This window comes from Cervus elaphus, chromosome 18, assembly GCF_910594005.1.
Source record: "Cervus elaphus chromosome 18, mCerEla1.1, whole genome shotgun sequence".
Classification (NCBI taxonomy): Eukaryota; Metazoa; Chordata; class Mammalia; order Artiodactyla; family Cervidae; genus Cervus; species Cervus elaphus.
In genome coordinates, this window is record NC_057832.1 from 77,099,296 (window position 1) to 77,243,474 (window position 144,179).

Here is a 144,179-nt window from a genome sequence, read left to right on the forward strand (position 1 = left end):
AATAGCAGCTATTACTACATTTAGATAAGAGTTTGGAATAGTTACTGTTAATTCATCATCTGCCAAAAATAAATCTAGAATAACTTTTTCTTTGTGAATAATGCCTTCTTCCTCAACAAAATACTAATTTTCTTTCTAATTTAAAGCTACTCATTCTTCAAAAATATTTTATAATGCACATTGATGTGAGTTCTTCTGGCTCTTTTTTATTTTCTTTCTAAGCTTTTGTTTGTTGTTTAATTTAGGAAAAACACAAAGGACTTATTTTCTGATTTAAATTTTGAAACTGATCATGAATTTTTTGATTTCCTACTGTGTGCTTAAATTCATATTTCTTGTTAGGGAGCGTACAGACGCAGTACTGGGCCTGGGCTCAGACCTCAAAGATATTACAATCTGACTAGTTACTTAAGGTCCTTATGATTGATTAGATATTTCATCAGAAATATGCACTATATCCCCCCAACCTCCATGGGATGAGTGTGCTTCCCTAGCCCTCAACTTTGGGTGGGCCAAGTAAACATCTTTAACCAAAAGGAGACACAGGCTGAAGCTTAAAATGTGTTTGTGCAGCAGGGCTTGCCTCCTTGTGCTCCTGCCATCATCTGGAGAAAACACTGTCCCAGTTAGCCCCTTGGTCCAAGTCAGGCCAGACCCAGATTAGCAGGATGAAGCAGAGCCAATCCAGTCAGCCTGCAGATCCAGGAGAATAAGTGACATAATATAATTCACACAAACTGGTAACCCAAGGCACACAAATTGCAGAATCCAACATTCCACACACTGGGATTGTCACTGCCTCCCTTGGTAATTGTACCTATTGATAACACCATAACCTTACTGTATTATTCACAATAAGAACTGTAAAGAAGGGCCCTACCTGAACAATGTTGTTTTATTTTTCTCTCATTGAAAGCAATGATTTACTCCAGCTTTGGCTAAAATAAAGCACAACTATGAACAAAAGCTAAAACTGGCCCAGACTACAGTGGAAGTTTCTGGAACTCAGGCAATTATTTTTCCTTTCAGTGCACCATTCCTTTTCTTTAAATATAATTTGTTACTTTGGAATAACTTTAGACTTATAGAAAAGCTGCAAAAATAGTACAAACTTTTCCTATAATCCCTTCTCTCAGCTTCCTCTAATGCTATCATTTATTTGGATTTCACCAGTTTTTCTCCTAACATTCTTTCTCTGTTCCAGAATCCAGCACAGACTCCCACAATGCTTTGTCTCCTTAGTCCCTTCCAATTCATGACAGTTCTTTAGTCTTCCTCGGCATTCATGTCCTTGACACTCTTAAAGGTTACTGGGCAGTTATTTTTCAGAATGGGTTTGTTTGTCTGATGTTTTTTCATAACTGGAGTGAGGTTATGCATTTTTAGTAAGAATACGGTGATGCTGTGCCCTTCTCAGTGCAGCACGGGGGGCCAGGCAGAGGAGGAACTGTCTTATTACTAGTGATAGTAACCTTAACCTTGATCACTTGATCACAGTAGAGGGTATCTGCTGGATGTCACCACTGTAAAGTTACTATTTCTCCTTTATAGTTAATAAATATCTTTAGAAAGCTACTTTGAAGTTGTACAAATATCCTGTTTCTCCTCAAACCTTCAGTGCTGATTTCAGCATCCATCAGTAGATCTTGTTGCAACAACTGCTGTGGCATGTGCCGAATGGCAGATCACACCTGAAATTAGAGGGAAGCAGCTAATGAACCATCCCTTCACTTTCCAACCTCTATTTAACCAGTAATGAGATTTGAACTAAGTGTGCAAAGGGGTAAAAAAGGTCCAGTTCCCAAAACAAAGGTGTCTCCGGCACAATTTCTGGGCTGCTTTGCAGAGTCAACTAAACAGCAGCTGACAGATCTTGCTTAGAAGGCAAAGAGAACAACTGGGACTACACCCAAGTCCCATGCTAACCAAGGGGAATAAAGCCGTGACATAGATGAGAAAACTGCAGTACTATGTTTAACACAACCAGGGGCTCAACTTATTCAGCTGGCTACCTTGTTTTCCATTTGTAATTATAGTCACAAAGAGACAGCCTCCTCGCGTGCGACCCCACAGCAGAGCCCCAGACAACATCCTCATTTTCAATAACTCTTCCCCTTTATCTCACTCTGCCTGATGCCTAATAAGCTGATTGCTATTTACTTTGAACCAACAGCTAATCTGTTAATGATTGATTTTAAATTTTTACGGTCATTTGTCTCTGGCAGGACCTGAGACTGCAAAAGGCAGTCCTTTTCCTACCTGATGAATTGGCTTTTTCTTTAAGGAAAAAAAGAAAGAAAGAAAAAAGAGGAAAAAGATTTAAGTCAAAAGTCTTCATAGTTGCATTCTGCTGAAAAACAACTGACAGTCAGTGAGAAATTTCAATGCAAAAGAAAAGAAAAGAAAGAAAGAAATGTTAACTCTTCCTCTAAAATTCATCTGCTTTTGAAATAGTCAGCAAATAATAAAAGTGGACATTTTGCTAATGGTGGCATGGGGTAAAGACCCTCTTCCATACGAAGTAAATTGTAATTGTATCATAAATTTGCAGAGCCTGAGATTCTTAATTAACCAAATTGATGCTCATTGTCCAACTGGGATGGGATATCTAAACTAATGTCTTTACTGTCCTTTAAAACGATCTAAATTGCACACCATATGATATGCATATTTTTTGCAGAAAAGTAAATTTTACTTTCAGTGAAAAAAAGAAAAGTCTATTGAGTAGACAATGGTTAAACTTGTATCACACAGCAGTGCTCTGCAATTTAATCACTGCTTCTAAAAATGAAACCACGGATAACTATAGTATTCTAAAAAGTAGAGGGAACACCAGGCATGAAAACACTGTGTGCATTTATAAACATCGCTTCTTCCACAAAGTCAAGCTTGCCTCAGAGATGCCATCTCTAATTTTGTAAATGAACACAACCCCATGGCAAGTATTCCCATCAAATATTTATTAAAGCGCACCCCAAGACCTCTCATCTCAAAATGGAATTAAACTCATCCAAGTGTCTCTGAAAGATGTGAGTGATTTAACATGTGAACCAGCCCTTCCAAGAAGTGAAGAGGAAGGACGCTGGTACGAAATGATGTTTGGGTACCTGTAAGTGGTAGCAGGTCTTCCTGGAGGGCCAGTGTTATAAATTAGCAGATTCGACATTTTGCAGAGCCTCTAAACGGAAAGGCTCAACTGTGTGAAGGATAAAAGCCCTGATCTTATTAATATTTTAGATCCTGCAAGACAGTGAGGCTCCATCTGCTGTCAGCACTACGTGAGAAAGAACCGAGGCAGCAGGGGGACAGAAACCGCGGCCTCCCAAATGGTCTACTGACCTTCCTGAGAGGCAGATATCATGTGACAGCGATTGCCTATCTCAGCAGACATGCTGGAAAACAGGAGAAAGTGTTAAATATAACCAGGTAGACAGTGATGAATTGACATACTGAAAAATCGAACGCTTCAGTAATCAGCCTAAGGATCTGATATCAACAACATTTTTCAGTTTTGTCCAAATTCATTGAAAGGTGTACTTTAGCAAGTTCACTTCTCATTGGTAAGACCTTTCATCTTTATGCTGCTTTTCTGATTGGATTCTGTGTCATCATCAGTTTGGGTGGCTCCGCACACAGGAAGCAGACAGACTGTTCACTTGTGAGAGAAGGAGGCCTGGGATGAGCACAGATATAAATGGGTTTTACTCCAACATTAATTAAAAAACTATTAAATATCTATCACAATGGTTATTTAGAAAGAATTATTAGAGCCACGGTATATGAAAATGCATCAGGTACTGTGTTCTAACAGCACAGTAAACCTGAAATATTAACATATTGCCTTCTATTTTGCAGTAGGAAGCTTCTATAACTATAATTCTAATTATAGAACTCTAATTAATGTCTACATGGCTTCAGATAACTTCATTAAATCATTGGAATATTTATATTATCCAAAGACAATCTCTATCCATTAGAATAAACAAATCCTTTAAAATAACTTTTAAAAATGCTACTGATATGCTTTTCTTTTTATGAGACACCTAAGTCACATCATTTACTTTAAGGTTTATTCATCTCTGTAGCAGTATTCCAAAAATTCTTTACGTCTAAAACACTTTTTGTCCCTGGTACAGATGGATGAAACAAGGCTGTCAGCTGAGGTCCTTCCCTCCTTCGAGTGTGAGTGATAGTTGCTCAGTCGTGCCTGACTCTTTGCAACCCCATGGACTATAGCCTGCCAGGCTCCTCTGTTTATGGAATTCTCCAGGCAAGATTACTGGAGTGGGTTGCCATTTCCTTCTCCAGGGGCTCTTCCCGACCCAGGGATCCTGCATTGCAGGAGAGTCTTTACCATCTGAGCCACCAGGGAAGCCTACTATTAATCTCCTTTGAGATTGAAATAAAAACTTACTCAAGTCTCCAACCCTCATCTTGTGGCAAGTTCAATATTCTCCCCTAGATTTCTGAGAATTCCCAAGAGCTTGTGTTCTCATAGTCACTTCTCTCTCCCCAATGACTTCTTTGGGGTGAGTTCTTGCTCTCACTGTCTTTCATCTTTTATAGCTGCCCATACCAACCAAGATTTTGAAGGTAATCCCTTTTACTTAATTTGTGCCAAAACGTCACTCCAATAAAGTATCTGTGTGGAGGAGACTTTATTTCCTTAAAAGTCTCTCATCAGGTCCCATCACTTGCCCCCATCTTGCATTCTGCCTTACTCATCCCTCTCTTCTCCTCTTTCTCCTTTGCTTGCCCCCATCCCCAAATTCCTGTAAACTTATTCCACAGAGCAATTTGCTATCTCTTAGCCTAGCTCCAGACTGTTCAGACTATCTCCTGGGGACCTTATCTTCATAGCCAAATACTTCCATTAAGGTGGAGACAGGCTCCTCCCTAAAAGGAATTCCTGGCTGGCTCTTAAAATAACAGCATTTTCCTCCAAGCTGCTCATATATTACAAGAGATATGTGACTCATTCCTGCAAACATTCAGGAAAAGAAACACAAAGGACAACTAATTTTGTGATAAGCACGATAGGAAAGCATCTACAACAGAAGGCCTACAGCAGACAGCAAGATAAGATCAGAACTTGGAGGCAACTATAACTTGGGAGGCAGGATTCTGAGGAGATCCTGCTTTCAAATTTACCCTGGAAAGGACCAATAAAAAGGTTGATTCATAGATAGACAGAGGACGAGGGCCATGTTGAGCTGGAAATGAGCCTCTACACCAATGTCTTCCTAAGATTCTGAGCTCATGGCTTTTCCCAGACATTTCAGTGTAGGAGCACCACAAATAGTGTTGTATGTGACTAACTTCCTGTTGCAGACTAAGCCAGAACTTAAAATGAGACAATTCCCTGCTGCATGGATGGGTAGAAAGAATTCCAGGAACTAACCAGAAGTCAAATTCTTTCCCTTTACCCCCAGCTTGAATACACAAGATAAAGCATCTTTCCACTGCTTCTAAGTGTCAAGCCAATCAGAACTATAAGGAGATCATTCAACCTCTGACTCACAAACCCACACTAGATCAACAGCCTTAACGGGGTGTTGAAATACCAGATCCAAGAACCCAAATTGAGAGGATGACTTGATTCATTAGCAAATTCAGACACATCCTAACCCCTTTAAGACAATTCAAGCAGAAGAATTTTACTTTAAAACGTTCAAACGGGTTTCTATTGAATGCATTCTTTACTTGCTCTCATAACAAAGAAATTGTGATTTCTAAACAGATAATAAAAGTAAGTCAACTAGGTTCAAGACTAAACAGAATTTTCATTAGTTCAGTGCTGGAATTGTATATTCAATGTCTACTGTGTTTAACTCAGTCGGAGGCAAGTGTGAATGCCCATTAGTATACACTGGCATAAAATCATCACAGACTGCTTGTAGGTGGTGGGGAGGGAATTGAGTAATTTTATCAAAATTTGTTACAATTCATAGAAACATTTACCCAACTATAATATGCTGGACAAAATTTGCCCACGCACTGATAAGTTGCATCTCAAGGTCCATGAAAGAAAATGTCTTGTAATTCATCCAAAACTGTCCTTTACATCATAATAATATTATTCACCCTATGCTTATTGAATTAATATATTTGATATGTGAAAATAAATAGCAAGGGCTTCCCAGGTAGCTCAGTGGTAAAGAATCTGTCTGTCAATGCAGGAGACTCAGGAGACATGGATTCAATCCCTGGCTCGGGAAGCTAGCCTGCAGAAGGAAACGGCAACCCACTCCAGTATTCATGCCTGAAAAAAACCCCACAGACAGAGGAGCCTGTTGGGTTACAGTCCATTGGATCTCAAAGAGTCGGACACGACTGAGCAACTGAGCACACATACAATAAATTGCAAACATTTTCATTCTTACTGGAAGCCAGGCACCATTATAAAACTTTATATATGCTAACTCAAATCTATATTACAACAACATTATAGGATAAGGACTCATTTTTTCCACTTTACAACAGGGGAAACTGAGACATGGAGAGACAGTATAATCACCCAAAGTCCCACAGATAACAAGTCACCAAACTAGGATTTGAACACAGGCAATCTGGCTGCCCAGGCTTTTACACTTGACTTCTAGGCCCTCTCTGGCTTCCACCGAATGTGGGTCCACAACTGATCCTCAGCAACTCCACAGTAGCAGCACCAGAAGCAAGAGCTGACTTCTTGTGATCTGATTACCAGTAAGTACTTGAGGGCGGAGGGCACAAGAAAACCCCACTAATCCAACCTAACTGCAGGGAGAGCAATAGCCGAATTAAGGGAATTTGCACTACAGAATATTTTTGAATGTACTGGTTTGGTTAATTCCAAATGCATATAGTGCTCTTAACCACAAGCCATTAAATGTGTCATGTCTAGGTTCCAGTTCAGTTGCTCAGTCGTGTCCGACTCTTCGTGACCCCATAGACTGCAGCACACCAGGCCTCCCTGTCCATCACCAACTCCCAGAGTTTACCCAAACTCACGTCCATTGAGTTGGTGATGCCATCCAACCATCTCATCCTCTGTCATCCCCTTCTCCTCCTGCCTTCAATCTTTCCCAGCATCAGGGTCTTAAATGAGTCAGCTCTTCGAATCAGGTGGCCAAAGTATTGGAGTTTTCAGCTTCAGCATCAGTCCTTCCAATGAACACTCAGGACTGATCTCCTTGAGGATGGACTGGTTGGATCTCCTTGCAGTCCAAGGGACTCTCAAGAGTCTTCTTCAACACCACAGTTCAAAAGCATCAATTCTTTGGCTCTCAGCTTTCTTTATAGTCCAACTCTCACATCCATACATGACTACTGGAAAAACCATAGCTTTGACTAGATGGACCTTCGTTGGCAGAGAAATGTCTCTGCTTTTTAATATGCTGTCTAGGTTGGTCATAACTTTCCTTCCAAGGAGGAAGCATCTTTTAATTTCAAGGCTGCAGTCACCATCTGCAGTGATTTTGGAGCCCCCCAAAAAATAAAGTCAGCCACTGTTTCCACTGTTTCCCCATCTATTTACCATGAAGTGATGGGACCAGATGCCATGATCTTAGTTTTCTGAACGTTGAGTTTTAAGTCAACTTTTTCACTTTCCTCTTTCACTTTCGTCAAGAGGCTCTTTAGTTCTTCTTCACTTTCTGTCATAAGGGCGGTGTCACCTGCATCTGAGGTTATTGATATTCTTCCCGGCAATCTTGATTCCAGCTTGTGCTTCCTCCAGCCCAGCATTTCTCCTGATGTACTCTGCATAGAAGTTAAATAAGCAGGGTGACAATATACAGCCTTGACGTACTCCTTTTCCTATTTGGAACCAGTCTGTTGTTCCATGTCCAGTTCTAACTGTTGCATCATGACCTGCATACAGCTTTCTCAAGAGGCAGGTCAGGTGGTCTGGTATTCCCATCTCTTTCAGAATTTTCCACAGTTTATTGTGATCCCCACAGTCAAAGGCTTTGGCATGGTCAATAGAGCAGAAATAGATGTTTTTCTGGAACACTCTTGCTTTTTCAATGATCCAGTGGATGTTGGCAATTTGATCCCTGGTTCCTCTGCCTTTTCTAAAACCAGCTTGAACATCTGGAATTTCACAGTTCACATATTGCTGAAGCCTGGCTTGGAGAATTTTGAGCATTACTTTACTAGCGTGTGAGATGAGTGCAATTGTGTGGGTAGTTTGAGCATTCTTTGGCATTGCCATTCTTTGGGATTGGAATGTTCCAAGGACCTGCTTAAATAAGCAAATAAATACTATTTGCATATGAAGTTTTATAAGCCAAAGTATTAAAAATAATTTTTTAAGATTTTTTTATTTTGATGTGGACCATTTTTTAAGTCTTTATTGAATTTGTTACAATATTGCTTTTATTGCTTATGTTCTGGTTTTTTGGCTGTGAGGCATGTGGGATCTTAGCTCTCCAACCAGGTATCAAAATTTTGTATTGGAAGGCAAAGTCTTAACCATTAGACCCCCAAGGAAGTCCCCTAAAAATCATTTGTTAACACATTCCAAGGAGTATATTACTTGGACTATTTGATTTTTTTGTGAACCATTTCTCCCATGAAAATACCAGCGTAAATGCTAGCCTGAGCTAGTGCACACTTTGAATTAATGGAGGATGCATTAGTGAGAACATACTGCCACAATAACAGCAGGTCTGCATGTCTAACCTAGTCTGTGAGACATTGCAACACCGTGAAATATATCTTGTTCTACTTCATCTTACATTGAGCGCCCCCTTTGTCACAGCCACTTGGCAATCCTGAACGTATCTGTATTTGAATCAGGCAGCTGGGTGGGCTACACTCCTCCAACTCTCAACATGCAATTCTCTCTTCAATTCTTAGTGCCGACCCTTAATTTGCATATGACATAAACACTTAGTTGCTCATGCACTTGTTTAATTAATTTTTGCTTAATCATTCTTTTTTTCCTAAGACTCCAAAGAGGAGGTAAATCCAACACAGCTGACTGCCCGCTGTCCTTCCTTTTTTGGCAAAAGCAAGAATCTGTTCAGATACCTACGCCTCCCACAGATTCTGTTGTTGTTATTGTTGTTCAGTGGCTTCAGTCGTGACCGACTCTTTGCGACCCCATGGACGGTAGCCTGCCAGGCTCCTCTGTCCATGCAGTGTTCCAGGCATGAATATTGAGTGGGTTGCCACTTCCTTCTCCAGGGGATCTTCCGGACCAGGCATCAAACCCATGTCTCCTGCATTGGCAGGTGGATTCTTTATCACTGAGCCACCAGGGAAGCCCCAAGATAACTCAGGACAAATCCTAACTGATCCCTGTGTGCTACTGTGTGCTAGTGAGCAAATGTCAGCTGAAGGGTTTTCAGCAAATGTCAGCTGAAGGGTTTTCAGCAAAAGTCAGCTGGAGGGTTTCTGAGTTTCTGAATGCAAACTTATACAAGGATCAGAGAAGCTCTCCCCATTTCTCTTGGATGTTACTATGACTAGATGTGATGTCTGGAACCATGGCAGCCGTTTATGACCATGAAATCAGCTAGGGTGAAAATGATAGAGCAGAAAAATGAGAAGGACCTGGGCCAGGCATGTGTTAGTGAGCAATTAAATTAACCAGCCACAGAACTTCTCTCCTTATAAACCTCTAGTTGAAGGAAATAACAGATATCCTTGCCAGTTTAGCAAGTGAAGACTTTCTGTTGCCCAGAGCTGAAAGTATCCTAAAAGAGATAGCAGGAAATGTGACTGTATAATCCACTTTAATTAATTTGTTCAACACATATTAGTTGAGCATTCACTATCCCTAGGCATTGTTCTAGAACTTGGGCATGAGCAATAATAAAACAGATAAATCCCAGCCCTTATGAACATACATTCTAGTGAGGAATTCACTTCGTGCAATGCCTTATATGCTCAGCACAGCCCAAAGTGAGCAGAGAAAAGTCATCCGATCCTGGAAGGACGAGAGGAAAGTTACATTTATTATGCATCAGGACATTTAATCAAAGGCTATTTCATACTATGGCTGCATGGTAAGCTTGGTGTTATGGCCCCATTTTACAGAAGAAGGTGTTGGGGCTCAGAGATCATATGTGGCAGAGCCAGGATAAGAATCCAGATCTTCAACACCAACTCTGACACTTTTTAAGCTCTCCTGCTACATCAAGGCTGAAGGATATCCAGTGGGTCAAGAACTAGAGATCAACCAGATCCTGGTGTCCCAACAGATGGACACATCATGGAGACATATCTCTACCTGGTACCAACACAGGGCTATTGTGTGCCCCGTGAGGACTGTAAACAGGACAAGGCAGTAAAATTCAGAACAATCCCAAACAGATGGATGTCTGGCAACTGTGAGATAAACATTCAGAGTTTTTGATGAGTTGGTGACAGTGCAGGAAGGAATAGAGATGAGCACTCTGAAGGGTCTGTGATTTCCTGGCCTGTCAGCTCTGATCCAGACTGCCCTGCAAGGGATGTGGCCCCACCCTCTGTAGATGATAAAAACAAACAGCTTGGTGATCATAGATAAGCTGACAAAAAGAGGGGAGTCAGAGGAGGGATGCTGTTTCACTTGAGAGCTGCATGTGTTGCTATAATTACGCATAAAGGAATCCTTCCATAAATTTCTGTCTGGGATGCTATTTAGTGACAAAATGATGGAGGCTTCCATTTATTGAGCATCTGATACATGCCAGGCAGTGTGCTAAGTCCTTTCCCTGTAGGATCATATTATGAAGTTAATTCTACCATTAATCTTGTTTTTACAGATGAGGAAACCAGGGCACAAAGCATTTTAGTCATTTGTCAAATGTTTCAGAAAATAAGGGGCAGAGCTGAGATTTGAACCCAGTCTGTCTTTTAACTACTGGTCCACACTCCCTGTGTTGAGGATTTATAGAACTTCAAGGCCCTGTGTGCTTACACCCTCTACTCGGACTTAGGATAGCTTACCCAAAATGAAAGACTGGGTTGTTTGATTGCTTTGTTTTGCCCAATCTGCCATGGGCTGATAGAGAGTTCTACTATACCTATACAGAACAGCTCCACCAATTATGACTTATAACCCAACCTGCTCTATATCCTATAAGACCATCCTCTGACTACTAGGATGTCAATGTCAAACCACTATGAAGTTTTTCATTCTGAACATCTCCTGTCGGTCCCCATACTTTCTCACTGTGGACCAGCAGCAAATAGTTCAAGACAGGCACTGGTCCACAGACCACGCTTTGCACAGCACTGACCCAGGACACTTAACAGGCAGCCCCTAATCCTGAAAAGGCAAGAGGGTCAGTTGACAATGATGGGTGTTTATATGTACAGGAACATCTTAGAGAAGGAAAGTCCAACATTTAAAGATCCAAATGAAAAAGGGGGAAAAAAGGAAGCAAAGACATTTATAAAAAGGTAGTTCACAGACCTAAAAGGATCCTTCATTATTATAAACTGCTAAGATGTACTTGTCAAACAGTAGAACATAAAAATAATTCTGATAAAGCCATTCATTGGAAAAGCACACAGTCACTGGAGGGGTAGATCTAATATTACATAGAAAACAAGATTAACATACAAAATTACCTACCTAATGTGATCCCATCTCCAACACATCCAAATCTGCTATCAAGAAAGGACTGTGTAAAATATCCTGTCCTTAATTGTAATTTGGTAGATATTTTAGCTGTTGACTAGTATCACTTTTTTCCTTAGCATACATATTCATATCGCTTAATTTTAAGAAAGTTGTTATAGGGAGTTCCCTGGTCACCTAGTGGTTGAAATTCTGGGCTTTCACTGCAGTAGCCCAGGTTCAGTCCCTGGTCGGGGAACTGAGATCACACAGCAACAAGGCAGAGCCAAGAAAAAAAAAACAGAAAGCTGTTATAAATTCTTACTCAACTAGGGTATAAATGACTGATAACTCCTAATATTTCCCAGGGAGCATTTGCCTTTTAATGGGAGATATAGTTAGCTGAAAGGAATTAATTCAGTAGGTAAGTTGAAATCAGGTAACAGATGAGGTTGGCTGGAACCCCTGATATTATATGGCCCATGCCTCACAAGCTTGTCCCAGCTCTTCTTCCAAATGAAAAGAATAAGAGTGCTGGCTGACACCAACAAACCATGAGACCAAAAATACAGTTGGCTGCCTGGTTCACTCACTTAGGAGGTACATATGTGGAGGCTTTTGAATTATTTGGGATTTAAAACTCACTACTTCCAAAAAGAATTTGAAAACACTGATGAAAATTTTAAAACAGATTACAAACAGTTTACGATATCCAAAAGACGGATAGAAAGATATTACTAGAGTGGAGGAACAGATTCATTTACATTTTCCTCCCAGGACACAGCATTATTTTTTTACTCAACAAAAATTTGCTGATTGTATCTTCCATAGCACCTTCCCCAGCAGGTGTTCCAAATGAATAGATTTAATCAAAGCACGTTAACTTCAAGGCTTAGCTGTTTCTTCCTAAGGAAACGTGGAAATCGATATATAAATTAAGAGTATTTGTTAAATTTCAAGCAAACAGCATATTCTGTTCACTGTTTTATTTTCCCACTAAGCCACTGAGAGCATCTCAGGCCTGAAGCACATTATGCACATCATGTGTTATCACTTTATAATGGGTTTAGAACCCAACAGACTCTCCTTCCCCTCACCTCACCACCAGATGATATCCACATAGGTCGAATCTGGTGTCAAGCAAATTAAAAGTGTTATTTTATTATCCAAAGTAATTGTTTAAGTATTAAAAGGCCATTATGCTGAATTGGCTATGTTGGTGATTATGCCATTAAGAATGTGGGGCTAACTATCAGTTGAGCTGAACGCCCATGTTCGCGAAAGCTTTCTTTAGGCTCTCCCATATGTGGCAAATCATTCTTAACTGGGTACTCCAAATGGTCTTTGTACTTCAGATGTATTTTTCTAAGCCATTAACACATTGAAGCCCATCCCCAAACTCCCCAAGCAACCATTAATTAACAGTGTAAGAAGAAAGAGCCAGGCCTCCCATTGTGATGTGGCTGGAACTAAACCTTTCAGCAGTGATGGTGTTCAGAACCAGTCACTGGATGAGATCTCTTATTCACATCAAATATTTCTATCATGGTAAGAAGCGGGGTGGGGAAGGCTATTAAAACAGTGCTTTTATTCAGAGCACTTTTTAAACATCCGGGGGGGGGAGGTACAAATATGTTTTTGAAAGATTCAAGGAATCTCAACCTTGTGAGGAATTTTGAAATGAACTCCTTAGCCTGACCCTCAAACAGCTCCCATATCTGAGGACTCAGTAGGTGCTAAGCCCTACATTAGGTGTTTTCAAGTATTATTACTGATGCTTACAAATTCCTCCAAGGTTTCTGTTTTACAGATGAGGAAAAGAAGCTTAGAGACGAGACACTCCCCAAAGTGTCATGGCAATCTAGAAGATAAAACAAAGCTCCATACAGGTCAGTCTCCAAAACATAGGTTTCTAATGCACACTGACCCCCTAAAAGAGTAATCCAGCTCCAAGCTTATATCCTATGCCAGAGGGTAGCTTGTTCAAGCACATATCTAAGAACCATATGGTTAATCATAAAACCAACAAAACCCTGTAAAATATCCAGAAATAAACTTTACAGGAAACAGGCAAAATCTGTTTGTGATACACACACACATACACACAGACGGACATTTAAACAAAGGCTTGAACAATTGGGAAATCATGTCTCATTCATTCTCTTGTAAGACTCAGAATTGTAAAGAAACCAATTCTCCCCACCCCCCACCAATTAATCTATAAATTAAATGTGATTTTAATGTAAATCCCAATAGGATCTGTCTTGAAACTTTGAAAAATAATTGCAAAGTTCATCTGGAAGAATAAACATTCAAGAATAGCCAGGGAAATTCTAAAAATGAATATTCAGACATTAAAAAGTATGTCCTAGCACAAAAATGCAGAGTGATCAAATGACCATGGTAGAGCCCAGAAAGTATATGGACATTTAGTACATAATAAAAGTGGCATTTTATATCAGTGGTAATAAAATAAATTATTCAAGAAATGATCTCAAAAAAACTAGCTAGCCATTTGGGGAAAAAAAACAACTGGATTTTAGCCTCTTTCTTTATACTGAGTTAAATTCCAGAGGGATCAACAATTTAAATATAAAAATTAATACTATAAAGCAATAGAGGGAAAAAGAAGATTTTTATTATCTGGGGGAAAATGGCAGTCTTTCTTATCATGAGTCAGAGGCCAGAAATGAAAAGGAAAAAACTTGATAAATTTTATTTTGTAAAAAAATGTAAACTCCCTATAATTTACAAAAAGGCAAATAATAAAAATATTTGCAACAAATACAATTTTTAGAGTTAATATCACTAATCTAAAAAGTATATAAAATACTCTTTTCTGGGACTTCCCTGTGGTCCAGTGGTTAAGACACTGTGCTTTCAATGCAGGTTTGATCCCTGGTTGGGGAATTAAAATCCCACATGCTGAGCTGTACAGCCATAAAAAATGTCTTTAATTTAAAAATAAATATAATACTCCTTTCCTTATATTTTCCACATTGCTTGATATTTTTACAATGAGCATACAACATTTTTCTACCGAAGAAAATAATAAAGCTATTTTTATTTTTAAAAGAAGTATTTGCTTAACCATGCCTATTTCCTCTAGCATATAGCTTCCAATATTTAAAGGAACCAAAAACTTTAGTAACCAGTAAACTTTAGATCATACCATTGGAACCCTAACCAAAGAGGGTCTCAAAGCTGAATTCCCTGAAGAATATATTGTAAAGTAATTAGCCTCCAACTAATAAAAATAAATGAAAAAAAAAAAATAATAAAGTTTAACAAGCATCTTGATGTGTCTCATCTGCAAATCACTTTCCCTGGGTTGGGAAAATCCCCTGGTGGAGGAAAGGGAACCCCAATTCTGTATTCTTGCCTGGAAAATCCCATTGACAGAGGAGCCTGGCGGGTCAGGGGGTCACAAAGAGTCAGACACGACTGAAGATCATGCACCTTGTTAGATTAGAAACTTAACATTTTAAGTCAATTGATGGCACGTCTAGCCTTAAATGCAATCTACTCTGAAAGATCTTCCTATAATTGGGCTTTTCAAAGGACTTGAAGGCCTTAAAAATTGATCATTTTTTCCTAATTGTTTTTTCTCTTCTTTCAACTTTTAGTGACAGTAGTTAGGTCCTATAACCCACAATGCAGTCATTTCTCTCCTCATACATAGGTATTATAGTACTAGATAAAAACAACTGTTAACTATTGTTTATCTAACAGTTCATTCCATCCTTCTTCAATCATTATGGTCTTACTGAGTACCAAGATAAAGTTTGATTACTTTGCTAGATCATAAGTATATAAGAATTTTGGAAACTAACTTTGAGTTACATAATTTTTTTCTTTCCCATGCTTCCCCCAAAAGGAGCCAAACTCCATAATCACAACATAGCTCCAGGAAAATAAACTCTACAACTACTATGAAGGAAGTCTCAATAATCTTGGTAAATGGCCATGAAAAAATTTTGGAGTAATGTCTACCAATGGGGGACTAACAACTAGCATTACTTTCATCTGGTGCTCATGGCCCCTAGATGGGTGCTTTCAGATCTCCTAGTCTAGACTGTCGGAGAAGGCAATGGCAACCCACTCCAGTACTCTTGCCTGGAAAATCCCATGGACGGAGGAGCCTGGTAGGCTGCAGTCTATGGGGTCGCTAAGAGTCGGACACAACTGAGCAACTTCACTTTAGCTTTTCACTTTCATGCACTGGAGAAGGAAATGGCAACCCACTCCAGTGTTCTTGCCTAGAGAATCCCAGGGATGGGGGAGCCTGGGGGGCTGCCATCTATGGGGTCACTAAGAGTCGGACACGACTGAAGCGACTTAGCAGCAGCAGCAGCAGTCTTCATTGATGTAGAAATACTCAAGTGTCCTTCCACTCACTGATATATATGACACTGCTCTGCCAGCTGCTCTACATCATACCAGTTGAGGGACACACTCACAATGACCATTCTTCCAAAATAAAATTTACTCTCCTTCAATCTGGGAGTGGATCACTTGAAGACTTTTTAAGTTAATTAGCTTGTTTGCCTGTGCTTGGGTCTTAGCTGGAAGGATCTTCACAGCTTGCAGGATCTTCACTGTGTCATGCAGGAACTCTAGCTGCATTGCATGAACTCTCTAGTTGTGGTGTGCCAACATGGTAATTCCATGGAATGTGGGATCTTAGTTACCCTACCAGGGATAGAAGCTGCGTCCTTTACATAACAAGGCAGATTCTTAACCACTGGACCACCAGAGAAGTCCCTGAGAGTGGACTGATAAAAGACTGCTGTCTGAACAAGAACTCCTTGTCTCCAAAGTCCTGATATGCCAAAGCCTTTGAGTATGTGGATCACAACAAACTGTGGAAAATTCTGAAAGAGATGGGAATACCAGACCACCTGACCTACCTCTTGAGAAAGCTGTATGCAGGTCAAGATGCAACAGTTAGAACTGGACATGGAACAACAGACTGGTTCCAAATAGGGAAAGGAATACGTCAAGGCTGTATATTGTCACCCTGCTTATTTAACTTCTATGCAGAGTACATCAGGAGAAATGCTGGGCTGGAGGAAGCACAAGCTGGAATCAAGATTGCCGGGAAGAATATCAATAACCTCAGATATGCAGGTGACACCGCCCTTATGACAGAAAGTGAAGAAGAACTAAAGAGCCTCTTGACGAAAGTGAAAGAGGAAAGTGAAAAAGTTGACTTAAAACTCAACGTTCAGAAAACTAAGATCATGGCATCTGGTCCCATCACTTCATGGTAAATAGATGGGGAAACAGTGGAAACAGTGGCTGACTTTATTTTTTGGGGGGCTCCAAAATCACTGCAGATGGTGACTGCAGCCGTGAAATTAAAAGATGCTTCCTCCTTGGAAAGAAAGTTATGACCAACCTAGACAGCATATTAAAAAGCAGAGACATTACTTTACCAACAAAGGTCCATCTAGTCAAAGCTATGGTTTTTCCAGTAGCCATGCATGGATGTGAGAGTTGGACTATAAAGAAAGCTGAGTGCTGAAGAATTGATGCTTTTGAACTGTGGTGTTGAAGAAGACTCTTGAGAGTCCCTTGGACAGCAAGGAGATCCAACCAGTCAATCCTAAAGGAAATCAGTCCTGAATATTCATTGGAAGGACTGATGCTGAGGCTGAAACTCCAATACTTTGGCCACCTGATCTGAAGAGCTGACTCATTTGAAAAGACCCTGATGCTGGGAAAAACTGAAGACAGGAGGAGAACGAGACAGAGGATGAGATGGTTGGATGGTATCACCAACTCAATGAGTTTGAGTCAACTCCAGGAGTTGGTGATGGACAGTGAGACCTGGCATGCTGCAGTCCATGGGGTCTCAAAGAGTCAGACACGACTGAGCAACTGAACTGAACTGAACTGAAAGTCCTGATAATGACTTGGGACTGGCACCTGCTCACCCAGGCAGTAAAAAAATCTCTCTTCATCTCTCAACAACCTTGTGCTGCTGCTTGATTTCTGAGAAAATTAAAAATTTTCTCTCAGTGTCCAGATCTTGCTCCATACCCCCCACAAAAAAAAAAAAAAAAAAAAATCAAGCTGGGATCCATCAGGGGTCTCCCTTGGAAGTCATTACCATGGATTTCACATACAAGATGATCTCATAGGAAGCTATTTTGGAAATCCCCAATATCAATGTGTGGGGTAGACGGCTTCACTCTGTGAGGTTTCAGCAAATCCCCTCGGATCTCCCATTTGCATTAGTGTAATTCAAGACTCTGAGCTGTGACCAACAGGAATGGCAAGGCATCCTTCTTCAATAATTCAATAATTTCACCAAATTCCCATATCTTAGATGACTCATTAGTCATAAGAGTTGTTATCATGACATGTGTTTTGTTTGGTCCCAAGCAGTCTGCTTGTGTTTATTTTGCTTCTAGATAGCCTCCAATACAACTTGGAAAGCCCTGAGCCTAGAAATTGGGGGAATTACATAAAGTTCATCAGGAAGTCAGCACAGACTTTAAGCAAGTCTCTCATGCTTTGGGACAAGATGGGCTGGGCAATAATTCTCAAGTTGTCAACTTGAAGGAAGGTGTCTAATCAATAGGCCACAGGGTTCTCTCTGTCCTTAGACATTGTCTCAATCAAAACGCTTCCCTCTGCCCCAGACAAAGACATGGATGGCATGCTTAACAAACCCAATGAAATTCATTCAGCATATGTATCCCAAGAAACAGGACACTTGACATCCAACTCTGCAATATTTCTCAGGAAAACCACTCAAGTCGTGTCTATTCAGTTTTCAGTGAAGATAGGATTTAGTTGCTTATGAAGAGTAAATTATCAAAAGATTTACACTGTCTGCTATTGTTTTGGTTTTTTCCTTGATTCTCATTAGCATCACTTTGTTGCAGTTGGGGCAAAACGTGTATGCAGACTTTGGGATTATGGTAAGTGTTCATGATAGTTAGTTCCAGCAAATTATAGCCAGCATTTACTACCATCTTAAAGGAATACCCCAAGATACCATGTAGTGCTCCTTGACACACAAACAGAAAATAAAAGTCCTTGCAGGCAAGTTCAAGTCCTATGCTCAAAGGCCATTGAATTTTAGAGGTGATAAAAATATTAGAAATTATCTAGTCTGTATGTTCCATCTTAGAAATGAGGCACTTAAAAGCTACAGGATTCTCAGGACTTTCAAATACCCGACAACAATCAAGAGAGAAAGCCTGAATGAGAAGCCCACTCCTTCCTTATATGTCACTCCCTTAATGTTCCAGCATGGGAACTCAATGCCTCCTTGTAAGTAGGTGGTGTCTCCCCTTCAAGTTCCCTTCCTCCCAACACATTCCCTGTGAGCCCGTCACACCAGCATTCCTCCAAAGTTCCATCCCTTTATTGTGACTTCCTCTGTCTATAAATCCTTCCTTGTTAGGCTGGAAACCATTCCCAAACAATCTTCCAGCTCAAATATCAGACTTCAGGGAAACTATTTACTCCATCACAGTTAGTTGCTTATGTTCACTTTGCCCATATTGTGGAATTTTCAGACTGGTTTCCATCCCCTGTCTCTCCCACTGTGAGCTGAGGAACAATGAATGACTATCAGCCATCTTGAAAATCCAGCTTCAGGCAGAGCGAGGTATATGGTGAACAGTAACTGGCCATGTTAAAACAATCAAATCAACAACAATTAAAAGAAAAAACTTTAGGTCAAGCCCCATTCCGTAATTTCCATAATTCCATTCAAGCCACCGAGATTAAAAAGACAAAGGTTTTCCTCTCAAAGGGCTTACAATCCAGTGGAGAATTCATTTATAACTTAACAAATATCTGCTGAATGATGAATTAATGTGATCTAATTCCAATTCTCCCGTGTTGACAAGCTATTACCAAAATTCAACCGATCTCAGGGTGTTCTGTGGAGCCATCGTTTTTTATCTTGATTAACGAGACTTCCTACTTTGTAGTCTAACTTCCTTCATTTCATTGCATTTATCACAGCCTCCAGTGCTGGACTCTTACCATAAAGCTGTGCAGAGAACATAGCAGAAAAATTCACTCACACACAAGTGTCCCCATGAAAAAGCTATACATTGGCCTGGAGTGGAGAAATAGGCATACACATATTGCTAGTTGGGGTATAAAGCAGGACAATCAATCTGGTTATCAACTTGGTGATATGCATCAACATTTTAAATGTACATCTCTTAGTCCCAGCATTTCCACTATTGAAAAATTATCCTGTGAACAGATTTGCACAAATCTGCAAACATATGAAGATATTCACTGCAGTAGGATGGTTGAAATAGCATAAATTTTTAAAATTAAATCCATATCCTGGATCCATACCCACACAATCATTACAAAGGATGCAACAGATCTAAATGCCCTGAGAAGAGATGTTCAATATATTATTAGTTTAAAATACAAGGCACTGGAGAGTAAGGATTGGTGTTATCCCACTTGTGTAAACAAAGAATTGATACACTTATTTTTATATGTATAAAGATTACTAAAATATACAAAAATATATTAACAGATTGTAACGGTTGATGGTATAAAAGAAAGGAAGGAACAGGAGAGTTACTTATTTCGTACACTTCTGTAGTATTTGAATTATTTTCCTATTGAATATATTCTACGATGTCTAAATGTGTCTTCCACCTTCTTATCATCTCCATGTTTCATCTATTTCAGTTTAACCAACTAGGTTTTCTCAAGACTAAGGTTACAGATTCTGTACTAACTCTCTCAAACTCATACGCATCTCCCAAACTTATTCTCTCCAAACTACTTTTTCTGTTGTAAATATGACCCTCCCAAGGTTTTTAGCTTATGATTAACCAGATGAAACCATCAGTACACAGACCTCCGATCTAGGTTTTGAATTACAAAAGGGACCTTGGGGGGGAAGAAAATGCTAACTCAATTGCGGTCAGTTAAAACATCATCGTTAGCAACACCACCGAGTCCTGATGCAGGAGGTCAAAGATCCATGGACTCAGGGAGTCACAGCAGGGCTTAACTGGGGCAGTTCTGGTTCTGCCATTAGAACCACGAGCACTCCAATCTCAATGAAAGTGCATAAGACACCACAATTATCTCCGGATCATCGACTCGGTAGACCCAAACAGCGCCAGTCTATCGTGTCAACGTGTATTCTGGGAGTCTTTAATGCACGGATCATTGGCAAGCTGCACCATAAAAGCCCTGTAGGAGCTGTGCGTGCAGTCAATGCACACTCAGGGACTCCTCCAGGTCCGCATCATTGGCAGCACATCGTGTCAATGCATACTTCGGGAGCCCTGTGCATGCCGAGGAACCGCGTCCACCAAAAATACTTCTGAGATAGCTGCTACAGGATATACACAGTATTCACTCCTCCAAAGGGCATGTCAGCAAGTTTAGCGCGCAACAAATAACTCCTAAAAGGCACAAAAGGCTCCTAGAGGCCAGACTTCACACACAGACGGTTAGTCCAGGGGACTGGGGCACGACTGCGGTGGGAACATGGGTCTCTCTACAGTGAACAAGGGGACAGGACCAGCCAGTTTATGCATCGAAGCCACTGCCTCTACTCCGTGCTGTCAAGGTTTTCAGTATAACACTGACGACTTCCTAATTATCTGCCTGGGTATTTGATGCTTAAGAACTAAGAACCTTCTCTCTCTCCCTTGTCTTGTTCCAAAGCACCTGTGGGGTAAGGTGAGAGGGTTAGAGGAAAGCGCCTTGGGTCTTAAGCCTCTAGACTAGTACCTGCCCAATAGAAATATAATGTGATCCACATGTGTCATTGTAAATGTTCTTTGTGGTCACATTTTTAAAAGGTAAAAAGAAACAGCCTTAATAGATTTTAACAATATAGGTTATTTCACCCACTACATCCAAAACATTATCATTTCAATGTCCCATCGATATTTTAAATGATTGAGATAGTTTACTTTTTTTTTTTTTTGGCTTCACAATCTAGACTGTATTTCACACTTACAGCACATGTCCACTTGGACCAGCCAAATTTCAAGTGCTCAACAGCTCCACGTGTCCAGCGGCTGCCCCAGGGGCCGCACAGCTACTCAGGCCTAGGAAAACGCACCCATCCCAGGAGCTTAAACGTTCACTGCGCCCCGTCGACTACCTGTCTCAAAGCAGGGGTCTGTCTAGCCTGCGCCTCCTCTCCTGACAGCGCTGAACCTGCCGAGCCGCCTTTTCTTAGCCGCTTCTGCGGGTGAATCTGTCTGAGGCTTTGAAATCCTAAAAAGGACCACAAATAAGCTTTCAGAAACGGGACAGAACGACTTTAGGCCAAAGTGATAGTCAGGGTCCGGTCCTCTCTCTTAGAGGTGGAGATGAAGAAAGCGAGGGGCTGCTGGGTGCGCGGAAGGGGAGCGGGGACGGCGCCCAAGGCGAGGATGGCAGCCTCCCTGCTACACTACACCGCCCCCCAAACTTGCGGATCAGCAGGGCTTGCGGGTCACGGGGAGTCGGCCCCGGCGGCGTGGCTGGGGTCTGAGGCTGAATCTTCCCAGGGACACAAAAGGCAAGGATGCGAGGAGAGGGAGACAGCGACAAAGATGCGGGGTCGGGAAGAGAGAAGGGCCGGGGTGCTGCTACCGGTGCGGGCGACGGACAAAGCCGGCGGCTGTCAGGGGGGCAGCGGGCGCCGCGCTCATCCGGGGACTCGCGGGACGTGGGAGGCGGGGGGCGCCCGACGCCCGGCAGGCCTATTTGAATATCAGGCTCTGCCACACTCGGGGCGCCGCTGACAACTTCATTACCTCCGCGGATAAAAATGACTGCGGGCGAATGCAAATAGCGAGCCGGTCTCGCTGCCTGCCTCCGCTCGGCCGCCGGCTGCGGGCGGGGCCCCGCGCCGGACCCACCTCCCCCCGCTGCCCCGGGCCCCGCGCGGCGCCGCCCCGCTCCCCGCGCCCCGCGCCCCGCGCCCCGCGCCGGACCCACCTCCCCCCACTGCTCCGGCCGGCCCATGGGTCTAGGAAAGGAACGCGGTGGCGGCGGCCGGGAATTGCTAATCTAGTTAGATTTGCTCGTGAATGTTAAGAAAATGCCCTGCTTCTTAACTGTTGTTGAATTAACGTGTGAAAATGCCAGGAAAAAAAACTACCCTGTGCATGGGATTCCTAAGCTTGAACCCTGGTAAGAGGAGGCTGGACCTCATTGGTTCGCAACCACCACGCCCGAGGTGAATAAGTTGGACGAAAGCATCCCCAGCGCCCATCTTTGCCCACTGAGCAAGCAGGTGAGGGGCTGTGCGACGCCCTGCTCCCAACCTTTCGGGTCCTCCTGCCACCAGGGCGTTGCTCAGTCATGGTGCAGAGCCCCCCTCCCAAACTCCTGGTCCAGCTGAGCAGTCCATATGGGGGTGGAGGCAAGTCTGGTGCAGAAAGGAAAGCAGTGTTTCCAGAGCCTCTCATCTTCCTTTGCATAGAGAAAGAGGGGAGGGCTCACTCCCTGGCAAGAAGTCACCTCCTGCCGTGGACGGCTGCGGTTATTGCGTGTGGACTCCTTGCGAACTTCCTGAGGCCGTTTTTATTAATAACACCAGTGACAGCAATAACAGTAACAGTAAACATCTACTGAAGGCTTATTATGCACAAAGCATTATGCCAACTGCTTTACCGAGATTATTTTATTTTTGCCACAACAACCCTATTGCTCTCCTGGAAACCAGGGCTTAGCCAAGCCTTGCAAGAAGGCCAGGGTAAGCCAGCTAGGAAGCGGTGGATCACGGGTGAGAAAGAAGGCCACCCTCCCTCCAGAGCCTGTGCTCTCAACCATTCTGCAGTTTTCTGAGCCTCTCTTTCAGCTCACGTTGCTGTACCAGGCCCCCTTCCTTCTCCCTTAGCTCCCCACCCCCCAGGCCATTCCTTCCTTGTGGCTCAAGGGTAAACCCTAAATAGTATCAATCAATCAGATCAGTCCCTTTTGTCCAGGACTTGGCTCAGAAAAGGAGTTGGTGATGGACAGGGAGGCCTGGCGTGCTGCGATTCATGGGGTCGCAAAGAGTCGGACACGACTGAGCGACTGAACTGAACTGAACTGGCTCAGAAAAAAAGCACGTGACCCGTCCTGGCCTACGCGGAAATTGGGGGAACATCTGCGGGGTGGGGGCGGGTCTGAGAAATGCTTCCCTGCGGGATATCGGAGCGCTGTGTGTAGTTCCAGGGTGTCCACCACCTGGTGGCGCTAGTGGTAAAGAACCAGCCTACCAATGAAAGAGACAGAAGAGATGGGGGTTGGATCCCTGGGTTGGGAAGATCCCCTGGAGGAGGACATGGCAACCCATTCCAGTATTCTCGCCTGGAGAATCCCAAGGACAGAGGAGCCGGTGAGGGGGTGGGGGGGCGGCTACAGTCCATAGAGTCGCATGGAGTCGGACACGGCTGAAGAGATTTAGCACGCACGCACCACCTGGTAACCAGCAACAGAGCTACAGTCAACAGAGACAAATTTGCAAGATTTAGCGCAGTTAATGCCAGGGCTGAAGTTTAGGAAAGTGGCGTCCTAGTCCTTTCTCTATCAACAGTGAAATCATGCTGTTTCATGTTTATTCAGGATTTTATTTAAGGTTAATTCCTTTTGGGGACAAGAGATAATATAAAGAATTTAACAAATGAAAACTCGAGTAATTTGGCCATGTCTCTTCCCCACTGTTTCTGTTTCTTCATCTGTAAAATGACGGAAGAACTTCTGCTCCTGGGCGCTTCAAATGGAACCTCACAATCCCAACTTTTCCTGGGCACGCACATCCGATCTCATTCGGCCTCAAGGCTCTCAACAGCTTTTCCCCAGCTCCCTTTTCCATCAGGATTTCTCTTTGCCTACACAGGCAAGTCACCTCTTCCCTCTCAGGGCATCAGACCCTCCATCTAACTGTGCTGCAAGTGCGCATCCAGGTGTCTGAGCTTGACTGCCTTTAAAATGTTGTTTACTAGCCTTCAAGTAGTCTCTCTGGGGCACTTGCAGCTAGTTTTAAGCGTTTTGGAAAACAATGGCTACTTAACCAGTCACTTACTTGGTTCCCTTGGCAATTGCTTTAAAATATAGAATCAAATTAGAATGGAAATTTTCTTTCTTTCATTAAAGTCATGCACACTTTCCATTAAAATATTCAAAAAACCTATATATATACTATAATATATACTGTATACTTTAACAATTCATCCGGAATCAATAAGTGGTAACCAGCTCAACCCTCTAATGTTTCCCACCACCAAGGAAAGGAAGCCCAAACTCCTTAACAAGACATTCAAGACAATTTACAGTCTACACATAACCAGCTCCAGCCTTATTATCTACAGTGGTAGATAGGGGTAGGGTAGGTAGATAGGTAGATAGGTAGATAGATAGATATCAGTATCTAGGTAGATAGGTAGATAGGGGTAGTAGATACCCCTAGTAGATACCCACTGATACCCCTATCAGTGCATCATTCTGGTGCACTCATAACAAATCAGGAGTCATTCTGGTGCACTTCTTCTCCCATGACATAGTACTTCAGTATGAATGCCCACATTCTCTAGAATGCCCTTGAACCTCATCTCCAACTTTTCCAAGACCAGATTAAATACCACTTTTTTGCAAGAAGCCTTTCCCATTCCTCACATTTAATGACACAAAATACTCAGTTGTCTATTGTTTATTCTCAGTAAATGTAACATGTTTTGTGTTTATTGATACCCAGTATTCTAGAAATAATTCCTGTGTCCAAATAGCAGAAGACTTCAACATTATTATGCAAACAAGTAAAATGGGTTATAAATATTATAGCAGACTGTATAATAAAGCTCATTCCCAGTTTAAGGATGAGCTGTTCTCATAAAGGCATTAAAGTTTCTTTCACCTTGTTTGTGTTAGAATAACTTTGATGCAGGTAATAGAAAACCTGTCTCTACTAGATTAAACAGCAAACAAAATGTAGTGTTTCCTGTAGTATTTCTCAAGATAGCAGGTGCTGAGGTTAATTAATTCATGTTTAATATTGTCAAGGACTCAGATTGTTCTCATCTTTCCACTACTCCATCTTCAGCTTACTGACCTTGTCCTTAGGTAGTTCTCCTCAGGGTCCCAAAGTGGCTGCCATAGTTCTAGGCATCACTTGAAGACATGGTAAAGTCCAGCCCAAAAAAATGAGGCTAGTCTTACTTTAAATTTCTTCTTACGAAGGAGTCAGTTATACCAGAAGACCCCTCAGAAGATCTGTCCTCCTATTTATTTGGCCAGAACAGGACCCCATGCCTCTCTCTACAATTTCACTAGCAAGGAGATGGGATAAACATCACTGATAACAAATCAGAATTTATCTTTGAGTTATATATTGGTGGGGAGGGAGTGGGGGAAAGGCAAGAATTAAGACAGGCAATATCAAAACAAAAGCTGAATTTTAGTCAGTATCTCAGTCATCTATTCCTGCATACAAACTATCACAAAGCTTACTGTCTTAAAAAATATATATGTTTTCCTGAAGAATCTGAGCTGGGGAGAAAGGAGTGATTCCCAGGAAAGAAGGGAAGATTATTAGGTAGGTATTTAAAAGTATTTCTCTGCAACTTATTATGCTTTATTATTTGAAAATCAAGTCTCCTTATGTTTAAATTATTCTTGTGAGTATGTGTGTGTGTCTGTGCTCAGTTGTGTCTGACTCTTTGCAACCCCATGAACTGTAGCCCACCAGGCTCCTCTGTCCACAGGATTTCCCAGGCAAGAGTACTGGAGTAGGTTGCCATTTCCTTCTCCAGGGATCTTCCCAACCCCGGGATTTAGCTCACCTCTCCTGCATCTTCCTATGGATTCTTTACCACTGAGCCATCTGGGAAGCCCCCAAATTATTCTTATATTGGTCTTTTCCACAAAATATGGTATACATTTTGTATATTTGGAAAATATACACAAAAAAATTGTGTATATTGATTTAGTCAGTAGTAAGTTGGCTAAACTCAACCAGCAATTTTCTTAGAGGGTGGTAAAATCATTTTTACTCTTTTGCTTTGTTTTTTCCTAAAAACTAGCTACATAATGGACTCCACATCTTAAGTTTTCCTTTCAATAATAATGCTTAAATGAATGAAGTAATTTTTGCCCTAAATCTTTAGCTTGCAGACATCTAAGAATTAAGATCAGGAGGATAGCAAGTAATCCCTTTGATTTAGCAAATAACAAATAAATATTTAACAAATAACAAATAATAGCAAATAACAAATAACAAAAAATTATTTAGCAAATAATTTGATAATGGAATTACTAACCATGGGAATATTACCCTTTTGAAAATCAGTAAATCAAAAAAAAAAAAAGAAAGAAAGAAAATCAGTAAACCACAGAAGCTTTTGAAGACATAATAATTAAGTAATCATTCCCCTCTTTTAATCAGGGCCGGTAGGAAAATTGTAACATACAGTCTTTGTTTTGTAATATCATGTTATCGTAAATAGGCCTTCTAGTTCTGTTGTAACTTTTATATATCTGAGGCAAAAAAAAAAAAAGTTCTTAAGTGGTTGCTATAGTTAGATTTATATCATTTACTAAAATAATACATGGTATTCCTTTTGTAACTGTATCTTCCATCTTCTTATAAATGTATAACTGTCTCTATAACAATACCCAGTCAGGTGATGAATGTTCATATATTAATGTTACCTGTCTCCCTTTTTTGTGCCCAAGAAACCCATGGCAGTGCTTGAACAAAATTGAATGTATTTCAACATCATCTTTGTGAATCATAGACCATTAAAGCCAGAATCAGCCCCAGAATCAGCTCTCTCATTTGATGAGTGAAGAAAGAACTTAAAGAATTTTCTGGAAGTTTCCAGGCTAATTAGTGGTAGTGTGAGATCTCATTATCTTGTTTTCTGGTTGACTGCTCTTTACACCACATAATACTATTAATGATTAACATTAAGGACAGAGCTAAGTTTAACCAGGTTATCAAGTCAGATTCCTTAATGTGGAGTTGGTGGAGCCCACTCAGTCATGTTCCTGCAGGGGGCAGGGTTTCCAGTCTGTCCTCAGGGGCAGAGAGCTTATCCTCTATCCTCCAGCCCATCACACCCAGAGAGCCCGCCTACCACTGTGTATACCATCAAGCCCCACTCACAGATCCCCAAGATCCGTTTTGTTACATGTCCTAGCGGCCCAGGAAAAACCAGGGTACAAGGAACGTGCTTGATAAGGTGCTTCTGTCTTCCATGCTTGTTTTTTAGTTAGTGAGGAAAAGGGGAAAGGAAGAAGGCAATTGATAGTGTATTTCTTGCCATCTCCTCGCCATCACAGTGAATTTAAAGCCAAATTTTAAGATTAGAATCTGACAGCTCAATCATATAAGTAGGTTTTTTGTTCTCAAATGCTAGTTGAATTTTCCCCCTTAAATAATTGTTTGGATTTAGAAATCCCAGGGTCTATATTTTTTCAATATGAAATTATTCCATTTGCTTCATTTATTTAAATCCACAACTCATCTGTTCAATTCATACACTTATAAACAGGAGGAAGGAAAATGTACTCTAACTCTCTAATATTTTTTTAACAACTAAAGCACAGCTAAGAAAATGAAGCCTCTTCATTCCCCTCTTCCTCCACCTTCTCTTCCTCCTCTTCTTCCTTTTTGACCAACAACTGCTATAATCCACACTAATGAGGTAGACTGTGCTAAGAATTTTCTTCACTTAACATTTCTCATTATTAATAAATTTTACACTGACAACTATAAAGTGAACACTTAGGATTTATGCACCTAACCTAATTACATATGCTGCATGTATGCATTTCATTATTTACTTGACAGATTCATTCCTTGATATCATAAATAATTAAATAAGAATCAAATATTAACAATCAGATACATATTAATTCTCCTCAAATCTGTAGAAACAAACTATATTTTTATCTTCAGTTCAACAAGCACTGATTAAAATGTCTTCATTAGGCAAATTTCATAAGCAAAGTTCTTGGTCTACATTTCTTACCGTCTCTAAAAATTAAACCTGGGTCAAATTATTCCAGAATTACTTCATGGAAAAAAATAAATATAGCAGTATTTTTAACAAGTCATGGGATTCATAATCTTTCTCAAGCACTGCTGCATCTTATATATGAAACATTAATCTTTGTGTTTGTTAGGAATTTTCAAATATAGTTTTTATTATAAATGAGGAACCAGCACCATCTTGGTTCTTAGTAGCATGTTACCAGAGCTTCCTGTCTTATGAGTTGATGGGTTTAACCAAATAATAATTATATAACTAGTTTAAAGAATAATTTCTAGACATTGTGGGTAATGGTAAGGACTACATTTATTGGGGCTGAAATTTTACCCTGAGATTAAAATGTATAGCTGTCACTTTTTCTGCTTTTAACAAGCTAGGTTTAAATTTTATTATTCGTGTATATCAACATCTTCATTGATCAATCTTTTCTCACATACTATCAAATTTGCTTTGGTAGAGCATACCATACAATTTCATCATTTAAAAAATGTTAAAGATTCATGGATAGCCACATTATTCATAATAGAAGATTAATGCCAGGCTGACAGGTTTTTGTAAAGATCTAACTCTTTTTTCCTAAGTGCATATACCATATCTGTGTGAAATGTACCTCTGATGTTGCATATTGATTACTCTCCTCTTTTCTCTTCTCAAGCTAAAGAGAGAATATTATGGAATGATTGTCAGGGTTAGTGTGTCTCTGACCTACACATGTACTATTAATAATTTATGAGCTGACTTGAAATACAGCATCAAGAAACCAACTGAGGACCACTGCCGCTGCCTGGAATGACATATACTCGGGGTTGACAGCATGTGCACCCAGATTTTGAGGTCCTGTTGTTAAAATATGTAGAGAGACACAAACCTTCTAAGTGCCAGAGCTAACTGAATGGAAGGAAGCCACGCTTCTTTGTTACAAATCTGTGGTAGCTATATTTATGTCTTTTCATCCCATCCTTTCCATGCCATGAAATTTTCTTATTAAATTATTTAATCAGCTTGCCAAGTGAACTCATGGTGTCTATAAACATTAGAGTCTCCACTCAAGAAATATGGAGGTACAGAAAGCAGCAGCTCGGGTCTTCTTATTCCCCACATTCCTTCACATCCAGAGGTTGTCTGGGGTGGATCCTTCCAGACTGTGTTCTATGCTCACACAAAGATAGTGGGGGTGGGGAGAGAGAGTCCCCTCTGCCCTCAAAAATGGTATCACACTCTACACACTGTTCTGCAGTTTGTTTTTTTCATACAACATATCTAAGACATTTCCCAGATCAGCACATATGTTTGTAATTCTTTTTTTTTTTTTTCACTTTTTTCTCATTTATTTTTTAATTGGAGGAAAATTGCTTTACAATGTTGTATTGGTTTCTGCTGAACAATAATGCAAATCAGCCATAATTATACACATATCCCCTCCCTCTTGGGCCTCCCTGCCTTCCCCCAGTCCCACTTCTCTTGGTCATCACAGAGCACCAGCCTGGGCTCCCTGTGTTATATAGCAACTTCTCACCAGCTGTAGTTCATTTTTTAAACAACATAGTGTTCCATTTTATAGAATACCATGGCTCATTTATCCATCCCCTTATTAATAGATTGTTAAGCTGTCCCAAATTTTTCACAATTGAAAAACAATGCCACATACACGGGAACATATATACTGTGTACTTGCTTAACTATTTCACTAAGATGGAGTTCCAGAAGTGAAATTGTTAGGTCAGTAACTAATCTTTTAAATCTCTTTAACCCATCAATTAGGTAAGAATCAATAAGTACTGCTATTTAGGATTTAAATATTATAACATTTCATTAATAGATTTGCTTGTAATATGTAAGTGTATTTTTTTAAAAACATACTTTTACAACTTTAAGAGTATGGAGTAATTTTGGAAAAAGATTATGTTTTAGTTACATTAATTTCATATGTGAGTAGCTTTCTGCAAAAGCAGATTAAAGTCAAAGTTGTTTCCAGTGTTTTAGCAATATGTCATCAAGTCACATGTCTGTGTATATTATTTTTAACATCAATGTCCAAAGCAGCCAGTCTTCATTTCAGCAATGCTATCCATAACTAAGGATGTTTATGGAGATTGACAACTGTTAAACCACTGAATGCTTTTCAAAATATATTTTTAAAAGTTATGTGTGAAAACATTTCATCTAGGAAATCTAATTAAAAGCAAGATTATATTTATTTGAAACCATCACAAGTAAGTAAACTTATAAAATTTCCTGCTTTTCACCTAAACTGTTTGAAGCCTTCTACAAACAGCATCATGGTTACCTACTGTGTCAGGTTCTATTATGTGAACTAGAATATGTTTTCAGAGAAGAAGCTTGCATCCGATGACAGGCACTTCCTATCTGCTAGGACTCATATATAAAAATTGGAACACTGATCATTTCATGTAGAGATTTTCCATAGCGAGAAGATAAAGGGAAATCTTGTTATGCTAACTGACTTACTAGTCAAAAGTAGCCAGGACATTGAAACCTAGAAACTAGTTAATGGTTTGTAACAAGTCAGAAATAAAGATGTTCAACCAAGAAAAATGACATTAAGCAGCACTGGCTACAAGAGAAAAGAGCAGCCTGTCAGAATCACACGAGGACGGTGGTGACAGGTAGACAGTAAAATGGGATGACACTGGGTCCTCTCACCGGGGGTGTTTTCAACAGCTTTCTCTTGGGAGTTTCCATGCACTTCCTTTGTAGGAAACCTTCCCTTTAAAAATGGCAGCAGACCCCTTGGAGGTCTTATTAAAATTCTCCTTCGGTGTTATGAAGTGTGTTGTTTAAGGCAGATGGCAGTACCCGAACAGTTCATTCCTCATTGTACGAAGGAAAGTGAGGAAAACAGTCATACCAAGAAGGTAGCTTGTGGCTGACATATCCTAGTAATATTGCACGGTGGCCATCATCAGAGAAGAAATGAATCAAAGGGGAAAATCAGTCCACAATCCCACCTAAGATGGCAGAAAGCATGAATCTAAACAGAAGCAATATGGTACATAATGAATATTTCATATTCAGATTGATACCCATTATATCTGCAAATTTCATATACCAGTTAAACTTCCATAGCACCACTAGGATAAACATGGTTTTTTGTTTTAAGAGAAATTTCCTTTCATTCATTCTTCACTAGAAAACTGCAGCTAAAACAGTGTAACTCTTCCTACCTCATTATGGACTATAAAGGCTATGCCACGCAAGAACTGAAAGAAAGCAAAGAGCTTAACTATTGCCCAATGACTTCTTTAATACAAGTAATTTCAAGGAATCAATCTACTTTATCTGAAATAATGCTATCACTTTTTTACTTAACCCTGTTCTAATGTAAAGTTTCCCGTATGTCTAAAGTATTATAATACCACTAAACTATTTCCAATAGAGTAATAGCTTCGAGAACACTCTTCTAAACCATTTCTCTCTTTTTTTATTCTATCCCAACATATTTTAAGTTATATGACAAAATAAACATTGCATAACCTTTTTCAGCTGAATTTTTTTTCTACTAATGTCATTTCAACCAGTGTGAGATCTATATTTTCCATGCTGCAGTTCAACATCTAAAATTATTTCTGATATAGATTAGCTGTCCCTTCGTGAACCATGAAAGACAAAATCTAAGCCTCTTTAAGCCGTCTTGTTTGACAGCATGCACGTATTTACATGAAATATAAAGCAAATATTTGTTCTTTTCATACAAGCTGTCAGCACAAACTTGCATTGTTTAGAAACCTGTTTAGACAAACAGAATTGGCATTTACCACATAACATATGGTAAAAGGTCAACAATAGGTAAAATCAAAGATTATCGAAAAAGAAAGAAAGCGTTGACATGCATTTGTGGAACCAAAGTTGATCACATTATGCTGTAACTCCTATAGTACATTGACAATTAAAACTTCATTGTGTATTCATTGTTTGTTTAAGAAAATGTGAGGCTTAATTTTAGTTGCTTACTTATCAGAATGTTAACTTTTGGTTCACTGCAGGGATAGATGTAAGGAAACTGTTACCTGAAAAGTTCCCAATTAAAATTGCTTTTCAGCTTTTTCTCCACAGAACTTTCTAATTGCTAATAGGAACATACTCTGGACATTTCTTGATATTACTGCTACCTAATCAGGGTCACTGAGCTACCAACTCCAACTGCCCAGGACAGTCAGGTTCTTGCTTTAAGGAACTAGTGATTCCTGAGTGTGCAGGAGCAGTAGTTTACCAAAAAAATCAAATTTGCTTTCCTCCTGCCTTTAGGATTTGCACTATCATGGCTTTCCTGGCAAATGCCTCCATCCCGGGGGCACATTTCATCTACCTCTAGACCTGCTCTGTTCTGAAACCACAAGGACGGAACTTCTTCTGCTTCCTGTGGACAGCGTCCCATCTGCTGAACACACATTTTAATAAGTGAACTCTATTTCCAGGGAAATACCTATTGGTATTAACAAGAAAATAGCATCTCTACAAGATTTTCTGAAAAGAAATGCTGTCAGTGCCACTCATTCTACCTTCAAAGACAAGTCCCTGTAATTACTTTCTCCCCTTCATTTCCTTGTCTGGATAAAGCAACGAGATCAAGAGAACCTATCCATTTTCCCCAGATACCTTCCAAACTGTGCATCCGCTTTTGCAGGCTGGGATCAGAAATTTCATTATCTGTATTTGTATTAGTAATTCACTGCACAGAGAGAACAGGGGCAGAGGAGGAGAGCAAGCATGAAAGCAAACATCAGACAGACAATTGTATATATGCAAATGCTTGCAAATTTCTGCCAGCATCTCCCTATCTATAACCAAGCAACATGGAAGCCTATTCATTCCTCAGTCTCTTCACTGCCAAACATGGTTGTGGATTTGAAGGGGAAAATTCAGGAAACATTGAACTTTTAGCCACTGAGACTAAATCTAACTCAAAAACTACTACATAAAAGGCTAATGCATAAATATAATCAATGATTTTCTAGAAAGACATGAGATATGCAACCTCCTGGCCACAGAGAGCAGAAAAACAAAGATGCCCTGGGAGGGGGCGGGAGAAGGGATCTGGTGCAAGTGACTCTCCAGCCCAATTGTCAGAGGACTGAAGGGCTGCCTCCAGGCTTCATGTTGTGCATGTGCATAAGCTGCCTGGGCAAGAAGGGGTATGGGAAACCAAAAAGATGCACGAGGAAGAAAATGCCCCCAAATTCATAAATACAAAGTGTTCACTGTCAAATGAATATACATGGTGTTTGAAAATGACAGCAAAAATCATCATGTATTTTGTTTTGCCTTGAAATCAATTATTCTCACTGTTGATAATAGAAAATTTCATGACTTCATTCTTATATGTATACTCTACTCACTGCAAGTCCCTTTCACATATAGTAATTCCATTCATCCTCAAAATTATGTTTCAGGGTAGGGTCAGCATTATACCCAATTTACAAGTAAAGAAACCTGGACATGAGGTTGAACCAGCTCCACTGTGAACAGAGAGCTAAAGGGGTGGCCTGAAGAAAATCAAGAGACTTGTGAGAAGAGAAGGGACAGTGGGTAGGTGAAACAATGGGTGTTTACTACGTCTACTAGTTGTCCTTTAGCTACGGCCCCTGATTCATTCTGTCTGGTATTATGGTTAGATGTTTTCACGTGTATCTGCCCTCGGATGGACAGCCCCTGAGAACTATATATCTGTTATCACTGTATCTCCTGAAGGACCCAGGACAATCCTTAGAATATAGGATACGCTCAATAAATGTTTTTTTGACATTATTGTTTCATTAAACTAGTTTAAACTATTGTCTTTTAAGCTAAAAGACCACTTCAGGTTTTTTAAGTTCTGTGGTGTCTTGTTCTTTTTATTTCATGGATATACATAAAATCTCAAACACTGTTAAATACCTTCTAACACTGTCAAAGACAGAACTTCAACAGTTCTGTTGAAATAACTGTTGTTATTTCAAATAACCTATGTTCATAATTTACACATATTTTGACTCTCCTCTAAAATCATTTCTTCAGTTAATTTTACACAGGTAAGAAAGAGTAAGCTTCTGCGGTGCCTTTCTAAGTCACTTCATTTTGCTGTTCTATTTTTGTTCCGCAAATGTTATATTTGCTAAAAATTCGAGTGCCTAAGACTCCCTGCGTCCTTTCATAATCTGTTAGCGTGCAGTTGTTCATCATTTGGATTTCACTGCAGTGTAGAAATGACCTTAGTTTTTCCTTGAGTCATTTAATTTCCATCTTTCTGGCCTTTCTCAAGGAGTCTCCTCAAAGCCTGTAATCTCAAGTACTGCTTCTTTTCCTTCTTTCTGGGTTTATAGCCGCCCCGCTTGAGATTGCCCAGCCTTTTCTGAAGTTAGACATGGCCATGAGCCTGAGTTCTTATCAAGAGATGTGGTGATGATTACAACTACCAGATCGTCTGTTTAAGGATGTCTGGGGTTTGATTTCAAAGAATCCAGCAAAGAGGGACATATCTGGGGCACAGAATGGTACACGTTCTACCATATGACCCTAACTTGAAGCTGAGTGATGGGCACATGGGGGTGAATTATACTACATTATCCCCACTTTCATTTCAATATACTTGGAATTTTCTATTGAAAAATAAATTCAAAGGTGTTGGCCCTAGTTGTGTTGTCTCCTTTCCTTATCACTGGCTGGAAATGGAAATGACTGGAGCGAACTTGGAAAGCACCTGTGGAGGAGGGCAGAGCCACCACCCCCCCTCCCCAGCCTGGGTCCTGGAGCAGGACTTGTCCACCTGTCTTGTAGACTTCCTGAAAGAGAAATTGATTTCTCGCTCATTTGAGCTATTGCACTGTGGGGTCTCTGATGGCTAGAATTCTCTACATAACTCAAGCCCCTTATTTAGTTACATTCTATTTCAAAACAGACTGGACCATAAAGAAGGTCTTTGGACCATGAAGAAGGCTGAGTGCCAAAGAATAGATGCTTTTGAATTCTGGTGTTGGAGAAGACTCTTCAGAGTCCCTTAGACTGCAAGAAGATCAAGCCAGTTAATCCTAAAGGAAATCAATTCTGAATACTCATTAGAAGGACTGATGCTAAAGCTGAAACTCCAATACTTTGGCCACCTGATGTGAAGAGCCGACTCAATGGAAAAGACCCAGATGCTGGGAAAGATTGAGAGCAGGAAAAGAAGGGGACAGCAGAGGATGAGACAGTTGTATGGCATCACCGACTCAATGGACAGGAATCTGAGCAAACTCCAGGAGACAGTGGAGGACAGAGGAGACTGGCTGTGCTGCAGCCATGGAGTTGCAAAGAGTAAGACACAACTTAGCGACTGAACAACAACAAATTTCAAAACAGTCTTCTTTACTCTAACAGCCAGCATAATCTCACTCATCTTCCCCATCCCTTTACTTTTCTTGGGCTCTCTTGTTGGTCGGCAGGGTGTTAGAACTCAACCAACATTTAGTATGGTTACATTTTTTGTTCCTCTGGAGATCAGGCTGAACCACAAGCCATACAAATACCTAGGTTGCACCAAGACTACCTTAAATTAAATTGCTCACAATCCAACTCACTGTCAAAACCCTTACAAAAATGTCACTTTTTAGTCTGGAAGTCTACTATTTAATACAGTTACTGACAAACTTGATTTAGAAAAGAACTATACGTTACTATAGAAAAACTTAGGATGAAGTAGTAATGTTGAGAACATCTCAATCAGATAATAAAAGGTTAAGAAGAAATTTAATTTTCTTTACACAAAATATGCTTGTATTCTAAACCAGTATTCTTGCCTGGAAAATCCCATGGACAGAAGAGCCTGGCGGGCTACAGTCCATGGGGTCGCAGAGTCAGACACAACTAAACGTGAGCGCGCACACACACACACATTCTAAACCACTGTGTAGGTTGCATCTGATCTACCAGTGTCTTGTCTCTCACCTCCCCGTCCAGCACAATCCAACACAGTGCTTTCGCGGACTTTTGAATTTCAGTGTATATACAAGGCAAATGCTCCCCAGTCCAGAAGTTTCTGTCTTTCCTGTGGCCTCACACCAGCCTCTTCCACACTAACCCTGGCCATAGATTGGGCTTAACATGTGTAGCGTGAGGTGCGTGGGTTACAATAATTTTCTAAAAGGAGTTGTTAATCCTTGTGATGAATTGCCAAAGAAGGTCACAGACTCTTTCTCCAAAGGTCCTTGGAAATAAAGTAGATTTTCACAGAATGACTTTTAGAGGAGGTCTCGTGAAGGTCAGAGGATGAACTTAGGTAAACCAACAAAGAGAAAAGCAAAAACAGGATGCAAGTTAATGTTTGTTATTCATTGAAACTAAACAAAAGGAGGAGTTTGGGGAAGTTCTCTTTTCAGGGTTAGACTGCACGTTTCACTCTACCCACTTTTGCTCACAGGGAGAAAGATAATCAGCTGTAAGTATAGCCGACTGTTCCCACCCTCAGCCCCCCAGCACTGTTCACACTCCACACTCCCCTCCCAGTCCTCCTGCCCACATCCTTCAGGAGAATTCCCTCTTTGCCAGACTAGTTCCTGAGCTATGGCTGCCCAGGTTGGACTAAGTGTGGGCAGGAATCGAGAGAACTGGGTTTACATTAAGAAGAGTAAATAAGGCTAGAGAACAAGGAAAAGACAAGAGTCAGTGTGGGCTGGGATCTGGAAGTTTGGAAAGAGACTAAAGTTATCACAAGTTCAAAAAAAGCTGACAGGAAATGTGAGATTGTAAATATCTATATCTATCTATGTATATCTATCTAGAGACAGAAAGAGAAGAGGACTGAGGCTTTTAAGAAAGTTTTGGAGTATCAGAATCCTTTGGTATTTTTTAAAGAGAATTCAGTAAGGCTTTAAATTATTTTTCAGTTGCTTTTTAAAAGTCAGACTGGGCTTCAGCTTTAAATGGGATTATATGACATAGCAGACTACATTTGGAAAAAATACTCGTCTGTCCAGCAAATCAAATATTCCAACTTAATCATCCACCATTTATTGAATATCGGTTGCTCTATTACATACACACTGAGCTAGGCACAGTGTCTTAGAAACAAATTAACCAAAAGAACTATTTCACCAAAATATTTCATCGAATGGTTTCTTTGATAACCGAAAAGAGGAATCTCAAGCAAAGCTTTGATTGACTGCCATGTAGACCTCACGAATGGACAACTACATTACCATGTCAAGGTGTTCTGCCACAGAGAGATGAGACATGAGTCACTGTAACGGCAGGTTCTTCTACACCCTCCGGACCGCCAACGATTTCCAGTTCCAGGAGGCAGATCTCTCTGAATCACCTACCACCATCCTGAAGTTGATCTGCTGCTACTTTTGCTAGTTCTACCACAGGAAAGGGGCTTTGAAAAGGGTCTGTATACCTTTTGCCTACATAGGAGTGTAACTCATCTCTGACTCTGGACCTCGCTGTGTACTAAACTGTGGCTAGTGCTGGGAGGTTGAGGTGGGCCAGAGACAAAATGCATTCTTCATCCTCCAGGGGCTTCTGCCTGAAGAGAAGATGGGTGACCAAGCGTGCAGCACAGGGGCATGGGTGCTGCCAGAAAGGCAGTGCGAATGTGAAGTAGGTCCTGCGCGGAAACAGCAAAAGCGTCCCTGCCCTGCAGGGGTGTGGTCAGGGTGGGCATCTGTACCAGGAGACATTTCATTAGAGTCCTGAATAACTAGGCGAAATGAACCAGGCAAGGAGGCAGGAAGGCGAGAGAGCCTTCCAAGCAGAGGGAACTCGCGCTGATTTCATCAGAGCCTCACAACTTGCCCTCAGGGTGTATTATTATCTTCATGTTGTATATAAAGAAACAAACTCCAAAAGGTTGAGGGACCTACCCCAAGCCACTCATCTTTAGGCGGTGAACCTAAGATTTAAACTTAGCACGATACTCCCTGCCTCTTTACAGAACCTGGTCACTGAGGGGAATCCTCATTTAATGATATCCACATTGACTTCCCTGGTGGCTCAGTGGTGAAGGACCCGTCCGACAGTGCAGGAGACGTGGATTCGAGCCCTGCGGTGGGAAGATCTCCTGGAGAAGGAAATGGCAACCCATCCCCATATTATTGCCTGGAAATCCCATGGACCGAGGAGCCTAGGGGGCTACATTCCATAGGATCACAAAGATCACATAGGATCACTGAGCGTGCATGCACCCAACTCTCACACCATATCCTCAAGAACGTTTAGGATGAGCATGTGCATGCTCAGTTGCTCAGTCATGTCTGACTCTTTGCGACTCTATGAACTATAGCTGCCCAGGCTCCTCTGTCCGTGGGATTCTTCAGGCAAGAATATTGAAATGAGTTGCCATTTCCTCCTCCAGGGCATCTTCCCAACCGAAGGACGGAACCCTCATCTCCTGCATCTCTTTGCATTGGCAGGCAGATTCTTACCACTAAGCCACCTGGGAAACCCAAGGATGAACACAAGTGTCCCTTAATCATTCTGGGAAAAAGATCCAAAGTATTATAGACTCAAAAGATCATGAAATTTTTATTGTTTTTTTGGATACAGTTTTGTAAAACAGTATCCCCCTACACACACACACACACACACACACATACAGTATCTCTACATATGAAAGGCACTGAGAAGTCCTGCAATAGTAATAGACCATGAAAACTTCCACCCTACCTCCTTTTTTCTCTTTCTTTCTTTCTTTTCTTAAAATAACATTTATTAACACCTTTAAAGACATTCTGTATTTAGTCTTTTTATTGTATTGATGAGGATACTGCAGTCTACAGAGGGTGGGAGCTGCCTTTGGGAATGTGTTAATGGCAGAGTCAGAACCCAATTCAACAGACTTCCCTCCTGTCAACACTCACTTGGGTAAATCACACTTCAAAGTGTCCATTCCATACCTCCAATATATAAACAGTACACACAGCACAAGAGCTGATAACCTTGTAATTGTCAACTTACAAATTACTCTTTTAAAAAAAATACAAAGAAATCCCTAGGTGAGAGCTGAGATGGTGTATACAAATTTGAAGTGTGTTTATACACACTATTAATCGCCCTTGTCATGGTTTATACTAGTTATCCAAGTCTTGCTGATATCAATTGTTTATCTTCACAGACTTCCCACAGAAATAATAATACTAATAACAACTACTAGCTCTTTTTTTGCTCTCAAGGTGAAGGATAACATTAATATATTGATGCAAATTTCCAGTGTTTATGCATGCACTTAAATGGAACCAAAGCTGAAGAAATCACTTCTTAACAAGATAATCACAAAACAAATCTTTGTACCAAGTACTTCATTACTAGATTAAATTCCATTATCACTAACTAAAAAAAAAAAAAACAAACAACTTTGGAATCTGGTTGGAATCAAGACAGAAAAAAAAAGTGGGAGAGGAGATTGGAAATCCTTTTGTTTTTGCAAAGATTCACATTATAGCACTATTTCTTATATTAAAATTAAAGTTGTTTGACTGGAAATTCTTTAAAGTAACGTACAAATTTAAAAACATATTTCAAGAGCAGTCAGTACTCAACTTCGAAGAGTATTTATGAATAATAACATACTAGAAAAGGTCAATTGGGCTTTCTGTCTGAAAAGTTAAATATTCAGTGCCTGTATTCTGCATTTGTTACCAAAGTCCCCTTTATCAGCAGAAGGAGGCAAATGATACCCTGAAAATGTTTTAAACGTGCAACTTTGCTTATCTTCCTGTATTAATGATCCTTATGGCAGTTGTTACATTAACCTTATCACATTGCACAGCAATAGGGGAAACCAGTTGTGAAAAGAAGAAAAAGAAAAAGCATTTAGTTTAATCTTGGAACCTTTTTTTTTCTAATCGAGCATTTTTCTGATTGTCAAGGAGGGTGAAAATGAAAGTTAGATTTTTACTGAGTTTTCTTAAAATCTCAAAGAAAAAACTAGACATTTCCAAATGGGTGACTCATTAACATCATATACTGTGAAAAGGACACAAATTAGACTATCGACGAATGGCTCATTAAGTGAATTCTGGGTTTCCTGAGATCCACAAAGAGGCTCTGATTAGGAGACAGCCAATGGCTCCTGAGAAAACCGGTTTCTCTTTCAAGGTTCTGAATCTCTTATTTGTGGATATGCTATTCAAAACTTGCCATTTGCCTCTAAGATGTCTATGTCCTTCTTCATACATTTGTGTGCACGTAGAGGAAATTCAAAGGCTCCATCTTTTAATCCCTTTTTACCTTTGACAATAGTAAACCTGACCCTGAGACCCTTCTATCTTCTCATTCTCTCAAGGTGCTTGAGAAACCACCTAACTTTATGACTGAAATTAATGTTTTTATTCAACTGCAGATGCTTGAGCTCAACACCCATACCAGCAGAGTGAAAATCAGCCCCTTTCATTCCTTCAGCCAGGTAATATGCTTTTTCCTTTTTTCTTTTTCTTTTTTTCATTTTCCTTTTAATGCAGAGCAGGGATACTGATTACAAAGAGGCAGTTTGACTCCAGCAATAGGTCTTCTTCACTAATCCTCACTGTCATGGAAATTCCAGCTGCTACAAGAATAAGAGGCTCAATCCATATTTGCCAGCTCTAATATGAAATCTGTCAGAGCCCAAATTAATGAGTTCCAAATTCCTTACATCACGATAACAGGTTAAGACTGGTCAATTAATTACATAAATCCTTCCCGATTCATTGTGCGTTTGCAGCCCAGATTGTGTCTTACATTACTCCATGACACAAGGCCTTTTGGCTCCTGTTGTTCTGCAGAAAGGCCCCATTTAAGTGGAGGCTGCCTGCCACGGCAAAATGTTAAATGTCACCCGTTAAATTTGCACTTTTCTGTAATTGCTTTTGTTAAAAAAAAAAAATTAAATTACAGCACAGGGCTCCCAGTATACCACTACATAGAGGGCCGGGGTTGTACTGAATGGATCCCAGGGCAGGCAAGCTATCTTTTATGGTTTACACAGGTGTGATAGTTTACAGTCTCCTTTTTACCTGGTGCCCGGTAGGCAGCAGAGCCCAGAACGTGCACGTTTATGAAAAATATACCAAATTTCCATAAGATCGATGGCAACAGAAACATATATTCAGAAGATTCTTTTATGAAAAGGTTAAAATAGGATTCTTTAGCCAGTTTCCCTTTTGTTTACCAGTGAAAGTATTAGATATATAAAACACTTGATCTAATCACCTTTTCAGGACCATATATTGTACAGATGTGAGTTATACTTCTTCAGGTATTTGTGTTGAATGTTGCTGATGGTTTTCCTGTTTGTAACTGGCACACACCTACAGAGGGCGAACAACTGAGGATTAAGATGACGAAAGACTTTAAAAATTATCCAGACTTTAATCCTTATTAAAACATCAAAATGCACCTGGAATCACAACTGGTTAGATTCAGACCTAGAACTATAAGGCGTCCAAGTTCCAAATTCCGAGTGCCCTCTCTCTTCACTGCACTACACTTTTGGTGGAGTGGACTCTTTATGCACCTAGTTGCTCTGTATCCAGTGGAACCAGTGCCGGTTATGTTTCCTGCATCATCCTTTTGACAACTGGCTGTTCTGAGAACAAGGAACAGATGACGCTCCCAAGTACCGACGGAAACCTGTGTAGGGCGTGGGTTCTTTCTTTCCACTTGGAACCCCACACCACCACGCAAAGGCTAGCCAGACCCCAGGCGGCGCGTTCTCCCACGGATCGCCGGGCCACCACGCTGGCCTGGCAGCGCCCCCCTCTGTCCTCCTGCAGCCTTGCACCGGGTCTGCCACCGGCCGCGCCCTTCCTTCCAGGGTTAAGGAAGCTCGGCCTCTGGGCTCCCGGCCCTAGTTGGGTGAGGGAGTTGTCTTTCCCTATACATTCCCCCCACACTCCCTCCACACACACGCACACATTAAACCTTGACCCTCGGCCGTTTCAGGACCCAGAAGCACGCGCTTCTTCCTCGGCGACCCGGTCCCGCAGCCAAGCGCACCTGTCCCCTCCCTACCCACAAGGGAGCGGGCGCATTAACGCGAAGGCGCTCCCACCGCAGGGTTTATTTAGGGCTCTGGGGAGACTCCAGGGGAGAGGGGACAACTAACGTGTGCGGTGCGGGCGCAGATAAAACGTTCGGAACGCGTGGGCTTCGCCCCAGCTCCATCGCGACCCCGGAGCGCTCCCGGGCCCCTACAGGCCGCATCCACACCCTAGCCGGCGGCGCGTCTTCGCCCTCTCTTAGGCCCGGCGGCGGGGTCGAGGGCGCAGCGCCGCGCGAGCTTCTGCAGAACAAAGACGGGTCCAGCCCTAGAGTGAGAACTGCCGCCGCCGCCTCCCCGGCTCCGGCCGGGCCGCCCTGACCCAGCTAAGCCCGAAACCCACCCGAGCGACTGGCGGTAGCCTAGGCTCCACGCCCGCTCCCAAACCAGCCGGGCCCCGGAAACGACTGAACCTGCAGTCCCCGGGGGTCATCGATATTCAAACCTCCCTCCCGCACCAAACCTGTCACCCCAAGTCCCTCTGCATTATTATTTTTATTATTTTTTTCAAGCCGCCAAGTTGTCGTTCTAAAGTTAGGAAGGGGGCCTCGCGGTGCCCACATTCGAGGCAGGTGGGCAGGGGAGGGGGCACTGCAGGTCGGTGCTGTAAATCCTGTCTCTTTGCGGTTGTTGTTCCCACTCACCACCCGCCGCCCCCCTCCACCCGCGTTGGGTTTTTTTTTTTTTTTCCTTCTTTCTTTCCGCCTAGCAGTTGCTATGGGTTACCAGGGCGGTTGCCATGGGTTACCGGACTGAGGCCGGCTGGCTCGCTACCTGCCACCCAGTCGCCGCCGCCGGCGGAGCGGCCCGGGCGGGAGGCAGCGGGAGCGCGCGTGTGCGGGCAGCGGCGCGGGGAGTGTGCGCGAGCCGGCCGGGCGCCGCAGCCAACAGGCGGCCTGGGTGCCGCAGCGGGAGCGCCGCCGCCGGTGGGGTGGGGGGCAGAGCTATAAAGAAGGCCCGGAGGTAAGAAACAAGCAAAAACACAACCACAAGTTATGCCCGTGCTGTGCCTCTAGCAGCAAAGACAAGCGGTGTGGATGCATCTACACTTCTCGTCGGGGGAGAAAGGGTATTTTCCTGTTTAGCATAAACCATCTGCGTAGTGTCTTGAGAGTTTAAATTCCGCAGAAAAATTGTAGCTTAATTTTTCTTTTCTCGTTTCCTATTATTTTGAAAGGAAGTCTTTGGAATATTGGAGAAAAGGGGTCAACTACCAGTTTGCGCAGCTAAAATAAATGAGCGTCCAGTGCACCGTTCCTAACAATGATCTAGAAAAGTTTCCATCAAGAGTGAAGAGCAATTGTGTTTGACTTAAAGGAACAATGGTGACTCGTTTGTGAGCTGCATATGGCAAAGAAGAAAGCCAGAATCCTTTGTAAATATTTCAAATTTAAAGAAATTGTTGCTTATGTACATCCTAAAATTTTTGAATTCCATTCTACTAAAATGTATTAATTTCGTATGACCTTTATGTGCAAAGGAAATTGTACCTATGCTTTGAATGTCTAATTACAATAACTAATTTCAGACAGCTTTTTGTATTTGATAATATGTGTATATACATGTTATATAATTATAATAAAGGTCTATATTCCAAACAAAAGCAGAAAATTGTATTGAAATAAATTGTCCCTCTGTTGAAAAGATGCTGTGTTATATTCACAGGATATCAACTAAGTGACTTAAATATTAAGAAAACTTACTTATAAATAGAATAAGCTTTTGCTATTTTTGTCTTAAAATTTTAGAAGCCTTTCATGGAAAAGTGTCTTCCTTTATGGCTGAAATATTGAAAACCTTATCTGTACCACAGCTACTCAATAATGATGAATCCTCAAGGCACCAAAAAACAAACTGAGTTCAAAACAACATTCAATTTAATGTTGGGATATAATGGTAACTGTGGCTAAGCGAAATGAATTTGTTTAAATTCTTAAGAGCCATAAGATAATTTTTTTTTGTCTTACTATAGTAAGGTTATTGCATATCACTTGTTTGTATTTAATTATTTAGTAAAATGTGAACTAGAGTTAAAAAGCTCCTGCAGGGTATTTAATATCTTAAGGTACAAAACTCAAGAGTAGCATTTCTGTTTTTCCTTAGTAATTTTTAAAACTTGAAATTTTAACTCAGTTTCTTTAATCACTTTCTTCCAAGTGAGACTTTGAAAGAAGCCCTAAGTAACAGGTTGTTGACTTTCATTGTTGACACTTTTGGATTATACATAAAATCAGTTCTGAAACAGAACACATAAACTAGCTTAATAGGTGAATAGCATGTCCTTTCAGAATTAGCCAGAGAAATATAGTTTTGCTGTATACAAATCATAAAGCATCCAGGATAAGAATTCTTTAAATTTGTTACATTTTAAATAGTTTTAAATAAACATCTATTTTATTTAGTTATGTAAGTAATTGTTTTCTTTGTCTAAAGAAAGCTTTATAAAAATATGCCAGAGAATAATACGAGACTTGAACAAAGCAAGAAAGCCACTAGGGGCTGAAGTTCATTTAAATCTCTCAGCTGTTGGGAAATCAGTTTTAAGAAGCCAGTACTTAGATATCAAAACCACCAAACCAAGGCTAAACGCCTTAAATGTATACAACTACAGTGAATATGAAATCAAATTTTACCAAAATTATCCATTAAAAATTACTGATGATTCAGAAATATACTGAATTTAGATCTAAGTCAGAAGAAATATATTGTATAAAATAAGCAACAAACAAGTTATTTTTTTCATGTTTAATGTGAAAATGATGATCTCATGAAGTTTACATACCACAGTATTACACATTACTTAATATCAATTTTGACAGCTATAGTCTCATCATCTAAGAATTACAATTGGTGGCACGATATATGCTTTTCAAAACTACTGTAAAACAGAACATGAATACAAATACATATTGCCAAGGAGCTGGTGACCACACTGAAATGACTTAATGGCAAACTTCACATGTCAGCAAGATAAAAAGAAATTGCTAAATCTTTTTTCTCCAGTATTAAAATAATGAGTCTTAGATGATAAAAGTAGTAAGATCCAAGATACATTAAATAAAAATATTTACAAAAAGTTCAATAACATTTTAGACCAAACAGAAAACAAAATGGCAAAATTAAGGAAATCATTCGTATCCTAAATTTAATTTTTTTCTGTTGAGTCTCAGTTAAAAGCATTTCACAGACTTTTTAAAATAATACAGTAACTTTTAATAAACTCCTAGTTAAAATGAGGGTGAGGTAACATTTAATTAAAGCAACAAGTTATCCCCCTTATATAAGATATCTTCTTGTTAATTTCAGAGATATTTCATACCATTCAACAAGAAAGAAATATGAAGTTATCTCAAGAAAATGCTGCCTCATCTGAAATTTGACGTTCAATGTAGTTTATCTAAGATATTTTATCTTTGACCACTATAAAAAAAGACATTTTGTTAAATTATACCAATCCTTAGGCAGATGCCTTAAAAGAAAGGACTTTTTAAAAAATGAATAATTAATTCTGAAATTAGCAAGTTCATATCCTTTTCTATATTATGGGAATATTTACTGGCAAATTTTATTAATTTTTATAAGATCCTACTTTTAACTTAACAAGCAACTGTCACTGATACTGAAAGTTATCTAGTGATAAGAAATTGCACATTAAGTCAGAAAATAAATCATGAACCTCTAATTCTAATTACACACAGATAATGAAAACAAACGGTTTGTTCCCAGAAACCATGTGTTAAAGCTGATTTTGGACAATGAAAATGTATTTCTGAATCTATATATTGCAGATTCTTTACTGCTAAGCCACCAGGGAAGCCCTCTATACATTGCAAATATAAGCAAAATGACTAGAGCTATTTCTGGGCTTTTTATTTTTAAAGATGTAAACATTATTTTAACATGTCTCTATTCGTAAGATACATTTTCCATCTAAGTGTGAAATAGAATAATGAAAAGGTTAAACGCTCTTAAAATATTTCAATCAACCATTCCAAAGCTCAGTGTTTTTCCAGTGCAGAGGAGGTACCCACAAAATTCCAGCTGCCTGTCTGAGAGAGGCATTCTGGTCTGCGCCGTAAGTCATACACATACCTGCTGTGTTTATGCTAACACTGCCCCAGTAATACAAGGAGAAATGCTCCATCTGGATTTGAAATGCTACCTATTTACCTATCTTTTAAAATGCAATAAAGCCAACTAGATTTTGTTTAAACATATAAATCATTTCATCTGAGGGCAGGATCTCGTTTTACCAATAGCGTGCGCTGATCAAGGAGAGTGCTGCATTCACAGGCTTTTAGCTTTTCACAGAAGCTTAGCCAAAATAAGACAACATAAAAATACCACTAATAAACAACACAACATCTTTACGAATTTAAATACTTAATATGACAGTTAGCTTTAGGTAAGAATATATTATTCGCAAGCTTTATTCTCTATGACTGGACACAATTTGCTATTCCTAAAATGGTAACATTAGAATTATTTTTCAGGCTTCCTGCGGAGCTGTGCTCATTTTACATCCGTGCGAACTGCTCTCATCACTACTATGTCCAAACCCAGAGGATGAACTGGAAAAGAAGAGAGGGGGGAAAATAATAAAAAGAGGAAATTGGTTTTCACAACACACTCAAAGCCTGAGTAACAGAGGAGAACTTTAATTATCTCCAGTCACAAAGAGAGACAGGAAATTTGGACTTTTAATTAGCCATTTGGAGTGCAGTTGGATATTTTTTTAGCTAGATAATTTAAACGCGAATAATTCAAGTCTGACTAAATGAAAGTCACATAATCAGAATGCAGATAATTGAATTTCTACTGCATTCATTAATTCAGTGTGGAGGTGTGTGTGAAGACTACTATGATGAGCTGTCACAGCTCAATAAAATCTCAGTCAATTAATTTTTTCATTATCTTAGTATTACATCAACAAAAAGTGGAGTGTGTGTATATGTCTATACACACGCATATGTGTACGATGTGTTATATAAATACGTATACGTTAAATCAAAATGCAAGGAAATACCTTTCTGAATCATAATCTATATCATTTTCTTTTTTTCCTTCTTCTTCTTCTTCAGGGAAACGTCTGTTCATCAAGGCAAACTTGTGAATTGCTTCTTCTACAGAGTACTTAGTCTGCCCAGAAACACACGCCTCGATGTCTTCTGAATTCAGATGACTTTGCAGGAAGAGGTGAAGGCTGCTATCTGAAAGCAGAAGTGCATTCTGTAGAACCCTATGTAAAAGAAAAAAGAAGACACGATCAGTGCGCAGGGAGGGACAATTATAGGGTGGGAGAGAGGAAAACATTAGAAATATGCCACTGAAGTGATTTCTCTACTATGGCAAACTTGGCATCAATTACAGACTCTCCCTATTAAAAGGATGAAAGCATATGTTAACTTTTATTCGATTATTTGGAAATTTAGGTGAGTAAAAACATGAAGCTAATAGTTAAGAACATCTGTTAAAAGAATAACTTCAAGGACATTTCTTCAATTTAACCATCTGTTATGACCATGTGGATTAATTATGGAAATATTTTGCTTAGATAGTCAGAGAAATTTATTCTGCCTTTAAAAAATTTACTGCCAACCAGCATGTCAGTTCTGTGATCTTTATTGGTTAGGCTGTCATGAAACATCAAAACTTTCAACGACTATTAAAAACTATATTAAAAAGTCAATACATTTCTCAGCATGTCTTACATTTTCAAACTTTACAAAGATGCTTATATACAGGTTCACAAGGGCTCAATTGAGAGGGAGTGTTTTTTGAATACTTAAGATTGACTAGAAATTTCTCCAAAATCTTCAGCAGTGTATGTATTTTAAAATGAGTCACTAAATAAAATTGCTCCCAGCCAGTTTTACCATATATGTAATTAAAGTATGATAAGTCTGTAATAAGTACATACTAGCCTTCCCACATTCCAAGATCAAAGTTCACAAAGGGAGAACAGATTTCAGCTAGTACATCATGGAGAATGAAACTACATGGAGAATGAAAAAGTGCCCTGTAGCAAAAGGTACACATGCTCAAATTCATCTTATCAGTTAATGTGTCTTTTCTGAAATGCATATCAAAGAACACCCTTATGTTTAAATAAAAACTGGTTTTCTCTTTTTAGCAATGATTTTGACATATGATAATTTAGTCTCTGTTAATAGTTCAACAATGATGTAACACAAGACACTAAGACCAGATGTTGGGGACAAGCCTGAAACATTGAAACTCAAGTGTGATTCTGTTCAACACAGATTTTTCATGTGGAGATCTATGAGAAATAGAGTATTTCAGACCAACAAAACTTACCTTATATTCTGCATTCTTAGATGCAGAAAACAAGTTAATTAGAAAAGTAAACAAGTTAATTAGAAAAGTAAATCTCTTTTGATCATTCGTATCAATTTACTTAAAAACCAAGGTCACTGGAATATTTCCTTCTCTTTCAAATAAGACAGTTATTTCTTAAAGAAGGCAAGCATCGAAAAATACACAGTATCAAAACCAAAATCTGGCTGTCCTCTTTGCTTCAGATAGGTTTACAAATGGTTTTTGAGCAAACATTCTTTACTGACCTACTAAAATGAAAAGTAAAACCTTGGTGCGTTTTTAAAAGGCAAGGCCTCAAGCAAAATAGCTAAATATTTCCACTCTTCCATGTCCTCTGCCCTGAGTTCCCTCAGTAAATGACCATATCACATGATAAAGATTAATTTACCAAGTACAAGGAGTAACGTAGTAAATCCTTTTTACTACTCTTTGAGATTTATTTTCTACATTTATAAATGTTTACCACTCTTGTTTTAAACGCTTCAAATCAAGAGAAGATTTATATAGCAACGACCCATTAATATTAACTTGCAGTCGCTGTGAAGTTTGAACTGAGTGTTTCCTGTGTCCTTTTGTCAGCGGTTTCCTGCCCACGACGTTACAAGTAACTGTTCATGGGATTATACTTACTGCTTTGTTTCTGTTGGAAATGTGTTTTATTTTCTTTATAAAATAATGGGTAATCTTTAAAATTGATTTTGGATGCTTCGAGGCATTACACCACAAAAGTAATGAGCACTAATGCCAATGATATTGGACACAAATTCATTTTAGCTTTATTTCATGTCTAAAGCAATTCTATTGAGCCTTGAACTGGTCACACACTGTTATTAACTTGCTAGTAACCTAACACATGGGTACAGCAAACAAAAGTGATCAGAGTCCAGGTTGATCAGGACCTCGAGGCTACTGTCTTTTTTCTTGAACTATAATTCAATTTCCAATTTTACTGTACATTAGACTCATTATTTCCCAGTCTTGTCTTTTCTGCTTAATACTGCCATCTGGAGGACACACAGGTGAACAGTCAGAGGGAGCTTGGCACACCTAGGTCACAATTCTGAAAGGGGAGAAGGATGTGGCTGGGAACACCTGAAGAACCATACAGGCTCTTGAGTGCAAAAACATCTGCCCAGTTTAGGTTTTGTGAATTTCCTCTGTCTGGTTGGCTAAATTTATGCCACCATACTCCATGGATAATTTTTAAATAAGCAAAAATAATTTTTTAATTGTATTTATGATTTTTATTTTCAGTCAAGTGTTTCATTCCAAAATTAAAAATACAAAATTTTCACAGTATTTTCCCATCTGGTTCAGTAAGCAAAATTAGTCCATTTTAAGTAATATCCGATTTACTATATGTCAGAGTATTGTGACTGCCATCATAATACTAAATCCTATTTTTACCCTAGTCATACTTACACCACATTTTCCACAAATAAATTTAATAGCAGAAAATCAACTTCAAACTTAAAATCAACTTCAAACTTAAAGTAAGGAGTACTTTGTAAAATAGTCAGTAAAATGTCACCTTTATAAGTCTCCATAAAAATAAACGTATATAATTTTCAAGCCCTTATAAAAGGAACAAAAAAATAGCCTCTAGAATTTTAAAGGAATTTTAAGCACAAGCTATTTATAACATGAGTCAAGAGTTATTCCTTTCTCCATTAATAACTTTAAACAAAGCAAAACCTGTTTTTCCTTGAATTAAACACATTTGAAAATCTGGTTTTCCTCAACATGAGTTTATTAGGTGTATTCTATATTGCTTCAGCTGAGAATATATATAGCTATGCAAACCATGTAACCCTAACTAAGGATGCCCTGAGTCTACAGAACCCAATATAATGATATACATACACATCTGTATAGCGGGTGGAAGTTTACCAGTTTGATGTAGGGGAAAAAATTAACTCAGCCTGTTTACCGCTTACCATGAGAAAAAAATAAAACCTACAAATCTTCATTGAAGACATTCATGATCTGTGCTGTGGTGCCCTCTATTGAACATAAAGACTTATAAAAATTGTGTGTGTGTGTGTGTGTGTGTGTGTGTGTATAAAACTAGCTGTAGTGTTTCCATGATATCCTTTCATAAAAATTTATATAAATGCATTAAATTTTTAAGACATACAGAACTGTTATATGAAAGTCTACCTTGTAAGGTATGTGTAGTTATATTAATGGGGTGAATTCAGTAAAGAAGAAAAGTTGGCGCCCACTTGTGATAGCAAAGTGCAAAAAAATAGTCGGAATGCCAGTTTCATAGCTGGAGACTTACCAACAGAGCTTATAATTTAGTCTATAACTTCTTTGTTCATAACTATTCGTAAAAGTGACTTACAATTTAAAATTAGCCAGGGAGGAAGTCCCAAAGGGAGATTATACCCAAGACAGAGAAAAAATGAATATATTTGAAAAATTTCACAACCATACCAACTAATTTAGCTAGCATTTAAGAGTTCCAATTATAAAGCTGCCAGTTCCTGGGATTAATATACTGCCTCCACCTTGCTTATAATTTCCTTATCTATAAAACTGAGATGTAACTTGACTCCTAATATTGTCATAGGTATTGAGATAAAACATGTAAAAAGCTAAACATAGCCAGTCTTCAATAAAATGGTATGCTGCTGCTGCTAAGTCACTTCAGTTGTGTCTGACTCTGTGGCCCCATAGACAGCAGCCCACCAGGCTCCCCCGTCCCTGGGATTCTCCAGGTAAGAACACTGGAGTGGGTTGCCATTTCCTTCTCCAATGCATGAAAGTGAAAAGTGAAAGTGAAGTCGCTCAGTCGTGTCCGACTCTTCACACCCCATGGACCTCAGCCCACCAGGCTCCTCTGTCCATGGGATTTTCCAGGCAAGAGTATTGGAGTGGGTTGCCATTGCCTTCTCCGATAAAATGGTATAAATTCCTCTTATTTGGTACCTCAGCAAAGGAACAACTTTCTAGTTTCTCTATGAAGACTGCCAGGCTATATACATTGCTATCAAATATGTATTACTTCACACATAACCTTAAAATGGAAAAAATACATATTTATATTATAGACACATACCTATGCACAGAAACAGCAGTATTTTTGTTTCAAAGAGGTTGAACATATACAATACTCTTGGTTTATAACTTCAAAATTTATATAAAAACCAAGTCTTTTAAGAATTCAAAAAGCAACATGTTTATTTGGGGCATTTATTGGGAAGCCCCCTAATTTCATTCCCATTCATCATCACCAGTTTAAAAACCAAGTCTTAAAAATACATGCTAAAAAGGGAATTCCCTGGCGGTTCCGTGGTTGGGACTCTGTGCTTCCACTGCAGGGGGGTGCAGGTTCAACCCCTGGTCAGGGAACTAGGATCCTGCATGCTGTGTGGTGCAGCCAACAATAATTAAAAATACATGCTAAGAATCTACTATACACAGGCATATTTCATACTTTAATATTGTGGTGTTTTTTTCTTAAATTCCAAAAGTGCTCTACAAACAAGGAACAGGCTACCGACAGTGGCCTCATTTAACGGGTAACCAACGGGCCCCAGAGGACGTCAAGGTGGGGTCCGGACACAGATGGCTGAGATGCACGTTGCATCGTTTCCCAAAGTGGGCTTAGGCTGGGGGGACAGAGGGGTCCACTAGAGGCAAAGACATGCAAGGCTGCTATTTCTACACACAGTGGGCAAAGAACAGGACTATGTATCAGATTTGAGGGGCACAGAAAAGATGGTGGGGAGGATAGCGGGGGCCACAGCATTTAGGGCACTTAGGTGAGGACTGAATCCAACGGTGTGGTATTAGACTCCTTGTTTCCTTCAGGAGCAGACCACATAGAAGCACCAGCTTTCATTTTTCATGTGAAATTCATCTCTTGGAGACTAATGTTCACAGACCATAATGGGACAAATAACATCACAATGGTGTCTGCTCCGTGATTTGACTTCTGGATGACATCAAGATTCAACTTTAATGAATCAAGACATCCCTGATAAGTATGCAGTTGCCTCCCCGCTAGAATGGAAGCTTCAAGAGGACAAGGATACGTGTCCGTCTTGTGCAGTCCTATGTCCTCAGTACCCAGCCTGGTCAAAAGCAGTCACTTCATATATTGGCTCACTGAGTCCTTTCCCAACCCTCCTCTGAATGACACAACTACCCATGAGGTCGTGATGTGTGTATTAAATCATTGCACTTTCCAGCAAACCAAGGCTCACAGGAATGAATGACTTTCCTGAGGTTACAGAGCCAGAAAACAACCAGGAGCCAAGATTCACGGACCTGGAACCCAATCCCTCAAGCTCCTGACCCAGGACACTTCCATTATGACCTCTGCATAAAATTCAACCAGCAAACTGCCGAACAACACAGCACGCAAGAATAACCTACAGTAAGTGAGCACAACCCCTCAACAGCCTAGTGACTCTCACACCGGCATGAATTTGGTTGCCCAATTGTGCAAGGCAAGGTCATGTTCAAAACAATGAAGTAATTCCTGATCAAAAAAACACATGCCTTGGGCTTAACAAGCCACATAAGCAAAGAGACACATGGTGTCCTCTGATCTCAAATAAGGATACTTCTCTACAGAAAACACACAGCTCCGCAGATGCTTATGGAGACTGCAGGATACAACTAGCCCTGTCCGGGACTCACTGGCGATGGCCAGTCTGCAGCGTCCCCCAGCAGCATCTGGAGTGACAGGCCACTCTGCAAACTTGTCTGTGGGGATCAGGTCTTTAGGGAGAGGCCATCAACCACCTGGGTCTCATATAGACAATTAAAATTGGAGCTATCCCCAAAGGGAAAGGGCAGGAAAAACTTGAGCAGGTCTTTGTTCTGTCATGCCTATGAATCTCCAAAGAACACCACTGTGAGGATTTCTGAGGACTTGGCTCGGTTAGATTCTTCTGTTCTCTTGTCATTTTTATTCCTCTGTTTCCTTTTTCTTTTCCAGCCCTCCCTCAATTTATAACCTTGGCTGTTTCTCTGTCTCCATGACCCCTTCAAAGGAAAAGCATGATACCAATCTAATGGAAATAAATATTAATATTCATGTGGATACTTAATACCCAAGCCTTTGATGAGTGAGCCATAGAGAGAGAGACAGCCAGAGGGCAGTATATTATTTCAGGCTAGCTCAAAGGTGCCGAGTAGAAAACTCAAAAGATGGCTTCAGATCCTGAAGCTAGTAGAAATGGTTCAGGAGACTGGGCCCTACCACTAACTAGTGGTCATAGGACTCGGCCTATTCCCTTACCTATAAATAGGAAGATAGAAAAATTAGCTCAAAGCTATTTCATGTCTAAGTGCATTAAAATAATGGCTGATACTTGGATATCACACATTATATTTCAGTCTGTTGTGAGTGCTTTACATTTCTTAACTGATTTAATCCTCTTGACAGCCTTATGAAGTAGATACTACTATTACCCCATTTTACAGGTGGGCAAACACAAGCACCGAGGAGGTAAAAGGCTTGCCTAAATTCCCAGCTAATAAGTAGCAGAAGCAGGATTTGAACCCAGGCAGTCTGGCCTCAGAGTCTGTGTGCGGATCAGTGTGTTGTCCCATAGGATGGATATTCCAGCATTACAGAGTGGAAAAAAGGGGGGGGGGGTAATTATAGCAGTGTGAACTCAAGTCACTTTCACTGCAGTACCAACCATTACCAAGTGCTCCAGAGTTAAAAACCCACTGTGTGCATGTGTGCTAAGACAATCAGTTGTGTCCAACTCTTTGCAACGCCATGGACTGTACCCACCAGGCTTTTCTGTCCGTGGGCTTCTCCAGGCAAAAATACTGGAGTGGGTAGCCATTCCCTTCTCCAGCAGGTCTTCCTGACACAGGAATTAAACCCATGTCTCTTACATCTCCTGCACTGGAAGGCAGATTCTTTATCACTAGCACCACCTGGGAAGCCCTAATAACCCACTAAGACTATTCAAACACCAATAAATACTCCCTTATAAACATTCCCTCCAAAGAGTAGCAACAAGTTATTCACTTAGAGGAGCTCAGAGCAGTGTTAGCAGCCCACTGTAGAGCTGATGTTGGTATGTCGATCCTAAACGTTGTAAATAAAGAGAGTTTCTAAGAAGTGCCTTTTAATAAGGTACATTTGTTTCCCGGAAAATTTTACTCTTGTCAGCTAAACTCCCAAGCAATTTGGCTCTGCTTTATAGCTTAAGGGAGTATATATTTATTATCTGATTCAATTAGTTCATTGTTTTCTTTCTGGAAGGTTTGGTCCTGAATATGCACCGTGTGAGGTGAGCCACAAGATGGCGCTCTAATATAGGAAATGAATGAGCACAGCATGCAGCGCACAAATGGATTTACAGTTCTGGGGAGGATTAGCATTGGCTTCTATTGGCCAATACCTGAAAGGTACTGTAGAGGATTGAATTGTGTCTCCTTGAGAGAGATGTTCTTAAATCCCAGTAACCTATGATCATGACCTTATTTGGAAATAAGGTTTTCGCAGGTGTAATTAAATTAAGGATCTCAAGACAGATGATCCTGGATTTAGGGTGGGTTCTAAATCCAGTGATTGACGTTATTTTGAGAGAAAGAAAAGGAAATCTGAGACACAGAGAAAAGAAAGACATGTGAGGATGGAGGCAGGGATTAAACTAGCTTCCCTGGTGGTTCAGAATCTGCCTAGATTCTGCCTATAATGCAGGAGATCCCAGTTCAATCCCTAGGTTGAGAAGATACGCTGGAGAAGGGAATGGCAATCCACTTCAGTATTCTTGCCTGGAGAATCCCTTGGACAGAGAAGACTGGTGGGCTAAAGTCCATGGGATTGCAAAGAGTCAGACACGACTGAATGACTAACAATATAGGAAATGAATTACTGAGCATCCCCCCAAAGCAGATTATCAGCATTTTAGAAACAGGAACATTCTCTCCAGCTTGACCACAGGACTCCCAATTCTTACGGAGCACTGTGCTCACATCTCCCATCTGGCCACCAGAGTGTCTGCCCACTTACTTTCTGAGGAAATCTTCCAAACCCTGACGGCGCTGATCTACATGCTGGCGATTGTTCATGTTGAAAAATAGGTTTTTAGATGGAAGTTCTGGCAGTTGTCTTATGAGAAAGAAAAAAAATTTTTTTTAATCATCAAATCAAGGTGATTTAGTTACAGAAATCCCTCAAAATGAAAGCAAATCATGCATGATAATTATCACACAACTATAATTATACACATATTTTATAGTTACATTATACAATAAGGGTATGAAAAAATCAGTTAACTTAAAGAAAAAATATTTTTAAACATTTTTGAGGTCTTTCATGATCAATACTCATATAAATTAGTATAATTCAAGTGGTAAATTTTGAATTCAGAGGCAACAGCAAAAAAAATAAAGCTATATTTTGCAATTGAGAAGAAAGCCTACAAAATCCTTTATATATATCAATACATGTCAATTTTTTAATTGATGTATATTGTTTACAATATTATGTTAGTTTCAGGAGTTTTCCACTGTTTTTCAGATTGTTATCCATGTTATTACAAGATATTGAATATAGTTCCCTGTGCTATTCAGTAAATCATTGTTGCTTATTTTATATATAGTGCTGTGTCAAATTTTTAAATATTGAATATAATAATAAAGTCTTCTCAATATACTCTTTAAATCACTTACACCAGTAATGCATTACTTTGGAGTCTCTGCCTCAGCCACACAAATTCTCTATACCTTCTTCTCACACAGGATGTTTTCATTGTAAAACACATGCTATTGGTCTGTTTAAAGAAAACAAAAAAACATAAGCCTCACTTGAGGAAAACATGCTTTTCTTGTATCTATAACACTCTATATGCCCCAATATTCATTTAAAGTAGGATTTTAAAAATCAAAAATAGATTTGCATTTATGCCATACTCAAATCTTGCATATAACCCACCAACATTGCATCCATGAAAACAGCTGGGGTGACATTAATGAGCAGTGATGTCCTGGGGCAAGGCATGAACCTGACTTTCCCTGAGTCCTGACAGAGCTTCCTGCTCATCTATAGCACTCCTTTCAGAGACAAATTCTAAACAGTAGACAAAATCCTGAAGCATAAATGATCAGTAAAAGCTCAGAGTCATCCACTGCATTTAACCCCAGTCATCCATCCATGGAGAAGCCTTTGGGGATTAGAGACACCTTCTCATGGTCCTCAACATGACATTGCAGAAGGCCACGTCCTTGATACGGCCATCACCACAGACCACACAAATCACCTGGGATCCTGAAATCACCTTTAAACAAGAGATCAGCATTCCCCATCTCTACTAGGTATGCAAGAGAGTGTGATCAAGGGAAAGAGGCATGTAGTGCACAGGACAAGTATGTGTGTGGAGGACCCAAAGTCCAGTACTGGCTCTGCCATAAGGCAAGTGACTTGAACTCCAGTTCCTTGGATGGGAAAATGGGGATGAAATAGCACATTCCTGTTTCCCAGGGTCATTGTCAGGATTGACAATATGCAATGGCAAATGTTCTTTCTTAATATTATCATTAGTTACTAGATATAACTGGTACTTTCTGCTACCTTAAGGCAGATTTAGGAAAAGCCACCCTCAGAGTCCCTACCTGAAGCAAAACCTCGATGCTTCTCCTGTGGGTTTTACCCAAGGCTGTTTCTCCTTTGTGTAAAACAAGGGATTGGTTTTGTAAGAAGATCTCTATTCTGCCTATTAATTTCAACATTCTATTTCATACTCTTTATACTGCCAAATGAGAAACTTTTTTGCCCCAGAGATTGATATTACTTCAAAAACTGTTATCAACTTGCTTAATATGCACCCAAAGGCTGGATTAGTTCCTAACGGTCCCCGTTAGATGTACGGCACAGTTCCCGGTATTCCTGAACTGTATAAAATTCAAAGAGTCTCAGGATGCAGAGAGGTTAAGAAACTTGTCCACAAAGTAGTTATTGGCCCAAATCTCATTGTGGACAATTCGGCAACAAAATGCGCTAGACGGAGTTTATGGCACAATAATAACATTGTGTGTGTGGATTTCAGAGCGCACCAGGGCCCCCCTCTAATGTGACCCTTGGGGACTCAGTCGGCAGGCCATTTACATCAGGATCCATGCCCTAGGGAGGCTGGGTGGGCATCCTCTCAGTGTTCTCTCCCGGGAGAGGACCAGGCCACTGCAGACCCTCCTGAGCCTCGGGCGTAGATGGGGTCCAGGGCAGCTCCCTTCATTTCTCTGCTCAGAACCACTGTGGATGGAATAACTGGAGATCCACGTGGTGCCCGCACCAGACAAAGGTCTATCTATAAGTCCTTCATTTGAAGGACAAGCTCGGGAGAGAACACATGAAGGGCTACTCACCTTGACCATCCATTAGTTTAAAATTCCAGGTAAATGCTATGACTTCAGAGTTGTCTGGTATTATTTCCCTTGAGGCTAACTTAAATGGGTTAAACACCAGCTCCTCTACCTGCAAAGCTCTATGGGTCTATGGGTGCAGTGTCTAAGCGAGGCTAACTACAACTATCCAGGCTCCCCACCCATTCCTTATCATACAACAGGTGGAAGCCTCTTCAGGATCAGGTTACACTGAGATCACTAATTTATTAAGTTCCTCTAAATCTAGTTGCTGGTTTCTGCTATCTACCAAGCCAAGAACATGTATTTATTGTCAATTTATTAGCATCTCAGAGAAAGGCCAACCACTACCACCACAGAAAAATGCCAGAGCACCACCAAATAGTACTTGTGGAACCCATTATTTCTGGCTTTTAATGGACATTTCTGAACTCACATCAAGTTATTTATGTAGAAAAGAAGGATCTATACTTTCATTAACTCCCTGAGGATAATTAAATTTCATACCTACTATAAAGTGTGTCAATAAATATGTCAAAATTTGACCCACAAATTTTTTAGAGGAAGTCAAAAGGCAACTAAAGAATTTCATTTCATTTTCAAATGCTCAGTCTTACATACTCGTGTTCTAATTTTCCACACAGAATGCATATCTAGTGTGCCCTTATGAGTAAAACCAAAACAAAATCAAAATACAAGGCATACCCTGATAATGGCCTTCCTTCAACACCATCATCAAAAAAAAGCATTCTGAGTTTTTACTTTATTTTCAAAGTTGAGGAAGTTTGAAAGAAAAAGGGAAGAAAGGAGAAAAAAAGAGTTTAGTGGCATTGAGGTGCCCAATATAACAATTTAGCTATTAACAATGGGAAGAGTAAAGAGTGGCTAAATTTTATCTCACTTGTATAATACTACACAGTCACAGATAAAATCTGAGCCTATTTCTATGCTCTCAAGAGAAGTCTGGACTAAATCAGACAAAAGAAGTGATTATCTTCATGATCAAGGGCCAATAAACTATATACACCTGTGGGCCAAATCCATACGCCACTTGTCTTCACAAATAAATTTTTATTGGAAGACAATTATACTCATTCATTTATGTATTGTTTATGGCTGTTTTCAGTGATTCTGAGAGTCTGTATGGCCCACAAAGCCAAAGATTTTTACTACCGGGCCCTTTACAGAAAAAGATAGCTGACCCTTATTCAAGATGATTATAGCAGGCCACACAACACACAATACTCCTCAAAAGATTATGATACAGTATTATTTCCAAATAAAATAAGTCATTTCTAATTAATTACTTGTCTTAATTACTCAGCATTGAGACCAAGGCAAAAATAATTGCACATATTCATTTCCCACTTTTCTGTTCTACATATAAAACACTGCACATCTCTTTTCCATAGAACTCTACATCCTCTCAGAACTTAAGATTTATCAGGTAATATAGTCTGCAGAAATATGCCATAACAGATCATAAAGAAATACCATTAATGAACTATAAAAACTCTTTGTGAATTTTAGATGTTTTACATCTTCAACATGAAGGCAATAAACATTAAAATATTAATATTAACAAAGGTACAATGAGGAATTCAAATAAGTCCATTTTTCAACTTTAGGAACCATCATACTACTTCATTTAAGAGACAAGCATTAGTTGCAATCATTCAACTTCAGTTCTTTGAATTAGAAATATTTTTATAAATTTCACTTATATTGTAGTATCCATCAAATGTATGCTACCTAAAAATTACTATGATTTCTATGTACTATTGATGGCATACTTACATGAATACATATCTCATAGTCGATATAAGAGTGCCAGAAGTCCTCCTTCTGAATCCTAGGATCTCGAACCCAGACACTTACAAATTCCTGTAAGGGCATCACAAAGAAATATGTTTAGAATTGCAAGTAGGGCTCGGAAGGGCTGAGAGAAATGACTGTACTAGAACAAAACTGGAAGGAGCTTTAAATGATGTGGTTGTAATCCTTTAAAAAAACAAGAAGTTAATGAATCAAGCACCACAGGAAGTCCAAGAAACACTATTGCCACAAATGGAATTTTACAATAACGCAAAACCAAGCTGGGCGTGATTTGGTTTTACAGGTTATATGAAGATAATAAGAACAGAGTAATCTGAAACTGATTTTCATTTTTTTTATGACTTTCAGTTTTTAATCATGAAAAATAGGTTCAGATTTTTATCAAGTTTTAAAAAAGGTCATTTCATACTTTCTTCATTTCTCTGCATTAAAACTACAGACCCTGCCTGATAAGTTACTTGCTAGAACACTAATATGAAAGAGTAACAAAGGTCATATCAAAAGGAAGCAAGGAGAGTTGAAAATGACTTTTGTGCACCCCGATGCCCTGAGAATAAGCAATACTAACTTAGTAATATGAACAGAAAGATGGGTAATTTTGACATACGTTTCTATTTTTAAAATATACCTTCCCATGTGGTAAACAACTTCTTCATAACAGCCTCATGTTATAGGTAAAAGTTAGAGAAGTTAAAAAAATACAGAGTAGATCATTTTATTCCTTTTTAAAGATAATAAGAACAGGAAATACAGAGTCAAATTTAAAACACTTTTTTTAAAAGTGCTCTTCACTACATCAGCTTAATTTTAAAATATGAAAACATGTACAACAAAAAAGTGCTATGTTTGGCATGATAATCTTTGAAAGTATCATTTATTCATTTGGTGATTATAAATATGCTAACTCAATTTCGCTTTAAATATTTTTAACCTTTTGTTTTGAAAAAAAGAAAAAAAGACTTCAGGACTGAAATTGTAGGCCTTTCTACTGCTTTGCTTTGGCACATCTGTGAAGCAGGCTGTCAATCCTCCAGAGCAGAAGAAGAAGAAATATTATGGCGTTTTCTGGACAAAGAACCTCCATTCTGTTATGCAGATAATAAAATGAGAGTTTGCAACACAGAAAATTAACAGAAAAGGAGAAAAACAGTCCACATTCCCTTAAGTAGCTTTTGCTACCTATAAGTCTCACCTTCTAAAGTAATACTTTGTTCTTGCATTGGAGATTTCTGCGCTACTGCTTGTCCTCAATATGCTTACAGAGGTGATGAGTTAATGCTCCAAAAAGACTTACTTTGAAATCTTTTCATTATGTATTTTTAAATCATTTAGAAGACAGACAATAAAAACAAGGCAACAATACAGCAATGTTCTAAACATTTTGGCCATTATTTCTTAAACGCACATTCTTAATTATAAGAAGGATTATAAAAACAATTGTTGATAAGAGCCCCTCTTGCACAAAGTGTGACTGGTTCAGTGTAAAGCGGATCCTGACCAGGGGCAGAAATGAAACAGAAACCAGGCACCCTGCCCTGAGTACACATTTCACCTCCATCTCCTACCAGAGTGTGTGGACGTAACTCATTTTCCCGCAGTGCTTTTCACACACCCATAGTTCTTAGAAGGAATGAATCAATCATCAGTGAATCAATAAACAGAAGGACAAATAGGTTAAGAACAGGAGAGAAGACCAAGTCCAGGGTAGACCACATCTAACCCTCTACAGTGTCCCCACACACTCAGGGCAAGACAGAATATTGACAAGGGCTAAGAAGATTATCCTGCCCCCTGTTCAGCCCAACTAAGGGAGAAGGCTCCCAGTCATCCAGTCACATGGAAGCCACACTCCCTCACAGGGTGCTGGCAGCCCCACTTTTCCACTGGAGAAGCAGAAGTTATTGAAAATCCCACAGGGGAAATTAAATATTTCCAACAGTTCAGTGTTCCATATTAACAGTAGAAGACCCGCACCCATTACTGAAATAGTGAGCCTTTACCCAGGTTAAACAAAAACGAAAAGACAAACAAATGCATTTGTCACCTTTCTACAAACCTGTCATTTAAAAAAGGGTTTCTGAACTAAAATTATAGAATCCAGTTACTACAGCATCACCACTCCTTTACCACTCAACATAGTATTAATTGAAGATGGTAGTAATGACAAATATTTCTCAAAAAAATCAGAACTTTTCTCGCCTGTTTGCTATTGCTCAACTACTAACATCTAAACTTTGAGTAATATGTCCCTTTTCATGGAAAGAACACTGAAATTATGGTCACAAGACCAGGGGTAAATTCTTGTTCACTTACTTCCTAAATTATGTGCTTATTCACTGAGCTTCTGTTTCTACATCAGGAAAATAGGAATGATGCCTATCCAACCTATCTCAGCTGTTCATTAAGAGAACCAAATTACAAAATACCTGTGAAAGCTCCAGGAAAATTTTTATTGTGCTACATGAAGTCAAATATTACATAGAAAGGAAAGTGCTTATAAACCCAAAGCATGAAGGTCTTTCCAAAGACCTTGGTAATAAGCAATTCAGAAAAGCTAACCCAATTATCTTTTTTAAGTACAAATTTATTAATTTAAGAACCTAGTAGCAAATACTTTAATATTGTAATTTTTCAGTAAAAGGCACAGAGACCTAGAGACTTCACAGGACTCGCTTGGAGCAGGCCCCTCATAATATTTGTAGAAGGAATGAATATCATAATGACAAATTACAGTAAGGAACCTAGTTTCCTCATCTTAATGGGCTAGAATTCTCAGATTCTACCTTTATTAATACTCATTATGTCTAATCTTTATGTAGGGAAGGATATGTTGAAAACAGATTCTAAAACTATGCTGGGGGAAAAAAAAATCTCCTAAGAACACAGCAATGGACTTTAAATGCACACTCAAAATTAACGATGGTGCTAAGTCTCCAAATACTTTCTCAGTCCTGAAAATCTTTAACTTGGTTGAAGTGCTAAATAGTAAGCTTCCTTCCTTCTCATTCCCTTCCACATCTCTGTGGCCCTGAGAGCCATCCCAAGCTGCTGTTCTTCACATCCTGTTACCATTCCAGGGTGACCTCATCCAAACATATGGTTTCAAGCACTCAGCACGAACTGATGATTCTCTCTCCATCTCGGTCCAGGCATCTCCCCACATATCCAGCCTCCTGCCTAGAAGGCTCACTTGAAAATCCCACTAGTGCACACAGTCCACACCCTTCCCACATCCTCCTCCTCATCTCATCCTCAGCAGCCCCAGCCAAAAATCTAGAGTCCCCAGACTTCTGTCTTTGACTCACTGACCAAGTCCTACAGTTTCACCCTCCTTTGATACACCCACCACTCTATTCCCTCTGTGAGTGCTCTGACCCAAGGACGGATAGCATGCCCAATGTTAATGCAAGTGCTGCTAATTGATCTCTGGGCCTGTATCCAATTCATCCCCCATACTAAAACAAGAACAGTTCCAAAGCACACATCTGATGATGTCATTTTCCTGCTGAAAATCCTACCAAACCTGTCCCATGACCTTCAAGATCAAGTTCAAACTCTGTAGCTAGCACAATACAGCCTTTCATGATTTTCACTCTACCTATCTCCAAAGGCGAAGCTTGCATCACCATACATAGCAGGTCATTTCACACCTGCGTGCCTTTGAACACGCTGTTCTTACCTGGACTGCTGTCCTCATCCCGCTTTCTGCTTTTTCCTTTATTGTCATCATCTGGTTCTTTCTTTTATTTTTTGCTAACTCAAATCCATTTTCAAAATGTAACTCAGTCTCTAGAAATCCTTCTGGAATTCCTCTGGAAATCCTCAGATTCATTCAGTCTGATTAATTTGACTCTTCTCCAAGCCCCTACTGCCTCCGAGCAGACCTTGGGCGTCCTCTCTTTTCACCATGCCTTGTTGCACTGTACTTACCTGCCGGCCTCCTTCACTAGATGCTAAGCTCCTTTAGGGTAGCTTAGGCTTTGCAGTGTAACTTGAGTGCCTGGTACATCCAAAGCAGTCCATTAATATCACTTAATGAATAAATGAATGCCTGTAGGAATAAATGAACTGCCTTCAGGGGGAAAAATAAAGATGAGATCAAACTTCAACTGAAATAAAAACCTCATCCACTTGGGTTCTTGGACTTCATGAATTAATGATAAGTTATTTAGCAGCTGGTCTAAAGTTTATCTTAATTTAACAAACCCCCTCCTCTAAGGGCGTGCCAATTAACAGCACATGGCTACAAGAATAATGTTTAAGATCTATGAGAATCAACTGTTTTTCGAGCACCCTAAAGAACTCCAGAAGCACCTATTTACATAGAAATAATTGAAAATCATCCTGAGAGCTCCAATAACCGGAGTCCCCTAAGACTTCTACCAGACAACAATTTGTTTGCCTAGTTGGAGTTAAAATACGTACTTGAAAGTAATAAAAGTACATTTATTTTAAAATATTCCATAATTCAGATGGGCCTCCCCTCCCCCACTCCACAATTAGTAGGAATTAGTGAACTTTCAGGATACTTCCAGCTATGAACAGCACACCCAGGAAGCCAAGGTTCACCTATAATCTCTTAATTAGACGCATCCCTCATGATCCTGCCCACCATCCTTCAAGGGAATGTTGACAGCCTGTCAGCCACAAAGGACAGCCCCAAGTTCCATACCTAGAATCATATGGATTTCCTATGAAAATTGCTTTTGCAGCAGCAGTTAGTCAATTTAATAACCTTATTAAACACTTTAATGACTTCTTGGGCCTAATGATTATTTCCAGTATGAAGGAAGAAGTCAGGCAGAGTAAAATTAAAAATTTAAGCTAACTGATCCCTACTGTTCTCCATGTGAAAACAGGCTTCTGAAGAAAGACTGCTGCACTGTTTGAAAGTCTAATTCCTATGTTGTCTTATAATAATCAAGCCTTGGTTTCAGTGTACCCCATTCCCTCTCCCAGCCCCATTCCAGGTTCAACGTTTATCCATGTATCCATCTACCTTGTCTTTTTCCCCATAGTCCTTATATGAGATGAAATCAATAGTAAAAATCATCGTACTGAACAGAGCATGCATATGGGTCATGCACTGTGGTGTTTTACACATGCTTTCCTTTAATCTTTACAACAATCCTAAGAGGTCAGTAATATTATTACCCCATTTTACAGACTAAAAAAATTTTAAAATTGGCTTCTAAAGCTTAAACAACTGGCTCAAAGTCAAATGGCCAATAGGCTCAGCTAGGTTTCAAACTCTGGTCTGCCTTGCTCCAAAGCCTGTGCCTTAAACACATTCTATCTGGTGGTTCTTAAGCAATAAATAATAAATCTCCAATTTCACTGTATTTTCAATCCCATATAAGTGCATTATTCTGGAGTGGAAAAAATTATTTTCTCTGCTGTTAGCTACAGCATCAGTTCAAGCAGCATGCTCTTCTGAAATTCTGTCCCACTAGCCTCTCAAAGGCCTTATATTTTATTTTCATATTTCTAGCATCAAGCACAGTACTGGCACCCATTAGTAAGTGCTCATGAAATGCTTGAGAATTAATTAACCAATTGATATCCTAGAAGATTCAAAAACAAAGGATGTATAGGTTCTGTATGCTGAAAATTATAAGATGCTGTTAAAAAAAATCAAAGAAGTATATACTTCTTTGTATATATTTATGGATTGGATGGTTGGCTGGCAACACCAACTCAATGGACATGAGTTTGTGCAAGCTCTGGGAGTTGGTGATGGACAGGGAAGCCTGGCATGCTGCAGTCCATGGGGTCGCAAAGAGTTGGACATGAGTCAGTGACTGAATGAACAAAAACTTTTAGAAAAGAAATATAGGAGAAAATTTCTACAACCTACAGTTAGACCAAAAGCTCTTAGATTTGACACCAAGAGTATAATTCATACAAGGTAAGAGAGCTAAGGACTTTCCTGGTGACCCAGTGGTTAAGACTCAGCACTCCCAATGAAGGGGACACAGGTTCGACCCCTGGTCAGGGAACTAAGATCTTGCATGCCACACACTTCAGACAGAAAAATAAAATACAATAAATAAATCCTTTAAAATTAAAAAAAAAAAGAAAAAAAGGAAAGAGAGCTAAATTCTACCTCACCAAAATTAAAAGCCTTTGCTCTGTACCTCCTGCAAAGAGGCTGCGAAGACAAATTACAGACTGGAAGAACATATCTGCAAATCACTCATTCCTCAAAGGATTTGTAGTTAAAATATACAAAGAATTCTCGAAACCCAACATTTAAAAAAAAAAACAAAGAATTCAACTAGAAAATGGGCAAAACACATGAAGAGACATTTCACTAAGGAGGACATACAGACAGTAAAGAAGCACATGAAAAGACATTCAACATCATTAGCCATTGTGCATGTGTGTTAGTCACTCAGTCATGTCCAACCCTTTATGACCCCATGGACTGTAGCCCGCCAGGCTCCTCTGTCCATGGAATTCTCCAGGCAAGAATATTGGAGTGGGCTGCCATGCCCTTCTCCAGGGGATCTTCCCGACCCAGGGATCGAACCCAGGTCTCCCGCATTGCAGGCAGGTCTTTACCATTTGAGCTATCCAGGAAGCCATTAGGGAAATGCAAATTAACACCACAATGATATGTCACTACATCCCTATCACAGTTTCTAACAGTATCATCACTTTTTATTTTAGCCATCTTGACAGGTATACTTTTTAAATCTTTACTGTAGTCTAGCTTTAATCTTTATAGTATAGTAAACATAACTGTGTTAACTGAAAAAACATTTATTCAGATTACAAAAAGATGAATACAGACAAAAGCTAATACCCAAAGCAGAAGGTGTTAGGTGCTAGTGAGTTTCAGTTTTTTATAGCCTTGATGAGAATTTTCTATCAGAAAAATGAAAACTTGTTTCATTTTGTACTCCCTGTCTCAGAACATTTTTTTCCTATTCCAAAATATATACCATTTTATATGTTCATGTATTTGAACTGGAAGACTCAGTCACTCAATTAAAATGTGTTGAGCCCTGGCTCAGTGCCAGCAGAGAACAGAATTTAACCCAACACCTTATTCACCAGGGTTCTAGCCAGGACTCCCACGTAACAATCTCAAAACTAAAATTTAGCCCGTTTCACACAAACCACATTCTTTTACAAATAACATGCTTGAAAGGCAGAAGAAATGTACCAAGTAACCTTCCTTTATTTCCTGATAACAATTACAATAAATAACCTAAAAGACATACTACAAGGGATGCTACTTGTCACTTTATAGCTTGAAGTAGGTTTAAATGCCATGCTCTGGCAGTTTTGAATGATGACTTTTAAGAAAGCTTTTATTACTTCAGGATATATAACTGTGGGTGAGCTTTGCCTTTTACATGAATTATAATAATTTGTGATGTTACAAGTTTCTCTACACAAGCAGCGTCCAGAATTAAGTACAGTTACCTTTCTGCATCTCATAATACATTAGGAAAAGTCTAGTGGAAAAAGACTCACCTTTTACAACAAGAAATAATTGCCAACCTGTGTTAAACTACACCACAAGAACATGAAAGATCAGCAAAATCCAGAATATGAAAATGTCTACAGGTCAAAAGATGCAGTTTCTTCAACAAATAAATTGCACAAGGGGGAAAAAGGGCAGAATAAGAGGTTTTAAGCAATATATTAACCAAATGCCATGTGTATTCCTGATTTGAATCAGGATTAGAATAACCAAATATACAAAATTTTTTTGAACATCATCAGGGAGACTTGAACACTGAATATTTGATGGTATAAAGGAATTAATGTTAGTTATTTAAGGTGTGATAATACAGTGTGTTTCTAAGAAGGGTCATTTGTTAGAAATACATACTGAAATATTTACAGATGAAATTATACTATGCCTAAAATTCATTTCAGATAATTCATCGGGTGGTAGCAGAAGGAAATGGGTGGGGGTGGGGCTTGGTCATGAATTAATGTGTTAATTATTGAACCCTTAAGCATATAAGGGTTCATTATATTTTTCTACTTTGTATATGTTTAAATTTTACAATGAAAAGTTAAAACCAGTAAAAGAAAAGAAGCAAGAGAGGAAGAGGAAAAGGGATGGAACTCATCTCAAGAGGACTGCTTTATGAAGAGACACATATGGAACCTGAAAGTGAAAGTAAGTCAGAAATGTGAATCTAAAAGAGCTAACCATGAGTTCAGCCTGTACTGACACCACTAACATAATGACATCCTAATACTTATTTACTTTTAGAAAATAAGATTTTTTCATTATTATAAAAGTAAAATATTATATAATTAGAGAGAGATACAATTGCAAAATCAGATGATAACACCATGAAAATGAAGTCCCCCTCCAACTGTACTCCCAGTTTCTTGTCCACCTATATGCTGCTGCTGCTGCTGCGTCACTTCAGTCGTGTCCGACTCTGTGCGACCCCAACGGCAACCCACCAGGCTCCGCCGTCCCTGGGATTCTCCAGGCAAGAACACTGGAGCGGGTTGCCATTTCCTTCTCCAATGCATGAAAGTGAAAAGTGAAAGTGAAGTCGCTCAGTCGTGTCTGACTCTTCACGACCCCGTGAACTGCAGCCCACCAGGCTCCTCCATCCATGTGAGATTCCAGGCAAGAGTACTGGAGTGGGTTGTCATTGCCTTCTCTGCCACCTATCTAGGACTTTTATATATTTTTAATATTATATATATATATATATATATAACTGGCATATATATGGATATAGCATATATATATATGCCACATATATATAATATTATATACATAAGTAGCATATATATGTGTCTATATTTGTATGTGCTCACTTGTGTCCAACTCTTTGCAACCCCATGGACTGTGGACCTCCAGGCTCCTGTGTCTATGGAATTTTCCAGGCAAGAATACTGGAGTGGGTTGCCATTTCCTTCTCCAAGGGATCTTCCCGACCCAGGATTGAACCTGAGTCTCTTACATCTCCTGCACTGACAAGCAGGCTTTTTACTACCAGCACCACCTGGGAAGCCACCTGTATATATATATATACATGAATATATAATTTTTAATGCAAATGGGAGCACACTGTACCTTGGTTTATTCATTGCACAATCTTTTAGAAATCTTTATGTGTGAGCACATAAAACTCAATGTTATTTGTTTTAAAACAAATTGTTTATTTTTGTACAGTTTTAAACATACAGGAAAACTGTTCAAAGATAACAGAGAATTCCCATATATCCTATATGGGATATATGGAAACTATATACCCAGTTTCCCCGATTATTACACCATATCACATATATAGGGAGGAAAAGAGGAAGGAAAAACAAATTGATTTCTGGCGATTGGGAAAGGGTCATGTCTTGTTTTGTCGCTTCCCCTCAAAAGTCCCCAGCATCACAGGACACACCAGGTAGAGGCCTTGCTGATGGATATTCTTTAATATTATTCATGGGTTCCAGCTTAGTCAGTTTCCAATCAGAAATCAACATTAAAAAATGCTTTCCTAGAGCAAGCCTAAAACGTTACCATCAATCAGGCTAAGTGTATCTTGGACACCTAAGTTTCAAGCTCAGAGCCCAAACATCCAAAATAGCAGCACCTCCCTCCTAACTCTCCCTGTAGGGGCCTGAGTGTCTGGGTCCTCATGGTGCCTGGAACTTTCCCAGACCCACTTTGGTTCTGCTCTGCTCAGGGTACCTCCTGCCACAGAGCTAGTGGATTTATCGTCACTCAAGTGTCAATAAATGGAGAAGTGAAGTGGAAAGTGTTAGTCGCTCAGCTGTGTCCGACTCTTTGTGACAGCACGCCCTGTAGCCTCAGGCGCCTCTGTCCACAGAATTCTCCAGGCAAGAATACTAGAGTGGGTAGCCATTCCCTTCTCCAGGGGATCTTCTCAACTAGGGAACGGACCTGTACTGCAGGCAGATTCTTTACCATCTAAGCCACCAGCGAAGCCCTAATAAATGGTAACCAACATTATATCCAATATAAAGTATGTACATTTTGAAGGAATAAAAACTCTTATCCAAAAGGCATGAATCTCTAGAAGTTTAACTCAGTCATCATGATTCAGGAGAGCTGGGGAGACACACACACACACAAAAAAAACAGGTCTCAGCACACCCTTCCTGTCACGTCACATACACAAGACTGTCTCACTTAAACCAAGAAAGCCCTGGGCAGAGAAACAAACACAGTTCCTTGGAGGGGCTAGAATGTCAGACTCCATGAAAGACTGTAAACTGCTTATTTACATATCACATAAGATGAGCTCGATGTACCTGGAGCCAAAGGGCCTTAGTAATGTAGAAAACTCAAACGGTTCATTCTGGACATTAGAATATACAGAGACCAAAAATGCCTGACTCCACAAAAGACACCGTCTGAAACGTGTTTCCTGTCACAGCCACCTGCCTTTTCATAAGGGTTCTGGGTTCTGTCTCATTAAACAGAAGAGTTGATTCAGTTGGGTCCATCTAATTATTCTTATTAAAATATGTAACCATAATATTTTAATTGTAAATTAAAGCTGCATGCATGAATGAATCTGAATTCATTTTAATTTTACAATGGCCCAGTGCCAAGGCCTTTTTATGGGGAAGATCCATCAGCACGGATACTGCTCTCGTGGGAATTCAAACCAATGTGCAAATGGAACATGTTTAACTAACAAGGGAGCCTCTCCCTCCCTGCTCTCCTCTCTCTAGATTTATTGCAGTAATAAAGCTATTTTAACGAGAGAGTGCAATTGACTCCCCACTTCCCCCCAACCATCTTTAAAAGAAAAATTTACCAAACTTCTAGGCTGGCACTACCAGTTAGGTGGAACCAAGATGTCAGTCTGGGGCCGTCTGCCTCTTAAACTTTCTTTTTTCTTTTAGCCACACTGCATGGCTTGTGGGATCTTAGTTCCCCAACCAGGGATCGAACCCAGGCCCTAGCAGTGAAAGCATGGAGTTCAAACCACTGGACTGCCAGGGAGTTCTCCGGTGTGCATCTTGAACAAGGATGGTAACTAGGTCTCAATTCATGTGCCAACCTCATGATTAGTTAGCAACATCTCCTGTGGGCACTGAGTACAAAGTGCTTATACACACACTGCCCCCTGGGTCCGGATTCTAGAATAATTAGGGATACTGCACTCAGCCCTCACATACCCAGTTGTGGGGGAATTGAATTCTTTTCCACTAAACAGCCACCAGCCACTAGGATATTTAAAGTCTCCACCAAAACCTCCTCCACTGCTAACTGGCACTAACTCCAGGGTGCTGCTGGGTAGGTGCTGAGATAAAAATACCTTGGTAATGAGGCTTGAGGAAAGCCTCTTCTTGACTTATCAGCTGAGGCCTGGAAAATAAGGAGGAGTCAGCCAGCTAAGGTGGTCCGAAAGCAGTGGGAAAAACATCTGTGAAAGCGCAGAAGCCCAGGGCTAGTAGAGCAGTAAAGTCTCTGAAATAAGGACTGAGATGGGTGCTGGGTGGAGGAAGGACGGGAGACGAGCCTGGGGAAAGCAGCAGGGTAAGATCACCTGGGGCCTTAGAAACCACATTGAGGAATGTGCACTTTGTTCTAAGAGCAACGTGTTAGAAGCCGGGAAGTCATTCTGACCACATGCAGAAAATGAACTGATATGTGATGAACATGTATGTGCTATAGCACATTGAGAATCTCGCTTTGCTGTGCTGGTTTCTTGCTGACAGAGGCCAAAGTAAATTTTTAGACATTATACCTCTTTCTCCTTACGGGTATTTTCCTTTTCGGTTGAAGGACTTCCCAGTTTAGAATTCTCTAACGTTATGCATTAACACTCTGTGTGCTACGTGCTCAGTCATGTCCAACCCTTTGTAACCCCATGGACTGTAGCCCACCAGGCTCCTCTGGCCATGGAATTCTCCAGGCAAGAATACTGGAGTGGGTTGCATTTCCTTCTCCAGGGAATCTTCCCGACTCAAGGATTGAACCCAGGTCTCCTGAATTACAAGTGGTCTCTTTACTGACTGAGCCACCAGAGAAACATTAATGTTATAATAACACTAAGGTTATAATGTTATATAACCTTAATGTTATAATATTACATGATTATTTATAATAAAGGACTTTCACAAGGTCAATAAAATGCTTTCTTTATGTAGCTGGTTAAAATTTGTGTCTAGTTTTTATGAATTGAAATGAACTAAAAATTAACATCAAGTGATTAAACCAGCCAAGTCAAAAAGAAAAAAAAATGCTTCTTCTAATTGGGAAAAAAAAGTCTCTGTTGCTTTCATGGGGAGCTTTGCCCCCCAAGAGAACAATTTTTAAAATGTGCCATTGGAATAATGCTGGCTGTCAACACAGCCCTGCTCCCTTGGCATAGCCAGCCCAGGGCTCAGGCCGATACAGGTGTGTAGTGAAGCATTCAGCTTACCTGAAGGGAGGTCTGGCCTCTGCCTCTGACTACTGGGAGGTGATCTCTAGGCCCCCAGAATGTCCTGACTGACAAGAGTATCTTTTTTTGCCTGGGCTTTGACCACTGAACAGTCTAACAATGTGAATATATTGGAGGAGGCTTAAGGTCATGCTCTATAAGCTATGACCTCTGGAGAAACTGGAAACTAAAGGTATTAGCCTGATTGCAGGAAGACTGGACACTAAAGATTGGCCACGCAGTCAGGATGTCGTTATTGTTATTCAGTTGCTAAGTCGTGTCTGACTCTGGGACCCCATGGACTGTAGCACGCCAGGCCTTCCTGTCCTCCACTATCTCCTGGAGTTTGTGCAAGTTCATGTCCATTAAGTCAGTGATACTATCTAACCATCTCACCCTCTGCCGCCCTCTTCTCCTGCCTTCAATCTTTCCCAGCATCAGGGTCTTTTCCAATGAGTTGGCTCTCTGAATCAGGTGACCAAAGTATTGCAGCTTCAGCATCAGTCCTTCCAAGGAATATTCAGGGTTGATCTCCTTTAGGATTGAGATCAATATCTGAATATTCTGGTTTGATCTCCTTGCAGTCCAAGGGACTCTCGAGAGTCTTCTCCAGCAGGCAGGAGGAGCCTAAGAGAAATCCCTGGACACCAAAGGCTCCGGGGAGCTTCTCTTAGGCATTATCATACAGAGGAGAGCTACAATCACACCCAGTAGCTCTGCATTTGGACCCTTCCCCAGCCTGACCCTCTGTTCAGCTGATCCTAACTGGTATCCTTGCCCTGTAATAAACTAAAACCGTGAATGTAACTGCTCTCAGTGAGTTCTGTGAGTCTTTCTTGTGAATAATCAAAACTGAAGCTGGTCTGGGGAACCCCTGAACTTGAAATCACTACTGGAAGTGACGGCAGTGTGAGGACTTGCAGTTTGGCCAGCTTCACAGAGGTGTTTCCTGAAGCAAGCAGCTTGGTCCCAGTACTGTTTAATACAAGGACAAGTAAAAAGCATCCCTGGTCACGGTATTGTGTGGAGCTCACTCTGTGAGGATGTTAGGGAGACTGACTGGAAAGGGATACAAGGTACCTTCTGGGGTGCTGGAAGCATCCATACCTTGAGCTGAGTGGTGGTTACACAGTTGTACACATAAGTGAAAACCTACTGAGCTGCATACATAAGATAAGGGCATTTTATGCATTTACTACAATTTACATGTGTTATACCAATTTTTAAAAGCTAGAAAACAAAAACACTGCCTTTGAAAATGGGTCGGGGGGGGCCGCCTGGACTACAAGTGTGGAAGTGGGCTGGACTCCTGAAGAGACCCTGAATTCAAACACGGGACTGAAAGAAAGAACGAGAGATCTAGCAAAGAAGTTTTCTGGGAGGATTCTCTGAAATGGATTGTTTAGGGTTTTACATTTGGGCAAAGCAAACTAAGGACCATGCAGCCGTGTTTGACTGTGTCTGCGACTATGTGTGTATACACGGAACGGTTGTGTGTACCCATGTGACTGAACCTGGAAAGGTCCAATGAAACTACTGAGTTTCATTCAGCTCACCTAGTAACGACGTGTGTACTATAACAATCGGCAGGGCAGACAAACAGGTTCTTCCAAGGGAGACCACTCAACCCAGGGCTGGTGTGTTGGTTATCCTCCTACCCATCTTCCAGCCAGACAGCAACTCAGGAAGCTGCAGTTGGAAGCCTGGGAGGCCAGGCTGGGATGGGGAAGGGACAGCCTTCCCCATATCATGTGAAACCAATCCCAGAGATCTAAGAGGCAATAAGCAGGACAAAACTGAAACTAGTGGCAGACAGTTACCCCGGGCAGTTACCAAAGATGGGGGAATTCAGAATTAAGTAACGGAGCAGAAAACCCGAGACAGCAGGCCAAAGGGAGACTGTTCAAAGCAAAGTTGGGGGCAGAGCCTGGAAGAATTCTGAGTCACAGAAAACAATACTTTCAGAAGCAGTGGATGAGAGTGAGCAGAGAGAAAGCTCAGCCACTGGAACCAAAGAATAAGGGCCAAGATGGCTGCAGCAATGCTGGGGAGAGGGGGTGTGGGTGCAGGAAGACAAATGCTTTATTCTTTCATCAGCCCCCGTCTACGATGCCCTATGGTATCTTGACTTTCCTCTACAGATTTATGGTTAGAAAACGAAGAACCAACCTGGAGTGAGTCAAAGCACATGAAGTCTTTATTTTTTGTTTTCTTAAGACATACCTCTTTCTGCTGTTCAGGAAACATCTTCAACACAGAACACGATCAATCTGAAAAATAAGATACAACACTTGGTGATTTGGAACCTCCATACAGGAGTAGATAGGCCCCTCAGGGCCTCTTGCTCAAACTCTCACTGAGAACCTGCCCTCTGGGTCTCTGAAAAGTGTACCTCTGCTCCTCCCTGACCCCATCCCCTGCAGACTACACCAGAATGCAGATCAGTCCACCTGGGGATTGGGAGTTTGGGACACGGCAAGACCAAGGCAGCTGTATGATGGCAGGCCTTCAAACTGAAGATCAGGCAGAGTCAGGCCAGAGTCGAAATCTTGGGACAATCAGAGGGGCTGGCGATGTCAGGGAGCAGAGGGGCCATGAGGCACAGCAGGGCATGCTGGTTAGCCCTGAGATAGAGAGAATGAAAAAGATACCCAGAGATCCACCACTGAGAATGGCCCTGACGGTTTCACTGTCAACCCAGTATCACTATCAACAGCCCATTCCTTTGACATTTAAACTACTCCAGAGTTCAGATAAGAGAACCTGGTGTGGTGTGGCCTCAAGAAGGACAAAGGTCAGAACCTTGACTCTGACCCACAGTCGATGCAGGTAGCCTATCGGCTGATTCCAAACCCTGCAGGTCCCAAGGAGTGTCTATTATTCCTTAAACCTTCATTTATTACAACAGCTCATTGGAGTTAACACCTACTTCCTGCCCGCTCCCGCACCCCTCCCAAAAAATTAAATCCCCTGACTATAGGCATGCACATGTACCTTACAGTGGAAAAGTGGCTATGACTACAAAGTCAGAATTTGCCTTTATTTTGATAAAGTACGTCTGACCTCATTTTTCCAGATGATTATCATCCACAAGTATTTCCTGAATCTCTAAAAACGTCCCTGGAACCCTAGGGAGTACAAGGAAGCAAGAGCACCAGCTCTGGCCTCCAGTCCCATGTGGTGCTGGGGAGGAGAGAACCCAGAGCAGGCAGAGGAAAGGGCTCCCGAAGGAGGAGAGCAAACCTAAATAGGGAGGTTGGCTGGGAAGGTTTTACTGAGAAAGTACTCAAGCTGAGGCCGAAAGGGTGGTGTGATTTAGCCCAGAAGGCAACAGAAAAAAGGCATTTTAAGCAGAGGGACTGGGACAAGCAAAGCGGCAGAGGCTGGAAGGAGGAGCAGCTCAGAGTTCCAGTTATTGAGAAAGAATCTCTGCATCACCTGAGAAGTAGGCCATGGGTTGCCTCCATCTGGGGATTTGGTTGAAACAATGATTGGGCGGGTTCTTGACCCCTTCCAGATCCTCCTGCCAAGTCCCACTCCTCTTCCACAATGCTGCCCAGAAATCACCTACCAGCTCTTGCCCCAGCTCTTGGCCCCCATTACACAGTGAGTTATGTGATTCCCCGCTGGCATTAACCTCATTTGCATCACAACCTTTGTATATTCTCTGTCTCCCCACCTGACTGAATTTCTCCAACAAAGCCTTCTGTGTCTCCTTGTGTAAACTTCACAGCTATCCTGTGAAAGCGATTTAAATGTCCTTACTTTACAGGGCCTCCCTGGTGGCTCAGACGGTAAAGAATCTGCCTGCCATGAAGGAGACCTGGGTTGGGAAGATTCCCCTGGAGAGGGAAATCGCAATCCACTCCAGAATTCTTGCCTGGAGAATTCCATGGACAAAGGAGTCCGGTGGGCTACAGTCCATGGGGTCACATAGAGCTGGACATGGATGAGCGACTAAGCACGCACTTTACAGGTAAGAAAACAGAAGGTCGGAGGGATTAACTTGCCCCGGGTCACAAAGGAAGGGAGAGGCGGCAAATCCACTTTCCAACCCTTGTCTTCCCATTGCCCAAGGCTGCCTTCATAATTGTGTGACGCAAACAAATGGTTCAAAGTTTGGGTCTTAATTTAATTCTCTCCAAAGGACTTGAGTTTTCCAACCTCTCCCAGCCAAGGCAGAGGGACTCTGCAATTCCCATGGGGCACTGGAGTCAAACTGTAAAAATAGGAAGCTGAGAAGTTTAAACCTGTTCCAAAACATCACAGAGAACACATGGTCAGGCTTTAATATTTTAAATCTGGATAGTGGGATGGGGGTGGGGTTAGAGGGGCAAAGAGCTTTATTTTCCACTGATACACTTCCATATTGTTTGAATTTTTCCATAATTTTACACTTTATGAAGTAATAGTCATTTAAAAATAAACACTATAATTCTATCAGGAGTGTTAAAAAAAAGAGATGACAGGCCCAACATGGAGACACTTGTGCTCAAACCAAGACTTAATTCTTAACCAGTCTGCCATTACAAGGCTGCCCAGGTGCTGCTAGTGGTAAAAAAAAAAAACCCGCCTGCCAATGCAGGAGACACAGGAGACTCGGGTTTGATCCCTGGGTCAGGAAGATCCCCTGAAGGAGTAAATGGCAACTCACTCCAGTATTCTTGCCTGGAGAATCCCATGGACAGAGGAGCCTGGCGGGGTACAGTCCATGCCTTTACAACCTTTCCCAAGATTGCAATCCTAATCAGTGTGGAATTTTCTAGTTAGCATCAATGAGGTCACTCTTTCGATCCCCCAAAGGAAGATGAGGTAATCCCTTCTGTCCCCCACAGGGAGGTTACCTAAGCCAGAAATAATCCTTTTGTTTGTTTATAGCTTCTTTTTCTTGCCTTTGAAAACCTCTCCCTCTCTGCAAGCCTCTGGAGCTCCTCTCTGCTCGCTGGATGGAATGCTGACAGATTCAAGAATCGTTCAATATGCAAATCGTTCAATATGTAAAATCTATCAGTACTTGGTTGCATTTTTGTTATTCTACAGAAGAAATAATGACTCAAACACAAATTATAGAAGTTGTTACTTCATGTTAAATAAATAACAGATTCAAATATAGGAAGAGATGCTACCTTTATAACACATTACACATCAATAAAGTGGGGGGAAAAAAGAAAATTATATACTTTTAAAAAGAAAATAAAATGTATTCAATTACTTTTATTATTTCCCCTTTGGGGGGGAAAAAACACACAACAGCTCAGTTAATTTCACTTTCTGTGTTTGTTTCATTTCCTCCTACAATGTTCAGCAAGTTTTCTATTCAAATTAAAAAAAAAAATCACTGACTTCTTACTTTCATCTATTTAAGGATACACCATCAGTGGGGTTATTTAAAATGAAAGGTTTAATTTAGTGCCAGTTTTTCCCAGAGCAACTCTCCTTGGCACCTATATCCTTTGCAGGTCTGTGGTGGGGACTGCGGGTGGGGGTAGGGGTGGAGGGCACAGTCCTCCCTTCCTCTGGGGGAAGTTCTTGGCCAGGGTCTTGCTGCAGGGGGTGGCTCTACAGGGATCCTGTTTTCTGTCACCTGGGGGGGCCCTCCTCAGATACAGAAAACAGCATCAGGGATGGGCATCGGACTCCAGAGAAGCCCATCCCTAGGTTAGCCAGGTGCCAGAGGTGTGGCCTGGCATGAAAAGCAGGGAGGGCTGGCACCAGCTTCCTCTCAGCATCTGGACTAGGACTTGGACCAAGACTCGGCAGCTCTCTGGGTCCTGAAGCTCAGAAATGATGGTGAGAACATGGAGAGATAACAGTGCCTTAACTGGAGTTCTGCAGACCAGAGCTTATGCTTAAACAAAAGTCATGATGGAGATAAAACATCTCTTGAGATATGAAAGAAACTGGCCACCAGAAAAGCTGGGTTGCAGAAGCCAACTTCAGCGGCTGCTGGCACCGTGACTCAGAGGTCTTACTCCCCCAGTGGCTTAAGTGCCCAGTGTCTCCTGGGCTCCCATGCACAGCATCCTTACGATAAACAACCCCAGGCTCAAGCTTGAGGGAGATACCAATTCATGTAACCAAAAGAGCTCAACGGAAAAGAAAAAAGAGCTGCACCAAAACATGAGAATGGACAGAAGTGGGGCGTCCATGTACTTTTGAGGAGGGCCAGCAAGGTGTGCATAACCATCCGTAAACCAGACCCACGGTGCTCCTCCTCAGTCTGATCTTAGAGCTTTATTTATAAAGGCAAAACTCAAATAGAAAAATAAGATGAAACATGAAATTCAGTTAAAGACAAAAATTATCATTTTTTTGTCTGGAAAGACAAAATTACCATTAAATTTTCCCAGTATTCATCACACAAATACTCAAATATATTAAAGAGGGTTGCTGTTCAGTTGCTAAGTCATGTTCAATTCTTTGCGACCCCATGGACTGCAGCATGCTAGGCTTCCCTGTCCTTCACCATCTCCCAGAGCTTGCTCAAACTCATGCCCATTGAGTTGGTGATGCCACCCAACCATCTCATCCTCTGTCACCCCCTTCTCCTCCTGCCCTCAATCTTTCCTAGCATCAGAGTCTTTTCTAATGAGTCTAAAGAGAATGAGCAGTCTAAAAAAATTACTGGTTCATAACACATAAAATAATGAAACTACTAAGTTGCTAATCTCTAAGACATAATCTCTACAATGGGTTCCATTTATGGTCATAAGAATGACACTAGGCCAAATTTAGGGTCTGAAATCCAGAAACAAGAAAAAATATACATACATATAACATTTTAGCCTCACAACTATCTTGGAGGCCTTTAGGACAAGTGCTACCTTCGACTTACGGATGCTCCAGACACAAGCATGTGCATGACCTCCCCTTGCCTTCATATACATGCTAAGGAGAATCACTAGGGGAGAGCAAAACAACCTGGATAAACAGAATTCAAGGGGGAAAGCCATATAAAGTAGATGAAGGAGAGAGGAGGTGACCACTAGAGCAGACAAGCAGGTAATACTTACTAACTTGTGCTGTGATATCCTCTCTCTTCAAAACAACCCTAACTTCCTAGATCAAATCCAAAAATATTTTTCACACTTCCCAAACGGTCTCCTTCCTCTTTAATGCTACTAAGTTTCTCCTAATTAGTGATTCATCTGGGCTACTCATTTTCCCCTTTTAGAAAAAGCTGATAAATCTCAGAAGTTGGGGGAGGGGTATTAGTAATTTAAATATTTAATGTGAGTTAGTCCAATTGGATTGCATTTACATTAACCAAGAGCGATCAATCTTCAGATACTCACTCCCATCCCCCACAGCACAAAACCATGCGCTCTTGGTTATAAGGAGTTCTTTCCAGGCTGATGTATCCCTCTGTGCCCTGCCACAGGACCATGAAAGACCTAAGCACACAGCCTCCTGAAGAACAATAGAAAATGCCCTGCTCTTTGCTCCTGGCAACAATTGGAGAGGCATTTTTTCAACTCTCCACTCACTACCCCTTCACTTGATAAGAGGACTTCCCATCAAAATACTACCTGACGGGTAGCATCAAAAGAAAAAATACCTTGTGGTCCAGTGGCTAAGACTCTGCACCTGGGGACCCGGAATCCTTTGTCCTGCAGCTAAGACCTGGCACAGGCAAATAAATAAGTAAATATTTTTTTTTTTAAAAAAGAATAAAATGCCTAGAATTAAATGTATCAAAAGTGCAAAATATACTCTGAAAACTACAACACTATTCAAAGAAATCAAAGATCTAAATAAATGGAAAAACATCCCATGTTCATGGATCGGAAAACTTCATATTGTTAAGATGTCAATTTTCCCCAAACTATTCGACAGATTCACTACGATCTATATCAGAATCCCAGATGAATTCTTGGTAAAAACTGACAAACCAATTCTAAAATTCCTATCTAATTGCAAGGAACCCAGAACAGCCAAAACAACCCTGAAAAAGAAGAAAAAAGTAGGGAGACTCTTATTTCCTGATTTCAAAACTTGTTACAAAGCAGTGGTACTCGAGACAGTGGGGGACTGGCACAAGGATAAACAAATAGATCCACAGAACAGAACTGAGAGTCCAGAAATAAACCCATACCTCTCTGATCAACTGATTACATCAAGGATGCCAAAACCATTCAATGGGGAAAGAACAGCCTTTTTCATAAATACTCCTGGGACAAGAGGCTAGCCAAGAAATAAGTTGGACCCCTACATTATACTGTATATAAAAGCTAACTCAAAATGGACCAAAGACCTAAATGTTAAGAGCAAAAACTATGAACCCTTGAATGAAAACAGATAAATATTCATGGAAGGATTCTTAGATATAATACCAAAAGTATGAGCAACAAAAGAAAAAAACAGACTTCATGAAAATTAAAGTTTTTGCTTCAAGGGATACCATCAATAAAGTGAAAGTCAAAGCATAGAATGAAAAAATATCTGCACGTCATTTATCTGATCAGGAACTTGTATTCAGAATATATAAAGAACTCTTACAACTCAGTAATAAAAAGACTTAAGGATCTAAAGTAAAACAGGCATTGTATAAATGAAATTTTCTAAAAGAATAGAATTTAAATGTTCTCACCGAAAAATAAAAGGTAAATAAGTGAGATGATGGGTGTGTTAATTAACTCAATAGGGGAATCCTTTCACAATGTATACATATACCACTATATTGTACATTTTAAAAATTCATCAACTGCACCTCAATAAAGCTGTAAAAAAAAATACTAAAAAGACTTACTTCAAAAATGGGCAAAGGATCCTGAATAGACATTCCTCCGAGGAAGATATACGAATGGACAATAAACGCATGAAAAGATGCTAGATGTCATTAATCACTGGGGAAAGCAAATCAAAACCACAGTGAGATACCACTTCATTTCCATTAGCCTGGCTAGAATAAAAAAGTCAGATAATAAGAAATGTTGGCAATAATGTGGAGAAATTGGAACTGTCATATATTACTGGTGGAAATATAAAATGGTACAGCCCCTTAGGAAAACACTCATATTTTCTCAAACAATGAAACAGAGTTACCATTTGACCCAACAATTGCATTTTAGGTATACACTTAAGAAAAATGACAGAAATGTCCACAGAGAAACTGGTATATAAATATCAGCATTATTCATAATAGTGAAAAAGTGTAAATAACCCAAATGTCCAGTAATGGGCAAATGGGTAAACAAAGTGTGGTGTATCTATACAATGGAATATTATCTGACAATAAAAAAGAATGAAATACTGACACAAGCTACAACAGAGATAAACCTTGAAAACATCATGGTAAGTGAAAAGAAGCCAGTCACAAAAGTCCACATATTATACAACTTCCATTCACATGAAAATCCAGAATAGAGAACTTTATAAAGACAGAAAAGAGATTTGGGGTTGCTTAGGTCTTGGGGCGGGGGACAATCGGTGAAAGAAAGGAGACTGGGGTTACAGAGGGTGATAGCTAAAGGACAATGAAATGAGGTAATGAAAATATTCTAAAATTGACTGTGGTGATGGCTGCACCTATCTATGAAGACACTAAAAATAACTGAATTGTGTATTTTAATTGGGAAATTGTACAGTATGCAGATATCATAGCAAAGCCATTTTAAAAAAAAAGAAGAGTACTATCTAAAACCCTTCATTCATACCCCTAGTGACAGTCATCCTGCAAACCACATCTGCCAAGAGAAAGGCCCTCCAGGTATCATCCCTTCCAGCCCCTGTGGTTCCCTCATCCCTACCTGGTTCTGACCCCCTCCCACCTTTGCCATCTCTTCTTCTAACCCTGCCTTCCACCATGCCCCAGGAACCCTCAGTCTCAAGCCAGCAAATGTCTCACACTTGCATTATCTCAGGAGCTTTAGCTTAGCTTAGTCCTGGCTTCTCCACTCTCGTCTTCCCTGTAACCCTCCCAAGTTGAGGCTGCTCATTTCCTCAGCACTCCCATTTCTCAAGATGAGGGGAAACCAAATTTCCCTGGTCACTGTCATCTCCAGACAATAACTACCGAGAAGCACCCAGAATCTAGGCATGGGATCCAACTCCCTTTTCCTCACTTCCTAGCATCATTTCCTTCTCCCCAGACTCCTGCTCCTCATCTCTACATTTTTAGAGACCTCCTCTGTGAGTTCCCCACCACTTTTTCCTGATCCCTCCAAGGAGGACATCATTCACAGTATGACCTAACGTTCCCTGGTCTCACCTTATTAGCCTGTTCCTCTTCATTCCTGTAACTTAATCCTTTGTCTATCAATAATTTATCAATCATGTGGCCAACATCCCAACCAGGAACTGTTCTTTGAAATAGAACACTAAAAGTCTCCTCTGATCACCACAGCCAACCCTTCCTTTTCTCACCTTCTCATTGTCATGCAATTTGCTCTTCCACTTGAATGAAAAGCCACCAGAAGTTTTGATCCTACTCTCTTATTCCTGCTCCGGACTTCACTTTCTTACCATTCAAGTTTTCTTCCCTTCAGCATCCTTGTTTTCCTGTTCCATTGACACACAGCCCCTTTTATCTGCCAGTCCCCCAAACATGGATCAACATAGCCTCTGTCTGCTCCACTTCTTTCTTGTCCTGTTCACTATCAAAGAAAAATCCAGTCATTTCTGTAACAGGCTCCATCTAGAGGTTCTGAGTTCCAGCCTAGGTGGGATCCTCCAGGGTTCAGGAGTCCCTCCACTCATCCAGCAGCTTCAGACCATTGTATCTCATCCAGCAGCCTCCTGCCTCCTCCTGGCCTACTTCTCTGTCATCTGATAACTGTTCCTCCCACTTCATCAAAGAGTAAGACCATCGGGTTTATACTCTTCATCTTGGTCCTGCTACCTTGAAATCTACCCATACATTCACCCACTTCCCTTAGTCTCAAAAAAAAAAACATAAAACTCTTCCCTGTCTTCATGATCTTATCTTCCCTACCTTCTTCAATACGTCAGTCCATCAAGTATCCCACCTCCTTACTAACTCCAGCTTCTCTCTTTTCACTAGTCCCTTCTCCTTCCCCAACAAGCAAGCTCAGGTTCTTCTCACCCCAGAGTAGAGTGGCAGCCCTGGCTAGTCCATCAGTCTAGGAAAGACCCAGCACTGCGGTAGACATCAGAGATGGGACAATGACCAGGTCCTAGGTTTACTTACATCAGAGTGGGAGAAGGAGAGTTATCCAATAAATGGACAACTCATCCATAAAAAAGAATGAAAGTTTGCCATCTGCAAAACATGGAAGGATTCAGAGGATATTATGCTTAGTGAAATAAGTCAGAGAAAGACAAATACTGTATGATATCACTTATACACAGAATCTAAAAAACACAAAACCAGTGAATATAACAGACTCCCCAGGTGGTGCTAGTGGTAAAGAACCCGCCTGCCAGTGCAGGAGACATAAGACATGGGTTCAGCCTGTGGGTCAGGAAGATCCCCTGGAGAAGGAAGTGGCAACTCACTCCAGTATTCTTGCCCAGTGAATCCCACGGACAGAGGAGCCTGCCGGGCTACAGTCCACAGAGTCACAGAGCCAGTCACCTGAAGTGACTTAGCACAGCACGGTGAAAATAAGAAAAAAGAAACAGAATCACAGATATAAAGAACAAATGAATGGTTATCACTAGAGAGAGGAAAGGGAGAAGGTCAGGAGAGGAGGATTCAGAGGTACAAACTATTAGGTACAAAATAAATAAGCCACAGGGATATATTGTACAACATAGGCAATATAATCAATGTTTTATAATAACTATAAATGGAGCATGACTTTTAAAAACTGTGAATCTACATTGCACACTTGTCACATATAATACTGTACATCAACTGTACTTCCATTTTTAAACACTCCAGGAGGAGCAATCACCATGTGCCAAAGTCCCAAGGCAGAACCAGCCTGGCTTACCTGGAGCCAAGGAAGCCATGCGGATGGAGTTGGTGGGAGACAGAGAGGGGCTCAGAAAGGGAGGCAGGTGCCCTGTGGACCTTAGTGAAGAATCTGGAAACTCTGCGGGCATTTCCAGCAGGTGAGAGACATAATCTGACTTACAGACTATCAGGGCCAGAGCAGAAGCAGGGAGCTCTGTTGGGAGGCTACTGACATGGTAGAGCCCACAGCTGGTGGTGGCCCAGACACAGCACAGCAGCGGAGAGAGGTATGAGAGGAAGCGGCTATTGGTGTGCTTCCTCCTTTGTGCACATCCAGCTGGACAAGGGAGTAAGCAACGACCCGCGCCTGCTAGGAGAAAAGGACCACGGCATCTATCTATCCAAGAAAGGTTCAAGACTTCTTGGTGGTCTGCGCTCCCAAGGCAGGGTGCACATATTCAATCCCTCATCAAGGAACTAAGATCCCACATGCTGCGGCGTACAGCCAGAATAAATAAATGCATTTTAAAATAAATAAATAAAGGTGTGTGTGTGTTTTTTTTTAAAGAGAAGGGTTCTGTGAGACATGCTGTGGGGGAAGAAGATAGACACTCACGGTAGGTCAGGCCCTGCAGGTGATGAGTGAGGTCCTTGTGGGGAAAAGGGTGTTCTAAGACTCACCACCTCCACACTAACACCAGAGGCTGGTCTTAACTTGCAGATGGTGGTGGCCTGTGCTTGGTGGGGGCCCTGAGCAGTTTTCGTGGTGAGGCACTACGCATGGCTTCCCAGCAGAAGCCACAGACTCACACTCACCTTCCGCTTTAATCAGGGCAATTCCCAAAGGGTCACCACGGCCTCGTCTCTGCTGCTCCACACTTGTTCTCTGTCTCAGCCACCACCCCATTCACACCCAAAGGAGGCCACAGTCAGAACCTCCTTGCACTCATCCCTGTCCAGACATCCTTCAGGCACCTCAAACTGACTGTGTCCCATCCAGGCTGGTTGTCACATGCAACCTCTTCCTGCCCCCCCCCCTCAAAACGCAGCTGGTTCTCCCTCCTCCTATGCTATACATCTTAGTTAATGGTGTCAGTATCCACACACTGACTCAAGCAAGAATCCCAGAGACCATCTTTGATTGCTTCCTTTCCCTCACTTTACAAATCCAGCTGGTCAACAAGCCCTGATCACCCTCTCTCTCTCTAAATGCCACCTAAGCCCATTCCCTGCTCACAGCCTCCAACGTCTCCAGCCTAATTCAGGCTCTCGACACTTCTCTCCTGGACTCAAGCTGGAACAATGGTAGATTCCTGGGCTGGTCACCCTTAGCAAGTGCTTATAAATGATTTTTGAACAAATGAAAGAGAATGCATAAATAAAGAAAATGACTGAGTAAACAGATGAGTGAGGAAATCAAATAAAAGAATCAATGAATGCTGTGTAGAAACAAAACTAAAAAAGATATAAGAGTGGAAGAAATACAACCAAACAGGTACATAGTGTCACTATCAGGTGACATAGTGCTATAGCGGGGGAGGGACGGAAAATATAGAGATTGTCTTCCAGGTGTCAAGGATGAAATTGGGCACTTCACACATGCTTCACACATGATTCACTCAGAAACCATGTGATATACTGTGCTCCAGATGGGGAAACCGACATTCAAAGAAGTTATTGAAAGATAACCACCCAAGGCCATCCAACACATAGGTGCAGGGCTCAGACTCAAACCTAGGTCTGCAGTCCCTAAATCCCACGTTGGTTAATGGGCACAGGCTTATAGGAAGGGCCAGACTTCAAAAGATAATGATAATAATCAACACCCAGAGAGTCCTTCTGCCAACAGTCACTGTGCTAAGCACTTTACATGTATCCTCATAAAAAATTCTGTGAGGTAGATGTGAATATTAGCACCATTTTAGACTTAAGAAAACATAAGTACCAAGAAGGTATCAAGTAATTTGTCAAAGGTCATACAGCTACGAAGCAAAAGAATTGGGATTTGAGCCCAGGTGGTCTTGCTGCCATGTCCAGGCTGCTCATTCCTTTAACCTTACGTTACGTTGCCCTAATGACGGAGGTGAGATGCCAGAGGCGGGTTCCAGGTGGGAGGAATGGTCTGATTACCCAGGGAAGCAAGAAGTTACAAATGACTTTGGGGAACAGGAAGTGGCTCATTGTGGCTGGGATCAAGAGGTGGTGGAAAGTGAGACTCCAGGGAAAGGTGGGACCGGACAGGCGGCTTCCTATCACCTGGTCCAGGGTGCTGGCCTGTCTTGTCTGATCAAATTCCTCCTTCCTCCACAAGGTAGTGAGCAGTTGCAGGAGCACATTCACCGTTTTCTTAACCAAGTTACTTCATTTTCTTGCATCTGAACGTGGAAAAGGCAAAGGAATAACTGATTCGTTCAAGGTTTTACCGTTAACTAGACAATACAACCTCTCCCATAGTCCATGGAAATAAATATCAGTGCCATGATCCCTTGGCATTGATTTTTTTAAATTATTTAAAATAATTTTATTTATTTATTTTTGGCTGTGCTGGGTCTTCATTGCCGTGTGGGCTTTTCTCCAGTTGCAGAGAGGAGGGGCTACTCTCTAGCTGAATTGTGTGGGCTTCTCACTGTGGTGGCTTTTCTTGTTGTGGAGCACAGGCTCTAGGGCATGCAGGCTTCAGCAGTTGCAGTTCCCAGGCTCTAGAGCACAGTCTCAATACTTGTGGTGCACAGGCTTCGTTGTTCCATGGCATGTGGAATCTTCCTGGATCAGGAATCAAACCCATGTCTCCTACATTAGCAGGCAGATTCTTTACCACTGAGCCACCAGGGAAGCTGTGGCACTGATTCCTAATACATATTTAGTTTGAAAAGATTACCCTATGTTAAAAACTCCCTCTCTGATTTTGTTTCCTGGTACTATAAGCGTCCAATACATTGTCATCTTTACACCTCACTGTGCTGTGCTGTGCTTGGTCGCTCAGCTGTGTCCAGCTATTTGCCACCCCATGGACTGTGGCCCACCAGGCTCCTCTGTCCATGGGATTCTCCAGGCAAGAATACTGGAGTGAGGTGCCATACCCTCCTCCAGGGGATCTTCTTGACCCAGGAATCGAACTGAGGTCTCCTGCATTGCAGATGGATTCTTTACCAGCTGAGCTACCAGGGAAGCCCTTACACCTCACTATTACGAGGTTATACACAAGTTGGTCAAATACAAATTTCTATTAGGAACACTTTAGTAGAAAAAACTAAAAGGTAGATCCCCAAAACTAACTTTTAATTTGCAAACTGTTTTGGGAAATTAAAAAAATAAAGAAGACCAGGTCTGCCAAATAATCCAAACAAGTCCTTGGGTCATTATTGAGCCTACTGGGGTCATAATCCATCAATCACAGGAAAAGGTCATCTTGGAATCTGTAAGTGCTAATCTAGTTCCTTCTTTCCTAAAAATTTCAGGGGGGAAAATGATCACAGCATCAAAGCCTCCCAGCTTGAAAGAGACCAAAATGGTCCCTCCCCATGGTCAGGAGGACAGACTAAGTAAGAGAGCCCAAAGAAATGCTCTATGACCTCTGAAAGTAAATATTCTAAAGCAAAAGAACTATTTTGCATTTTTTAGTTCAAAGTAAATTTAAAGTGGTATAATTCAGGAAGTTTGAAAAACAGAGAAGTAAAATTACCACCCATACTTAGGATGACCATATGGCCTGGGTTAGTCAAATCAGTACTGGCTTATACGGGTCACTCTGTAATTATTAATAGCATGCACACACATACACACACATTTTAAGAGTGCTCAAAAGCATTGTGGTTTAAATGGTAAGTTATTTCTGGTCACCCTAGCATCAGTTCAGTTCAATTCAGTCGCTCAGTCGTGTCCGACTCTTTGCGACCCCATAAATCGCAGCACACCAGGCCTCCTTGTCCATCACCAACTCCCGGAGTTTATTCAAACTCATGTCCATCGAGTCGGTGATGCCATCCAGCCATCTCATCCTCTGTTGTCCCCTTCTCCTCCTGCCCCCAATCCATCCCAGCATCAGGGTCTTTTCCAATGAGTCAACTCTTCGCATGAGGTGGCCAAAGTATTGGAGTTTCAGCTTCAGCATAATCCACTGTTAAAAAGAATCATCACAGTTTTGGTATATTTCTTTGCTGACTTCTTCTTATGTGCATATTTTTTTTATCATCATAATCAAATGTTTTCACAAACCTGCATCTTTTCTTCAATTTTCATTGCAACAACACTAGCATTCTATGTTCCTAGATAGTAAGTCACGGCATTCCACTGAGTAAACGTTACCTTTCTTCTACTGCTGAACATTTAGGTGGCTGCAAGATAGCTTTAAAGGAAATGAATCTGTGCGGTATTTAGAGGACCAATGTATAAATCTCAAGAGAAATTTCAACCTAAGTGAGGAAGAGTCAAACAAAATAGTAATTAGGTGGAATTTCACTAATTCCATTTTTATGAACAGGGGAGTCCCCTGTTTCCCTCTAGACCAAGCAATTTCTTCATTCTTCCCTGATGAAGGGCTGCTGGATTCAATTCCAGCATGCCTGTGTGACTTTTCCATTTGTGCCCATGCAACCCATGCTCCACACACGCAGAACGAACCTCTCAAAACAAAATTCAGATCAAATGCCTCTACTGCCTCAAGTCCACCCACACTGGCCACTGCAGTGTGAATAAACCGCAGATCTCTGACCGTGACTCACAAGCCCCGCCCCCGACTTACAGACCCCCGTGGGCTGATCCCAGCCTACATTCCTACTTCATCTACTTCTCTCTCCTGTACTCTCTGCCCTTCTCTCCATCTCTTATATGTACCAACTTCATTCCACCCCAGGGCTTCTACACCTACTGTCCCTCTTTCTAGAACATTTTTCTCTAGATCTTTTCTGATTGTGTCCTCAGCTCAAATGTCACCAGAGTCATCTTTGCTGCAACACCTTAACTAAAAGTTTCCTCCCAAAGTCATTCTCTTTCCAATTAATACTACTTTATTTTCCTTACGGCACTCAACACAACCTGAATCTATGTTATTTGTGTATAGGTGTATCTGTCCCTGTGATGTGGGCTCCAAGAGGGCAGAGAGTCTGGCTAGTTCACTGCTGCACCCCAGAGCCAGCCCATAACAGCAGATGGAGAGCATGTAACTAGAAAGAATGAATGACAGTGGATAGAGTCACCACGAGAACAGGCACCTATTCAATTTGCAAAGTACTATTAACCACTTTGTGTTGTTCTGCAAAATGATCAACCAGTACTATTATGCAGAAATAATGAAATTAATGAAATAAAATGTTCATCTAAGAACACATCAACACCAATATACAATATTACCTGGATTAAAGGAATTAAATTTTTTCTTTGTAGTACCCTTCACCAAAATATAAAAAAGAAAACCTCTAGCAGTCTGAAATAAATAACAGGGGTCTCTAAATGGCATTTAGGTCCATGACCAAGTTTTTTTTTTTCCCCCATTCATTTTTATTAGTTGGAGGCTAATTACTTTACAATATTGTAGTGGTTTTTGCCATACATTGACATGAATCAGCCATGGATTTACATGTCATGACCAAGTTTTTAATGGTCCACAGTAAAATGGGAAAAGGAAAACAATGCACTGAATTTCTAGAAAGCTAAAATCTTTCTATGTAAAGTACTCTGCTTTATTTTTAGATTATGTCTTTCCTACTTTTGGGGTATCAAAATAAGCCTCTCTTTTGTAAGAAAACAATAATTGTATCTGATGTGTTTTGAGGAGGCTTTTATGCCCTTTATGTAAAAAGCAAAAGGTTGGCGATCCTGTGCTAGGCCGTAACTTTCTTCTATCATTTCAGAAACCCAAGAACTCCTCAGAACGGGGTATCATTCATCTCTGCATTCCCTGTACTCTTTCTCAACTGCGGCTTTTACTAAAGTAAAAGGTTTTTACCTTGGAGGTTTTACTAAGCCCACAGTTGTTCAGTTCAGTTCAGTTCAGTCACTCAATCGTATTCGACTCTTTGCGACCCCATGAACCGAAGCACGCCAGGCCTCCCTCTCCATCACCAACTCCCAGAGTCCACCCAAACCCATGTTCATCAAGTCGGTGATGCCATCCAACCATCTCATCCTCTGTCGTCCCCTTCTCCTCCTGCCCTCAATCTTTCCCAGCATCAGGGTCTTTTCAAATGAGTCTGCTCTTCTCATCAGGTGGCCAAAGTATTGGAGTTTCAGCTTCAATATCAGTCCTTCCAATGAACACCCAGGACTGATCTCCTTTAGGATGGACTGGTTAGATCTCCTTGCAGTCCAAGGGACTCTCAAGAGTCTTCTCCAACACCACAGTTCAAAAGCATCAATTCTTCGGCGCTCAGCTTTCTTCACAGTCCAACTCTCACATCCATACATGACCACTGGAAAAACCACAGCCTTGACTAGACGGACCTTTGTTGACAAAGTAATGTCTCTGCTTTTTAATATGCTGTCTAGGTTGGTCATAACTTTCCTTCCAAGGAGTACTGCTAAGTCACTTCAGTCATGTCCGACTCTATGCGACCCCATCCCTGGGATTCTCCAAGCAAGAACACTGGAGTGGGTTGCCATTTCCTTCTCCAATGCATAAAAGTGAACAGTGAAAGTGAAGTCGCTCAATCATGTCCGACTCTTCGCGACCCCATGAACTGCAGCCTACCAGGCTCCTCCATCCATGGGATTTTCCAGGCAAGAGTACTGGAATGGGGTGCCATTGCCTTCTCCGTCCAAGGAGTAAGCGTCTTTTAATTTCATGGCTGCAATCACCATCTGCAGTGATTTTGGAGCCCAGAAAAATAAAGTCTGACACTGTTTCCACTGTTTCCCCATCTATTTGCCATGAAGTGATGGGATCAGATGCCATGATCTTAGTTTTCTGAATGTTGAGCTTTAAGTCAACTTTTTCACTCTCCTCTTTCACTTTCATCAAGAGGCTCTTTTTGGCTTTCTGCCATAAGGGTGGTGTCATCTACATATCTGAGGTTATTGATATTTCTCCCGGCAATCTTGATTCCAGCTTGTGCTTCCTCCAGCCCAGCGTTTCTCATGATGCATAGAAGTTAAATAAGCAGGATGACAATATACAGCCCTGACCTACTCCTTTTCCTATTTGGAACCAGTCAGTTGTTCCATGTCCAGTTCTAACTGTTGCTTCCTGACCTGCATACAAGTTTCTCAAGAGGCAGGTCAGGTGGTCTGGTATTCCCATCTCTGTACTGGCTCTAATTCTGCAGCACCAGGGGCCCCGGGCTCTACGGTGAAAGGGCAGGATCAATCATTCAATCAATGAGTGACATCTATCATGGTAGGGAGAAGGCTGGGCAGGAGATGGGAGATGGAGTTGAGGGAGACTGGCATGCACAATGCATCCAGAAAAATAACCCTGCCTAATATTAAAACCACGCTTCCCTGGTGGCCCAGTGGTAAAGAACCCACCTGCAATGCAGGAGACGGGGGTTCAATCCCTGGATCAGAAAAATCCCCTGGAGAAAGAAATGGCAACCCATTCTAGTATTCTTACCTGGGAAATCCCATAGACAGAGGAGCCTGGCAGGCTACAGTAAAAAGAGTCGCAAAGCGTCAGGCACAACTGAGTGACTAAACAACAAGCAAACAATATAAAAACTACCTGGAAAATCATAAGTGAAAAATTTAAGTGACTTGTCTAGCCCCTTAACAGAAGTCGTTGTTGAACCCAGAAAAGTGAGGACAATGAAGTCATGAGTATGCCCAGTGGTCAGCCGGCCTCCTTCGCTGCCTCCTGGTATGTGACCAAAATTGTGGGAAGCTGTCAGTATGGCAGCCGTGAATTCAAAGGCTGTGGTGAATTCATGACCAAGGTAGTCTGGCCAGGAAAGAGCTTGGGGCAAGGCATCACAAAACTGACCAAATTAAGCCAGTGGGAATTGGTTTCAAAGAAGGCTAATCTTGTGATCTTGTCAGCAATTTTTAGAAGTCCAAAGGTTAACAAAACACCAAGAAGGAAAACAAATGCAGGCAGCTGGGGAGTGGGAAAGAAAACCATGACTGGCCTCGTTCTCGGGGCAGACTGGGCATCCTAGAGTGAGGCAGAAGTCAAGATTTGAAAACTGTTACCCGCATAAAGTTTGGAAAAGGGTGAAACAGCAGGCAGAAGCATCACGCTCATTAACTAGCTCTGTCCAGGCTCAGGGGCTCCGGGTGCCGCCGCTTTGCCTGCCTTGGTGGAAACCAAGAAGGGATTCTATCCGAGTCAGGCCAGAGCTCACACTCCACCTGGTCCAGAACACAGGGTTACTGGCTCCAAAGCCTGGAGCTCACACACCCTTTGACCTGGCACCCCTACATCTGAGAAGGGATCCTCGAGAAGGACCAGCACCCATGCGCAAAGTCACGCATCTGAGTCTACTCACTGTGGCCGTGTTTATTGCTAAAAAAGTTGAGACCACCCGAATGCCCATTCCTAAGGGAGCAATTAAACAAAGTGAACCCATTCACCAAAACCTTGTCGTTCAAAACACAGGGGCACCTGGAAGTACTGAGGGGAGGGGGCGTGTCCATGACACACCAAGGGGAAACAACAAACTGCAGAACAGCAAGCAGGGTGATTCCACTGTTTAAGTATGGACATAAATGTGTATACACACACCGATATGCACAGGGATGCACACAAAAAGATTCCAGAAGGATACACGCCAAAGCGTATGCAGGCATATATACACATGCATGTGGGGCAGGGGAGAAGGACCCACTTTTCTTATTTTTTACTCTATACACTCCTGGACTGTTGACAACTTTTTTTTTTAATATATTGCCTTTGTGATTTGAAACTATAGATCAAATAAACCTGTAAGGACATAAAGCGTATATAAAATAAACAAGAGCCCCACCACCCCAGTCATCGTTATTCCTCTTGCTGAATCAGGAAAAACCAGTCACTAGGATGGAAAGCAAGGCTGGAGAAGGGACCGCTGTGGCTTGCCCCCCTTCTCCACCAGCTGCTGGATATTTCTCCCTCCCTTAGCTGACACATCAGGTTGTATTTTTATTTAGTTCTGATCAAGAACCACACATACTTTTTGAAGCAGGATTTGCACTAGCAGAGAACAAAATAAGAAGTGCAAAACAAATCGGTTCAGAAGTGAGCTCTGCCCAGTCTGCAGCAGTATCAGGCTCTGAAAGCCAGTAGCTTTGTGGCCGAATGTCTCCTTGATACACCTTTCTGACTCCACCCACAGAGTCTACACCCATCTCTGAATTTTTCTTGAGGGGGTCACATCAGACGGTTTGTGGGATCTTAGTTCCTTGACCAGGAATTGAATCCAGGCCCTTGGTAGTGGAAGTTCCATGTCCTAATCACTGGACTGCTGGGGAATTCCCTTTATTTTTATTTATAATGCATCCTCCCTTTGCTTCCAAATGAATGTGAAGTAGTTCTCCAATAGATTTAAGGCAGCAAACAATAGCTGATCTAACGATGGTAAAGTTATTAACATAGGAATTGAGGTAAGAATGAGGGAAAAGTGAAAATGTTATTTGAAGTATAAAGTCCTACCACTCACAAGCATATTTAATTTTTGGTTGCTATGCACTAACACTCCTTAAAGCCTGTACTGCAAAAGCAAAGTTTACAACTATCAGGAAAATAACCTAGAAAGACATTGCATATGCACATGCATGTGGGGCAGAATATCCACTTCTGATTCACTGCATAAATCTAAATTCAGTAAGCTTCCTCAATGCTCTTCAGAGACCACTAACATTTTTCATAAGCCTTCCTCATAACTATATAGTGTATAATAAATCTTTTGACACACACCTACCTTGCTGACACAGCAGTTGGATCATCTCCAAAAACTTAGCTTGAAAGGCAGCAACAAGGTGTTTAGAGCTCAGGTTTGAAGCCACTCACATGTGGATTCAAACCCCAACTATGCCACTGATGGCTGTATGACCTCGGATAAGCTACTTAACCTCTCTGAGCGTACATGTTCTTATAGAAGAGGGGGAAAGCATTCTTAATAGTGCCTATTTCATAAGGGTACTGTGAGAACTATTTAAGTAATTCAAACACTGAGCAAATGTGCAATAAAAATTAAGTTTGATCACTGGCTAAATTCTTGGTACCTTTTTTTTTTTTTTCAAAATATTTGTAAAAACAATGGAAAGTGCAAAAAATTGCATAACTTGAGTAAAAAGCTAGATTGGATATATGTACATACATGTGGGTCTCCAAAGAGCAGAGAAAAAGTAAGACTTGCCTCTCTCAAAGGATGCAGACAGACCCTTGCACATTTAGCTATAAGAAATACTCATAAATAACTACAAACACCTTGGCAACAATTACTGGACAAATAGAATACAGTATTAGAGCAGAAAACATACATTAGCCTAGCTACTCATGGTTGACTGCCATGAGAAATGGAGAAGGTGTGATCTAATAATTCATGTATCTTAAAATCCTGGTATATTCAAAGGCTTCCAAAGTAGCCCCATCCTGAATGTGACTTCACACCACTGACTCTATAAAAAGCTTTTCCCATATCTTCAAAGCTGAGGACACTTGGCCTATTTGTAAACCATCATTAAATCTCTCTTAGCTTCCATTTTCCCAGTTAACTATTCTGGAGTTATTTAGTAGCTCCTGCTAACCAGAACAAGGAAAGATTTAAGTGTCTTTTCAAAGTGTCCAGCAAAATGAACAGAAAGCACAGAGAAAAATAAAACAGCTCTCATTATGAGTGTCAACTGTATGCTGGCAGCATGCTGAGTATGTTCTGTGCACTGTCTCATTTAATTCTCACAACCGTCCAATTCACAGATGAAGATACTAAGCCTTAGAAAGAGGAAGTAACTTGCTCAAAGTAATCACCACAAGGTCACCCACTTGCTCAGGGGCAATGCTGGAATTCAAACCCGTCTGTCACTAGATGACTGCTACTCCCTTTTCAGATCTCTGTTCCCGTCTCACTACCTCTGGGGAGCTTCCCCTAACTCCCTCCAGCAGAGTCAAATCCCCCTCGTTATACTTCCCCTGCACCAAGCTCTTCCTCTGTGGTTCTGATCTCAGCGAGATTCTTACCCTTATTCATTTAGGCATTGAGTTAATGTCTATCTCCCCACCAAACTGTAGGCTTGGTGACAACACAGCTCTCACTGTTCTTTGTTTAGGATCTCTGGCCTAAAGGGAGATCTCTGCCTTAAGGAACGAGGCAAGTAATGGGTTCTCTACATACATTTATACTGATTGATTGAAGAAATAAATGGGAGAAAACAGTGCTCAGAAATCACTCAGCCACTCGGGCACCGCACGAAGGAAGCACAGGCAGCCCAGTGTTCACGGACATATGGGCATCGTAATACTTGAGACCGAGGTCTTCTTCGGAACTGAAGAGGATCTCAGGTACAAAGCCTCACAGAGGTGAGATGGACACGGCAGCATCCTCGCAGGTGAAGGAGGGCAGTGTGAGGTATGGACTCTTCATTAGCCCAGTTAATACATTATTAACAATAAACTGCTTTTCTGATTCTTCTGAGTGATTTTTTCACTACACAGGGCTTCTGTTTTATTTTTCCTGCTAGTTTAATTAGCTTTCCAATCCCTTCCTTGAATATCTTTTTTCTTAAAATTCTTTAAGCAGAATCACATGTCATTCACAGGTTAGGTTCTTAACACTCAATTGTGAAACTGAAAACTGAAATAAAGGAAACTATATATACACACATACACACACACACAAAGTTACCAAATCTCTGTACTTCTCCACAAGCCACTGTCATAAGGAAAAGCCCAAGTGTTTCAGAATATTGTATTTTTAAGCAAGTCATACAGCACCATCCCACATTACACTCACTCCTAATGTAAAAATACTAAACCAGTAGAAGCAATAAGTTCTTTATGAGAAAGGAAAACATCCACAGGCAAGCTATTTTAGTCTAAAAAGATTTTAAAAAGAAAATTGTATTTGTTACTTGTCAAATAGTGAGGTTCTCAGGGTTTCAGGATTTTGATTATCACTCAACAATAGGCTTGATTTCACAATGTTTTCATTTTTTTTGCCACGAGTGAACAACAGACTTTAAGAGGTGAGAAAAAGTGGAGAAAAGCAGATGGAGTTTTGCTATGTGAATGTTCAGGAAAAAAGGGAAAACTACGAACTTAGCCACATTGGTTTGGCAGAGCCCTAAATTCACATAAGGCCTAAACTATCTGCCCCTTTTCAGTAGGCATGTAATTCCTCTGCACATTTTTTTTTCAGAGATTTAGAGATATAGCAGGTCCCACCAGACAGGCCAAACAATCTTGAAAAGTCCAGTTAAGCAACCTCCCAACCAAGAAAAGTGCCTCAGGTGAGTGACTCTATAGCCTTGGGGAGGAAAGAATTCATTTACAGGATCTAACAAGATCGGGCTTCCCCGGTGGTTCAGACGGTTAAAGCGTCTGACTGCAATTTGGAGACCCAGGGATAGGCTACCCACCTCAGTATTCTTGGGCTTCCCTGGTGGCTCAGCTAGTAAAGAATCCGCCTGCAATGTGGGAGACCTGGGTTGGATCCCTGGGTTGGGAAGATTCCCTGCAGAAGGGAATGGCTATCCATTCCAGTATTCTGGCCTGAAGAATTCCTTAGACTGTACAGTCTATGGGCTCTCAAAGAGTCGGACACAACTGAGCAACTGAACAACAGCAACATCTCCACTTTCTCCTCCTGGTGACTCTAATATGAAGTCGACCGTGCCCAAAGTCTCTGCTATTTGCTGCGAAGCTGAGCCCCTCTGCCTGGGAAGCAGCCCCACATCCAGGGGGCACAGCCGGGCATCAGGCTCACCTGTCACCTGTCAGCCCTGGCGGAGGGAGAGAACCCTCAGAGATCGTCTTCCAGTGGTCAAGGACTAGGCAACCCATTCCAGGCACTTCACACATAGTACACACACGACTCAAGCAGAAACCATGCGACATCTTGTACTCCAGACGGGAAAACCAACTGAGGGAAAGGAAGAGACAGGGCTCTCAACCGCCCATTCACCACCACCCAGGACCAAGGAGACCACCAGCCCAGGCTGCAGCTTCACAGGGAGGCCTTGGTCCTGGTCAACCAAAGACCACCATTTCAAATCACAACTCAGCCCTGTCACAGACATTACCATGTACCTGTGAGTCAAAATCACATATGCTTTTATTTCCTGTTTGCTATCTGTCTCCACAAGACAGCCTGTGACTCTTCCGCTCAAGAAACCATTCTACATGCTGAGAGGCCACAGTCCCCAAATGGCCAAGGCCGGAAGGGAGTCGGCTTCTGAAAGACAACCAGCCATCAGCCCCTGGGGACCGCCAAAGCCACACAGCTGGGGTTTCTGCTCCTCTCTCTGCAGGGACCCAGGAGAGCCACTGCAGACACCAGGGTGTTCTCTCTCCAGACACTGAGTCCTGGGGCTGGTACCAGGTACCAGGGCTTCCCCTGTGGCTCAGTGGTAAAGAATCTGTCTGCAATGCACAAGATGTGAATTCAATCCCTGGTTCCGGAAGATGCCCTGGAGAAGGGAATGGCTACCCACTCCAGTATTCCTGCCTGGGAAATCCCACGGACAGAGGAGCCTGGCGGGCTACAGTCCATGGGGCTGCAAGAGTTGACCATGACTGAGCGCCTAAACACCACCACCAGCCCAGGTACTAGGTAATGGCCCCTGATCCAGATACACCTCCAGGGTGGCCCAGTGGTCAGAGTCAGGGGATGCGGTGTGATCACCGTGGTTAGAGGTCAGGCTGCTCAGGGTAAGGAGACAGACGACAAGGGGGCGGGGGAAGCAGATTCTGAAGTCAGGGCTTAGAACCGAAGCCAGCCTCCCCTCTTAATGAAACCTGGCCAGCGCCCTAACTGTACCCACTGTCAGCCTTCCTACTGAAACCCTTAGGCACTAGGTGGCCGCCTCAGCCCAGCTTCCAAGGCCACCGTCTTCCGGCTTCACACTCCTCAACACCTCATTTTCTGCTCCCTCCTCACCAGTGTTCCCACCACTGAGGTGAGAGCCCCCTCCCCAGCAAGAGGCCTGCTGTCCCCAGATGCTCCCCCACCTCCCTCTGCCTGGGCCCGCCTTACTCTCCCCTCATTAGGATAAAACATCACCTGCAAACACGCCCACAGCCCTTGGAAATGCCAGGAACTAATATGTGTAAACTACTTTACACATATCCTCTCCTTTCCTCAACTTGAGAGCCCCTTCAGGAGGCATTATTAGTATCCCCACTTTACAGATTAGAAAACTGAGGCACACAGAGATGATGTGACTGTCTGAAGGCCCCACAGGCTGCACCTGAGTCCCTGCTCCCAACGAGGGAGCTGCAGTGCCTCTTACAACACAACTCTGACTGCCACCTCCTCCCCAGGTCTCCCCTGGCCTCCCCAGACACCTCGTGCAGAGCCCCTTGCAAATCTCCAGACCACCTTCCACACTGGCTGGCGTGAGGACTGGCTAGGTTCTTGTCTTCTCTCCCCTCTTAGATTAAAAAGCCCCTGACTAAGGCCTTGGGGTATTTCTACATCATCTTTGTATTAGTTTCTTGTTGCTGCTGAAACCAACTGCCATCGACTTAGTGGCTTGAAACCACACAAATTTATGACCTTAATTTTGTAGGTCAGAAGTCCAACGCAGATCTCTTCAGGTTGAAATCAAGGCGTCCTCGGGCTGTGTTCCTCCTAGAAGCCTAGGGGAGGATCTATTTCCTGGCCTTCTCCTGGTTCCCCAGGCTTGGCTCATGGCACCTTACTCCATCTTCAAAGCCCACAACATATCATCTCTCTGACCCTTCTTCTGTAGTCACATCTCCCTCTGAACACAGCCGGGAAAGGTTCTCTGCTTTTAAGGACTACCATGACTGTATCAGGCTCACTTGGATGACCCAAGATAATCTCCTCATTGATCAAGGACCTTAACTTAATTATACCTGCAAAGTTCCTTTTGGCATGCAAGGAAAAATGTTCACCGGCTCCAAGGGTTAGAATGTAGACCAGTGTGGAGGCTGTTATTCTACCTACCACACTCTTTGTATAGAAACCTTGAACACAGTGGCCCCACTGAACTTCAGGAGCTGCACCAATCCCCAAAGGCTGTATTATATGGCCCTTCCATGGCCTCTGATTGAGGTGGACATTAGTTCTGTACCTGCCAAATCCACCAAGAACTCTTTGGAGGAGTACCCCCAAACAGAGATTAGTGATAATACATGGTGGACACATAAAGATGTCTGATAATCTAGGGATCAAACACACTGCTAAGGAATTTACTGCATTCAGCTCATCAATCCCTACCTCAACCACTATTGTTTTATTTTTTGCTCCGTATTTTACTTTTATTATTTTTTAGAGCTTAACACTTGTTTCAAAATGTAAATAATGCCAAAAGGTCAAGAATAAACAGTCTCCTTCTCTCTTTTCTGCCTCTTAGTCATTTTTTGGTATCCTTCCAGGGACATTTTATGCATCTGCAAGTAGGATATATTCCTCTTTATTTCCTACCCCCTACTCCCTTTTCTGTAAATGCTAACATCACTTACAGTCCTTCCCATGCCTCACTCTTCACAACACAGACTGCTCCGCAGCTGTCCACAGGGCGTCCTGGTTCTCTTTTGGGCACTATTCCACTGTGCAGCCAGAGCACAATTCAGCTCACCAGCCCCCACACTGACAGACAATCTTTTGCTATTAGAAACGGTGCTCAGAAAGTTTGTGTGAATTTGTCTGAAGGATAAATTTCTATAAGTGGACTGAATCAAAGCAAGGCAATGTGAACGATTAACTCTGCCAGGTTCTGGCAGATGCCCTCTGCAGGGAACTAATACACATTCACAGAGTGTGTATGTATGAATTCTGTTTTCCCACATCCTCCCTAACATGGATGGTTATCAAAATTTTTTACTTTTGCCAACCCCAGATAGGTGAAGTGTAGCATGTTTCAATGCATTTCAATTGGTATTTTTAAAATTATGTGTGAGGTCAAGCATTCTTCATGTGTTTAGGAGTCATTAAATTACTTTATTTGGATTTTTTGTTCATATCCTTTGACCATTTTCCTACACCGGTCTGTTCTTTTCCTTATTAATTTGTAATTCTTTATGTATTAGGGAAATTAACCCTTAATGCATAACATGAAACACATATATTTTTCCATTTTGTAATCTGTCTTTAGTTTTGCCTACAGGGGTTTTGCTATGCTGTTTTTAAGTAATGAACTGTATCAATTTTTTCCTTATGGCTTCTAAGTTTTGCAGCACACTTAGAAAGCCCATTCCTACTTAAAAGTTATAAAAATATTCTCCTTTGGCTTGTTCTAGAGATCAGTCACCTATGAGCAGTGAAAAGTTCTTTTCTATGGTCATGGATTTACACCCTGGCTATCATGTGCTTCTGGCCATACAATATGCAAACAAATTTTAATTTTATAAGGTAATTTTATTTTCTGGTACTCTGCCGTTTATAAAAGCACTGTCCCACGACAGTCAGTGAGACTGGCAGTGCAAGACTTATCTGTCTTGTTTTGTAGAAGATAGCTTCCCAAGCCAACACCCAGAGAGGTTAATCTCCCATCCACATCCACACAGTGTGGTCCAGACTCACACCGAGGACTCCAGAAGCTCTTCTCTCCTCTCCCCTCCACTGCTTCTCTTCAGAAAAGGATGTCTATACTCATTAAAATCTTAAAGGACATCGCCAAAGGCATTTCTAAATAACTTCAAAAGAATGTGAACAACTTTTCTATTCAAAAGACAGCACTGGACTTCCCCAGTGGCACAGTGGATACGAATCTGCCTGCCAACTCAGGGGATACAGGTTCGACAAGCCAGGAGCGACGAAGCTCGTGAGCCACCGCTAAGGAGCCTGTGCTCTAGAGCCCGTGATCGGCAACGACCGAGCCCAGGTGCTGCAAGTACTGAAGCCCACACACTTAGAAGCCTGTGCACTTCGACGAAGAGAAGCCCCCACTCGCCACAACTAGAGAAAGCCCACACAAAGCAAAGAAGACCCCGCACAGCTGAAAAATAAAATAAAATTTTTTAAAGGCCTTGAATGCCATGCCAAGGACTTTAAAAAAAAAAACCCACAGTATTATTTAAATGGGCCACACAGTGATCCAATTCAACAGTGACTCATCCTCAAATGCCCGTGCCAGTGTTATCAAGAACAGGCAGAACTCCGTGTTCCTACAGTGTGCCTATATAACCCTGCAAAATTTAATGAAAATTAAGAGATGTAAATGTCCCCAGATCCCAAGGCTTCTGAGTGGATCATCAAGAGCAGCGCTTCTCATTTTGTGGTGAGTTATATTTAAGCTATGGAGGGCTCTTTTCAAATGACACATATCCCAGCCTTCTCATCACCCACCCCTCCAAGGGTATCCCCCCAGGAGCATATCCCTTGCCTCCTCAAGTGTACTGACGGTAGAAGACTTTTGAAAACCACTGTCCAGAGCACAGGGTCTGTATCCGCACAGTTCCTATCTACCACGCGGCCTTGGTTCTCCCACCAGCCCGGACTCTTCTGCCATAGTGTCCAGCTGCCCTAATCAGGTCAGTTCTGAAATTCCCCCCTCAGGTCCTTTGTACCTTCTGTTTCCTCTGACACCCCCTCACCACCTTCCCTCCCCAACCCACCAAGACGGCTCCTTCCCACCCTGCAGGTATTGGTTTAAATGCTACCTCCTCAGGAGCCTTTTCTGACCGCCCACTAAAGCAAATTCCCCCCAGTAACGCTCCATCCTTTTATTTTCTCCCTAGAACGTGTCAGTCTGTATTATTTTTATCTATTAATTTATTTTCTTGTTTATTGTCTGTCCTCTCAAAAGTCCCACAAGGGCAGGGACCTTGTCCATGTCATTCACACTTTATAAGCCTAGCATGGAGCAACATTCCTGGCATATAAGAAATGCCCGTTAAAATATGGGTCAATTACACTTGATTGAATTAGTCCTAGCTAATTCTCTCCATTTCTGCATCACCATCAAGTTTTTAAGCAGCCCCAACCACATGGGCTGGGAGGATGGACATTGGACAACTTGCCCAGCCCCTCCCGTTGGCCATCTCCGCTCATGGTTACTCAATCATTTTGGGAAAAAAGAAAGCAATTTAGCTAGCAACAGTCCAGGGTGGAATGCCTTGAAGACCACATGCCTTCCTCCATTGTTTTCTCTTTTTCCTTCTGGTCTAATTCCACTGGACTGTGGCAGATGAGACAGGAGAATGATGTTAAAGTCACACTATTCATCATCAAAAACAGCAACCCAACTAAAAATAACTGACTGTTAATGATGGGGCCAGACACTGTGTGAAGAATGCAATATGAATCATCTCATCTAACCCTCAAGATAGCCCCCCCAGGCAAGTCTCACTAACCTCAACTTTACAAATAATGAAAAAGTGTGCAAGGTCATAGAGCTAGTAAGTGAAGGAGCCAGGACCCAAACCCAGCTAGCCAGACCCAGGAAAGCCTCGTCCTCCCGACACAGTATCCCCTACATCTAACACAGCATCCAAGTTACATACTTAGAAATAAATGCTAAAAGAGAGCAATGAGAGGAGAATACTAACCAATAAATAGAATTATTTATGTGTCAAATGCTTCAGGGATGTGGAGATTGGGGGCAGAGTTCTGTCTATACATGAACTGGGAAAGTTCACAGCCATACTTCTAGAAATGATTTTTTTCATTCTCAGAAAGGAGGTAATATTGAGACAAGTGTAGTGTCTTCCTCTGAAAGACCTCTTTTAGGGTCATTAGCTATAAAAGAGGACCCCTGAGAATAGCTAGAGGGCAGCAACGATCCAATTCAATGAGCAATTACTGAAAGCCCACTATGTGAGAGTTCTAGGTTTGGTCCTGACAAGGGCTGTTTTCTTTTAAAGGTTAAGGCACACGCCCTGAGTTCTAAGATGTAAAGACGTCCAGATACAGACATGAAACAGTCTACTTGTAATCCAAACTTCACTCTATGTGCCAAAAGAAATAGCACTGGTAACAGGGTTACAGGAAGGAGGAGAGTGCAAAGGGAGAAGCTTCATGAAGGATAGTAGGACCTGACGAGGCCTCGACGCTTGCATCAGGACAAGCAGGGAAAACAGGACCAGCCTGGGGTGATTGAGAAGTAGCACCACTTGGGAATTCCCTGGTGGCCCAGTGGTTAGGACTCCATGCTTCCATTGCAGGGAGCACAGGTTCAATCCCTGGTCAGGGAACTACAATCCTACCAACTGTGATGTGTGGCCAAAAAAAATAGAAGCAACAGCATCACTTTCAGTAGACCTAAGTGTTCAGCGCCCTCAGCAGTGGAGGGCCTGCGTTGACAGAATATCATGAGGAGGTTAAGCTGGGAAGAGCTCTAATGGGCATCCTAGGATGGGGAAGTCCTGAATGATGAGAGCAGGAACGCTGACTTCTCTTAGAAGGCAAGAATGTAGTACTCAGAAGCCTGCCATGATGGTGATGACTCATCTGGGGATGGGGTGGAGGATGGATTGATAGGCTGTGAGCTTCATCAGAGAGCTGCCGAAATGTACCAACCAACAGAAGAGATCATGGACTCAAGGTGAGCGGGAGATGGCCAGGCACATTTGAAAATAACAAGAAGCAGAACCCTGAGGATTTGTTGGGGAGGGGTGAAATCATTTTGTGTGATACTACAATGGTGGACACATCATATACTTGTCAAAACCCGGAGTGTACCACACTAAGAATTAAGTGAACCTCAATGGAAAGTACAGACTTTGGGTGACAATGTGTCAATACAGGTTCATGGACTATAACGACATACGTACCACTCTGATGCCAAGGCTGATAACAGGAGAGGGGAGGCAGGTAATACATAGGGTCTCTCTGTACTTTCCATCAGTTTTGCTGTGAACCTAAAACTGCTCTTAAAAATCAAATCTATTAGGACTTCCCTGGCAGTCCAGTAGTTAGGACTCCGTGCTTCCACTGGAGGGGGTCCCAGTTCAATCCCCAGTCAGGGAAATAATACCCTACAAGCTGCATAGCCCCCCTCCCAAAAAAAACAGGTTTATTAAAAAAGATGTAAGGGGAATTCCCTGGTGGTCCAGTGGCTAAGACTCTGAGCTCCCAAAGCAGGGGGCCCAGATTCCATCCATAGTCAGGGAACTAGATTCCATAGGCCGAACTGAAGATTCTGCATGCTGCAAGGAAGGCACAGCACAGTGAAATAATTTTTTTTAAAAAAAAAGATGTATATAACAAGAATAACTTGGAGACAGCATGATGGAAGAAGGGCATCAAGAGTGACTCACCAGCCAGGTGACTGGAAGAAGACTGGGGTCACAGGCAAAATGAGGAAGCTGGAAAGGAGGCCTGTTTTTAGAGGTGAGAGAGAACAAAGATGAGTTCAGCTGGGAACAAGCCAGGATGATGGTGGACATCCACACAGAACAGCCTTCATGCACCTGAAGAACGATTTGGGGCTCAGATAAGAAAAGGGTAGAGCATGCAAACTGGAACCAAAAGTAAGCACTACATGTTCCTCTTTTATTTTTTTTCCCATTTATTTTTATTAGTTGGAGCATGTTCCTCTTTTAAAGTGATAAATTGTCTTTCAAAAAGGAAAATCATTGCAACACACTGGAAATAGTCTTCCCACTTGCCACTCTGTCGCAAAGAACTCTTGCTGAGGAGGCAAGTTTATCTACAAAGGAATACAGCAGCACCAGGGGTTGTGATACACTAGTCACTTTCAACTCTGCCCAAAGTGACATCAGTCCAGATGGGAAGTCATCTGAGGGACAGCAAGAGGGAGATTTCACTTTTAAGCAAACAGTGTCCCCCTAACAAGGTTTTCTAGGTGGCACCAGTGGTAAAGAACCCACCTGCCAATGCAGGTAGACCTAAGAGACCTGGGTTTGATCCCTGGGTCGGGAAGATCCCCTGGAGAAGGAAATGGCAACCCAATCCAGTATTCTTGCCTGGGAAATCCCATGGACAGAGGAGCCTGATGGGCTGCAGTCCATATCATCACACAGGGTATCAGACATGACTGAAGCAACTTAGCACGCATGACCCCCTATCAAGAGGAGGAAGGACAGTGTGAATGCCAAACTGCCTGACTCCCAACCTTCTTCTGCCCCTTGCCTGGGGAGATTGTTTCACATCTCTGTGCCTCAGTTTTATCATCTGTGAAATGGGGATAATGGCCTGTTTCATGCATCAGCCGTAACGATCACAGGAGTAAATGCGGAGCTCAGCCACTGCATCAGCTACTGTCACTGATCATCACTTTCTAGAGTGATCATCACTTTCTAAGACCCCTGAGGGAGAAAATGCTGAGGTATCTTCCTGATTATCACAGAGCAGCTGTGCCTTTTTTAAAATATCCCCTTCAAGTATCTGGCTTGTGAGATGGGACAGGAATATTTACAGAAGCAGAGCATTTGAAGTCTATATGCTCTGAAACAGCCCACACAATGAAGTGCACACCTTGGCCCTTCCCTGTGGCACAAACTTACCCACAGTTTCCTGGCACTGGCCTTGACCCAAGAAGAATGAGATAACACATAAAGTTATTATGTGTTAATAACTATTAATAGTGGGTAAAATGCCAAACATAATATTCCTTAAACTAAATGCCCAAAGCACTGACTGCAATCCAAAGCATCTGACTCAGATCTGTCCACAGATTCAGTCTGGCAAAGGTCTCACCTCAAACAGAGGTCACATTTTTTCAAGGTTTCCCAACCATCAGGGAAAAGTGCTGGCTACAAAAAGCCAGCACTGGGTCTGCACTTCCCCATAAAAGGTAAAGCTGATCTTCCGGCGCAGGAATTTTCAGGTGCACCTGGGCAGACACAGTCCCAATTCTCAGGGTCTGATCACCCAGAGAGCTGACAGAAAGGCTCCACATTCCCCGCTTTGAGACACTAGAGTCTAGAATCTAGGGCTGTGGGAACGCGTGCCTCCTCCTCAGCGGTCCCAAATGCCAGTGTACAGTAAACAGGGCTGTGGTGTCAGTGAGGTAGGGGAGGATAGTGATCAGTCATAGAAACCTCCTTCCTGCGTACTGTATTCATAATTTCTAAAGAGCAGCAGTTCCCTACATACATTGCCCCTTGCTCTGTTCTGCACTTGGAACTCTTAGGGTTTGTAAGTCTGAGAGGAACCGGAGAGCATTCATAGTCATAAAGATAAAGAGAAGACCGTGCAGCTCATGGGTCAGGGAGGAGGGTGAGGGGCAGGGCTGAGAGACCAAGAGAGGGACCCAGGGGATGGTGGAAGATCAGGGGGCCCACAGGTGACGGCTCTACTCACCAAGTAAGGTCTTCTGAACCAGCAGAGCACGGGGTGGGGTAGCTTTCTCAACCAGTCAAAGATTTCCCCATCAATATGGAGAAATGGGCTTGGACTTCTCTGGTGGTCCAGTGGATAAGACTCTGAGCTCCCAATGCAGGGGCCCCGGGTTCGATCCCCGGTCAGGGGACGAGAGCCCACATGCCACAACTAAGAGTTCACAGTGAACAACTAATGATTCCCATGTGTCACAATTAGAAGATCCAATGTGCCGCAATGAAAACCCAGTGCAAACAAATATTTTTTAAAAAATCTCACGTATGTGTATATATATTTTAATATCTATAATTTTGGTTTTGACATTCAATCTTTACTCTAAGTGGCATTTACTTTTCTGAATGGTGTGAGGCTTGGATCTCATTTTTTCCTAACTGGACCGATAACGGTCCCAATAAACTTTACTACAGTACATTTAATCACACGATGAATTCCTATCTTGACAAGGGAACTAGTTCTGACTTGCTACCCCTGGTCCGAAGTAACGTATTTTGATGTCCAGTTGAACAATACATTTCAGAACATATTGCCTATTAGTACAATGTATTGATATTTTCCCAGGAAAACTTCATCAATTTGTAAAAATTAAGTGACTTTAAAGTGCTGGTCTAAACTAACAGCAGGTCCATGACCTATTAGTCTTATTTAGTCACTGGAGCATCAAGCTTTGGCCTGACTTCCCAGTGATTCACACCCTACATGGAAATCTCAGACTTCGTGGAATTTCACTTGAATTTACAAATCCCTCAGCAATAACTGTCCAACACTACAATTCTATCAAGAGGCCTGAACGGCATCCTTGTGCCTTAACCAATACATGTTCTGACTCCTTCCTTGCTTTCTCTCAAAACAAGTTTTATCCTCCTGGCTCTTATCGTACAGTGTTGTAGATTCCCATCTTAAATCACTGCAGAGTGGTTCAGCTAACAAGATGACATGCCAAAAGATGATGTATTTTAATAGTGCTTCCAGGAAACTTTATTGGCCTCTCCCACACTGGGGAAGAGGGTGGGAAATCTGGGAGTCTTTTGGCTTTTTGTAATTCATTCACCTGGTACCACTCATTTCAAAGGGAAATACTGGGGTGTGGTGGAAAGAATATGAGACTGGAAGTTAGGAAACCTGAGTTTTATAGTCCCCTTTCTACTCTTAAGTAGCTGCATAGCTCAGATTAAGCTATTCCCTTATTTGTAAAATTAGATTATAGGAATAGAATAGTAGAACAGTCATTACCAATTTTCATTGTCATTATAAAATAGTCATTACCAAATTTTCTTTCTACCATGAATGACCCTTTAAGAATCTAAAGTAAGGACCTCCCTGGTGGCCCAGTGGTTAAGACTCTGCACTTTCACTGTAGGGGGCACAGGTCAGATCCCTGGTCAGGAAACTAGGATCCCACATCCCATGCAGCCAAAAAGAGTATAAATAAATGAAAAAGTATTTTTAAAAAAGAGAATCTAAAGTAAGCTGTGGATTCTCACCTCTAGAATAATATGCTCTTGTACAAGAGTATGAAATCATATGATTTCAGGGAGTTTACAGACTCCCTAAAGCCTATCTCGTATTCCCAGGGTCAAGATCACTGAGACCTACCACAAACTTCTAAAAAATAACACAGAATACAACAGAAATGTATGCAGAATCAGAAAACCTTAAGCAAAGTTGAATCATTTCCAGAACTAAAAGCATCTTCTTCTCCTCAGAGACTGAGAGGAGGAAGTGGTTTCTTAGGGTAAAATAAATGAAAATGTCAATTAAGGGCTGCCCTTGATTGAGGTCTGGCTAAGCCCTTTACCTACATTCACACAGGGCTGGCTGAGAGTACCCATTCCAGAGCCAGGCTGCCTCGTTCAAATCTCGGCTCCATCGTTTATTAATTGACTTAGGCTTTGTGCCTGTTTCTTCTTCTGTTATTGAGAAGGAGAGAAGGGAAGAAAAAAAAAAGAAAAACTAGGGCACACTAAAAACAATACATATCTCAAGGACTGTTAATATACATATGGTACTTGAAATCAAGCCTGCCAGACACTAAGCCCTAAATAACAATTCCACATTATAGAAATCTGGGACACATTTGCTGGGTGGTTAAGATCTTGAGCTGAAGAGTTTAGGGAAGCCATAGAGATCTTGATAACTCATTTTCCCTCAGATGGAAACAGAAATCTGCTTCAGAGGTTTGTTATAAATGAGCCTGCCATGTTAAAAACTATTTTCACAATGCCTAGCACATAATCAGTGCTCAGTAAATGTCAGCTATTGTTATGAACAATTCTGGGAGGTAAGGATTATCAGTAGCTTTTTTTAGTTCTGAAGAAAGGATAAATCAGAAATTTAAGCGTACTGCTGACAGTACCTCAGTTAGTAAATGATTATCCCCAGATTTCAACTCCAACGAATCTGAAACCAGAAGTTGTAACCACTATCACACACAACCCCTTAATTTGAACAGGGCTTAGAGAACAGAAAAGCTGATTCATACCTACTAATTTTAAGAGGGGGGTGGGGGGGGGGGAAGACTGTTGGTGATAAGAGTCTTTTATCCAAAATGCAGGGTATTTATTTTCCAGGGAGGTCAGTCATGACTGGCCAAAAGCCCTCATTTGCTACTCTTAGAAATGGAAGCCTGGAAAGGCTGGACCCTGGTCTCATAGATTTCAAACCCCTCGCAAGTGGTTGTTAAACCACAGCCCTCACGTCAAAAGAGGAAAAAGAAGCCATTTCCCATAATAGCTGAACAAACAAACTGAGTTCTCTAAAATGCAAGTATAGACCCTAAGGCTGAGAAAAGTATTATTAAGAATGCTCCAAAATGACATAGAAATGCCACAGTAGAACACAACATTAGTCTTTAAACAACAAACTTTTTTTTTTTAACAACAAACTTTTATGCAGGCAGGAATGAAGGTGTTTACCTCTGTTTTCAATAGCAAGCTCCAGGAGGCCTTCCCCTAAGTAAAATAAGAGGAAGTTCCCACCACAGCCCACTGTTGCAGGAGGAGAAGCAGACTGTCAGTCAAGAGACCCCTGGTGAAGGGCGGTGTCACCTGAGAGTCACACCCCACTCCTCCAACACCAGTTTCCTCCCTAGTGATATAGTCACCTCGGAAATGAGAATGAAATAGACCAGTGGGAGAAACAGGGTGGTCCACTGAAATACAGGTCAGTGCTAATCACCTTTCTTCACATCTTCTATATATTTACTTCTGGGTGTATTGTATTTTTTGTCTTTTTTTCAAAACAGTCCCATTAGTCAATCTTAAATCTACCATGCCTTTAAAAAAAAGGGGGGGTGCGGTGCTTAGGACTAGGCATCACTGATCACTGGAAGGGATGGTAGAAACAGCAGAAGCATCTCATTCAACTGCATCCTTGGAGCTTGGTCCATCGGATGGAGTAGCTAGTACCCCCCCACCCCTCCACCCCCCCGCCGTGGCTGCATTCATCCCTTCCACCCAGCCCACTTCCAGGGGCGAAGAGGGACTTTATGCATTCCCAGCCTACCCCCACTCCCACGCCCCTAGAGGTGTGGAGAAGGCTGCGGACGGAGGGAGTCAGAAGTCCACCACAATCTAGGCCTGTTTCTGCTCTCACTAGCTGGATGACTCTGCTCCCTGGGGCCTTAGTTTCCCAGCCTTAAAATGAGAGGTTTGAAGGAGATCACATGAAAGCCTCCTGCCTGATCTAAATTTCTAAATCCATTATTTTGATACATAAACGTGTCCTGCAGAAATAGAAGCCCTTACTGGCAAGCAGGACTTGTGGTTCTACGTCCCCCTGACCCTTCCCCTCAATCCCCCGCGGACCATCTTACCGAAGTATGATACATCAGAACTGAAAAACAGGCTGTTGCTTTCCTGTGGCACCAGACCTAATAATCAGTCAAACGTGGATTTTCACTCGGGCCTTTTCCCTCAATCCCACAATCCCACGAAAACCCCCTGCCTACCCCTCCCAGTTTCTAAACTCAAAGCTACCCTTTCGTGAATTAAAAATACCCACCCCAACCCGGCCTGGTGTAAGGTGTCTCAGCACATTTCCCGCGCCCCGCCCCCCCTCCGCCGGCGTCCAGGATTCCACCTCTGCCCCATCTTCTCCCCAGGGTGTCTTTTTAGCCGGATCAATTCGATCCGTGCCCTCCCCTGGCAAACCAGCCGACCGATTCCTCTTCCCCGGCAGGAAAGGAGGCAACGCCCGGCTCCAGCCCCAGGAGACCCAAGCATCTTCCCAGCCCGCAGGGAGAGGCACCTGGGCGCAGAGGAAAGGGCCCCAAGCCTCCGCGAAGGAAAGGAAAGGGAGGCCGGCTCGTCCCTGGTTGCGGTCCCCACCCGGCGGCGCGGGGGAGGCCTTCCCGGCAGATCGCCTGTCACTTACGGGCGGCACCTCCAGGCAGAGCCGGGCAGAGCAGGGCCAGCGGGCCAGCGGGTGGCGGAGTTTGCTGACTCAAAGGCGCGGCGGCGGCGGCGGCGAGCGCTTAGGAGCGCACACGAGCGCAGCCCCGCGCTCCCCGTGCACGTAGCGGCCCCGCGCCCGCGCTCCACGCCTGCTCTCGCGGCCACCGCACCGCCCAACCCAGGTACGGCCCCGCGGGGGCCTGCCCCGCCCTGCCGCGGACCTGCAAGCTGCCCTCTGCCCCCGGGCTGGGGAGAGCTGTGCGGCCGCTGGGGGGCGCCACTTGAAAGCTACCAGGAGCTTGCAAACCCCGCCCCGCCCCCTTAGTTACTTATGGAGAGGATGGTTGAATGGGAAGAGTGATGGACTGATAATGGTACAATGTCAATGGTAGAACCTAGGTGGTGGGCATATGGGTGTTTACTGAAAAATTCTTTCAACTTTTCTGTATGTTTGAATTTTTTCACAAGACATCCTGGGAGGAAAGAAATGAGGTCTGTCAAGGTGGCTGAATCAGTAAACCGTTTTCCAAGTGACATTTTGGGTTGCATCTGACCCACTTGTTCTCGTGGAAAGCCGCAATAATCACTTAAACCGCTAATGGGTGACTACATGAAAGAATAATAAAGGCAGTGTTTTAAAAAATCCATTGAGTAAATGTTAAAGATTTTACTGGTTTTATTCAAAGATTCATGATTAGTCGGCATCCAATTTAGTAGATAGGAAGAAGCGCTAAGGAGTTGTACAAAATAAAAGGCTCTTACAGACATAAAGTGGGGAGACAAGGAAGTCATCCTAGCAAAAATCGGATTGGTCATGGCAAGATCACTTTTCTCTAGGAGAAGATAGGCGTCTATCAGGGAGACAGTCACACTGCTGACCAGGTTGATACTAAGTTCCCATTTTGTGATGTCTCAGCAGATGGCCATAATGGTAAAGAACCCAACTGCCAATCCAGAAGACATAAGAGAGCAGGTCAGATCCCTGGGTTGAAAAGGTCCCCTGGAGGAGGGCATGGCAACCCACTCCAGTATTCTTGCCTGGAGAATCCCATGGACAGGGGAGCCTGGTGGGCTACAGTCCATGGGGTGGCAAAGAGTCGGACATGACTGAAGCAACTTAGTATACCCTGTAAGTGCTCACATTAAGTGACTCCATTCTGGGCCTATTTTCTTTCTTGTAATAGGAGTCTCAGTTCGGTTCAGTTCAGTTCAGTCACTCAGTCGTGTCCAGCTCTTTGCGACCCCGTGAATCCCAGGATGCCAGGCCTCCCTGTCCATCACAAACTACCAGAGTTTGCTCAAACTCATGCCCATCAAGTCGGTGATGCCATCCAGCCATCTCATCCTCTGTCATCCCCTTCTCCTCCTGCCCCCAATCCCTCCCAGCATCAGAGACTTTTCCAATGATTCAACTCTTCGCATGAGGTGGCCAAAGTATTGGAGTTTCAGCTTCAGCATCAGTCCTTCCAATGAACACCCAGGACTGATCTCCTTTAGGATGGACTGGTTGGGTCTCCTTGCAGTCAAAGGAACTCTCAAGAGTCTTCTCCAACACCATAGTTCAAAAGCATCAATTTTTCGGTGCTCAACTTTCCTCACAGTCCAACTCTCACATCCATACATGACCACTGGAAAAACCATAGCCTTGACCAGACGGACCTTTGTTGGCAAAGTAATGTCTCTGCTTTTTAATGTGCTATCTAGGTTGGTCATAACTTTCCTTCCAAGGAGTAAGCGTTTTTTAATTTCATGGTTGCAATCACCATCTGCAGTGATTTTGGAGCCCAAAAAAATAGTCTGACACTGTTTCCACTGTTTCCCCATCTATTTCCCATGAAGTGATGGGACCAGATGCCATGATCTTAGTTTTCTGAATGTTGAGCTTTAAGCCAACTTTTTCACTCTCCTCTTTCACTTTCATCAAGAGGCTCTTCAGTTCCTCTTCACTTTCTGCCATAAGGGTGGTGTCATCTGCATATCTGAGGTTATTGATATTTCTCCCGGCAATCTTGATTCCAGCTTGTGCTTCTTCCAGTCCAGCATTTCTCATGATGTACTCTGCATAGAAGTTAAATAAGCAGGGTGACAATATACAGCCTTTTCCTATTTGGAACCAGTCTGTTGTTCCATGTCCAGTTCTAACTGTTGCTTCCTGACCTGCATACAGGTTTCTCAAGAGGCAGGTCAGGTGGTCTGGTATTCCCATCTCTTTCAGAATTTTCCACAGTTTATTGTGATCCACACAGTCGAAGGCTTTGGCGTAGTCAATAAAGCACAAATAGAAGTTTTTCTGGAACTCTCTTGCTTTTTCGATGATCCAGCGGATGTTGGCAATTTGATCTTTGGTTCCTCTGCCTTTTCTAAAACCAGCTTGAACATCTGGAAGTTCACGGTTCACATATTGCTGAAGACTGGCTTGGAGAATTTTGAGCATTGCTTCACTAGCATATGAGATGAGTGCAATTGTGCAGTAGTTTGAGCATTCTTTGGCATTGCCTTTCTTTGGGATTGGAATGAAAACTAACAGTTCATAATTGAAACACAAATTTTCCCACTAGACACAGCCAGCCCTGTTGATCATTCAGGCCATTCCAGGCTTACCTGAAAATATCCAAGTCTATATTCCACACTCAAATTGGCTTAACTTAAGAAAATTTCTAAATCTACAACGTTGTGTCTTAACACCTTGGATCCTAATGATTCATTGCTGAATCTTGAATCACTTGTATTTAATTTCCTAAAATTGCAACCCAGCTATAACACACAAGTAAATGTAAATATGATCACTTCTGAAAATCAAGTTAAATTGTCTTTTTTGAATTATTTTCCCTATGCTGCACAAAGCATTGACTAGAAAACAAAATGCAGTATGTATCTAAGATCCTACAGAATTAAAATCTTTCTAAGTTTATTATCAACAAGAGCATGATTTTACAATGTGGGCAGAACATTAAAAAATAAAATAAAAAACCTTTGGAGAGTCTATAGGAGTCATTTAAATATCTGACTTCCACAGAAAGGAAGAATATGAAAAAAATTCAAAATAGAATAAAGCAATAATGGATTTTAACACACTCTATCAGGGTAGTTACTTGGTGGTATTTCTAGTTTAAGAATTGTAATATACAACCTGAATCCAGGGGACTGGGCTAAGTGACCACCACGTTTTTAGATTGTGACTTTTTGTTATACTATCAGGTAAGAAACTGGACTCTCTGATTCTTAAGAAATCCTAGGATGCTAATAAAATCACCATAAAATTGCTATTAAGAAGAAATCCTCTTGCCAGTCCCAATCCTACCTCAACTCTGGCTTCTATGGTTAAGTTAACTAATTCAGACCCCAACTTTATCACCTCTCAGTATGTGATCCTGGGATAATGAAACTTTTTGGGCCTCGTTTTACCATCTGAAAAAAAAGAGAGAGTAATAGCACCAGCCTCGTAGGGTTGTTGTGGGGGTTAGTGAAATATTTCAGGTAAAGCTCCTGAACTGCTCTAGAACATAGTAAGTGCTCAATAAATTTTTATTATTATAACTGTTATTACAACATGATCCTCTTCTCTAATTTCTTTCATTTCCAAATGCCCTTAGTTAGACATATTAAGGAAAGCCAGCTGTGTCCCCTACCTCTAACTCAAGAATCAGTAAGAAGACAGAGTCCATCTGTCTCCTGGGAAAATTGCAAAATGCATAGACAGTAAAAATAGAATTTGCCTGGACTTGATCTTCAGCAGTTATAATTAACAGATACAATACAGTTATTCTATACTATCCAAAATTTACATGAATGGTCCTGCCTTCTTGAGAAACACTGTCATGGTACATATTCATTCTGTAAAAAAGATGGTCTTATCATTCATCAAACAACTAATAATGAGATGTGAGCAAAATAATTTAAACAAATAATTTGGATTTTGATTTCTCATTTTACATCATCTTTTTTCAATAATATGAAGACATACTGATTAATGTGAATAAAAATAATTTCTCTTGACTATTGTTGATGGAAAATTAATCAGTCAATCTAAGAAAGAAATGGAAAATTTTATTAGTGCCAAATTGAGGATTATAACCTGGAGACAGCCTCTCAGGAAACTCAGAGAACTGTTCCACCCATTAGAGGTCAAAGCATAGTTACACAGGTTTTTGAGACAGAGGACTGTACCTTAAATGACCTATTAATAGTTTGCGCAATCTGTCTCTGCAAGTACCAAGTAGTGGGTCATCATGGTGCCTTACAAGATTAAGAAGGAATGTTATCTTTAAGGAGTTGTCTTCTTGGTGCTAGGAGAATGTTATTCTTTATGATTGAGTAGGCATTTTTGCTGCTGGGGAGGTCTGGTCAATGTATAACGCAGATACACAATGCACAGTAGAGTGGGAAAAGAAGACCAAAGGCCAGACAAATTTTTTTATGTTTAAATTTTCCTTAACTTGCCTTCGAATATGAGCTTGTATTTCATCATGATCAATCTAAAGTGTTTTTTCAAAATACCTCTCTTATGCATCCGTCCCCCCAAAAAAAGGCTAGAAAAAAGTTTTGAGACTACTTACTTATTTGTAAGGTAAAGAGGTTTAGACTTCTCCATCTACTCACTCCTCCATCTTCCTTATGTGTTTATTAACTACTGTTCTCAGTTAACACCCCAGACCTACTAACTTTGGCATTACCTTTGACCCACTCCCATCCCCTGATTCACTCAGGTCCAAGTCCTATACATTTCTTCTCAGTTAGATCTTGGTGTTACCTTCTGCTTTCCATTATCGTGTCTAAACTCTCAGCTCAAAATCCAACAATAGCCTCTTTATTAAACTAAGCTGGACCCTTTGGGACTCTTTCCTGTAGCCTCTCTTTTTGTTGTTTGCAGGGAATAGATTCCAGCCTCCAAGACCTTCCCTGAGTTCCAAAGGGTAGATTGGAACAGTTGCTAATCAGGGAAGAGAGGATATGCAGAGACATGAAAAGAGATGACCTGAGGCCAGACTGAAGGAGGGCAGGCCCTGCAAACACCATGATCCTTATTTGCAACTCCACCCTTGAACCTTTGCTATAAAACTCCTCACCAAATCCTCCCAGTTTGGGACACACGGGTTTTTGAGGCACAAACCCTTTGTGTTCCCACTTGCCTGGCAAATCAATAAAGCTATTCTTTTCTACTTCACCCAAAGCTCTGTCTCTGAGATTCGGTTTGGCACTGGTGCAGAGGCTGAGTTTTTGGCATCATTTACAGTGGCCTGATTAAGTAGTTTTCAAATATTTTTAGCAACAGGATATTTTCTTCACAAGAACCTCATTTATAAACTAGTGAAACCAGTATTTCGTTACTATACATTTATTAGAAGAATTCAATTTTATAACATCAGTTTATCATACGGAGAAGGCAATGGGACCCCACTCCAGTACTCTTGCCTGGAAAATCCAATGGACAGAGGAGCCTGGTAGGCTGCAGTTCTTGGGGTCGTGAAGAGTCGGACACGACTGAGCGACTTCACTTTCACTTTTCACCTTCATGCATTGGAGAAGGAAAAGGAAATGGCAACCCACTCCAGTGTTCTTGCCTGGAGAATCCCAGGGACGGGGGAGCCTGGTGGGCTGTCATCTATGGGTCACACAGAGTCGGACACGACTGAAGTGATTTAGCAGTAGCAGCAGTTTATCATAAAAAAATCAATGACTCCCAGAAGTTGCTTTGCTGAATACCAAAATCAAAAGTTTGTGAATGACTCTTGGAGTCTCCTATCAGGGTCAATATCCAATTTATTTCTCTATTCGATTGCTCAATACTGAGAAAATTATACTCTATGCTGAGAAGTAGTTGTAAATAATAAGAGCTTGGAGAGGAGTCTTGAGAGTCCCTTGGACTGCCAGGAGATCAAACCAGTCAATCCTGAAGGAAATCAACCCTGAATATTCATTGGAAAGACTGATGCTACAGCTGAGGCTTCAATCAATACTTTGGCCACCTGATGCAAAGAGCTAACTCATTGGAAAAGACTCTGATGCTGGGAAAGATTGAAGTCAGGAGGAGAAGGGAACAACAGAGGACAAGATAGTTGGATTGCATCACCGACTCAATGGGCATGAGTTTGAGCAAGTTCCAGGAGATGGTGATTAACAAGGAAGCCTGGTGTGCTGCAATCCATGGGGTCACAAAGAGTCAGACACCTGAGCGACTGAACAACAATGAGTGGTTGCCCTATGGTTATAGTTTATACCAGAATGACTGGTCCTGCTACTCATTTATCACTTGCAAGTGAACTGTCTCACCACCAGACTTCCTCTTGCAGGAAATGCACAGTCTTGGTGGAACTGTCAATCAAGGGTGGTAGGGGAGGCAGGATCTGAGACCCAAGTGAGCCAATCAGACTCTTCTGGAAATTTGAATTAGAGGGAAATAGCATCAGGTCAGGAAATTAATTCAAGTTCCCAGTGCTGGGACTCTGGGTTCTCCCACATGCCATAACTGAGAATTTGCATGCCACAATTAAAGATCCCACAGCTGAGACCCAGTGCAGCCAAATAAATAAATAAAAGCATTGATTTTAATGGCAGATTTTGCTTTATTATTACAAACTAAAAATAACAAATTTGTTGGTTAAAACTGGCCAGAAACAAAGTGTAGCCTTACTGAGCATATCCTGAACATGAATCCAGGCCCAAGTCATCTAACTTCTAGGCCTTTGATACAAATTGCAGTATGGTGTAATTACCACCAACCTCAACCAAAGAGCCAGTGGAGAAGTCCATCGTCTTGGATGAAGCAGTTAGAGGTTCCCGCTCTGGACTTACGGTAGCCTTTATTTTACATCTGTGGCACTACTTCTGGATCATGGGTGCATTACAGCCAATAGCCATGTCGAGATAGTAGAGTGCAGTGGTTAGGGCTCCAGAGTCAAAGGTTCAGTTCTAATTCCAAAACTCTTACTTGGTAGCCAACTGACCTCAGGCAAATCATTTCATCTCTCCCAACCTCAATTTTCTTATCTGTGAAATAGGATCCACCCTACAAGGTTGGAATTAGGAGATAAAATATATAAATAACTTAGCCCAGTTCTGCAACAGAATAAAAAAGAGCTTCATAAATATTACTTAGTGTGTGGTAAAATTCATATTTTATGGCAAGACATAAAAAAAGTTAAACATAAAAAATTATTTCTGCTCTTTGGCTTCCTCTCTCTCCCCTTTTGTGCAGTGTGTGTCTGCATTATGCATAGACCAATCTGCCCCATTTTTGGACATTCTCCTACTTCAACAAGACAACTCCTTAAAAGATAACGTTCCCTCCAGATATTGTTAGGAGCTTAGATCAAGATGTGTAAACCATCCATAATATGCGTCATTTAATGTATAGTCCTTTGTCTCAAAATATTTGTATAACTGTGCCCTGACATATATATACATATATATATATGTATATATATGCTGTTGTGGTACACAGGCTTCTCTAGCTGTGGAGCATGGTCTTAGTTGCCCCACAGCATGTGGCATCTTAATTTCCAGGCCAGGGATCGAATCCACATCCCTTGCACTGGAAAGCAGATTCTTTACCACTGGACCACCACGAAAGTCCCATGTGCCCAGACTTAGGGGAATAGTTCCCAGAGCTTTCTGAGATGTTCTTCCAGGGTTCTAGTCCTCAGATTTGGCTTGAATGAAAATTTCCCATTTCTTTCTTAGATCAACTGTTTAATTTTATATATAGATATAGGTATTGATGTATGGTCTAGAAGGGCAGCCTCAAACTTTGAACAGATGCTACCCCTGAGAAGAAGAATGACCCAACACTGCTGCCGGTCCATGTAACACCTTTGTGAGAATTTTTTTTTTAAGCTTCTTTTCTTCCAAATAATTTACTGCCATCTGCTGGAAAACTATCATTTTGAAATGGTGAAACTGTCTACCCTGTGACTAGAGATACCTAGCGTTGTTCAGGGCACAACCTGCGGAACTGTGCTCCTTGACCCTAGAGGCCATGCCCTTTATGGGTAATAACTGAACTTCTTATACTGAGATCCAGCTACATTCTGAGGTTTACACAAAGCAAGTTAAGTTGGCCACATGAATAAACATTAGTTTTCAATGTGTTAAAATTTAGCACATAACACATTTCAGTGTACAAAGGTGGCTGGGTGCCAAAGCAATGAGATTTGTGGGTTGTCATTGCCAGCATCAGAGACTCAAAGCTTACAAGTGCTGGGAGTGCTTAAGTAGTAGCAAGCTTGGGTATCAGATAAGACACATTTATTACTTCTCAAAGCCTTCCTTTTAGATGGCAGGAATGCAATAAATTCTTGCATAACAAAGTATCATTTCTCAGTAGTCCCAGGCATCCATTTTCTTGCTTCTCTTTATGTTTCAAATATCATTTTGAAGCACCAGGAATTGGTAAGCTATTTGCAGCCATTTGCTCATAGCAGCTTAAAATATTTTTGCAATATTAATTTAAATTAAGTATTAATTTAAATTATTAAATTAAATTAATTAAGTTACATTTCTACCTATGTGGATTTAGACTCACATGGGCGAAATGTGATGCTAATTAGCAGTGAATGTTAGAACTGTGAAGAATGTTGTTTGTATGAAAGTATTAAATAATATTCCATTCAGTTCAGTTCAGTCGCTCAGTCGTGTCCGACTCTGTTACCCCATGGACTGCAGCATGCCAGGCCTCCCTGTCCATCACCAACTCCTGGAGTTTCCTCAAACTCATGTCCATTGAGTCAGTGATGCCATCCAACCATCTCATCCTCTGTCGTCCCGTCCCGCTCCCGCCTTCAACCTTTCCCAGCATTAGGGTCCATTAATTTCATTCCCAAAAGTCAAATTTAGAATTGCCAGTTTATTGAAATAAATTAACAAATTTTATGTTTACTAAACAGGGTTTTGTTTTATTTTTAACTTTAATAAGTGATATTGAATGTTTTAGAAGAATTAGCTTTCAAAAAACACCAGAAACATTCAATAAAAATATGTTCAAAATTTGTTCATTTTGACTAAAGCTACACATTACTTTTAACTCTTTGATCATTACTGTCAACAGAAGAAAAATTATGTAAAAAGATTCATTATAATAATAAAATTAGTGATTTAGTTAAAATAAAGTTTTAAAATATCTTTATGAACAAAGTTAAGTGAAGTGAAAGTCACTCAGTAGTGTCCGACTCTGCCACCCCATGGACTATACAGTCCATGGCATTCTCTAGGCCAGCATACTGGAGTGGGTAGACTTTCCCTTCTCCAGGGGATCTTCCCAACCCAGGGATCGAACCTAGGTCTCCCGCATTGCAGCCAGATTCTTTACCAGTTGAGCCACAAGGTGGGGAGGGATCTTTATGAACAAAATACAATAATTTATGAATTATGAATGTATTACTTTATTGCTCATACAAACATCACCAACCCAACAGGACATCCAGATATGCTCAATAATTGAATTTAGTCATCTTTAGTATTTCACTAAATGTCAATCACATAAAAACATGATTATGAATGTATTTTTCAATTTTGACATTAGGAAGTTTGCTCTGTCAAAGTAGAAGAATAGATTATATTTCCTTTAACAGTTTGTCAGGTTGATTTATAACTGGTAAATATTTAGACACATGATATGCCTATCTTCATTTTACTCTTGTCCAAGGACCTATAAACACATTTATGGAGATATCAATGTATAAAATAAAATTAATATCACACTACATAGAAGTATCATTTCAAGATGCATCATAGACCTAAATGTAAAAAGTAAAATTATTAAGCTTCTAGTGAATATTTAGAATGCTATTTGTTGAGTTTAGGGCATTAAAAGCATTAATCATCAAGAAAAACTTGATAAGTTGGGCCACATTAAAATTAAGAAGTTCTGTTCATCAAAGGATACCATTAAAATGGCAACCCACTCCAGTACTCTTGCCTAGAAAATCCCATGGATGGAGGAGCCTGATAGGCTGCGGTCCATGGGGTGGCTAGGAGTCAGACACGACCTAAGCAACTTCACTTTCCCTTTTCACTTTCATGCATTGGAGAAGGAAATGGCAACCTACTCCAGTGTTCTTGCCTGGAGAATCCCAGGGACGGCAGAGCCTGGTGGGCTGCCGTCTATGGGGTCACACAGAGTCGGACGACTGAAACGACTTGGCAGCAGCAGCATCTTATAAGGTTGTATTGGACAAGGGCATATGTATCTCAGGAGGGGAGCAGAAAGTCACCTATTTTGCAGGGATTTTATTAGATCTGAAGATTAAGGAACTTTCACTGCTATTCTTACCAGTTTCATGTCTGTTAATGTTTTGTGATCCTCAAAGGCCCAATGTCAGTGAATGCAAAAAATCAGGGTGAGGAGAGACATGTCCATGCCTTGGGGTAGATTGTTCTTCACTTGCTTCTCACCTATCCTGTCCATCTTTCCCTCCTGAATTCCAGAACACTGAGCACTGTTCTGGAGTTTCAGGAGGGGACTTTATGCTGTCAACATGGGCCCCCTGCAAGTGGACAGTCAGGGCATGATGGTTTAACTCCAGACACCCAGAAGGGGTCAGGTCCAGATTTGGATAACTATATATCCACACTAGAGACTCTTATTTTAACAAAACCAAATGAAATTAACTCAGGAGTTATGACCCAACCTTTCCATGAGGCAATCAAAGGAGATCCTACATCAATAAACACTGCCCCTGTCAAAAAAAAAAAAAAAGGATACCATTAAGAGAGTAAAAAAAATTAACCAGAGTCGGAGAAGATGCTTGCAATATGTGATATGTGACACAGGACTTATATTCAGAGTATATAAACAACTCCTAAAAATCAATTTTTGAATAGTCAGACAACCCAAAAGAAAAATGGGCAAAATTTTGAACTTCCTAAATGATGATATTCAAATGAACAATAAACATATAACAAAGTATTCAGCCTTATTAGTTATCAGAGAAATACACATTAAAAATGTCAACTAGAATACGACTAATAATACCAAATTCTGTCAATGATGTGGAGCAACTAGAACTCTCATAATCCACTTGGGAAAATCCTTTGATGTCATCTATGTAAGCTGAACATACACATATGATGTGGCCTAGTAAGTGCATTCCTGGATAGATGCCCAACATAAATGCACATACATGTTTCCTGAATACTTGTAAGGCTATACAGGAAGGTTCTTAGCAACACTATTCATAATATCCCAACTGTCAATAACCCAAATGTCCATGAGCCTCAGGAGAGAGAAATAAATTGTGGTGTATTTGAAACGGAATAGATTTCAAATACATGGTCCTTCCCACCATGTCCTCTACCTACCTTTTGCTGTGGAAAGAATTAGCCAAAAAATAAGTTTAATCAGAGAAGTGAGAAAACGCCTAAACAAAGAAAAATAGTCCAACAAAACTAAATAATAACAGTTTAGTCACTAAGTATAGTAAAAAAATCTTTAGTTCCTCTTCAAGGGCCATAGATAATAATCTGAGCTGTCTCCTGTGAGCTGTCTTGTGGATGCTGAAACCTCCCACCAGGTGGAAGATGTTAACTACATAATGACCAGATGGTAGCCATGATGTAAGCTGCCAGAATTCTGGGAATTCTTCTCAAGAAAATGGGGACATGGAGAGGGAGGTGGGAGGGGGGATCGGGATGGGGAATATGTGTAAATCTATTGCTGATTCATGTCAATGTATGACAAAAGAAATAAATAAATAAATTTAAAAAAATAATAAAATAAAAAAAAAAAAAGAAAGAAAATGGGGACAAACCAACCCTAGAACTGAAGATTAACTGTACTTAAAACAATCAAGATGACATGTCCAGTTTCAAGATGACTGTTGGAGCTGGCTGTGCTGTTTCCACATGTAGCCACCTTCTTCCATTTATAAAAGCTCTTGCCCAGTGGTTGTCAGTGGGGGGGGCGGGGATGGGGGGAGTAGGCCTTTGGACAGGAGTCCACCCTTCCTCACCCTACACCCTTGGTTCCCAGAATCCAAAATAAGGCAAACTTTCCTTCCCACCAGCCTTGCCTTTTATCTGCTTTTGAGCAGCGAGCAGCCAGACCCCACTTTCAGTTACATAGTCATACAACACTGAGAGTGAACGCACCTACTGCTATGCACAACAGTGTAAATGACTCTTATCCCATACTGTTCCACGAAAGAAGCCAAACTCCAATACAAAACAGGCAGAAGTCATCTGCAGCTTTATTAGTCATGGCAGTGGGAGGTTGTGACTGGAAGGGGAGTGAGGTAATATTCTATTTCTTGACCTGGCTGGTGTCTACACAGGTGCATATGGAGAATGGACGCCCAGAGAGACAGAAAGATCTGGGCAGATTCCCCTCACACATCTCACAGCTCAGCCTTTGCCAGCCAAGAGACCACTGTATCTAATCTCCCTCCTGTAAACTCTATGTACTTGGTGTTCAGTTGTGTCCGACTCCGTGAGACCCCATGAACTATAGCCTGCTAGGCTCCTTTGTCCATGGGATTCTCCACGTAAGAATACTGGAGCCATGCCCTTCTCCATGGGACCGTCCCGACCCAGGGATCAAATCCGCATCTCTTACATCTCCTGCATTGGCAGGAAGATTCTTTACAGTTTGAGCCATCAGAGAAGCCAGTGTAAGCTCTTTATACGCCCTCTAAAGGTTCTTCTCAGAATTTCCTCTTGGGAATGGGAAACTGTTGACTCCTGGCTGAAGGGCTTGGTAATTCTCCAGGACGAGGTCCTCAGGGAGGGTCAGCAGTGCTCCACCGTGTGAGACATCTTCCCCGGACACTCTGTGGCACTCTCGAACAACCACTGAAGTCAAGTCCGTTGTTTTGCTGGTCCTAACAGTGGTTCTGGCCTCCCCTTCATGAGATTATTTTTTCATTGCTTCATTTTTTGGCAGTTTTCACTGCCTTTGAGGATTCTGATAAGCATCATTGGAAAATGTAGATAGAGCTTTAAGAATTTCCCTGCTCAGCGTTTGGATATTAAAGAAATGAAGTGAATAGGTATTTTTAAAAAAAAAAGAAAAGAATTTCCCTGCTCAATATTTACATAAGCAAGAACAGCAGCATTAAGAATTTGAGCAATCTGACTTCCATGAAGGTCTTCATTCCGCTCAGGTAGAATCTTCCCTGGGCCAGCGTTGTCTGTTTTCAGCCCTGTGAAGCTTGCTTGAGCCATTAATGAATGATTTTATTTGGCTGAATCTTTTTTTTTTTTAATGTGGGCCCTTTTAAAAGTCTTTTTTGAATTTGTTACAATATTGTGTCAGTTTTTCATGTTATAGTTTTCTGGCCTTGAGGCATGTGGAATCTCAGCTCCCTGACCAAGAATCAAACTGCATCCCTTGCATTGGAAGGTGAAGTCCTGACCATTGGACCTCCAGGAAAGTCCCTGTTTGGTTGAATCTTATCAAAGTGGAATAAATGGCTTTTGCGAGCAAAATTTTTTTGCAATCTCAACTACATGTGACTATCACATTAATTCCTGCAGGGTGAAGCATTTTCTTATTTAACACTCCTTGTATACAGTTTTGTTCATGCTGCCCTGCCTCCCTGGCCTCCCGATCCAGAGACACAATTGAGAACCTACTGTCCATCACAGTGGCATCATTATTGTTGCTGGAGGCAGCAGCAGGAGCAACTTCCTGGAGATGATCAAAAGGAAAAAAATTACAGGATGAAGTGAGGCTCAGGGATGCAGTGGGATAGAGTGGGGTGTTCTTTAGTGTTTATGATTCAGCCCCCTTTTTTAAAAAGACAACTCTAGTGGTTTATTTTGTCTGCATGAAAGTATGTTATGGCAAAACATCAACATCAGCTTCAACTAGCTGGCAGCAAGATAACTGTTAACAAGGTCACATACTGTAATAAACAGCTTGACTCCTGTTTTTTTGGTTTTTTTGTGTTTTTTTTTAAGTTCTCTGACAGCTTTTAAGTCTCACATCTCGCTCATGAGTCTGGTGCTCCCCACTTTGCTACCAGCAGGAAGTTCAAACACATACAGAATCCTTACCTTGGCCTTACTTCCAAACATTAGAGTACCCTCACGGCAGTCTCTTTCCCCTGCTCTCTCAGCTATTCAGACCTGTTTAACAGCCACCCTATTCTCCCCAGTGAGTAATAAACCTATTCATGCTCCCTTTTAAAATTTTTTATTTATTTACTTGGCTGCACTGGATCTTCACTGCAACATGTGACGTGTGGCATGTGGGATCTAGTTCCTTGACCAGGGATTGAACCCAGGTCGCTTGCATTGAGTGTGCAGAGTCTCAGTCATTGGACCACCAGGGAAGTGCTTTCATGCCTTTCTGATCTGTCTGTGGCATCATCAGTTTCAACATCCCAACCAAATTTGGGATTGGGATCCATTCTATTTTTTTCTGAGTGGCCATAACATATTCCCTTAGCAAGTGTCCCTTGTATCATATTCTTAGGTAATTAATTTGTACAGATGTGCTACAGATTCACTAGTGTTTAAAATAACCCCAGGTGAAGGCCCCCAAATGAACTCCATGTATAAGTATAAAAAATGGTACATCTACGTTAAAGGCCAGATCATAACGCTTTGAACTATCACCTGCTTGAGAGCACAATCTCAGCTTCCCTTTCCTCAGACCCCTCCTCCAGGTATCTTTGGAAGCCCCCAAAGCGGTCCTCATGTGTTGATAAATCTGTCAGCATCAGTCACCATCTGGAATCATCATATTCTTCCTCTATTGCTCCAACAATTCCAAGTTACTGTCCACTTGAAGTAAAGATACTTCAAGGAAGTTCGCCTTAGTTGTTGTGATGGAGCCAAGTTGGGAGAGAAAATTTGGCTTTTTCCTGTTGCATGAGCTTCCTCCCTGACCCGGCCCAGACTTTCTTCCACATTGCTCTCCAGTGCGTGAGACAGAATGCCCCAAGCCTTTCCTCTTGTTTTGTCACTGCACAGGAGAAGACAGTCAGCCCTTTCCTGAATGCAAACCAGCTTTGAGGAGTATTCTAGGAACTCAGACAATCTGACAGCTTTAGAATTGTTTCTTGCAAGCCATGGTTTCCTCTGCCACCCTGGCTGGCATTGGCTCTACTTGACAACACTCCCAGCATCTCCTGGTCTCTGTCTCCTTGACAACAGACAGGCCTGAAGGAGCACACTTTCCATCTTTTCTCCACAGGACAAAATTAGGGTGCCCACAAGTAGTTCACCAATGAAACAAAGATAATCAGATAAAAAGAAAATGGAGAAATAAAGGAGCAACTGATCTGAACAAAGAGCAAAATAAAAGAATAAAATTAACATGTGGACCTAAAGATTATCATACTAGGTGAAGTAAGTCAGAGAGAGAAAGGCAAATACCATATGATATCACTTATATGTGGAATCTAAAAAATGATACAAATGAACTTATTTACAAAACAGAAACAGACTCATAGGAAACAAATTCATGGTTAACAAAGGGGAAAGAAAGAGCGGGGAGGGATAAATTGGGAGTTTTGAATTAGCATATACAGACTACTATACATAAAATAGATAAACAACAAAGATTTACTGTATAGCACAGGGAACTATATTCAATATCTTGCAACAAACTATAATGGAAAAGAATCTGAAAAAAAAAAAAAATATATATATATATATATGGGCTTCCCTTGTGGCTCTGTGGTAAAGGGTTCACCAGCCAATGCAGGAGACGTGGGTTCGATCCCTGGGTCAGGAAGATCACCTGGAGAAGGAAATGGCAACCCACTCCAATATTCTTGCCTGGAAAATCACATGGACAGAGGAGCCTGGTGGGCTCCAGTCCATGGGGTCACAAAGAGTCAGACACGACTAAAGCAACTGAGTATATGTACAGGCTTTCCTGGTGGCTCAGATGGTATAAAGAATCCACTAACTAACACAACATTGTAAATCAACTATATTTTAATTTTTAAAAGTTAACAAAAGCAAAAGAAAAAATATAAGGATGGAAAGAAGTAGTGAAAATGGCAGGTTGTAAAAGCTATGTAAATTACCCTTTCATTTTTGTTTTCTTAGAGAAGGCACATAGAGCAGGTACAAAGTGACAACCATAATTTCATTTTCTCAAGATATAACCCATTTCTCTATTTTGTTTATGAAAATAAATCTGACTGTAAACGCTGCTCCACTGGATTAGTGGGAAAGTCAATCTCAGGCATTACTAAATGCCTGTTAATGCCTTCCCCCCAGTCTGATTCCTGCCTCCATGCCAGGCTTAAAAAGGAACCAGAGATTTTACTCAGAGCTAAATATTTGAGGAAGCTTCAGATCTCTAGTCTCCACTGGTTCTCACTGAGATGCCCGTTGACCAAACTCTCACAGTCCTTTCATGTTATTTCTGTGCCATGGCATTTGATGAAACTGCACAAAAAAAGATAAAAAACACTGCATGTTCTAAGCATGTTTAAAAAGACAAATAAGTAATTGCATTAGAGAAAACAGAAATCATAAATACAAAATAGGCAGAAAAAAAAGCAAGAATAATTGGGTATTAAAAAATTGCCAATAAAAATTCTGGGGAAAATTATAGTCAATGAAATTTAAATCTCAAGAGATTTCATTTTAAAAATCATGAGATAAACTCTAGGCTGGACACAGGTGAAGAGAGAATTATTAAACTGGAAAACATAATTGCAGCATTTGCCCAGGATGTTTCAGAGACAGTTGAGAAATGTGGCTAGTAGCGTTGAGAGAGTCCAAAATACACACAAGTGGTGCTCCAAAAAGAGACACTGGATTGAAAGGTTGTAAAGTGATGTTTCAGTTCAGTTCAGTCACTCAGTCATGTCCAACTCTTTGCAATCCCATGAACCGCAGCACACCAGGCCTCCCTGTCTATCACCAACTCCCGGAGTCCACCCAAACCCATGTGCATCGAGTTGGTGATGCCATCCAACCGTCTCATTCTCTGTCATCCCCTTCTCCTCCTGCTCTCAATCTTTCCCAGCATCAGGGTCTTTTCAAATGAGTCAGCTCTTCGCATGAGGTGGCCAAAGTACTGGAGTTTCAGCTTCAACATCAGTCCTACAAATGAACACCCAGGACTGATCTCCTTTAGGATGGACTGGTTGGATCTCCTTGCAGTCAAAGGAACTCTCAAGAGTCTTCTCCAACACCACAGTTCAAAAGCATCAATTCTTCAGTGCTCAGCTTTCTTTATAGTCCAACTCTCACATCCATACACGACCACTGGAAAAACCATAGCCTTGACTAGACAGACCTTTGTTGACAAAGTAATGTTTCTGCTTTTCAATATGCTGTCTAGGTTGGTCATAACTTTCCTTCCAAGGAGTAAGCGTCTTTTAATTTCATGGCTGCAATCACCATCTGCAGTGATGTTTAACAACCCAGAGTTGTTAAAAGTCATGATTCTTCACATAGAAAGTTCACTCTAAAATCCAGGAAGAAAAATAAACTAAACCTACACTTAGAGTTGTAAAAGTGGTATTCTAGAACATCAGGGATAAAAGAAAATCTATGAAGCTACCAGAGAGAAAAAGTAGATTATAGGAATTATTTACACTGACCATAACCTTCAGTAAAGAATCCGCCTGCAGTGCAGGAGACCCTTGGTTCAATTCTTGGGTTGGGAAGATCCCCTGGAGAAGGGATAAGCTACCCACTCCAGTATTGTTGGGCTTCCTTTGTGACTCAGCTGATAAAGAATCCGGCTGCAATGCGGGAGACCTGGGTTCAATACCTGGGTTGGAAAGATCCCCTGGAGAAGGGAAAGGCTACCCACTCCAGTATTCTGGCCTAGAGAAGTCCATGGACTGTATAATCCATGGGGTCACAAAGAGTAGGACATGACTGAGCAACTTTCACTTCACTAACCTTCTCACCAGCAGCAAGATACCGGAAATGCTTAGCAAAAACAAATGACAACCTGGATTTTTTTTTTTTTTTTGTCTAGCTAATTGATCATTCAAGACTGAAATCAAATTTAAGATACACTTAGATGAAGGGAATTTCCTACCCACAAACAAACAAAATCAGGGCTCTTGAGGTAGCTACCTCTCTGGCCCACAGGGAGGTCAAGGGTTGCCGAGAAAATGTACTGGCTCTGGAAACAGTTGCCACGAATTTATGTCCCACGTGCCAGGCACCATCTTACTTTATCCTTCAATGCCCCTACCATGGGAGTAGTTGAAGTACATAGATGTCAAACGGGATATAGGTATTCCCTGTTACACGTTACTTACATCTTTAGAGGATAGAATGTTATATATTTTCCAGATGAGATGAAAAAGAAAAGAGTAACACCCCCTCACTAGAAAATTCTGGCCAGCACAATTGCTTGCAACAAATTCCACAATTATTAAGAAGAATGTACAACCCCATTACGAAAGCCCAACACCTCACAGATAAGAGCCCCTTAAAATTCAGCCAGACCTCTTCTCCTTTTATTTACTGCAATTCTTCTCTATGTGGTAGCCCAGAAAGCAAAAGGGGACAGGAAATGTTAGAGATAGATATGACAACACCAGCAAAGAGAGAGGAAGACGTTTTGAAAGCAAGTCTGGAAAGATCCCTGAAGTTCCAGCCTCACCACAAGGCTGATGTCCACCGTCCCCACTAGACTTTGAGCTTCCTGAGGACAGGAGCTGTGCCTGCAGACATCTGTAGCTCCAGACACAGTGCCCAACACACAGAGAGTAGGGCCTCGATACTCACTAGGATGGAAGGGGGAGGAGATGAGGGAAGGAAAGGAAAGAAAAAAGGAAGTAAGCTGAAAGGAACGCTCTGGAAAAAAAAAGCAAAAACCCAAAACATGCCGAGAAAGCCCCAGTCAGCTGATCCTAAGGTGTATTGACCTATTTTCTCTCTCTCCCTCTTTTTTTTTTTTTTTTTGCCTGCGCTGTGAGGCATATGGGATCTTAGTTCTCTAATCCAGGATCAAACCCACACCTCCTGCAATGGAAGCACGGAGTTTTAACCACTGCAAGACCACCAGGTAAGTCCCTATTTTCTCTATTCTTTATGCTTTTGGGGTCTTGATCCTGGAGAGACTGTCCCTCCCTACCTCCCCTACCCAGACCAGCTAATTCCTAGAAAAAGCAAATGACTCCCCTGCAAGTGTGCCTTTAATATACAAATGAACCAACCAATTCAGAGCTCAAGCCCTAACCCTCTGGTTTATCAAACTCTCACACACCAAGCCAGTATTCTCCCTGCCCTAAAGTGTCCGGGGCTTCCCTCACAGCTCAGATGGTAAAGAATCCGCCTGCAATGCAGAAGACCCCTGTTCGATCCCTGGATCGGGAAGATCGCTGGAGAAGGGATAGGCTACCCACTCCAGTGTTCTTGGGCTTCCCTTGTAGCTCAGCTGGTAAAGAATCTGCCTGCAATGTGGGAGTTCTGGGTTCGACCCCTGGGGTGGGAAAATTCCCCTGGAGAAGGGAAAGGCTACCAACTCCAGTATTCTGACCCGGAGAATCTATACAGTCCATGGGGTCACAAAGAGTCAGGCTCCACTGAGCAGCTTTCACTTTCATTTTAAATTGCCCCAGGGCCAGGTGCTGAAAGTTAGCTACCACCCAAATAGCCCAGTGCCCAGTGTGTGGGTGTGCTCAGTCTAGTGTCTGACTCTTTGTAGCTCACCAGGCTTCTCTGTCCCTTGGACTGCAAAGAGAGCCAACCAGTCCTTCCTAAAGGAAATCAGTCCTGAATATTCATTGGAAGGACTGATGCTGAAGCTGAAACTCCAATACTTTGGCCACCTGATGTGAAGAGCTGACTCATTTGAAAAGACCCCGATGCTGTGAAAGATTGAAGGGGGAGGAGAAGGGGACGACAGAGGATGAGATGGTTGGATGGTATCACTGACTCATGAGTTGGAGTAAACTCTGGGATTTGGTGATGGACAGGGAGGCCTGGCGTGCTGCAGTCCATGGGGTCGCAAAGAGTCGGACATGACTGAGAGACTGAACTGAACTGAACTGAACTGAACTGAGGCTCCTCTGTCTATGGAATTTTCCAGGCAAGAATACTGGAGTGGATTGTCATCTCCTACTCCAGGGGATCTTCCCAACCCAAGGGTCAAACTCCCCTCTCTTGCATTGGCAGGCAAATTTTTTATCACTGTGCTACCTGGGAAGCTGTAAATAGCCCAGAGCCTACCGAAATCATTTAAACCATCCCATCCCAAATCTATTCAGTGTACCTACTCTGCCTGGCACATTCCTTCCCAAGAGAATCTCAATAAGGCTCTGGGCCAGGCTCTGCCCTCTCCCTCTCTTCTGCCACCTGGCTGTCTCTGGTCCTTCCCCATGTGGCCTTGTGTGGAGGGCGTGGTGGGCCTCCTGTATCTAGTATCTAGGGATCAGCGTGGATAAACGTCTTCAGGACAATCACGGCCACATCTGTGGGTCTTAACTATATCTGATTAAAACAAATTCTAAGTACATCTTTAATGCACAAAGTGACCTTTCTTTCAGCAGAAATATCTTTCCAACTAAATAACAGAATTGTGTAGGGAATAGAGATAGCGTTTGTGGATTTTTCCCTTAATATCTATTTCATTAAGCAAAGGGAAATGAAGAAAACTCCACAAATTTTATAAAAAGAAAACAAACAGCCCATATCTTTGCATCAAGCCAAAGATATGAGTCCTTTATTTTTTTTAATTTTTTTATTTTTTTGATAAGAGTCCTTTAAAGAGAGGGTCTCTTCCTTTCTCCCTCAGGTACACCTTGATCAAGCCCTAAAGAGATAATAACTTGGTCCTGGAATTTTTTTTAAGTGTTATTATCTAGAGAGCCCGGTTCAATTTCCAGTTGAGAGAAGATGAAATTAACAATACAAGTAGCATTGAATTGCGTGAAGCAGCATTGAGACAGAGCTAATCACAGTCTGTTCTGTTCCACTGCCTCATTTGGAATATTTCTCTTTCTTCAGTTTCACTGTGATTCTCTTTTCCTGGAAATTAGTGTGAACAAGATGAACCCAGTTCAGGCTGTTCTGGAATACTTTTCCTATACAGAAATGAATACACTTCAGCTGTGTATCAATACCCTAGTTAGAAAACATCACCTCCATACTTATTTTTTCTAAATATTGAAATATCTTTCTTTGTTTTTCACAATTCCCTCTGTGTAACTAAGGCCATCAGAGTAAACCCACAACCATAGATCATTGCAACCCTTTTCTTTTCCCCTGCTTTGGTTTATATTTATCTTCTTAAAGTGTATTAATTCAATCCATATGTATTTATTGAGCACCTACTAGCTGGCAGTCCAGTAGATATTTATTGAGCACCTACTAAGTGTCAGTCTACTAGTTGGTTCACTAGATATTGTCCATTTCCTCATGGAGCTAATAATCTAATTAGAGACACAAATTTAATTTAATAATCACAAGTTAATGATTAAATATTATCTGTATTAAGGCTGAGATTAATTTCTACCAATCACCGAAGGAGCAACTTTTAAAAGAGAAAGTTCAGGCGCTGAGTGCAGGCAACCATAGGGTTAATCCTGACAGAGAAATACAAGAAGCCAAGGTAGCTAAGGAAGAAAGAAGAGTAGGCTGTGTAATTTCACCCCAGAAAGTATCAGTCTTTCCTTGTGTCTCTACTTTCTGCACTCATATCCTGTCAGATATTTCTCCACAGCAGTTTAAACACAACATGTATGGTCAGGGAAACAAATTATATCCTTAGGTTGTTCTCAGACTTTTTCAGAATTGTTTTGAATTCTTGAAATAGTTCTAGTCAGCTCTCAGGTCTCTATCGGAGAACTGCTGGGGGCAAGAGGACTACACACAGGTGACAGCTGGGCCTGGGGAGTTAACCTAGATGCAGGCCTGGCTTCCACATGATAAGTTCTAGCCATCATGAACCACCGTGGCAGGATATTTTACAGATATTACCGCATATCCTTCCTTCTTCTCTCTCCACCCCTTGCTCATCCACAATGTTTTCCTTTGGTTTCCAAAACCCTAACCCCACTGAGATTAACCTAAGCTTCCCCGAGTAACACACCAAAAAGCATTAAGAATGCATTTGATCCAACAAACAGTGGCCTAATAAAGAGGAGTTTCTCTTTTCTTTCAATCAATAGATAGTCCTGAAGTAGGGCTTTGTTATTTGGGTTCAGAAACTCTTTGATACCAAGGACCTGGGGCCACATCTCTTGAGTTCAATCTGCCTTCCCATCGTGGTTGTAAGACAGAGTGAGCACGTTGTGTGTAGCAGATGTAGTCACCCCATATCTCTGTGGCAGACTCCATTTTCAGGGATGCTGGCTCAGAGTCCAACTGCCAGCACCTTTCCACTACCCCACTCCTTGCTGATCTCTCTCTGGCCACCAAAACCTCCTAGAACAGCACTCAAGTAATAAATGATGAGAGCTGGTGAGTAAATCCTGCTGCCTTGACCCTGAAAGGGGTGATCACATTAAAGTTAAGGTTCTACGTTGCTCCCCCAGGGGGAATATGTCTCAATTACCCACACTGGGTGACTTGCTTTGAGAATTCATCTTTTATTGTCTTCTTGTCCTTCCTGGTCTCTCTTCCCCACTTTTCTACCAATGTTTCCTGGAAACACCTTCCAAAGAAACCACTGATGCTCACATCCTTATTTCAGAGTTTACTGCTAGGGTAACCCAAGCTAGGACAGGAGGTGATGACACCAGAACCAGAAGCTCTTTTGTCCTCCTGTCTCTGAGGAGAGGGGGAATTTCCCAGAAACCCTCTGGAGATTCCTCTTACAGTCTATTGATCCAAGTGACTCATGTGGACTCCCACAGCTATTGGGAGGCTGGAAGAGTGGCTACAGTGGAGGATGGACGAAAGACTGGGGCTTGCTCATGGTGCTTGAGTTGGCCAGTGTATTTGTCAGGATAAAGCTCAGGAATAAGGGAAGGAAAACCCCAAACAAGAGTGACTTAGACAAGGTAAAAGGTTATTTCACTTTCTCACATAAGAACTGAGAGCCCACTACACGTTTGTTGGTCAGGGGACTATAATTTACTTTGTTGCTCCTTTGCTCCACAAGGCCTGATTTCCACCCCAAGTTCACTATATGGCCTGAAAGATTTCCTATGTGGCAGGTATTGTTCTAAACTTCTCATGTGCATTGTTTTGTGTAATCCTCTTAACCTGGTGACTTAAGTGCTATTATTATGGACATGCTAAGGGGTTAAGTATCTTGCCTGCTGCAGAGTGGCTGAATCAAGGGCAATCTGGATCCCGAGTTTATGCTTTTAAGCTGTGCTTTTAAGATAGTATCTCCCTGCCTAGAAACATGGATGTATCTGCATTTATTTAAGCATTCTTTAATGTCTTGTGCATTTCTACTATACTTATTACTGTTAGAGACCTAAGTTCTTAGACTCTTGTATCAATAGAAATTGAAAAGAGGCTAGATGAGGAATTCTGGCAAGGCTTTTTGGGGCTCATGGAGCTGAAGGAGTGGGAGCAAGAACATGCAACAGGTGCCCTTGCTCCTTTGTGTGAGTGTGTATGTGCGTGTACTCTTACGCCGTGTGTGTGTGTGTGTGTGTGTGTGTGTGTGTGTGTGTGTGTTGGTCGGGGGAGGGGGGAGGCAAGCTGGTCAAGCTGGTCCTTTAAATGCTGGGATGGTGGAGGGGGGTTCTGTGGGGTGGGTGTGAGGGGTGGCTTAGGCGGTCTGCCCACCCCCTTGGTGGTGCTGTGTGCAGAGATTATGAATAATACCCTGCATCATGCTCCCTGCACCTTAGAAGTGGCAATTGGGTCTTGGTCCTTTTGTATATTAATGTGCCGTTTGGTTCATAATGTGCCTCACCTGTGCATGAGTGCAGTTATTTTTAGTCTCTTATGGTATTCTGTTGCTGGAGGAGATCTTTGTTCAGATGCAAGCACTGAGGTAAAGGGCCTCAGGTCTCAGCCTATCTCATTGATAGGGTCTTTATCTTTCTATTGTTAACGGCATTTTGGAAACTTTTCTTTATGGCTGGCGCATCTAAATATAATGAGTTTTTTGTATATTGGCTCTGTATCTCTCCATCTTACTAAATTTATTAATTTGTCTGAATAATCTTGGGTTTTCTGTGTAGACATTTATCATCTGTGAATAAAACCAATTTTGTTTATCTATTTCTAACCCTAATACTTGCCTGCTTTTCTTCCCTCCTTCCTTCCTACCTTCTCTTCCTCCCTCTTCTCCCCTCTTCTTCCCTCTTCCCCCTCGTTCCTTAATTCAATGGCTAAAACTCTAGTACAGTGTAAAATAGAATAGTGTAGATAATAGTGAGCATCTTTTTCTTGTTCTTGATTTTTAAGGATACCGTTTCTCATGTTTTATTAATTAGGATTAATTTGACTGTAGGTTTTTTGTAGATACTCTTTATCTGGCTAAAGAAAAGTTAACTCTGTTTCCTGGTTTGCCAAGGTTCTTTCTTCACAAGGGCTTTCTCTACAACTATTGAGAATATAGTAATTTTCTTCTTTAATCGATTAATGTAATGAATTACATTTATAAAACTTTTTAAAAAATAATATTTATTTTTATTTATTTATTTGACTGTTCTGGGTCTTAGCTGCAGCATGTGAGATCTAGTTCCCTGAGAAGGGACTGGACCCCAGCCCCTGCATTGGGAGCATGGTGTTTTAGCCCCTGGACCACCAGGGAAGTCCCCTACGTTTATAAAACTTTTAATGCTAGATTGGACTTGTATTCCAGGGATAAAGTGAATTTAGTTTAGTTTAATTTATCTTTTCTACACATTGCTGTGTTCAGTTTACTTATATATTTTTTAGGGTTTCTCACCTATGTTCATGCATGAGATTGGCCTGTAATTTCCCCTTTTTCTACTATCACATTTTGTTTAGGTGTCAAGATTGAGGACTGTTTCTTCCTTTTGTATTCTTTGGAAATCTTTTATTAAACTGGAAATGATCTATTTCTTGAAAGCTTAGTAAAGTTTTCTTATTGTCTTGATGATTTGTTCTATTTTTTGAAGATTGTCTTAACTTTTTATTTTGAAATAATTTCAGCTTACCAAAAAGTTGCACATAGACTAGAAAGAATTCCTATGTATCATTTAGTTGGATTACCCCAGCTGATAAGATTTTATCTTATTTGCCTGTTATTATCTTTGTATTGCATACATATTTTTCTGAACTATTTGAGAGTAAGTTGCAAACATAAAATTTCATTATCTCTTAATTCTCCAGGTTATGTTTCCTAAAAACAAAAATGCTCTTCTACATAACTACATACAATCAACAAAATTAACATAGATACTGTATTTCCATGTTTCCACCGACCTCATTCAGATTTCACTGTTAATCCCAATAATGTCTTTAAGGGCTGAGATCCAATCCAAGGTTAAAATTGCACTGACTGTTATGCTTCTGAGTCTTTATTCTGGAACGGTTTGTCTTTCACGACCTTGACATACTTTAAAAGAACCATTTCGTTGCTTTGAAAATTGTGCTGAAATTTGGATTTGCCTAATTCCTCATAATTATGTTCAAGATATGCACTGCTGACAAAGAAAATATACAAGTGATGATGTGTTCTCAGTGTAACATATCAGAAGGTGCATAATGTCTATTTGTTCCATTACTGGTGATGTTAACTCTTAGCACTTGGTTAAGTTAATGTCTTCCATGTTTTCCCACTATAAAGTTAATTAGTAAGTATTCTGCACTATTAATTAATAAGTAATCAATTACTATTTTGTGAAAAGAGACTATTTAAATATCTTGTTCCTCATTCAACTTTCAGCCATATACTTTAGGATTTATTGACGATTCTTATCTGAATCATTTACTACTATTACAGTGGTGGTCAATTGATTTTTTTTCTAATTCTAATATTCCTTCTATATTTATTTGTTGGCATATACTAAAAGGTAGAGCTTTACTTTTTCCATTTATCTACCCATTTTTTTATCACAATAGACTCAAAGATTCCTTATTCACTATGTTAAAATCTGATGTAATTATTTATAAAAAACAAAATTACTTTTATAGCATAAATTATTACATATCATACAGTGGGAACCCCTCAATACTGGGTTTATGTCCTTTTGACATGCTCCCCATAATTCTTTGAGGATTTCCTTACTTTTCAGTGCAATAAGAAGTTCAAGGTAATTTCTCCACCCTGGACTTCTGTTTCTGTCATTTCTCAAGGAGCCTTGATTCCTTTTCCAGGAGAATGATATTTAGTTAACTTAGAAATGAAGACCTGATTGGGAATACATGTAAATCCATGGCTGATTCATATCAATGAATGACAAACCCACTGGAAAAAAAAAAAAAGAATTAGCAGCTGATAGTTAACAAGTTACAGATTAGTTAAAAAAAATAAAATAAAAAATAAAGAAATGAAGACCTGAGTTCTAGGCACGTTCATTGTGTCTGGTGTGTCTTTCTTCTAGTTCTAGGCTTGTTACCGTAGATTGAGTTAAGCTGCCTTTTAAATTCTCTGTACCAGGCTTTGGCTCCCCTGGTAGCTCAGACAGTAAAATGTCTGCCTGCAGTGCAGGAGACCTGGGTTCAGTCCCTGGGTTGGGAAGGTCCCCTAGAGGAGGAAATGGCAACCCACTCCAGTACTCTTGCCTGGAAAATTCCATGGATGCTTGGTAGGCTAAAGTCCATGGGATCACAAAGAGTCGGACACGACTGAGCAACTTCACTGGGGAGTGCAGTTTCCCAGAAGCCCAGCAAGGAACCAGCTACTGATTAGTTCAAGCAATATCTACCACATATCTACCACTATACCAGGCTTTAAATGACTTGAAGCCAGACCTGAGCTACCAGCCTAGTGAGTTCCCACCATCTCTTTGCATCAAGCCAAAAATTTGCATTTGGGATATAATAAGAATTCTAATGGCTTAAATAGAGGATAATAATAGCAACAAACATTACATGCTAGACCTTATTTTGAGTGTTTTGTGTATATTAACTTATTTAATTTTTATAGAATTTTATGAGGTGGTACCATTATTTCCCCCATTTTATTAATGAGAATTTCGAATCATGGGATGTTTAAGTAACTTGCTTAAGGGACTCAACTAGATCCTTGTATCAACAGAATTAATCAAACAAAATAACGGGAACTTCTGCTGTGATGCAATCAGAAATATAATATAATATGTAGTGTTCTTGCTAAAAGATTATGAACAAAGTATTGCATTTCTTTCTCTAAATCTAATTATTATCGAATCTTCATTCCACCAGGCTGGTGAGAAATTCAACCTCAGTCATTCCTGGGGCTCCCTTACCTTCCACACAAAGCTCCAGGGCATCTAGAAAACAACAGAAGACCTCAGACTTCTAGCTCATATCCATTCCATCAGTCACTGCTCATATCCTCATTTCCAAGCCACAAGGTCCCTGTTCAGTCTGGCCACCCTGCAAAGTTAGAGATCAGAAATCCCTGCCGAGGCTGTGATCTCTATGTCTGGGTCTAGCTTGCCTGCCCCCTAATGGGAACACTACCAAGTTTGAGGCCTGTCGCCTACCTCTCCCAGGATCTATTCCGGATCCATTATCCTCCCTGCCCACTCCTGGATTTCTAGCATAATCTCTTCACAAAAGGCAGGAATAGCCATTTTCAAGAAGTTTCTTTAAGTCCTGTAAAAAAAGACACAAGAAAACAAGGACACTTAAAGAGCCTAACTACCTTCTTGGAGTGCAGAAGAGAGGAAATCAAGGAAAACAAAGCATAGAAATTATCCGGCCCCAAATCTAAGTGGTCCAATTGATAACTCAAGACCAAATCCTTGCTGGTCCTAACAGAACAGTGGTGAAATTCCCTGTAAGGTGATGCATGGTCTTCATCTTCTTATATGGGACAGATCCAGCCGCAGCCATGCCATACAACCTAAGCACCAAATCAAAAAGATGATACCGCATATAAAATCTTGACTTGAAAGAACAACCAAGTGGAGGGCTTAAAAATGTGCCGCCAACTAGCCAAGTTCTCACAAAACCCCTTTGGAGGACCAGTGAGAAGAGGATTTTTTCCCGTTAAAGATCCTCCTCTGATGGCAGTCCTTCAAATCCACAGAGTAAAAGCCAAAGTCCTTTCAGTGATTTTCAAGGCTCTACATGCTCTATTCCCATCTGCCCCCAGTCAATGTTCACTTTAAGACTTATCATTGGAAGCATAAGGTCCCATCTGTGTTGACCAGTGTCTTGATGTGGTCACATCATTTTAAGGTCTCGTGCACAGATTTATGGCTCTAGAAATTTGCTTTTGTCCATAAGCCAGAATTAAGCAAACAGACTTAGGTTAACCATACCATTTCTGTTCATTAATTTTACAGTGAAGAGGATGTAACTATCCAGTGAAGGGAATAGGTGTGTCCTCTATCACTGTATTCCTCTTCTGCCCATAGGGGCAGAATTATTGACCAAAAGGCTTCCTGGAAGCGTAGAATCAGGGTATGTATTTCTGGAGGTGAGAGGGCAGGGTCAGACAGAAGATATATTTACAGCTGACCCTTGAACAACACCGGTTTGAACTGTGCTATCTACTTATACAAGATTTTTTTCTTCACTAAATACGTACATGATCTGCAGTTCATTGAATCCCAGGATTTGGAACCACTTATATGGAGGGCTGACTATAAAGTTATAGGTAGATTTTGACTGTGGAAGTTGGCACCCATAACCTCTGAGTTGTTCAAGGGTCAACTATATTTAATCCATGAAGTGGATGCTCTCATACACTTTGATGGCAATGGCAAATTGGTACCTTGGGGAGCAATTAAGTACAATCTATTAAATTTTAAAATGCATATAATAATCTCACAACTAGGAATATAGTGTGGCTTTCACTTATGCAAAGGACATATATGCAAAGATATTCACTGGAGCATTGTTTAGAAACAGTCTAAATATCTATTACCAGGGAATTGGTTAAATAAAGAAATGGAATATCAGTTGATAAAAAAGAATGAGTTAGTTATGAATTGAAAAATAATAATGTCCAAGGTGAATTTTTAACCACTTTGTTAAAAGTTATATAGAAACACTATGCATATACTTCTATAACCCATGAAGGGTACATGAGAAATGGTGATAATGGATAGCTATGGACAAACCACCTGTACCAGTCAGGGACCCTCACCAACTCTGAGGTCAGGTAGGTGAAATCTGCTTAGCATCACTGTGATAGTGAATAAGGTAAAGCCCTTTTAGTGACCTTTGTCTCTTTGTGTCCAGAAATGTCCCTCTACCTTGAAAAGTACTTTGGGCAGTGTGATGAGATTAAGCAAATAGGCTGGGAAGTCAGTTCATCTGGGTTTGAATCCCAAATCCACTGCTCATAAATCCTGCAATGTTGTTTAACTTACTGAACTCTGTGATACAGTGTTCTCATCTGAAAAATGAGATCATAAACTGAAAATATTCTGAGAGCTGTGTGTGTGGTGGGGGGTGGGGGTTGAATGAGTTAATATATGTAGGAAGTTTAGTTTTTGGCACACAGTAACCACTAGAAATATGTGATCTATTGTCATATTATACCCAGAGAGGGAAGGAAAGCAGTCTCTAACTCTGGCCATATTAAGACAAGAATGCTTGTTTTCACTGTATAAACACTAGTAATGTTTGATCTTTTTTTCTTAATGATGAACATGATTTCCTCCAGGGGAAAAAAATTATTCTGATGAATTGAAAAAAAAAATCCAGGCATGGTAGATTTGAATGAACTATCTAGTTCTCCCCCAAGGTACACTGGGGCAGGTCATTCATTCATTCATGAAGATTAGGGTCAGATTCCTTCTCTCCATAGAACTGGCTAAATGTACCCATATTTATCATGCATATTATCCTCTCTTTATTAATTCTTTCTTGAAGGACAATATAAAAGACAAAAATTTTACATTTATATAAAGTTTGACCTTTCTTAGTTATAACCACATCAGACCACACTGTCCTGATATTTCATCCGGATGATTTTAATTGACTTTGACTGCCCTGAAGTCAATCTCATCTTCACAGGCTGCTTCATACCTCAGTACTTCTCATCAGGTCTCCCCATTCCCAGGTCTCCTCCTGAAACTCCAGCCCTCATATTGATGAGCAGAGTCCTTCCCTGCTCAGAAGTTTCATTGGCTCTCTCAACTGCTTAGAGAAATAAGTACTAATTTAAAAGTTTTAATTCCAATCCCAAAGAAAGGCAATGCCAAAGAATATTCAAACTACCACACAATTGCACTCACATCACACGCTAGCAAAGTAATGCTCAAAATTCTCCAAGCTAGGCTTCAATAGTATATGAACTGAGAACTTCCAGATGTTCAAGCTGGATTTAGAAAAGGCAGAGGAACCAGAGATCAAATTGCCAACATCCGCTGGATCATAGAAAAAGCAAGCGAATTCCAGAAAAGCATCTACTTCTGCTTCATTGACTATGTTAAAGCCTTTGACTGTTGATCACAACAAACAGTGGAAAATTCTTAAAGAGATGAGAATACCAGACCACCTTACCTGCCTCCAGAGAAATTTGTATGCAGGTCAAGAAGCAACAGTTAGAACTATACATGGAACAACAGACTGGTTCCAAACTGGGAAAGGAGTATGTCAAAGCTGTGTATTGTCACCCTGCTTATTTAACTTATATGCAGAGTACATCATGAGAAACTTTGAGATGGATGAAGCACAAGCTGGAATCAAGATTGCTGGGAGAAATATCAATAACTTCAGATATGCAGATGACACCACCCTTATGGCAGAAAGCTAAGAGGAACTAAAGAGCCTCTTGATGAAAGTGAAAGAGGAGAGTGAAAAAGCTGGCTTAAAACTCACAATTCAAAAAACTAAGGTCATGGCGTCTGGTCCCATTACTTCATGGCAAATAGAGGGGGAAACAATAGAAACAGTGAGACACTTTATTTTCTTGGGCTCCAAAATCACTGTGGATGGCGACTGCAGTCATGAAGTTAAAAGATGCTTGCTCCTTGGAAGAAAAGCTATGACCAACCTAGTCAGCAGAAACATTACTTTGCTGACAAAGGACTGTATAGTCAAAGGTATAGTTTTTCCAATAGTCGTGTTTGGATGTGAGAGTTGGACCGTAAAGAAAGCTAAGTGCTGAAGAACTGATGCTTTTGAACTGTAGTGTTGGAGAAGACTCTGGAGAGTCTCTTAGACTGCAAAGAGACCAAACCAGTCAATCCTAAGGGAAATCAGTCATTGGAAGAACTGGTGCTGAATCTGAAGCTCCAATACTTTGGCCACCTGATGTGAAGAACTGACGCATTGGAAAAGACCCTGATGCTGGGAAAGATTGAAGGCAGGAGGAGAAGGGGATGACGGAGGATGAGATGGTTGGATGGCATCATTGATGGACATGAGTTTGAGCAAGCTCCAGGAGTTGGTGATGAAGAGGGAAGCCTGGCATGCTGCAGTCCATTGGGTCACAAAGAGTTGGACATGACTGAGTGACTGAACTGAACTAATTAAAACCAAAATAGAATAGCAAGTTGGGAGTTTTTATTTTATTTGTTTGACTATCTTGTTGGCAAAAATTTAAAAAAGTAAAGAGTTCATATATTGCTAAAGATATTGAGAAACAAGAATTCTCATACACTACTGGTGTGATTAACCATCTCTCTGGGGATACATCTGAGAATATGTATTAACATTTTTAATGTGCATGTCCTTTGCCTCAGCATTTCCCCTCTGGAAATTTAATTTAAGAAAATAATCCAAATATACAAAGATGGTTGCATAAGAATTAAATGTAGCTTTAAATGATGATAATAGAGAATTTGTTTCCCACTTGTGGCATATTATAGCATGGAATACTATGTACCCATTAAAATGATTATACAGATTTATATTTATTGACATAGAAAAATATCTAGTATATAAAACAATGTTTGGCGCGTGGTAGATATTCAATAATATTTATTGGAAGAATCAATCTATAATGGTAGTTATAAACAATATATATATTTCTATTTTTGTTTTTTAAAAATATATGTATCTCTGTGTTACATTGTATTATATATATGTCTCTGCCTCTCTCTGCCCCACCCCCTTTCTCTATCTATCGTTTACCTAGCTCTACCTTACTCTCTGAAAAGAATCCTAGAAAGGTATTGATTTAAAAGTGAAGAGTAGAGTTGGGAGAAGCAAGGTTTCACTTTCTGCTAATTGTTCTTCAGCATTGCTTAATTTTTTTAATTAGCATATATCAATTTTATGATTTATTTCAATTCTGAAAGATCAAAATCATATTGTGTGGAATGTACAAATAAATAGAAATTCATACATATGATGGAAGGGTAAATTCCTACAATCCTTATAAGGATAATTTGGCATCTTGTTTCCAAATCCTTCAACATTAGCATAGCACATGATGCAGCAATCTCACTTGAAGGAATTTGTACTAAGGAAGCAAATAAAAATTCCCACTAAAGTGCCTAATAAGAGAAGGTAGTTAAGTAAATTATAATATCCATATGAGAGAATAATGTCAGCCAAACAATATGTAATTACATTTTGGGGACATTAAGAAAGCGTCCCCCACATTTCCTTGAATCACTTGCTCTCTTCCCATTAAGTATGTGTAGTTGTCATCTCAGTAGAAGAGCGAAAGATTTTTAAGGTTCAAAAGGTGAACAGGCCAGTGTAGATAGATGAAAATGAGCTCAGACCAGATACTAGTCTTCTATTTCCTTCCCCCAACCTTGGGCAGAGAAAGGGGAAGGATGTTTAATCTACAGAGAGTCAGTTTCCACTCCTAGATGGAAGGGGGCTTGAAAAAAATATTAAGTTCACTTATATAGAAGAGTTTAAAGAGTTATGATTTTTTTCTTGCACAGCTGAGTTTATATCTAACAGAATTCTAAGATTTTTTAAAGTGTGCATGAAGATTGAAGAATGTATATCAAAATATTCACATAATGAATTTTTCTCAATTTTGGCTCTTTTTAAGAATTAATAAGAATTACCTTTGGAATTGAAAAATAAAACAGTGTTAATAGAAATGTTCCTAAGTACAACTTTTCTTGCTTTTCCTTTTAATAATATACTGTAAACACTCAGTCTCCACTTTGCTGTCACTATCAAGGTGCTATATTAATAGCTTTACCTTTGCCAAGCTTACCTTTTTTACTTTGTATTAAATCCAGTTTTCTGGGAATTTTTCTCTCAATCATGTTTGTTTTTTCCATGTTTCCATGGTGAAGGCAGAAGTAGGCACTGGCAGCTGTTGTCATGGATATAGATGACACTAAGTTG

At 41.2% G+C, this 144,179-nt stretch overlaps 1 protein-coding gene across 3 annotated transcripts; it reads right to left on the reverse strand.

The window, feature by feature from the left end:
* Window positions 1–45,244: 45,244 nt before the first annotated feature.
* Window positions 45,245–111,254, reverse strand: SNX10 (sorting nexin 10). 3 transcript variants are annotated; one of them, XM_043872698.1, is made up of 7 exons: window positions 110,986–111,254; window positions 74,641–74,687; window positions 59,993–60,079; window positions 56,510–56,610; window positions 55,848–55,946; window positions 47,541–47,753; window positions 45,245–47,085 (listed from the first exon to the last, which is right to left on the reverse strand). In XM_043872698.1, exons 2-7 carry the CDS (start codon window positions 74,662–74,664, stop codon window positions 47,004–47,006), a joined length of 606 nt encoding a protein of 201 aa, XP_043728633.1. In that variant the 5' UTR covers window positions 74,665–74,687; window positions 110,986–111,254; the 3' UTR covers window positions 45,245–47,003. The 3 variants fall into 3 exon arrangements, with proteins under 3 accessions (XP_043728633.1, XP_043728634.1, XP_043728635.1); XM_043872699.1 differs by lacking the exon at window positions 110,986–111,254 and adding an exon at window positions 110,860–110,960; XM_043872700.1 differs by lacking the exon at window positions 110,986–111,254 and adding an exon at window positions 79,976–79,993.
* Between the last annotated feature and the right edge of the window lie 32,925 nt (window positions 111,255–144,179).

Bases quoted from the DNA above. Each gene is read 5' to 3' on its own strand.
- SNX10 (XM_043872698.1), bottom strand. From the start codon at position 74,664: ATGTTTCCTGAACAGCAGAAAGAG. The intron at 47,754-55,847 runs GTAAGTGGGCAG...TCTTTTACATAG, and splicing joins TTGGAAGATTTCCTCAGAAA to GGTTCTACAGAATGCACTTC. The intron at 47,086-47,540 runs GTATTTCCTTGC...CTTCTTTTCCAG, and splicing joins ATAGATTATGATTCAGAAAG to TTCATCCTCTGGGTTTGGAC.